The following is a 107,900-nucleotide window of genomic DNA, read 5'->3' as shown; positions in this document are numbered from 1 at the left end:
CTTTAATGAGATTGAATTTTGTACTTGAATCTTCTTAATGAATTTCTATCGTTTGAAAAAAAAAATACTATACTAATACAGTAATACTCGAATCAATTAAAATTTGTTATGACAATTAAACTATCATAAACAAATTAAATTTCTATTTAAGAAAATAGTGATAATTATTGATATACATCAAATATTTTACATTTACATTACAACTCTTGAATATGTCTTTTTGGAGTAACGATTTGGAGGATCTGGCCATGGAGAAATACCAGTGTGATTGGGAATAAGAAGATGGCTATTAGCCAAGTGATTGAAGATATTTATCGCCGGGCGGACTGAATCCAATTGGCTCTTTCTAACAGGCAGCTTCATGGCATTAGTCGGAGAGAAGAGATGTTCCGGTGGGATGGAAATGTCGAGGTATGCTCTTGGGTCTTGATTGCAAAGCCGCAAGAAGATCATCCTTGAGGTTTAATACGAAAGAAAGCTCTATTAGACATTAGAAAATGGAGAATTTCTCATTAGGAAGAAAAAGATACAAGCCATGCCTTTTATAGCACAAGGATGGCAGTTACAAAAGAAATCTATTGGCTGAAAATAATGACAGCTGTAATTTTAATAACAGAATCACAACAAACTCATGAACCACATGCTCTTTACTTCCTTGTTGTCATTCCACATCAGCAACACACGCTGCTTGCTGTGTTTTAGAGAGGAAGCTTGCATCTGAATAAAACTTAATGCAGATACTGCTAGAAGCAAAGAATCCAATATTGATGCATATCCTAGAATCCAATGCTGATGCATAACCTGTGTTAAGGTTGATAGCAAAGCGACAATTAGTAAGATTTCGAGCAGGGGCGATGCTGCACATCTTTCAAATATTGTTAATGCCATTCGCAGTTTGATATACAGAAATTGGGAGGTTAAGTTGTGTCACATTTACAGAGAAGCAAAGCTTGTGGCGGATCACTTGGCTTCGATTAGTGACGACTATATTAATGGTAGTATGTATCATGAGAACCCGCCCCCGAGTCTTATGCATTGGATTTTGCATGATCTCTATGGCAATTTGTTTAATAGAAACGTTAGTTTCTAAATTTTTTAGGCTTTGCCTCTTCTTCTTATAACAAAATAATTCTAATATGTAGGTCATGTTTGAGTTGCGTTGACGATTTCATACTATCCAATTTCTACAAACTTCAATATTACTATTATTATTGAAAAGATTAATCAAATCTTTAAAATGAATAATCTATATCTATATAAATCAATAATTGAAAGGACTAGATGAATAATTTTTTTTATAGAATCACAATTTAGATAAAATCATTAATTCATGATGTAATTTGTTTTGTAAAAATACTTCAAACTACCAATAATCTACCAATAATTTACCAAAAAACATACTTTTGCAATAGAAAAGCTTTAAGCATATGTTTACCAATATTTAGCTGAAAATAGGTATTTTTGTAAACGACTCTTAATAATTTACTCTGAAAATAAATACTAAGAACCAAATACTCCCAAGTCTACTCAGTCTTAGTCTTTAAAGTTTGTTTGAACTCATTACTATATTAGATTTGGTAAAAACCGACAACTTTTATTTTTGAAAATTGTAGGCCTAATGACCAAAAAAGACCAAAATCTATCATGCAAATTTCATAAAAGTCCAAATTTTTTAATTTTATCCAATTTGTCATGAAACACATGATTTTATTTTAATAATGTCCAACTATATAATTTTGCTCATGTGGCGCCTATGTGACGTTGATGTGGCATTGTCACATATCAGCGCCACATAACAAAATTGTGTAGTTGGACATAATTGAAATAAAATCATGTGTTTTTGGACAAATTGGATAAAATTGAAAGGTTGGGACTTTATAAAATTCTTATGAAAGGTCTCTTTTTAGTCATTTGGCAAAAATTGTATTATATATTTTTTCGAGTTTCATGGTTTAAAAAAATTAAAATTTTATTTTAATTTGATAATTTAATTGTATCAATCTTTCATCTTCTAAACTTCAATTTTGAGTTAAATTTGTATCTTTCACCTCCTAATCTTCACTAACTTCTCATTTGCTGACATGCGATTTATTTGGTTTGTGAGAAAATATAAATTCGTTCTATCCAAAAATTTCCCATTAAGGAAATTTTTTATTTCATCCTAATGATGCATTTTAATTCAAAGTCGGTACATATATATATGCAACGGTTATATGGCTCTGGAGTATGCAATGCATGGACATTTTTCAGTTAAATCAGATATATGTAGTTTCGGGGTTTAAATTCTCCAAAAATCACGAACTATCGCGTGTTTTTGATATTTAACACGAACTTTAAATTTTGGCATAAAAATATATAAAGTGTCAAATTTTTGCAATAATAACATCAGCACCGTTTTTGGCCTAAAATGACATCATTTTTTTTATCTAAAACGACACTATTTTAGATGTAATATGTATTAATGGGAGAAGAAATTGTGTCCATCTGTCACTTGAAACATTTTAAAAGAAATTGTATACGGAGGGGTTCAATGTTTACGTATTTATAGAGTTCAGGGGTCAAATCGGATTATTTAACAAGTTCAGAGGTTCGATAGATGAGACGTTAAATTTAGGGATTAGATGGGTAAAAGAGTACAAATTCAGGGTCAAACTATGTATTCAGCTATAACTAGTTTGATGGTTTATTAAATTGATTTTTTTTTATTTTAGTCCTTTGATTCAGTTGATTAACACAAAAAATGAACGGAGAAACAAAATCGTTAATAGAAATAAAAATAGAGGATTATATCGTTGAATTTTCAATTAAGAAAAATAAAAATGTTTATTATAATAGGTGTGTAGGTCTCAGACTAATTTGTTCTGAATATTTTAAAAACGAAATCATTATGTAGTCACTATTTTCAATAACGAGGAGTAATTTCTTTTGTTTTTACTTAGATATGGTTAATTCAACTAGCAATAATTCAACTAGCGAGAGGTATTGGCAAAATGATTTAACTTCCCACAATTTTAGTACTTTTGCCAAAATTATTATGATATTTAAATTTTGTCAGTTCATCTTTTTTCTATCTTTATCAAATATATTTATGACTTGTGTTAAGCTGATGTGGCACATTATTGTTCATTTGCGTGTACAAAATGCATCCTATATGGCATATAAAATCTCACGCCATGTCAGCTCTAAATGAATAGTGTGTATATTTGACAAATATTTGAAAGATGATTGGTCAAACCGATAAAATATAAACATCATTGTATATTTGGTAAAAATATTAAAATTGATGGATATTTATTTTGGCTTTCCTAATTAGATGTATACTTTAGTAGAAAGAAAATTATTGACGGAGAGGTCACGTATGAGCTGCATCGACCATTTCTTATGGTGGGGGCGTTTCAATTATTACAATTCAATTTCCACATAATTAATTCTTTATTCTTTTAAAAATGATTAATCAAATCTTTGTAATGAACCATTTCATAATAATCTGTGATTAAGACGGAAGCTATTATTTGATGAATTATTTTTAATCCAAGTTTATATGAATCCGCAGCACACTCATCTTAATTTAAGTAGAATTTCATAATTATAAATTAGCATTAATCAAGTGAAACGATTAACATAAATCTGAATTTAAATAAATAAAAATCGTTCGTCATTCAAAAGAATCAAAGCACATGATTTTCTTATTAAATATTATATACCTTAAGTGAAATTCAGCATTATAAACTAGAAGATTGAAATGACTAACATGATTAAATTTTTTCTTTTAGAACATGATTAATTTTTTATTTTCTTTTGAGAAATAGAAGTTGTATTAATCAAAACTGAGCTGGAATTTCAGCCATTACAATATGATTCAAATCTGAAGGGACAGACCACCTCCAGAAATTCATTGAGATACACCCTTGAAGAGCTTTCTTAGCTAAACAGTGAGCTACATTATTAGTTGTTCTGCTAACATACAAATTCATGCACGGTGCTGAGGTGTCACGACTCCATTGGTATAATTCGCTGAGGTGGAGGTCATTTTACACCAATGAATGAGTGCCACCTCAACACCGTGCATGAATTTGGAAAAAAGTGGTAGTTCGTGCATGAAAATGAGAAAATTTAAACTGCGTGATTAAAATGAAAAAACGTGTAAAGTTCGTAATTTTTTTTGACATTAACCCTTTATAAAATAATAAACCTTTTATATTTATAGTTTTTTATTACATTAAATAATTCACATGTCACAAAAAATTATCAATAAGATATTGAGATGATAAAAAAGGCACAACGATTAAAAAATGCAAGCTTTTTATGGGTTTATCATCCATGATAAAACTTTTTAATTTTGTTAAGGGTTATTTTCGTGTAAAATCACTATATTTTCACTATATTATATATTTTATGAATTTTAAAATTTGACAATATTACTCACTATTTTTTTTATTCAATCAACATTTGAAAATCACAATCTTTATTTTGATTGACAATTATAATTGTTTTTGCAACTATATCAATTAATTGTGATATCTAATTTGTCGTGTCATGTCATCTTCTAGTTGTCACGTCACTTACCAATTGCCGGATTTTCGAACATTGATATAACTAATAAAAAAATAAAAGATAGTAAATGAAATTGACAACTCTAAAATTCATAATAGAATTACAGTTTAGAAAAAATATGGTGATTTTATATATAAATAATTATTTTATCTGAAGTATTTTGTTTAATTTTTGTATCCAATCTTTTTAATTTAATAAATAAAATGTAAATTTTGTTCATGTGACATTAATTGAATGATGGCCATTTGAAGCTAAATTCCCTCAATTGAATAATTAAAAGCAAACAAAAAAATCATTAAATGGTGTCACATGAACAAAGTAGACTTTGTTATAATTGAAATAAAATGCTTGAAATCGGACAATCATCAATAAAATTTTAAAGTCTTGTTATAATTGATATAAGCGGAAAAGGTTTGATTTTTTAGATTGTTAGGCGAAAAAGACAAATAAATTTAAAATATTTTATAAATGAAAGTTGTGTATTAGAATGGACATCAAAATAAATACAATTATGTCATTTAGATTGAGACATGGATAATATAAAATATTGTACGATAATAACTTGTATCTACTATCTAGAGACAATTAATATCCTAATTAATAGTATTAATTGTTCCATCCATAAAAATATATGAAGAAGCCGCCTAAGGTTTGACTAATACTCAATCAAATATATAGCGACCTAGTATGTTTAATTCTTAATCTTAATCTTCATTTACATTTTAATGGCTTCAATAAATTTCCTTTGGCTCGTCTTTTACATTGTCACATTCATAATTGTTCTTGCTAATTCTCAGAATTGCTACAATGAATTGCTACAAGACCTCGGAGCTCGGTAAGACTCTAGAGCTCGGATAACTTGGGGACCAAGTTATCAAGGTTTTGAGATCTGAGAATGTCTCGAAGCTCGGGTCACCAGGTCCGGTCTTTCGGGTTTATGAACTCGGAGTTCGGCCTAGGTCTTAGTTGAATGTAACTCGGAGCCCGGACAGAATTCCTGGTCCGACCTTATCAGGCATGATTGTCTCGGATGATGTTTGACTTCCCATCGATCCAGTGACCCCCCAAGTCATGTGCTCTATGGTTTCAAGAAGGTCGGACATTGTTACCAGGTCGGTGAAATGCTTGACTTAGTGATGTTCGTTCCTGGCGAGGTTGCTTCGCCCCTACTAGATGTGCTACGTTATCACTAGTCCCCCCTCAGTATGTCGGATATTTATGTCCGAGCTGGTAGTGTGTACCGAGATCTCAGATCACGGGATCTTTGGCGTGGTTGTCCCGTTTATGGATGGTCTCTGACACCGAGCTGTTTGTCAGAGAGATAGGTGGGCTAATGTGGCTGTGTGAAAGGACGTGACTGTCGAGATGTCCTGTCTGACAGCTATTGTAGCCGTTGTCTTATGTGGCGGTTGCTTGTTGTCTACTCTAGGTCCACGTGTCTAGCAGTTAAGGCGTGAGCGCTTTCCCAGGGGACGTTTTGAGTGGGATGAGAGAGAAAATTAAAAGCGTGGCTTTTCATTTTCCCTCTCTTTTCAGTTGTAAGTTTCATTTTTCAAACCTTACAAAACTCTTCGTTTTCTTTCTCTCTTTTCATTTCTTCCTGAATTGTAAGAAAAGAAAAGAAAAAACTCTCTGTTCTTCGTCTTCTCCAGATTTCTTCGTTTCCCTGAGGTTTCTGTGTCTCAGAGTTTGGTTGCTGTGTTTGCTGCGTGTGTCAAGTCTTCTTCTACATCTTTCCAGGAATCTTTCTGCATTTCTCTACAAGTAAGTGTCTTCTGTTTTTAATGATTTTGTTTTATTTTTCAAGCTTTTCATGTGTGTTTGATATGCTTGACTTCTGTTTTTGTGCAACGTTGCTTTGGAGAGTTTTATTTCAGAAATGTTTGATCGTTGTTCATTTTCAATGTATATGTTATGAACTGCTTAATTGAATTCCGTGATTTTGTTTTATTGTTTGTGTTCTTCGTCTGGGAAGAGAATTTCCAGAAATCTGGAAATTCTTTACGGTGTTCTTCGTGTTCTGATGGTTTCACCCCTTAGGAAATCTGTTTTGATTTGTAATTTCAAGTTTTAGTAAATTTGTCTTGTTTGTCTGGTGGAACTCGTCTCATCCGAGCTTGTTTCCCTGTCCTTAGGTATGTCGGGTGACCCATCAGATCGCGAGGAAGGGGTGGGTTATGATGATGACAATGTGGATATGGACGAGCCATCTGCTGATTTTTATGTGGTTCGTCCCCGGCCTGATGAGACTGCCGAGGTGGGAGAGGTGGGGACCTCGGTACCTGCTGGCCCGTCCCGAAAAGGGAAAGAAAAGAGGAAAACTGTCGGTGATAAGCCTGATGATCGGGACATCAAGGCGTCGCGGTGCACCCTGGGTTTTTTGAGGGCCGTGCGGAAAGCGTTCGACATCCCGCAGGAGTACGAGCTGTCTATGATTCCCGCGGGGAAGAGATTAAATGACGCTCCTCCCGAGAATACGATTATGCTCACCCTGGAGCATCTCCAGTCTGGCATCCGGTTTCCTATATCCGAGCAGTTCAAGAGGCTGAGCAACTACTTCGAAGTGCCGTTATCCCAGGTTCATCCTAATGGAGTTCGGCACTACTCTTGTTTCTTGGAGCTGTGCCGACAGACTGGGGTGACCGACAGTATGCGACTCTTCTGCTGCATGTACCTGATGTCGCTGAAGGATCAGAGTCATTTCGCCTATCTGCGATTCCGGGGTGAGAGGAAAGATTTGGCCGGAGGGCTGGTGTCGGGGATAACTGACTCCTTGAGGGACTTCAAGGAGGATTATTTTCAAGTGTCTCACCCTACTGCCTTCCAGGAAATGGTGACCACCTGGGTCGCTAAGTGTTATAAGCCCGACAAGTGGTTCCATACCCCTGGCCCTTTGGAGCGAGATGATATGTACAAGCTCCGGGATGCTGCTCCTGCTGGGGAGAAAGCACAGGCCGACGACCTGTGCCCTAAACTCCTGTTTGATTACTGGAAGGGCACAGCTGCGGCTAGCGCTGGTCTGTTTGTTGTTTTCTTTTCTCTTTTTGTTTTTATCTATTGTGTGAAGTGGTTGCTACTGTTTGTGTTATATTTTAACTTTGTTTATGTTTTGATGTGATTGCAGTGAATAGTCTGGACCCCGCCAAACTGATCGGGAAGAAAAGAAAAAGGCCCGCTGTCCGGGCTGCGACCCCTACAGTCCGACAGGCTGCACCTGCTGTGGGTTCGGCTGTTCCCCGGCCTTCCCCTGCGGATGAGGCTGCTGCTGATCCCAAGTCTCCGGAGGTTCCGGAAGGCGTTCAAGTGACGGGGTTGGATGCCGTTCCACTCCGAGTTCAAAGGCCTGGCGAGGCGGAGTTTCCCCCTGCTGCCGAACCGAGAAGGGACATTCCCTTTGTGGATCTGGGCTCGGCGGAGACCGTGGTGGGACCTCGACAACCCGAGGATGTTCCTCAACGGGCTTCTCCTGAAGCTGGGGGTCCTAGCGCCCGGGCTGTGGGATCTCGGATGCCGGATCTGCCGGACGTGTCCTCGGATTCTAGCACGACCGCTTCTTGCCCTCAGGGGATAACTCGGGCAAGATTTGCCGAGTGGGTTGGGCAGCACAACCCGGGCGTCCGAGTGTCGATTCACGAGCTGCCCATCGCTGGGGATATTGCTCGGGTAACCACGCTACCCGAGGACGAGGCCTACTATAAGACCTACAAGCCAGAGAACTTGCTGGCAACGGTCTCCGCCCTCTGTATCCAGGTAATCTCTTCGACTTTTTATCTTGTTTTACTTGCTTTATTTCCCCTGTTGTTTTAAGTAACTTTGCTGTTTGTTCTCAGGCGGCTCAAATGTCTTACCGAGCTGATCGGCGGGCTAGTCAGAACGAGGACGACCTTCTCCTGGCCAAAAAGCTTATGCTGTCAGAGGCGGCCAAAGCCCGTGATGCAGAGAGGAGGGCTAGCGAAGCCGAGAATAGGGCCTTGGAGGCCGGGCAAAGGGCCTCGGACGGGGCTTCGCTGGTGGCTCAGCTGGAGGGCAAACTGAAAGACTCCGAGGATCGACGGTCGGAAGACCTGGAGATGCTGGGAAAGCTGAGGGGTGACATCAGTCGTCTAGAGACTGAGAAGGCTGCTGAGAAAGAAGATTTCTCCAAGAAGCTTGCTGATGTCACTCGCCGGAATGAGCTGGCCTCCAAGGGACTCCGGGATTCGGTGGAGGACCTGAAGAAGAAACTGGCTGAGGCCGAGAGGCGAGCCGAGAAAGCTGAGGCCCAAGCCGCGGAAGGCACTGTCCGAGAAGAGAACTTATATGAGGACTTCCGGAAGATGCTGTATGTTGGCGAGGTCCAAGTCGGCGAGTTCGTGAGAGGTCGGTTCGGAGCTGATGTCGACGTCTCAGATTTCAAGCTGGACGTGCTTGAGTTGCACCGCCGTGCCAAGGAGCTGCCTGAAGATTACGACATGCCAGCAGATATCGAAGATTATCTTGCTGATGATCAAGACCAGGGGCCGAACTGATGCAGCAGTTAATTACTTGTAATAGTTTGAACAATTTTTCTTTTCCTTTGTAAATTTTTGGGATATTGAGCCTCGAGCTCTCTTTTTGTAAGTTTGAATATTTTCTTTTTCCTTGAATGAATTTTTCTTTGTATATATATATCTTGATCTTTACTTGCCTATGTTCTCTTTGTTATACTCGTGTTATTTCTTTGAATGATGTTTTTGTTTTCTATCTTTGAAAATTTTGGTTAAGTATGTGACAACACGTTTGCATACTTAACTCAGACTAGTTTCCGAGCTGGCTCCAGTAGTGTGGACTCTTTTCTAGCCTCTTGTTTTCATATGTTGGTTCTTGACTTAGGCGTGGGATTAAAGAATACTAGGATAGGTTCTTAGTTGTTCATAGACCAAGTTTAAGCAAGTTGCTCGGCGTGGATAGCCTATTGTCTTGGGACAACCCGGAGTTGTTGTTGCTCGGGGTCGAGAATTGCTCGTAGTACGTTGGTGGCATCTAGCCCGCTGGTGGCATATAGCCCGCTGGTGGCACATAGCCCGTAGATGGCACATAGCCCGTAGATGGCACATAGCCCGCTGGTGGCACATAGCCCGTAGATGGCACATAGCCCGCTGGTGGCACATAGCCCGTAGATGGCACATAGCCCGCTGGTGGCACATAGCCCGTAGATGGCACATAGCCCGCTGGTGGCACATAGCCCGTAGATGGCACATAGCCCGTGGATGGCACATAGCCCGTGGATGGCACATAGCCCGTGGATGGCACATAGCCCGTGGATGGCACATAGCCCGTGGATGGCACATAGCCCGTGGATTTTTTACCGAGTAGAGTGCTCGGGTTTTGGAAAAGACATGAATTCTTTTTAATCTTTTTTATTCATTGAGGGGAAAAACTTATGTTTGAGTTTTACAAAAGCCTAACTCAAACATAAGTGAAAAAACCCCTAGGTACCTCGAAAATGAAAACAAGTAACTACTGATAGTATTTCCGAAGAACCTGGGAGTTCCAAGTTCTCGGGAGCACTCTGCCCGACATGTGTGCTATTTTATAAGCTCCTGCTCGTCCGACCTCAGTGACTCGATAGGGGCCTTCCCAATTAGGTTCGAGCTTTCCCACTCCAGCATTTCCCTTAGCAATGTCTGCCCGTCGTAGGACCAGATCGCCGACTTGGAAACTCAAGGGTTTAACTCTCTTGTTATGATACTTAGCCATTCTTTGCTTGTATGCTTCGATTCTTAGCGCTGCCTGCTCTCTTCGCTCTTCCAGCAGGTCTAAGCATAACTTCTGTTCTTCCTCGTTCTTAGCCTCATCGAAGAACTGGACCCTTAGAGTCGGCATCCCGATTTCCACTGGTATCATTGCCTCGCACCCATATGTTAGAGAAAACGGGGTGTCTCCTGTGCCTGCCCTTGGCGTGGTTCTGTAAGCCCATATGACCTTCGGTAGCTCTTCCAGCCACTGTCTATCGAACTCTCCTAGCCTGGCCTTGAGCCCTTTTAGGATCGTCCGGTTGGTTACTTCGGTCATCCCATTGCTCTGCGGGTGAACTACTGAAGTGAAACGCAGGTCAATGTGCAAGTCGTTGCAAAATTCTTTGAAGGCTCGGCAGTTGAACTGCTTTCCGTTATCAGTTACCAACGCTCTGGGTATACCGAAACGACACACAATTTGCCTCCAGAAGAAATCCCGGATCCGAGCTTCTGTGATGGTGCTCACTGCCTCTACCTCGAGCCACTTAGTAAAGTGATCTACTGCCACTATCAAGAACTTTTTCTGCCCCGTGGTTGGCGTGAAAGGCCCCAGGATGTCAATTCCCCACGTTGCAAATGGCCAAGGACTGGTAATAGGACACTGCTCTGTGGTGGGAGCATGTCGGATGTTCTGATGCCTCTGACAGTTTTCGCATTTCTTTACTATCTCCTCTGCTTGCCTGACCATTAGGGGCCAGTAGTAGCCCTGCAACACTGCTTTCTTGGCCAACATGCGAGGAGCTATGTGTGCCCCGCAAATACCTTCATGTATCTCTCTCAACACATACTCTCCTTCCTCAGCTGTCAAGCATCTCGACCACGGGTGGGTGAAAGACTTTCTGTACAAGACTCCGTCGAGGAACGCGTAGTACGGAGCTTGTCGCAAGATTTTGTAGGCTTTATCTCTGTTTTCTGGCAGAGTTCCATCCATCAGGTAGTGGGCTATACCTTGCATCCAGTTTTCCAAAGGCTGAGTTAGAAAAATGGTTTCATAGTTGTCGATACTGGAATGCTTTTGAACAGAGAAATGGACTCCTGGTATCTTTTCGTTCACTGTTGCTGCTTTGGCCAACACATCGGCCTCTTGATTTTCCAAACGAGGAACTTGCTCTATTACCCATTTTCCTCCGAGCTCCTGAATCTTGTTCAAGAAGAACTTGACTCTGTCCACGTATCTCCTCATTTCCGAATCCCGAGCTTCAAAAGTACCCAGGGTTTGACAAACGACTAACTGAGAATCACTCCTTATTGTTACGTGCTCGGCTTTTACCACGTTTACCATTCTCAATCCGATCAACAGAGCCTCATATTCCGCGGCATTGTTGGATGCCGGGAAATCGAATTTTACCGAGCTTCGGAGTGTGACTCCGTGAGGGCCTTTCAAGACTACGCCCGCTCCAGATCCATCCAGATTTGATGCCCCGTCGACTTCTAATACCCACCGTAGAAGTTGTTCGTCAGGTTCCTCAGGTTGGTCGCTTGCTGTGGTCTCAGCTATAAAATCTGCCAATACTTGTGCTTTCAGAGCCGGTCTTGGTTCATACCGGATGTCATATCCTCCCAGCTGGACCGACCAGCTGACCAGCCGTCCCGACATCTCTGGCCTCTGCAGCGCCTTTCTCAAAGGTTGGTTCGTACGTACTACAATGATGTGAGCCTCGAAATATCTCCTTAGTTTTTCCGCCGCCACCTTCAATGCCAAAGCAAATTTCTCAATTTTTGGGTATCTGACCTCCGGGCCTTTCAAGACCCTGCTGAGATAGTAAACTGGGGTTTGCAGACCCTTATCCTCCTTCACCAGGACTGCCGCTGCTGTCTCGTCATTCACCGAGAGATACAAGTATAAGATTTCCCCAAGCTCAGGTCTACCTAGCACCGGGGGCGTGCTGAGGTAAACCTTCAGCTCTTCAAAAGCTGTGTTACACTCCTCTGTCCACTTGAAATTCTTTGTATTCTTCAGGATTTTGAAAAATGGCAAACATCGTTTGGCCGAGCAACTCATGAATCTGCCCAACGCCGTTACTCTCCCGTTCAACTTTTGCACTTCCTTCACCGAGCTGGGTGCTCTCATGCTCATTACTGCCTCGATTTTCTCCGGGTTGGCCTCGATGCCTTTCTCCGAGATGAGGTGCCCTAGAAACTTCCCCGAGCGGACTGCGAAAACACACTTTTCTGGATTCAGCTTGAGGTTAAAACCCTTCAGCTTTTCAAAAGTTTCTGCCAAATCCTGTGCGTGATCCTCGATCCCCTTAGATTTTACTACTATGTCATCTACATAAACCTCGACATTCTTGCCCAGTTGATCTTTAAAAACATGATTCATGAGTCTTTGATAGGTTGCCCCAGCATTTTTTAAACCAAAAGGCATCTTCTTGTAGCAATAGGTCCCCAGATCCGTTGTGAAAGCTGTTTTCTCTTCGTCATCTTTACTCATCGGGATCTGGTGATATCCCTGTGAAGCATCTAAGAAGGCATAGACCGCAAATCCGCACGTCGCGTCCACCAGTTGGTCAATGTTTGGCAGAGGAAAACTGTCCTTTGGGCAGGCATTGTTTAGATCAGTGAAATCTATACAAAGCCTCCATCTACCGTTGGACTTTTTGATCAAGACTACATTGGCCAGCCATTCAGGGTAGTCTACTTTCCTGATGAACCCGGCTTTCAAGAGCTTCTCCACTTCGTCTCGGATAGCAATCTGTTTCTCTAGAGAGAAAGTTCTTTTCTTTTGCTTGACAGGCTTGCATTTTGCATCCACGTTTAACTTGTGCGAGATGATCTTAGGGTCTACCCCCCCAATATCCTCTGGCTTGTTGGTAAACTCTTCCACATACTGTTTTATCCGAGCTATGATAGCTTCCCGGTGCTCGTCTGGCCAGTCTACCCCCAGCTTTACATACATCTCGGATCCCTCTGTAAGTTCAATCGTTTCTAAGTTTTCTCGGGGTTTCTGAGCTTTTTTCTCTCTGATGAGCAGCTCGGGTGTATCGATGTTCATCGTTTCCACCGTGCTGCCCATAGTGGCCATGTAACATTGCCTAGATAGGGTTTGGTTTCCCCTGATAGTTATGACCTCGTTTTCCACTGGGATTTTCATCATCAAGTAACGAATACTAGTCACTGCACCTGTGCTATACAACATAGGTCTACCAAGAATACCATTATAAGCAAGAGGCATGTCAACTATCATGAACAGTGAACGTACCTTCCGTGTTGGTTCCGCCAGGATTCCCTCTGTTCCGTCCTCCTGAGGTATTTCGATGCCGAGCTCTAAGTCTAGCTCGACCATGCCCTCTGGGGTGACCGGAGCTCCCCCCAGCCCCAGGAGAGGAATGTTCACAGGCTTGAGGTCAGTCTTGGATCCTCCCATTGTCAAAAAGACTGATAGAGTCAACAAGTTAACCGAGCTTCCATCGTCCACCAGCAATCGTTTTACCCATTTTGATCCAATGATGGCCGATACAATCAAAGCGTCTTCATGAGGAAAATCTACTCCTTTCGCATCCTCTGGCCCGAAAACAATGTTAGGCCATGGCGACCCGGTAGATACCGACATGACCATCTTTTGCTTTTTCTTTCTGCGTTTGCGACCATACTCGGATTCTGAGGTTCCTCCTGAGATAGTGTTGATTACTCCCGTGACTTGTGTTTTCTTTGATGGGGATTGGGCTTCCCTACTCCCCCCGGGCTCCGACCTGACCGAGTTGACCCTCGTATTTCCTCGGTCTTGGCCCTCCTTGGCCACAACAAAATGTTGTAATCGCCCCTGGCAGACTAATTTGTCTATCTCGCTTCGCAAACGTCCACATTCCTCCGTTTCGTGGCCATAACCATCATGAAAATCACAGAACTTGGATCGGTCTCCATCTTTCACTAGCCTTGGTGGATAACGAATCTCTTCGTTGTTGTGCTTGATCCAGGATAGAATCTGCTCCCTTGGTGTGTTAAGTGGCACGTATTGTCTCGGTACTCCTGCTCGATCCACATATCCTTCCGTTCCTCCTCCAATACTGAAACTTGGCTTAGTACCAGGCCCCGTACTTGGCGGACTGGTCTGAGCATTGAATGGCTTGTTACCTCTGTACCCCGAAGTCTCGTTCAGAGGTCGGTACCGATCTTGGCTACGGTTAGATCCCTGAGTATTCTGCGTTTTACTGGGAACCGGGCTAGCCGTCCCGTAAGACTTCCTCTGCCTTTCCTCGTCGAGATTGATATAATTCCAAGCCCTGTCCATCAACTCGGTGTAAGTGTCAACCGGGTTGGTGATCAGGCTGTCTCGGAAGACTTGCATGCTGGTGTTATCTTTCATAGCATCGATGGCGGTATCATCGTTCAAATCTTCTATCATGATCGCCTCGGCATTGAACCGAGCAATGTAAGCTTTCAAACTTTCTCCCTGCTTTTGAAAGCATTTCTTCAAATCACTGGATCTTTTCTTTCGTTCGATACTCGGGGCAAAATGAGTTTTGAAAGCCATAGCGAGCTCCCTGAAACTAGTAATAGAGCCCTCCTTGAGGTTCTGGTACCACTTTTGCGCCGCATCGCTCAACGTTGAAGGGAACACTTTGCACACCGTGGCGTCCGAGACACTTTGAACTCCCATGGCAACCTGAAAGCAACTTAAATGAGTCATCGGGTCGGATTTACCGTTATATCTGTCAATGGGCGGATATTTAAACTTATCTGGAAATGGGTCATCCCATATAGCCTTTGACAAAGGGCTAGCAATGCCACAGGTAGTAAAAGGTCGAGACTCTGCCTTGTGCCCTTTGTGCCTATCTAGCTCGGCCTGGACCAGACGAGTAACCTCGTCATGCAAAGTTTTCTGATGCTGTGACGCTGCACCCGAGCTATGAACACTTTCTGCCCCGTTTCTCCTGACCGGTGGAGCTCCTGCTCTCGCGGTCCGCAGAGGATCTGCCTCCGGGTCTGGGTCTCCCCTCCCCAAACCAGCGTCTCCGCGCTGTGTCCCCGGTGGTAGATTCTCGTCTTGCACCCCCTCCCTTCGAGGAGGAGGAGGATCATTCCGACCTTCGTCTCTCGGAAAAGGGCGATCATGCCGACCTTCGTCTCTCGGCAGAGGGCGATCATGCCGACCTTCGTCTCTCGGCAGAGGGCGATCATGCCGACCTTCGTCTCTCGGCAAATTGGTGTCACGATGATCTTCGCCTCTTGGTGCTTGATACTCTGTGGGACCCCTAGGTCTGGGTCGTGGGTGATCGCTCCGACCTTCCTCTCTCGGAGGACGACCATCCTGAAACTCAGCAGCTTGGGGTGGAGGGACCACGGGGGTGGCCGTGGGATTGTAACTTGGGTAATACTGGGACATGACTGCAAAGTGCATCTGCTGGGCCTGGTGCAGCTGGCGAGCCATGTATTCTAAATATTCTTGAGCTTGTAAGACCGCCGGAGGTATATCCTGCCCAGAAGTTGTTCCTGTTCCCGTAGCCACCAGTGTAGCGTCTACCGGGAAGTTGAGTTGAGTGGGAGACAAGGTATTGTGGAGGAAACTTTGAGGCACGGTGGTTCCTGGGGTTGATAAGTGGGTGTGACTTGCATCTGAAGCAAAAGGGTTCGCCCTTGGATAGTTTTCCAACCCATATAAAGGCACAAATCCAGCTCCACTGCCGGAGGCCCTGGATCCTCCCACCTGAGCATTCGCCGGAGGAGTTAAGCCAGTGATCACAGAGGTCCGACCACTAGCAGAGACTCCACCAACCAAGTTAGCGTCGGTAACCGTAGTTCCCAGAGGATCTACCCTGTCCAAAACAGGATCATCAGCCATTGTTTCTTGTCAAGATCTGATCAGCAACGTCAAGAGAACCAGAGTAGAACAGGGGAATACAAAACGATTTCCCACAGACGGCGCCAAGTGATGAATCACCAAACTAAATCCGAGCTGTAGCGACCTGCACACCACAAGCAGACAGAGGTCAGAAAGAACTCCGGTGGGGGTCACCGGACGTTCACTCCGACGCTCAAGTAAGATTTTTAGGTAAAGGAAGAAGAAGAAGAGAAAAGAGAGTGCTTAGAGTAGAGAAAAAGAAATTACCTAGGGTTTGTCCTTAAACCCTCTATTTATAGTTAGGGTTTAAGGACAAACCTGCCTTGCTGGCAGGCTGTGAGCCCAGTGGTCCCAGAATTCGGTTATGCTCACGTGGGAGAATATCCCTGCAGGTGGCGCGGTTTGTTAGGTGTGTCAGAGGGAACATTCCTCGCGTACCTGTCAGAAAATCTTCTGTGGTCCCAGGATCTGGTACGCGAGCGTGTGTTTCTGAACAAGACCTCGGAGCTCGGTAAGACTCTAGAGCTCGGATAACTTGGGGACCAAGTTATCAAGGTTTTGAGATCTGAGAATGTCTCGAAGCTCGGGTCACCAGGTCCGGTCTTTCGGGTTTATGAACTCGGAGCTCGGCCTAGGTCTTAGTTGAATGTAACTCGGAGCCCGGACAGAATTCCTGGTCCGACCTTATCAGGCATGATTGTCTCGGATGATGTTTGACTTCCCATCGATCCAGTGACCCCCCAAGTCATGTGCTCTATGGTTTCAAGAAGGTCGGACATTGTTACCAGGTCGGTGAAATGCTTGACTTAGTGATGTTCGTTCCTGGCGAGGTTGCTTCGCCCCTACTAGATGTGCTACGTTATCAATTATGGAAACTTCACAAATAATAGTCCATATGCCAATAACACAGTCCTTCTCCTCTCTTCTCTTGCGGCCAATGTCGCCTTAAACGGCGGTTTCTACACCACTTCAATCGGCCAAGGCGCGGACCGAGTTCACGGTCTTGTACTATGCAGAACAGATGCTTCGGAAAAAGACTGTTTAGAATGCGTCAATAATGGGATTCGAGATATAATAACAAAATGCCCGAATCAGAAAAAAGCAATATCATGGGGTAGAGGTTCTGTTCCGCCATGTACTATTCGCTACGCGAATTACTCGATGCTCGGTAAAATGGAGCTTGATCCTTCCGAGCCGGGATACAATACCAAAGGCCTTACGGACATTAGTGTCGAGCAGTTTGATAAAATTTGGAGCGGTTTAGTGGAGCGAGTCGGAAATGAAGCTTCAATGGGATCGGAGAAGAGAAAATTCGCGACAGGAGAGACTAATTTGACTAGTTTTGAAACTATATATTTACTAATGCAGTGCACACCTGATCTTTCACAGACTGATTGCAGAAATTGTCTATGGCAAGCGGTTGGCGAGTTTCGAAGCTGTTGCTTAGGTATGTCGGGTGGTTATACTCTCAAACCGAGCTGCTGGTTCAGGTGGGATTTATATCCTTTCTATCAAGTTACTGCTGATCCTCCGGCTCAGCCGATACCTATACGAAAAGGTAACAAGTTATCTGTGGCAATTCGAACTTTATGTTTTTTTTGATGAGTAATTCGAACTTTATGTTGAGGAGCTAAACTTTTTGTTACTAATTGTGTTTTTATAGAACAGTTACTGATATTTAAATTTCTATATTTTGATATTGATCAAACTTCAATTTTACTAATAACAGGAGGTTACTAAATGGGTTTTCAGTATATGGATAACAAAGATAGCAAATTCGTCATATTTTATTTATTTTAAACTATTCAAATTATACATTTTATTTTAAATCGGACCCTGATTTTTAAAATAACATGATAAAATTAGAAAAGCACACTTTTTTTATTGTCAATATAAGTATTTCTACGTCTGATTTCATTTATTGATCTGTGGTTGTTGGTAAAATGTCATATTGGTTACAAAAAACTAAGAGTTTGAAAGTGAAAATTGTTATATAAAAACAATACAGTTTTAAAAAATGGTTTTTTTTTTAAAAAAAAGGGTTATTTGCATTTAAAATCCAAACCTTACGTACTCGTAGCAATTTAAGCACAATTTTTAAAATTTGACAGAAAAAAACTCAAATCTTTCTTATTTTGGTATTTTATAGCGCCAGTGCATTCTTTTTCCGACCAAACTACATTGTTTTGATAGGTTTTAATGTCTAAAATGACAACAGATAATGACTTCAGGCTCTGAAATGCCAAAATATAAAAAGTTGAGCTTTTCTATATAAAATTTTAAATTTTGTGTTTAAATCGCTACAAACGTAAAAAGTTGAGATTTTATACGATAACACTTTAATAAGCGAAAAATATAATTAATTAATGGTTATGTTGAGTGTACTAATTGAACAATCAATTTTTAAATTCATCAGATAAGAAGAAAATTTCATCAATAACTATTATGATGATTACTGTTGTTCCTGTTCTCGGCTTGTCGCTGTTTGTTGCTTTCTTATATATCCTTTTCCGGAGAAGGAAATCAAAGCAACGAAAAAGTAAGTTTATTTTTCTTGTTTTTCTCAATCTTTAATTCTTGCTTTGGTTTTCTACAGCATAATTTAATATTTAATTTCTTTTGGTACAGAATCTTCTTCTTCAGATTCTAATAAACGTTATGAAGAAATTGATTGTGAAAATACCAATGATATTATGAGTACTCCTGATTCATTGCAATTCGACATTGAAACCATCCGACTTGCAACGAATAATTTCTCTGACGATAATAAGCTCGGAGAAGGTGGATTTGGCCTAGTTTACAAGGTATAATGTGACAAACATTCAGAATCAGAAGAAGACTAATTGGATATTAAATGTTTAAGATTACTAAATGTGACAAATTAATATTAAAGTTTATGGTGGCAACATCGGCAAAATTGATTGAAAGTTTTCATTATTAAACAAAAATTAAGGTTTAGTCATAAATAAAGACTTAATCAGTCAAAAATACTTAATTTTTTTGATTTTTTGTTTCTCTCAAATTCGTCTATTTTACCGCATTTATAAATTTTCAGTTTCAATTATTCTCATTTTTCGAATTAGAGTTCAATTTTAGTACTTTTAAAATATTAAAGACTTATTTAGAATATGTGACAAACATGAAAGACATATTAAAATCTTTTTAAATAACTCCAATTTCAAAATATAGGGGTATACTTGAACTGAAAATTGCAAAAGGTGGAGTATTTTTTGAATGACTAAGCCTAAAAAGAAATAAATTAAAGTGCAGCAAACAAATTGTAATTAGATAAAAGTTTAGTGACCTCAGAATTTTAATACTACCTTGCAATAGTCATTTATCACTCAAACTTAATGTTGTTGCAATTTACTCCAATGTTTTCAGGGCACGCTTCCTGATGGTTCAACAATAGCGGTTAAAAGATGGTCCAGAAATTCTAGACAAGGAGAAGCTGAATTTAAAAATGAAGTTCAATTAGTAGCCATGCTGCAACACAGGAATTTGGCTAGGCTTCTAGGTTTCTGCTTGGAGGAAAGAGAAAGACTTTTAATCTACGAGTTTGTTCCGAACTCGAGTCTCGATTATTACATTTTCGGTATGTATATATAATATTAGAATTGGAGTCAATTTTTAATTTTTATAAATAATTTCTGTTAAGTTTTATGACTTTCGTGAAATTGTAGACCCAAACAGGCGACTAATTCTAGATTGGAAGATGCGAGTTAAAATTATTGAAGGCATAGCTCGAGGAATTCTTTACCTTCATGAAGATTCTCATACACGAATTATTCATCGTGACCTTAAAGCTAGCAATATTCTATTAGATGAACAAATGAATTCGAAAATTTCAGATTTTGGAACTGCAAGATTGTCTGTAGTGGATCAATCCCAAATTGCTACACGTAGAATTGTGGGAACAATGTAAGTACATTTATGTCAGAATATAACTTTTTTTTTTCCAATTACTTCTTTGAACTAATTAATTTTTTTTATTAAATATACCAAATTTGTCATTTTAAATGTAGTGGGAAAGCTGATAAATTTATTAGGTTAATTGAATGAACATAGAGCTAATTTATAAAAATGTTTAATAAATTTAGAGCCAACCTGATATTATAGTCTCTATATTAAAGTTTTTAAATGTTCTCTTCTGTCTAACACATGATCATATTTAACTAATGTCTCCATTTGTGCAGCGGGTATATGCCTCCAGAGTATGCGATGCATGGGCGATTTTCAATAAAATCCGATGTATTTAGCTTTGGTGTACTTGTTTTGGAAATTATGAGTGGTCAAAAGGTTACTCGTTTTCACAGTGGCGAGACAGGGGAGAATCTTTTAACCTATGTAAGTGTTTCTAAATCCTACCAAAAAAAACTTTGATTTACGAGAGTCAAATTTACGAAGAAAATTGTTGTCATAAAGTTATTGTGACCTAAACCACAATTACAAAATTTATGTCAGAAATTTATGTCAAAAATAATGAAAAAGAGGTCCAAATTTGACTGTTTTCTTTAGTTCTTGAAATTTCTAACTAAAATTATTTAACCCTCTTACTTGTGTTTTGCAGGCATGGAGAGTTTGGAATGAAAGAATGCCTTTAAATCTGATAGATGAAATTCTATTGAGTATTAATTCAAATCAAGAAATGATAAGATTTATTCATGTGGCTTTACTATGTGTTCAAGAAGATGCGGCAAATAGACCTACGATGACTTCTATTGTTATGATGCTCAGCAGTCACTCTGTCTCTCTTCCACTGCCCTCGAGACCTGCATATTTCATGCATAGCATCGTAGACAGAGAGCCTGAAGGCTCGTCTACTTCAGATGCAACCATGACGGGTGAATCAATAAATGAGGTTTCACTTAGCGAACAAGCTCCTCGATAATGTACTTTAAAATATTATTCGATTGTATTCATGTGAATATTGCATCATTGATGTGAATGTTATCCAATGTAAATGTAATGGTTGAATTAGTAAGAGCAATTGCGGGTAATTGATTCTCGCAGTTATTAAACTATTGTAATAAATAATTTCTCTGATGATAATAAGGTTGAAGAGGTGGATTCGACCTTGTTTACAAGGTAATTAAACATCAACAATCGAGAAAGGACTATAACTGGACAATAAATTTTAAAGATCTACATTGACACATGACTGGTTTTTTAACTTGGCAAGAACCAGAGTTTCAGGCCTAGAATTTTATTTTTTAAAAACCAAAATGAAAATAAATTTTGAAAAAGCTAATCTTTTAAAAAAAAAGGAACCAATGAGTTTTTAGTTTGGTTTACACTATAGTTGAATTAAAACCGAATACTGATGTTAGTAATATTAAACAGAATCGAACCAGTATAGTTCGTTTTCATTTTTTCAAAACTCAACTAAATATAATTTTTTAAGAATTACTTTTTTTAAACCAAATGAAATTAGTCGGTTTGATTTGTTTTTTAATTTCCTTTTATTTGTTCGGTTTAAATTAGAATTTAACTAATGTTTATATTTAAAACCAAATAGAATCGAACATGCAAATTTACAGTCAAAATTATCTTATATTACAGTTCTTAGTATTTTTTAAATTATTAAGGACTAATTTAAACTACGTGTCCAAATAAAAAAACAATTTAATTTTTTTAAAGAATGGATACAAGTAAAAATGAAAATTTAGTTGATGAAGTATAATTTCAATTTTATAGATTTATCGTTGGTTGTCACGTTTTCTCTCTTCCTATTTTCTCTGAGCGCAAGTTAGTGCAAGCTAACGTACGCTTTTGCCGCTATGGCGAGGAAAAAGACTGCGAATCTGACGGTTACTCCGGCGACGAAGGCTAGGAGAGATGAAACTCTCACTCCGATGAACTCCACTGGTCAAGATCTCGATGCCTGTAATCAGGTGATGATTGAAAAACCTACTTCTGGTGTTTCGGTGATTGAAGAAACCAATTCTGGTATTCCGATCATTGAACAAACCAAATCCGATGATCAGATTCAGATCCAATCTGATTCTATTGCTCAGGTAGAGATTGAAGGTGAAGAAATCCCCAAAAAATGGAGTTCGTTATTTGATAATCGTGCGAGTTTTAGCTCTAGAGAAATTGAAAAAGAGGAATATCGATGGAAGAATGCCATTGTAGGGTGTGTTTATGGGCTTTACCCTAAATACGAGAGACTTAATTCTTTTGTTAGAAACAGATGGACAAAATTAGGGTTATTGAATGTTGTTCGAATCAATGCTTCTATGTTCCTTTTTGAGTTTAATTCTAAAGAGGAGTGCAGTAAGGTTCTCGGATCTGGTCCCTACACCTTTAATCAGAAGCCATTGATGTTGAAAAAATGGCATCCGAGAATGTCAATGGATCCAAGTGAGATTAGATCAGTCCCTATTTGGATTCAGCTTCCTGGACTGCCATGGGAGTTCTAGACAGTTGATATATTGAGTAAAATTGGGAGTTTTTGTGGAAAACCTTTGTATAGTGATCAATGCACCATTAACAGGACTAAGCTTGGATTTGCAAGAGTTCTTGTTGAGATGGATGTTATAGGGTCATTTCCAGAAGCAGTAGAAATGATTGACGAATTTGGGGAAGTGTTTAAGCAAAAAATTATCTATGAATGGAAACCATTGATCTGTGATAAATGTTGTAGAATGGGGCATTCTATGAATACTTGCAGAGTCACTCAGAACACTAGGAAAGCTCTAGAGAAGAAGATAGAGACTCCTAATGAAGGTCCAAATCTTATTAAGGAGGGCTCAGTGGTTAATACTATTGCTATTGTGGAGGATAAGGTTGATAGTAAGGTTGCAAATGAAAATATTCAGGTGACTGATAAATCAGATGTTCCAAAAGATGTCCCTAATGATCCTAATAAGGAAGGCTCTATAGTTGGCATACCTCAGAAAAGTAAAGATAAAGCTTTCCAGGTAAACAATCCTTTTAGCACCTTAGTAGGGGAGGTGAATGAGATTGAGAAAACGATTGGGTTTGGCAGTAATTGGGGAGATAATAAATTTAGCACTAGTAGGAAAGCTAGGCTTAACTCCAGAATGATTGATATAGATAAATGATTGGGTCTTGGATTGTGAGAGTGATTAACAATCCCATAAAGCAAATTGAGATCGCTAACTTGAAAAAGTGTGGAAGAGTTTAAAGAATAAAACTCCTAATTGGGAGGTTGTTCACAATTATATTTGTTCTAGTATGGGTAGAATCTGGATTATTTTCAATAAGAACGAGGTCAAGTTGAGAGTGCTTTATAGGCATAATCAATTTGTTCACTGCAGTATTGAGTATGAAGGGATCTCCCTGTTTTGTACGTTCGTTTATGGGTCTTACATAGCTGAGGATAGAAAGGATCTCTGGAGTAACTTGGCTGCTATTAGTCAGAATATGACTGAGAAGTGGATTATCTTAGGGGAGTTTAATGCAGTAATGAGCAATATGGAGACATTGGGTGGAAATGATATTGATTATTAGGCTGTTGATGATTTCATAAATTGGATGAATATGTCAAATGTGTTGGAGCTTTAAGAATATGGGAAATAGTTTCACTTGGTCTAACAATCAAAATGGCCATGATATAATTTATAGAAGAATTGATTGGTGTTTTGTTAATCATCCTTGGATAGAGAACTGGTCAAACTCTTATTATAATGCTATTTCTCCTGGCATTTCGGATCACTGTCCTTTAGTGGTTCATATTAAGAGTAAAATTGAGAGGAGAAAGTCTGGTTTTAATTTTTTCAATGCTTGGTGTGAGCGTAGCAGCTTTATGGAGATAGTTAAAAGAACTTGTAACATGGAGATATAAGGTTATAAGATGTATCAGGTTATGCATAAGTTGAAAGTGGTGAAGAAAGAGTTTAAAGAGCTTAACTGAAAGGATTTTAGTGATATTTCTAACAGGGTGATCAAAATCAGAGATTTGGTAGCCAAGTTGGGTAATGATCTGCAGAATGACCCTTTTAATCCTGATCTTCATGATGAAGAGAAAGTTGTTTCTGCTCACTTGACTAAGCTGTTGAGGTGGGAAGAAAGCATTATTAGACAGAAGTCTAGAATGACATGGATTGCCTTGGGGGACCAGAATACAAAAATACGTTCACAGATGTATAAAGCAAAGACAAGTTAAAAAATATTCTTTCTCTCAAGCTAGCTGATGGGAGTTACATTTATGACCAGAAATTGATTAAGGATGAGATTATTAGACATTACTCTAAGTTCTTGGGAGCTAGTAATTCTAATAGGATGATCACTGATCCTAGCATCTTTGAGCAAGGCTATATCCTCTCTGATGAAGATAGAAATATGCTTAATGATAGTGTTTCAGACAGTAAGATCAAGTCTGCTTTGTTTGATATAAATGCTGACAAATCCCCTGGTCCAGATGGGTACACTAGTGCTTTCTTTAAAAAAAAACTGGAGTGTTATTGGTGATGATATCATTCAGGCTATCAAAGACTTCTTTAGAAATGGCAAAATGCTGAAGCATGTAAACTCCACTTACATTTCTTTGATCCCTAAAGTCCCAGTGCCCGAGTCTTTAAATTATTATAGACCAATTGCATGTTGCAATGTCATATACAAAGCTATATCTAAAGTCTTGGCTAAAAGGCTTAGTAGAATTCTGGGTAAAGTAGTTGGTAATAACCAATCTGCTTTCATCCCGGCAAGGAAAATTTCTGACAGTATATTGCTTGCCCATGAGCTAGTTAGGAATTATCATAGGAAAAATGGGAATTCTTGTGCTCTCAAGGTTGACCTACAAAAAGCTTATGATACAGTTGACTGGGACTTCATAGAAGAAGTGCTTCTTGGGCTTAGATTCCCCAGACAGTTTATAATGCTAGTTATGACTGGTATTAGAACAGTGAAGTTTTCTGTTCAAATTAATAGGGAATTGACTAATTTTTTTGATGGTGGTAGGGGTCTAAAACAGGGAGATCCAATCTCTCCCTTATTATTTATCTTAGGTATGGACTATTTGTCTAGGCATCTTAAGAAAACTATTATGGAAGGGTCTGGATTTAAGTTCCATAAAAGCTATAAGAACATAAGACTTTGCCATTTAGCTTTTGATGATGATTTTTTTATGTTTAGCAATGTGGTTATAAATTCAGTTATGATTCTTAAGGATGCCTTGATGGATTTTTCCAAAATTTCCGGTTTGCATCCTAATTTGCAGAACTCTATCTAATTTAATAGTCCTGATAGTAGTGAGAATGATAGGATTATTAATTACTTAGGGTTCAGAGAAGGAGAATTGCTTGTTAAGTACCTTAGTTTACCTTTGATATCTTCTAAGCTATCAAAAGACCAGTACAGCTCTCTAGTTAACAAAATGATCAAAAGAATTTCCTCCTGGGTTATTAGAAGCCTTTCTTATGCTGGGAGGTTACAGTTAGTCAAATATGTTCTCCTAAGCATGCATGTCTATTGGTGCTGCACTTTTTTTACTCCCAAAAGCTGTGATCAAAGGTATTGAAGATGTGTGTAGAAGATTTCGGTGGCATGGAAATGACTCTAAAAAAAAGGGTAGCCCTGTCAAGTGGGATGATGTCTGTACAGGGAAGAGTTATGGGGGGTTTGGGCATTAAACCCATTCATTTATGGAATGTAGTTGCTGTGACTAAGCATGTTTGAAACCTAGTGTTTTTAAACCCTCCTTGTGGGCTAACTGGGCTATTGCCAACAAGTTGAAGTTGAATGGTTACTAGGGGATTGATAAGCCAATTGACTGTTCCTAGAGCTGGAGAGGGATGCTTAAAATCATAGCTTCTATTGGTCCTTACTTTGAGTACAAGCTAGGCAATGGGGGAAACTTCTTTTTCTGGTATGATCCCTGGCTAAATGAAGTAACCCTAAATAACAGATTTCCTGGTATAAAGATCAAGGACTCTGAGATTCCTAAGTCTACTAAAGATAAAAGTCCCTGGAGGAATAAGGGGTGGTGTCTTCCTGATCCTTTAGATGATCAGACTCTGTATGCTTGGAGTTTTATAAACGATAACTACAAAGTGGATCCTGAGATTGAGGATAAAGTCCACTGGAAAGCAAACAGCCATGGAAGATTCTCTATCAGCAGCTTATGGAAGAAGTTGTCCCCAGATCATGATAAAGTAGATTGGGCCCCAACTATTTGGTTCAATGGCCACATCCCAAAATGTTCTTTTATTGCCTGGCTAGACTTGAAAAATAGGTTAATGACTAGAGACAAGCTGAAGAAGTGGAAAATGATAGATTCAGATTGCTGTATTCTGTGTAATTTGGATACAGAGAATGTCAGTTATTTATTCTTTAAGTGCAAGTATTCCAGTGAAATCTGGAAACAAATCCTCAACTATTTTGGTATTAGAAGAGATGTTATGCCTTGGAGAAGAGAAGTTAACTTTTTCATTAGAAGAGCTAAAGGTAGATCAAAAGAAGCTAAGTGTAGAAGACTTATGTTCACATTTGCTGTCTATTACATTTGGAGAGCAAGAAATGAAAAAGTCTTTAACAAATTGTTGATGTTCAAAATTGACTTCCCCAAGGCTTTTGACTCGATTAACTGGGATTACTTGCTGGGCATTCTTAGAGCTATGGATTTTCCGATTAAATGGATAAATTGGATTCAGAATGGCCTTTATTCAGGTACCACTTCTATGTTAGTTAATGATTCTCCGATGAAGCCTTTTAGCCTGAAACGGGGAGTTCGTCAAGGCGATCCTCTCTCGCCTTTTCTTTTTGTTCTCGCTCTAGAGGGTCTTAATAGCATCCTTAAAAAAACAAGTGATTTAGGGCTGATTGAAGGTTTCTCTTTTGATGATAATTTAGATCCGATTTCGCAGCTTCAATACGCGGATGACACATTACTGTTTTTGCCGTTCAACATGATTTACATCAAGAATTTGACGCGAATTCTTAGATGTTTTCAGATTATCTCCGGTCTCAAAGTAAATTTCCACAAGAGCTCTATAATGAGAATTAATTTGAGTGATTTTGATCTTGCTTTGGCTGCCAACTTCGTCGGTTGTCAAATTGACCATTTGCCTTCAAAGTACCTGGGTCTTCCGCTAGCTCAGCGTTCTATTACTTCGGGGACTTGGAACTCTATTGTTCAGCGGTTTAATCATAAATTATCTCTCTGGAAAGGCTCTCTGCTGTCTCCTGCAGGCAGATTAGTCCTCATCAACTCTGTCCTGCATAGTATTCCTGTGTACTATATGTATATCTTTTAAGATGCCAGTTGCTATTCAAAACAATTTAGAGAGCATTATGAAACGATTCTTATGGAAAGGAGATGCTTCGAATAGAGCATTTTGTAAGGTCTCCTGGAATTCGATTTGCAACGATTACAAAAATGGGGGTTTAGGCATCTTTAAGTTGCGGACGCGTAATCAAAGTTTACTCTTCAAATGGGTTTTGAAAGTGCGTTTAAATAGCCCGGATTCGCTTTGGAGTAGTGTTGTTTTTACTAGCTCTCAGATAAAAGATTGGAATTCACTTACTTCTTTGAGTCCTCCAAACCATTCTTTTATTTGGAAAGGTATTCGTTCTATTTGCTGCCTAGACATTCAAGGTTGGGGAATTTTTTTATCTCGAATATTAAATTTAATATCAAGAATGGATTATCAATTTCTTTTTGGTTTGATCGTTGGCATGCTTGTGGTATCTTGCAAGACTTATTCCCCAGAATATTCAATCTCTCGAGGAGGAAAGACGCTTGTTTCTCTGACTTTATTCGACTGCCTTTTATTTGGAGGCGAAGGCTCAGATTGAATGAAAAAGATGACTTTGACTCTTTGCTTTCTTATCTGAATATGGTGGTCCTGTCTTCTTTGCCAGATGGGATCAGGTGGTTAAAGGAAAATGGAGTGTTCTCAGCGGCAAGCTACTGCCATCTCTCCCGCAAGGTTTTGAACTCAGATCACAGATTTCAACCGCTGGAAACGGCTTCGAATAATACGCTGCTAGATGTCAGTTCAGTTTATGGGAATGTAAGATCAGCTCCTTTTTCTGTTCTCTTGACATCTATTTCTCCGCCAAGAATTTTGTTCATCGTGTGGTTGGGGTTTCATGACAGGGTTTCTTCTTTACTGCTGTTGAATAGCATAAATATTATCGCTGCAAATCAAGTTCTATGCTCTCTTTCTCTTATTCCTGAATCACAAGATCACATTTTACTTCATTGTTCCTTTGCCACATCGGTATGGAATAAAATTTTGCGCATGTTGGGTATTTCCTTTGTTATGCCGAAGTCATTAGTGTGTTTCTTCAATCTTTGGCGTTCTTTTGGCAAGTTCGGGTATTCTAAGAAGCGCTGGCAATGTTTTTGGGAAGTCACTATATGGGAAATTTGGAAATTTAGGAATCGGCGGATTTATGAAAACAAGTGTTCGGAGGTCGACGACATTGTTTTCCATAGCTTCTTGTTAACAGGGTTTTATATTAAATGTAAAATGCCAGGCTTTTCTTACTCGGGATTAGATTTGTGTAGAAATCCCGATTGTATTATGTTTTCGTGACTTTGTTTTCCTTCTCTTTGCCATAGCCTTTAGAGTGCTATTTTCGTAGCCCCTTCTTGTGCGAAAGCATTGAGTTCGGATTTCTTGCGGTCACTTCTCGTGATTTCTTAATATACATCTTTATTTATCAAAAAAAAAAAACTCTATAATTCCCATTGATAGTGTGGTGAAGAATATTTCTTTTGCAGTTAAAGCTAAAATGTAGGTAGTTAGCTGCTGCTTGTTTAGTTCTGTTGTTGTTGCCTTGTTCCCTGGTTTGTTGCAGTGAGGGCTGTTTCTAGGTTTTTCCAACTAAGTTGTATCAACTATGCTGAACTTGTTTAATTGGTCTATAGCAATTCTGCTCTTTTTGGGGATTTACCAAAAAAACTGAAAATTCAAAAAAAAGGATGAAATTTGATAAGGATTGGGATTCTCTCAAGTTTTAATAAACATGACCTATCATGTTAAGTAAATCTAGACCGTTCCTTATAATAGATGGCCCAGATTTAATTATACAACATTAACTCCTATTCTCTAAAATTCACGTGTTAAAAATCTAAACTAACACTGTTAAACTATAAAATGTTAATTATCTTGGCGCTAACTTTGCCACCACTCTGTTTCTCCAAAATTAATTTTCCCGCTAAATCATCAATTGTATCCAGTAAGAAGCAAAACATAAATAAAGTTATGTTCTGGTGTATATTATCTTTTATCAGATTACTATCTACCTTTCAAATATGAATTCTAATCTTCATTGTCAATTGCCGATACTTCCATCAAGGTATAGTAAATTACACTACCACACAAGTCACTTTGAGCAACACTAGCATAGCAACACTATTGATACTGTTGCAATAGTATATATAAGGCAACAGAAAGGTTACGGTTAAAAACCGTTGCAGAGAAATTAACAAAATTCTGAAATTTACAACATAAGACAGCAGATATGGAAAACTGCTGCATTAGCTTAAGAAAATGCAACAGTTTGACTGAATCTAGCAACACTTTTAAACTGTTGTCTTTTATCATTCATACCAAATTATATTTTTAACTATATTATAAGTTCTAATAAACAATAAACTATTTAATATTGAAATAAATGTTTAAAATTAGTAAATAACACTGTAAAAAAATTGATGTTGTAAGTACCGAATATTTGCAAAGAAATTTAATTTGGTCGCAATAAGTTTATTAACAGGGATTGTAGTTGTATCCGGTCGGAATATGTAAAAATATAAATAAAATTTAGGACTTAATTTGTTTATCCGGTTGGAATATGTAAAAATATAACTAAAATTTAGGACCTAATTTGATTCTTTTCCTCAAATAAAAAAATTTCGGGTCGCAATAGCCTAAATTTATACTCAAGTTAAAGAGGAAGAAGAAAATCATAGCATTCCATATAACGAGTCAAAAAGCCATGGACCCTCTTTTTCAACCTAACTTTCTGTTATGTTGTGTACTGCTCTGCTATTGCCGTTACTCTTTTCCAACTCTTCTCATTTCTAATCTCTCTCGCCTTCGCCGGAGATTTCTCTCGTCATTTCCTGCCGCCACAATTTCCGCCGCTAAGAATGCCACAGCCAAGGCTTCCCATACTAAAGAGGAAGATTATCTCAACGCGGTAATCAAAGATCGAATCCAATTGTTCGAATCCAACAAAGAACAGCAAATCCCGCGCTTTCAATCGCTCGAGCACGACACAATTAAGTAAGACTAACAAAATTAACAAAACTCCACTTCTTTCATTGCTAATGCATCGAAGTTTTCGTTTAATTAATTTGAATTGTAATTATTTAGTTTGTTTTTGTAGGATTAGCTTTGGGATATGAATAGGTTTGTTTTTCCATTTTTTCTCCGTCTCTCTTCCTTAATTTCACTTTTTAGCAAAGTTAATCCAAGTGTTTGTAGAAATGTCTCAATGAAACTTGCTGTCAATTCAGTACTATTACTATCCTAGCATTTCACATCTTGAATTTAGAAGTGTATTGATCTATAAATTTTTAGGTTTTAGAAGTGTATTGATCCATAATATTTTAGGTTTTAGAACTGTATTCATCTGTAATCTGTATACTTGATTAATAATGGAATTGATTAATGATATTTGTGGTTTCGTTTTGTGCTAAAAAATTATCTGAGTGTACATGTTTATCCTTATCGTCAATTTTTTAATTAGATACTGATTTCACTGTCGGCTGTTCAAGCAACTACAATTACTTGCTTCGACTCATATATCTTCTTGCTCTTTATTTCAGGTATGTGTTTATAGTATCTGCTAATCATTGATTTGCTAATCTTTTCTTATTTATCATTTGTTTTATTGATATTTTTGGTGATGAGTGATTGATCTGTGAAAAAAACCAAAGGGCGAGAGAGGGGGAGCTGCAGCCAAACACCGCTGCTCGCTGCCGGAGTCGATATTGACGCTAATGCTGACGCCAAAGACCTGCTCGTTGCTGATGTCGATATCGACGTCGTTGTTGACGCAAAAGCCTGTGCTCGCTGCCGACGCGAAAGGCGGTGCTTGATGCCAACGACGATGTTAAGGCCATCGCTCAGATGGTTACGTAGGTTTAACTGTAAAATTAATTGTTTGTTTGCATTTGTTTTATTTGATGTTAATTAGGTTTAACTGTAATTCTTTTATATTTGGTTTAATTTAGATGGTTAAATCCTTTCTATGTGAGGAAAGGATTAAAAAGATATGATTCGCATTGAAGAAGACCACCAAGTTTTAAGGTGTAAAAATGAAATCTCTATATGTGGGCAAACATTTTGATAAAAATATAAATATCTTTTGGAATTAATGTATGGTATAAGCTCAAGGTCATTATGCTGGACTATATGCGTGATTGTACTATCTGTGGGTTATTTGACCTGTAGGTCATGCTTGTGTGTTGGAGTGATAATCTAAACTTGAGTTTTATATGAGGGTTGATACAGCTCTATATTAGCTGCTTATGTTCTTTGAACTAATACTATCTACCTATATGTTTATTTTTTTATGGCTGCTTGGTCATTTTAAGTGATTCATTTGTTGTATATTGTAGGTGTTTTGGAGAACATCTCCTTATGCCCCTTTTTGTGTGTACAATTTTTGTATTATTGAAAGCTTTATTTTATGGAAAGCTTTATTTTAAAACTGGAGCATGGTCTCGTATATTCAAGATCATCGATCTCGGAGCTGCTGCAAATTTATGGGTCGGAATCAACTATATTCCAAATGAGTTTCTTTTGGATCCAAGGTATTCTAATTTTCAGCATAATGCACTAGCATATTATTGAAGTCTGATTGAATAAGCTTAATGTCTCTCACCTTTATCAACATCAATGGTCTCAGTAATTGCATAAAGCTCTTACTTCTATCGCCACCATTTTGTTTTTTCTAATATAAATTTTTTAATCTTTGTGGCTGAATGGACACGGAAAACTCCTATTTTTAATTTGGCGATTATGATATTTTTCCATCCCTTTTCAGATATGCTGCACTAGAAATAATCTTTCCCAATCATATATATATTTGAATTGACTTCTACCTTTTTATAATGGAATGGAAAGCATTGGACAATCCATATGAATACGAGTTGCCTTGTACAACTTCTTAGTCCATTATTTTATTGTTGTGATATTTGTGCAATGCAATCTATTTCAGGTTGATTGGGGATCATTATATAAATGTAACGGCGGAGGAAAAATTGACCATGATTTAGCCTAATTTTTTTTACAAATGGTGAGTAACAAAAACTGCTGAGTTACTTTAGTTACTGTGTTAAATTCACGGAATGCACTGAGTCATGGTTATGTCTTGTTGATATTCTAAATAAGCTTGAAGTGAGAAGACTTTTTTTTGTTCCAGGCATTTTCAGAAAAGGTATATAGTTCCTTCGGAAAGAAAAAGATGGGTTTAATTTATATGAATTCTACTCCGGCGCCTGTGGATGCTTTTCAGATATTTGATGGCAACTGGCTTTTGTTGTAAGTTATTTCTTGCGCTATATCCTTGTTAGCCTGCTTATTTTTAAGTTTTTCTAATAATGCCCAAGCAAAACGGAACTTCTATTAAAAAACAAATAAATAATCAATTATAGATTATTGTTGATTTCCCGTCATTTTTGTATTAATTATTTACATGCATGAGTTTGGTTTGTCTTATATTGTTAAATAACTTGTAGATTCATACTGTTGGTCTATTGATATAATGTCAAAGCCTATTTATAATGTTGGCATTCAAATATTTAACCCTTGCCATGTTGGTTGATGTGTTTTAATGTTGTATGTTATCATTGAGAAATATTCAATAGGTTAATTCTCATCTCGATGATTTTGAATGATGAGACGGGTCCTTATATGACACTTTAGAATTACAAAAGTTTATGATTTGTTTGTTTACTTTGAGATCTAGCTATTCTTATATTTATTTATGGCAACTATCAACTACAATGTGATTCTATGATGAGTTCCCATGTTAAGCAAGATTGTAAGTTTCTCGTGTATAGCTCTATTTTTGCAATTAGAAATTGTTGCTACTCTACTTTTGTTGAATTAATTTTGTGTTATATCCAATTAGTGGTTTATTAATTCTTATCGTTCTTCATACTAATTTCTGGTGCACTCCAAATTACAGGAGCTCCAAAACAATGGAAGTGATGCTTTTTCCACTGTTATAGGTGAGAGGCCTCCCGGTTGTGCACTTCTTTATGGAAGAGGGGTTACGATAAGCAATTTGAAGAACAAAGAAGGAAGCAGTTCTTCAATAATTTTGATGGAATATTTTCCGTTTTTGGTGAATATTTTTTGTTTTTGGTGTAAAGAATGAAATATTTTTGTGATGTAATAGATGAATGGAGTATTTTCGTGATGTAATGGATGAAATATTTTTCGATTTTGACTTTAATCAATATTTTCCGTTTTTTAATTTTAGTGAATATTTTATGTTTCTAATTTTAGTGAATGTTTTCTGGTTCTAAATTTAGCGAATAATTCGGTTTTTAATTTTTATTCCTCAAATAAAAACCGTTGTCTTTTCTATATAAACCGTTGCTTAAAGTTTTAGTCAAGCCATTGCAAATAGTATATATAAGTGTTGCATAAAGTACTATATAAACCGTTGCCTTATAAAAAGGACTGCTGCCTAAACTACGTTATTCAACTGTTACATAAGATGTTTAAAACCGCTGCCTTTGTTATTAATTGCAACGGTTTTATTTCTATTACTATAGATTAAAAAATCTGTTGCAATAGCTATTAAAACCTATTGCAGCGGCCGCAAATGTAGCTGATTTAAAACCGTTGCAGTAGACTTACGGCAACGGTTTTTGTACATTATGCAACAGTTATCCACTGTTGCCGAAAGTGAGTTATGTAGTAGTGTTATAATCTTAATTTTAACTTTAATTTTGTGTAATTGAGTTCTCTAAAATCTTGAATTACAAAATACTTCACCCAGATAAAAAAGACGTGTAGTGACAATAATCATTGGAATTTCTAATACTTTGTACCATTTCTATAGCACACTTGCACTATATTTTGCTATGTCAAACCATTTCCTTGGTTGTAATTAAACTATATTTGTTTATGCTAAAATTAACAATTAATTATGTTTTATGCAGTTCTAATTATGTACAAGATGGTTTAATTCCTAAAATTGGCATGGAATTTGATACTATTGAAGATGCATGGCAATTTTGGATGGCTTATGGTGCGAGAAATGGTTTTGATAGTCGAAAGCAATGGTTTAATAAGAACAAAAAAGATGGAAAAATATCATCCGCCCGATTTGTTTGCAATAAAGAGGGATCACGAAGAGAAGACAAACGTGACAATTTGACTAAACATCCTCGAGCTGAGACTAGAACAAATTGTCCTGCACGCGTAGGAATCACCTTTGTGAAGGAAAGCGAAAAATATAAGATACATGATCTTGTAGTTGATCATAATCACTATCTTCATCTTTCAGAGACTGCCCATATGATGTCATCTCAACGGAAAATATCGAAAGCGCAAGCATTTGAAATTGATCTGGCTGATGCATCCGGAATTAAGACAAAATCATCTTATGAACTAATGAGTAGACATAATGGAGGAAAATCAAGCGTTGGCTATATTTTATTGGACCAAAAGAATTATCTTCGACGTAAACGACAACGAGACTTAATGTATGGAGAAGCCGGAAGCTTGTTAAGGTACTTTCAACAACAATCATTAGATAATCCGTCTTTTTTTTATGCTGTTCAGTTGGATGAAGATGAACAAATAACAAATATTTTTTGGGCTGATGCAAGAATGATAATTGATTATGCTCATTTTGGTGATGTGATTACTTTTGACACCACATATAGCACAAATAAAGAATTTAGGCCTCTTGGTGTATTTATAGGCTTCAATCATCATCGAGAAATTACTATTTTTGGGGCTGCTCTTTTATACGATGAGACATGTGAATCTTTTGCATGGTTGTTTAGAACATTTTTAGAGGCCCACAAGCAAAAGAAGCCAAAAACTATCTTCACTGATCAAGATCTAGCAATGGCTAGTGCCTTGACTGAAATAATGCCAGAAACATATCATGGCTTATGTACTTGGCATATAATGCAAAATGCTGTTAAGAATTTAGGAAATTTGTTGAAGGATGGTTCAAATCTTCTTAAAGACTTGAAAGCTTGTATTTATGCGTATGATGAAGAAGTAACATTTCAAGCCGCTTGGGAAGGTATGCTTTGTCGTTACAACATCCAAGATAATAATTGGTTAAATAGAATTTACAAGGTGAAAGAAAAATGGGCTAAGTGTTATATGAAAAATACGTGCACTTTAGGAGTGCGTAGTACACAACTTAGTGAAAGTTTAAATGGAGACTTGAAGGATTATTTGAAATCAGATTTGGACATTTCTCAATTTTTTAAGCACTTTGAACGAGTTTTAGAGGATAAGCGCTATAATGAATTAAAGGCTGAGTATAGCTCAAGAGAAAAGTTGCCTAAATTAAGAATGCAGAAATCTCCGTTGTTACAACAAGCTGCAAAAATCTATACTCCGCCTATTTTTGAGTTATTTCAGAATGAATATGACTGGTCATTAGCAGCCTTCATAAAAAGTCGACAAGAGATTCAAGAAAGTTATGAATATAGTGTTGCAATTTTTGACCGTGAAGGAGTGTACAATGTCAAAGGGGTTCCATCAGCAGAAACAGTCACATGTAGTTGCAAGAAATTTGAAACTTTTGGTATTCTATGTTGTCATGCTTTGAAAGTTCTTGATGTGATGGATATAAAACTAATTCCTGACCATTACATTGTGAAGAGGTGGACAAGAAAAGCAAAGAGTGAAAATGTAGAGAATGTTAGTGGAAAGATAGTTCATGAAGATGTTAAATTGGTTGTGACACAACGCTATAGATATCTTTGCTCTAAATTAGTGAAATTGGCATCTGCAGCATCTGAATTTGAGGATACATATAAGTTAATTGATGAAGCTATTGATGAGTTAAACAAGCAAATTACAGCGATGGGTTCAAAGTTCAGCAATTGTTCCGAAGATAACCAAAAGACATGTTCCTCCTTGTCAGAAAAAAGAGTTGAGGTGGAAAATTTGATTAAGAATGTGAAGGGCTTAAAGAAAAGAACCGGTCGGAAAGGTCGAAAACGACTAAAAAGTTCGGTTGAAACCCAACATAATAAGAAGACAAAGAAAACAAAGAAAGATCATCATAAGAATGAAATTAAAAAGGTTTGTATACTTCAATTTACTTATAAGCTTTTACATAAAAATATTCTTATCTATAGGTTTTTTAATAATAACTTGTTTGTTTTAAGTAACTTTTGCCTTTTAAATTTTATCCTGACTGAATTCCTATGTGTTTTTTTGACAGAATTCAGACAATTTTTCATTGTTGCCACAAAGTTCAAATTATATGAACAATTCTTCTCAAAATACTTTCGATCAGTTTTATGTGGTAAGCTTTCATTCTTAAATAGATAGTTGATTAAATGCGGAAATTCTATAAATTAATACAAAGTATATTTCTTATATGTAGGCTGTTATGGGTGGAAGTCAAGTATTGCCAATGGATTCCATACAATCATTGCATAAGTCAAATATTGTATGAAGTGTTTTTTCAAGATAATTACTTTTTTAAAGGCCATTTATTTTGATTCAGATGTCAAACTATTTATAATGACCAGAGATAGTTGTAAGTGGTATTTTATTAGTTTGTGGTTATGTCTTCAGAAGATATTATTCTTAATATTTTCAAACTCTTTGCTGCAATTTATGGTTTATGTATTTAAAAAGTTTCTCTTTTTCATTTCTCGTTTATGATTCTGAGAAGATATCTTTTTTTGTTCTTTGTAGTGATGTAATTCTGGTTTATGAATTTCTAATTTTATTATAAGCTGTTTAAAGTTTCAACATAACTACAAAAATATGGTGTTCTGGATTTTGCTTAAATATATCATCTGATTATACTCATTTTGTTCTTTTATTGGTTCTTTGTTATATTTGGATTTTATTGAAGAGTGGAGTGGTGGCAGATTTAACGGGAAGTCAGTTTTGATGTTTATCAAAACTCTAAACGGTGTTAGTTTAGATTTTTAACACGTGAATTTTAGAGAATAGGAGTTAATGTTGTATAATTAAATCTGGGCCATCTATTGTAAGGAACGGTCTAGATTTACTTAACATGATAGGTCATGTTTATTAAAACTTGAGAGAATCCCAATCCATTTGATAATGGCTTAAGGTCTGAAAAACTACCGACCTTTCAAATTTTTTTCAATAGCACCCTCACCTTGGATATTTCGCCGTCACAAATTGCAGGTTTTATTGTAGTGCTATAATTTTTAGTCTCTTTTCAATAATATCATGACCTTGTGAAATCGCTAATTTTCTCCATATTTGTACCTTTCACATTCAATTGTACCAAAATTTGTAAATTGGATTCTATTCCGCTCGGAAAAAAAAATTAAAATAACCCTTATAAGTGACTTATGTGAACTTTTTTTCACTCGAAAAAATCAAAACGAACAACTTATTTGAATTTTTTTCGAATGAAAAAGAGGTTTAGTTTAGTATTTATAGTATAATTGAAAGTGAAAAGTGCATATTTGGACAAAATTAACAATTTTACCGGTTTATTATGTCATTGAAAAGAGTAAAAGATGAGTGCTTTCAATACATTTTGCCTAACTGTTATATAGAAACAATATAGTTTGATAACCAAAAAAAATTAATTAATTTTATGTTAGTGTACTAATTGAAAAACAATGAAATTTTGACTCCAGCAGAAAAGAAGAAAATTTCATCAATAATTATTATTATCATTACTGTCGTTCCTTTACTCGGCTTCTCGCTGTTTGGCCGTGTATTATACATATTTTTCAAGAGGAACAAGCGAAAAAGTAAGTTAATTTTCTTGGTTTTTAATCTTTAATTTCATGCCTTTATTTCTAACAACAGAACTTAATATTTGATCTCATTTGGAATAGAATCTTCTCCTTCAAATTCTAATAAACACCGTGAAGAAATTGGTTGTGAAAATACGGATGATATTATGAGTACTCCTGATTCATTGCAATTCGACATCGGAACCATCCGACTTGCAACAAATAATTTCTCCGACGATAATAAAATTGGAGAAGGTGGATTCGGCCTTGTTTACAAGGTAATTAAATATCAAGAATCAGAATTCTCATGACCCCTTATCAGCAAAATTGATAGGAATTTTCATTCTGAAACGAAAATTAAAGTTTAGTATAAACAAATTAAAATTTAGCAACTAAATTATTATTAAACTAAAGTTTAGTGTTATAAAAATTTAAATTTTTGACTTGTCATTATTCAAACATGATATAATTTTGGGTTAATTGCTAAAGTTTATGATTTATTATACAGTTAACCCAATATTTTAAGACCTTCATTTGTACACATCTGCAATTATTGCAATATACTCCAATATTTTTCAGGGTAGGCTTCCCGATGGATCAGCAATTGCAGTTAAAAGATGGTCAAGTACTTCTAGACAAGGAGAAGCAGAATTTAAAAATGAAGTTATGTTAGTAGCCATGCTTCAACACAGGAATTTGGCTAGGCTTCTAGGGTTTTGCTTCGAGCACAGAGAAAAGCTTCTCATCTATGAGTTTGTTCCTAACTCGAGTCTCGATTATTACATTTTTGGTAATGTATCTAATAAATTCGAAATCAATTTGTAATTTTTTATAGATTATTTATAGTAATTTTTATATTTTTCCTGAATTTATAGACCCAAATAGACGAGTAATTCTGGATTGGAAGATGAGAGTGAAAATTATTGAAGGCATAGCTCGAGGAATTCTTTACCTTCACGAAGATTCTCGAACTCGGATTATTCATCGTGACCTTAAAGCTAGCAATATTCTATTAGATGAATAAATGAATCCAAAAATTTCAGATTTCGGAATTGCAAGGTTGTCTGCAGTGGATCGATCCCAAATTGCTACGCGAAGAATTGTGGGCACCGTGTAAGTATATTATAGTAGGCCGATATCCGCGTTTGTGCGGATATAGTTCTATAGATTATTTATAATTATTTTTTTCAAAATTAAAATTTTTTAACTTATACGATACTTTCTTGAAGCTTTTACTTGACATGACAGTTGAATTAGTTGATATGATAAATACCTGGCCAAATCACCAAAAAATACCAAATATTTGCATTTTTTTGTGTCAGTTATAGCTAAACCTTTTTAACTCACTAGATTTAGTAATTTTGGACATATTTTGTTTTTTTTAGCCATTTTTAAATTGAACCGATTTTTTTATCCCGTCGTCCATATCATTGCCAACTAAGCAATTGGTTGACATGTCTAGGTTAGATTTGACTATAACTGACACGAAAGGCATAGGTTTGGTATGTTTTGGTTAATTAACCTAATTTTAAAATCAAACCAATTTTTAAATTTAATAATTAGTAAATAAATTATATTGTTTATGAAATTCATATATACTTAAAAGTAATTAATATTTTCTATTTAAAACTAATTAAAATAATCTAATTTTTTATTAAATCTAATTAAATCTAGTGAATTTGTATTATAATATATTTAATGAATATATAATTAATTTAAATTTTATTAAAAAATAATCATAAAACGGCTTATTCATCTTAGGATTTATATTTTTAAAATTTTAGATGTCGGTCCTCCGCACCCGTCGCAACGTAAAATTTAGTTGTTCGGCGGAACTGAGTTTGTCTACTCAGTTACCGTTTGGAACCCCATAATTATTTTCTCTAGTAAAGTGAAACAAATTACTTATCCTCTTCCATATTCTTCTAAAGAGACAAAATAAAACGTTTTTGTTGAAAAGAAAATGTCGTTATATTATAACAGTCACCATAGTTTTATGATATTACATCATTAATTATTTTTGTTATTGTTTTTATAAGAAAAATAATATTTTTTCAAAAAAAATCATAAATAATTTTTGAAATAAAAATAAAAAGTAATTTAAATTATTTTTAAATTACAGTAAAATATTTATAGCTATTTTTTAAAATAAATTATAAAAATAATATGATATAATAAAATTTAAGTTAAAATAAATATATTTAAAATGGATAAAAAAAATTCAATATGGTTTATTTGATTTAAAATCTTAACATTTCTTTTTGATTTATAATCTACTAAAACAAAAATATTGAGCTTTTACATATAATTGAATCAAAATTTATTACATCATCTAAATACGTTTACAAAAGAATTTGAATTTATAGTTTTTTTTAAGTTGTTTTAAGAATACATGTACATTTACATATACTTATAAATATTTTGTAATTGAACTAACATTTTTAATTATTTTTAAAATTTATTGTGAATTATTTTATGATTTTTTTAAAAGAAGATTAAATTAGGGACCCAAATTAAATTTTATTTTTTAACTAGCATACCCTAATTGACGGAAAAAGAGACTTATTTATTATTCGTTGAATATATAATTAACTTAAATTTTATTTAAAAAAAATCAAAATACGTCATATCCATCCCGAAATTTATATTTTTATATCCATCAAATATATTATAAAACAAATTTATTAGATTTAATTAGGTTTAGTAAAAAAATTAGAATAATTTTTTGATGATATTAGATTAATTTTAATTAGTGTTAAATTAAAAATATTAATTACTGAATTTCATAAATAATATAATTAATTAAATAATTATTAAATTTTAAAATTGGTTTAATTTTAAAATTAGGTTTATTCACCTAAAAATATCAAACATATGTCTCTTGTGTCAGTTATAGCCAAATCTAATCTAAACATGTCAGCTGACATGTCAGCCAAATCTAATCTAAACATATCAGCTGACATGTCAGCCAATTTCTTAGTTAGCAGTGATGTGAACGATATGGTGTCAAAAATATCGGTTCGGTTCAAAAATGGCTAAAAAAATAGAATATGGTCAAAATAGCTAAATTTGGTGAGTTAAAAAGGTTTGGTTATAACTGACATAAGACGTAAATGTTTGGTATTTTTAGGTGATTTGGCCTATATACTTTATGGACTGATGGACATCATTATAAAAAATAGCTCGTGTTTTAAATAAAAAAAATAATCTTATAAAATAACTTTAATTTAGGTTAGTTGGTAATACTGAATATAATTAGAGTTAAAAAAATGTTTATATGTAATGTATAAAACTTGTGCATTTGTAATTATATGCAAATATAAATGCACAGTATCAACTTGTTAATTCCTATATATTACACCAAATGTGTCTGTTTAAAAACAAATGTTGGGAGATGATTGATAAAAAAATTAGGTTAATTGATTAAAATAAAATTACGATGATAGATTAAATTTAGGTTTAATTATCCAATATTCTTTTTTACTTTTTTTTTAATTCAATTTCAATTATAACCATTTTTTTTTCAAACTCAACCTTTAGTCCATTTTTTAAGTTCCAGTTTGAATTATAGTCATCTTTATTTGTGCAGCGGGTATATGCCTTCAGAATATGCGATGCATGGGCGATTTTCAATAAAATCTGATGTATTTAGCTTTGGTGTATTAGTATTGGAAATTATGAGTGGTCAAAAAGTTACTCGTTTCCACAGTGGCGAAGCAGGGGAGAATCTTTTAACCTATGTAAATATTTTTACCTAAACCTTACAAGAAAAAAGCAATTTATTGTCAAATTCACAAAGAAAATTATCGTCCCGAAGTTTTTGATGGATTTATGACGGAAACCGCGCGTTGTCTTAAATTCTCAAAAATGGATCATAAATTGAATTTCTTTTAGTTCTTGAAATCTAGAATTAAAATTAGTTGACCCTCTTGATTGTATTTTGCAGACATGGAGAATTTGGAATGAAAAAAGACCGTTAAATCTGATAGATGAAATTCTATTGAGTATTAGTTCAAATCAAGATATGACAAGATTTATTCATGTAGCTTTATTATGTGTTCAAGAAGATGTCGCACAAAGACCTACAATGGCTTCTATTGTTATGATGCTCAATAGTCACTCTGTCTCTCTTCCGCTACCCTTAAGACCTGCATATCTTTTGCATAGCACAGTAGATATAGAGCCGGAAAGCTCGTCTATTTCAGATGCAATCATGACCGGTGAATCATATCGGTAAATGAAGTTTCATTTAGCCAACAAGCTCCTCGATGATTATATACGTTGAAATCTTATTCAATTGCATCATTGATGTGGATGTTTCTCCAACGTTCTGTGAATTAGTAAGTCATGTAAAGAATTGTGGGTAATTGATTAATTGTAGCAGTTATTAAACTACCGCCTTATTTCATTTTGATGTCAATTTTTGATTTGTTTTATTTTAATTATAAAAATGTAATTTTATTTTGACTAGATTGTTTCAGATCAAAAATGCATATGTGCCAATCGATTTTTACTAATTTTTATATCAAAAATTACTATATATGCACAATCAAGAAAAAATAGATATAGCAAAAGTAGCAAAAACCGACTGCAGCGTGGCAAAAATAAGGACAAATATATATATTTTTAACGTGAAATAAGTAAAAGAATTTTGGATAATTGATTCTTGAAATTACTAAACTATTGTCTTATTTTATTTTGATGACCAAACTTTAATTTGATTTATTTTAGTTATTAAAACTTAATTTAATTTTAACGAAAGATTTCCAAATAAAATTACATACATGACAATCCATTTTTACTAATTTTTGCTTAAAAACTTGTCACGTATGCATATTCAGCAAAAAGAAAAACAGAACGGCAAAAACAGATTCCCGCACGGTAAAAACAAGTAAAAAGCAATTGTCACGTATGCAATTTTTATCTGAAAAACCTCTCGTATACTCGAACACATCAATGATGCAATAAGGCGATAATTTTCCATGAAAGATGACTATTTTTATTCATGCCTCAAACCCACAAACTAAAGTATTTAAATTTTTTTCCTTCTACTTCATGATGGCAGAGCAAAATTGATTATACAGAGCTAAACTGATTCAACCTTAGCTTCTCCTAATTGCTCTTGCAATCTTGTAACAAAACAAATGGAAAAGACTAAAGTGAGACAAGCAAAACACAGAAGATGAAAGCCATAGCCGTGTTACTTCTTCTTCCTGCAAAACCTAAATGAAAATATTATTAGAGCTGAATTATTCAATCAACGTTTTTTGTTTCGAAAACGTGTTAGAAACTTGGCGTTCTGGACAACTTTTTTTTTTATTAACATAGGAAACCTTAAATAGCACTGTTTCGCTGTGTCCGTGTCCAAATGTCCCATTTTTTTCATATCCGTGTCTATTCTACATAGATTAGCATCAAAGACCAAGTAAACTGTACAGGCGAACCTGCAAAAATCCTAATACGATTTTAACAAAAAAGTAGAACAGAGAAGCCATACCTGCTATGCTAGCTGCATTGTTGTTAGGCTGAGGTGTTGCCGTTTGCGAGGATGGTGGTGGAGTTAATAGCGGCACTGGAGCTAATTTACATAAAAAAAACAAGTTTTAATGATTTAATTTGTTCTAAAATAAGAACAAAATTATGTCATTGGTGTATAATTTTTTTTTTTTACTAACTTTTCTTTTTTAAAATATAATTTTTAAGTTTTTTTTTATAAAGATATCAAATTAGAACTTTTAATTATTTTTTCATCATCCATCATAATCCACATGTTTATTTAGATCTTATTGTCATATTTGCAAAAAAAAAAAATATCATATGCAAACGATAAATTTATCTATACAAAATTAAATTGACAAAACATATAAATAATTTTTTTTTATTAGTAGTTTGGTGATGGAAAATGATTAAAAACAGTCGTTTGATATAATTTTTAATAGCTAATTTTAAAAATTTCAGACACTTCTAATTTAATTTTTTAAAATAAACAAAAAATATTACCCGTTGGGCTGCCTGAACCCGATGGAGGAGGTTGCGGTGATGGTGATGTTGGTGGTGACGGTGAAGGTGATGGTGACATGATGCCAGAGTCATAAAACTGCTCTATCTCATATCTAAATTGGCAGCTAGGTGTAATTACTCTCCCTCCTTGCTTCCCGTAAAGATATTGCGGAATCAATGCCGTTGCGTTATTGAGGCAATCATTGCAATCCCGCTTCGACAAATCGGGAGTGCATTGCGTCAATGCATATAGAGTTTGATTGTTGTTTACAACTGCGTTATTTGCAGCGAACTTTCTAACAGAATCACCGGACGCGGTGCTGTTTTTCAAGTCATCTAACAAAACGTTTAGCACCTGATTGAACTCATTTACGTCGGATACGTTGTTAATGTTGAACATAAAAGCGGCAGGACGAAATTCCATGTTGCCTAAAATGGAACGACCGGAGTATCTTAACATACAGTCATCGTACCAAGTGATGGCCTCTTTCTGATTCGGACAGCTTTGCGTTAGCCCTAGGGTAGCGTTGTTAATGCAACTCCTGCAAGTATCTGGCGTTTTGTCGCCTCTACAAAGGGCGATTGTGTTTACTTTATCTGTGTTCTGGCCGTACGAATCACTATAAAATCCGCCTTTATTGGTGGTTTTGACGTTGGAGGAAAGGGTAGTGAAGAGACGGTCGAGATTTGATTTGTATGTACTGTTACTCGTGAAATTACCCGTTTCGGCGCAGAAAGAAAACAGGGGATCGGGCTGTGCTAAGGTGAGGAAAACAAGTTGGATGAATGTAAAATGAAATAAAAACATCAAACTTGAAAAATCCATTTAAATTGTCTCTTGAGGATTATGATTTTTCTAGTGTTCACCTTCTGTTTTAAAACAAAATGACTCATTAATTTTGATTCTGAATGGTTGAGTCTTGACCAAGACTTAATTTGAAGCATTAATTTCGTCCTCTAGATTATTTCAGCTGGGGTCGCTTGTACCAAGTCAATGAAGCAAGTCAAGCTACTATGAGTTGTCCATTGTTGTTAATGGGAGAAATTTTAATAAAAAAATTGTTATTATTTTGAAATAAAAATGTTTTGCCTTCAGAATTTAGATGTATGTATTTAAATTATTTTGAATATATTTGTTACTAGGTTATTTTGAATTTTTGAAGAAATTAATTTTGTTACTCTGTGTTTAAATTTATTTCATATATGTGTGCTTTTTTTTAAACTGTTTCCAGTATTTTCTTGAATTAATATTATTACTTTAAGTCTTTTTTGTTAAGTTTGAAATTTATGATGGAGATAACGTGTGGGCAAGGGATGGTGAAGATTTCTGCAAAAATTATGATGGACAGAGGAGACTTAGACTTATGTCAAGAAAAGCAAGTCAAGACTCATGTTATAATTAACCAAAGAAAAATCTAGATGACAGAATGTCAATAATTAAGGCTGACAATTCGTGTCACCGTGTAATAAACGTGTCGTGTACCTATTTAAAAATAGATAATTTTTCTCAATTCAAACCCGACCCGTTTAACTAATCGTATCAAAATATCAAATCCGAACTCGACCCATTTATTAAACGGGTTAACACGTGTTGAACTGTTTAACCCGTTTATCAAAACAAGTCATAACAGATCACATGTTTAGGCTATTTAACACGTTTATTAAAGACCCATTTAACTCATTTAGTATATTTTTTTGAATTAAATGTATATAATTTACCATCAAAACTCCAAAATAATCATAAATTCCTACATAACAAACAACAATTAATAAATTATATGCATTATATGAGTATATTTGGTCATATAGAATAATTTAATTAATTATTATAATTAACAGTTTTAACGGGTCGTGTAAGAAATTACCAGCCCTATCAATAACTAGAGGGGGAACTAGTTTTTGTAAAATGTGAGGATGAAATCATATAAATTCTTTTTTGAGGGGTAAAATGTATATAAATAACTATATTTTTTGAAAAAATCAAGATGTTGGAGGATGTTTTTGTTTAAAAAAAATTCGGGGGCAAATGCCCCCTCAGGCATATAGCCTTGTTTCGCCCCTGCCAGCAACAAAATGACAATTAAAAAACATGTACACAGACAGGGATTGAAGTGAAATTTTCTTATAAGGCCAGCTTTCCCTAAAGTCTAAACCATTGAGACATTGATGATCAACTTTGAATTTGTTTTTTAAAATATATTAGTACCTAATCTTATTGATGGATAAAGCAATATAACAGGTAATTGATTTTTAATTTACTTCGCACAGATTTTTAATTGGTGATCGTATTTTAATTCGTTTCCCTTTGGTTATTAAACTACAATTTTAGTGACATGGGAAGGGTTTAAGCGATTTCTAACCAAATTATGCATATATAACAATCCGTTTTTTATTATTTATATTTAAACTATACCTTATATTTTATGTAAATACACCATGAACCCAAAATCAATTTGGCATTTTTCTTTAATCACCAATTCATTTTTATTAAAATCGAATTATAGTTTAATCATCAAACCGAAACAAATAAAAGTACGGTAACTAAAAGAAAATACAATACAAAATTTTGCAATCTTAATACATAAAAAATGGTGGCCTTGACCAATCGGATAGATCAAGAAAAGTCCAGTAGTACCTAAAATATAATACAAGCAGCAGAATCAATTACCCAAAGCAACAATAGATATTAGTTAGAAACATCAAAAATCCCACACATTAATTGTAAGCAATCTTCAATCCTTTATTGCATTGTGCCAATAGTAATAATATATAATGAAACTAGCATACTTAATTTCTATCACTTATTTTCAAGAAAATTAATTATATCACATAGATTATCGAGGATATACTTGAGTGATCGAGTCCTCATCGACGGACAATTGCACGGATGTGGTCATAGACTTTGTAGTAGACTCGGAATTAGATTTATCCAACTCCAAGCCCTTCATAGGCATGGTTGGATCTGTTCTGCTGTGGAGAAAAAATGCTGGATGTTGTGGCACTGGTAGAGTTACAGAAAAACTATTAAGCATTAGTACTACTGTTGCCATTGTTGGTCTATCTGCTGGATCCTCTTGCACACAAAGCAACCCTATTTGTATGCATCTCAACACTTCATTTCTTGAATATGAATCTTTTAGAGTTGGATCTAATACTTCCATTGGTGTACCGTCTCTCCAATGTTTCCATACCTACACAAATTTCAGATAATGAATCCTGTAAAAAGTTAAAGTGTTTTGCGGTTTGAACTATATGTCTCTTACAGAACAGTTACCGTCTTTTTATTTACTATATTTTGTGATTAGATTTTTATTTTTACATCAACGAGAGACTATTGTAGCAATTCAGGTTAAAAGTTGCTTAAGTGGCAACAAACATGTTGAATAATCACTCAAATTTCCATTGTCACATAAATGAATTTTAACCTAAATAGCTATTAGTATCGTTGATGGGGAAAAAAAAGTTCAGCTACAAAAATCTAAGGGTAATGTGATTACAGTTCTATGATTGCAATAAATTTTAACCCTATTATTGGCGACAAGTAAGCAAGAAATAAAGTTTTTTTTACGTACTCGACCAATCAAATATATAAAATTGATTTTTTTAAAAAAAATTTGATTTGTCGAGTCCACGTATTTTTCCCAGATTCGGTATAGATAAGAATTTTATGCATGAAACATGCAACTCACATAGCTCACAAGGTCATTAGCACCCTCCACTTGATAGAAAGAACTGTTCTTCTTTCCACATACAATCTCAAGAACTAATACACCGAAGCTGTACATGTCGGACTTGACAGAGAATTGTCCGTGCATTGCATATTCCGGAGACATATATCCACTATCATGCCATCAAAAGAGCAAAGAGAATTAGATTCCGGACATTAAAACTTATTTCGGTTTTGATTTGATGCAAAACATAAGAAAAAATCACAAACTTACTATGTCCCAACAATTCTATTTGTGCTTGCTTGAGTTTGATCAACTACAAAAATCCTGGCCATACCAAAATCTGAAATTTTTGGATTCATATCTTTGTCTAATAAAATGTTACTAACTTTCAGATCACGATGAATGATTTTAAGTCTCGAGTCTTCGTGAAGATACAAAATCCCTCGGGCTATTCCTCCAACTATTTTGTAACGTCTAGACCAATCGAGCTGCAGGTTCTTCTCCGGATCTAAAAATTCATGAAAACAATCCATAAAGTACGTTATTATGGTGTCATAATAATTTATCCAAAAGTTGAAGTTGTAAATTGAAACTCAAACAATAGAATCATTATATTTTATATATGTATCTCTAACTAGTTTTAAGAAAAGGTGATAATATGTCAGGAGACAAACCAAAAAGAAAGTAATCGAGACTTTTATTCGGCACAAATTCGTAGATGAGTATCTTTTCTTCTCCTTCAAGGCAAAATCCTTTCAGTCTCACCAGATTTCTGTGCTGAAGCTTAGCTAACAATACTACCTCATTCTTAAATTCTTCTCCGCCTTGTCCAGAGTTTTTCGATAGCTTCTTTACGGCTATTTCTTGCCCGTTAGGAAAAACACCCTGATTGAATTTACTTTTTTAGTCCAATCATTACAATTTCCATAAATTTGTTAACCTTCTAGTGCAAAATTCACGATTTTTACCTTGTAAACTGTACCAAATCCGCCTTCACCGAGCTTGTTGTCAGCAGAGAAATTATTTGTAGCGGATTCTATTTTATTCAGATCAATTTGCAAGGATTCCGCAGTTGTAATATCATTTCCAACTATGCATAAAGGAAAAATAAAATATAATGACAAAAATAATGGAAGTCTATTGATAATTTGATAATTTTTACGAACTGATAATTTAATTACCGTCATCTTCCTGAACAACATCATACTTCTTTTTCGCTCGTCTCTTCAAGAAACAGCAGCCCAGACAGAAAAGCACAAGAAAGACAACAATTGGTACAACAATGGCTACTATTACAACTGTTGATATGCCACCCTTTCCTGCATATAACAATTATAAATATGAATAATTAATGAAGTCCATTCGTTCCATTTAGTTGTTGGTCTACAATACATAAAGTTTTTAAAAAATTGTCATTTTAGATAAGGAAATTAGTATCATTTTCAAATTAATTTCTATCAATAAATAATTTAACAAGATAAAAAAATTAATCAAATAAAAAAACTAGTAATCATATAATTTAGTAAAATTGTGTATAAAAGTACAACCTCGCTTTCTGTTTTTGTTTTAATTTATATAAAATAGATAAAAGCGGCAAATACTATAGAACGGAGAAAATATCCTTTTTTCGAAAAAAAATCTAATTTTGTAGAAAAACAATAAAAACATGGAACAATTATGATTTACCCTATAACTTTAGTTCCGAAATACTACTATCTCCATGACATTTTAAAAGTCAACTGATTCTTCCATGACGTTTGATCAAATCCAATGTTTCCTCCTTTAGTTAGTTAAGTTCGTTAGTTAACTTGGTCAAAGCGTCTAATCGTTAAAATGAAGTTCAATTTAACTCTTAAATTTATTTTTCATTCAAAAGAATCATAAAATTATTTTACAAAATTAAAGATATTAATAAATTTCAATATATTTACAATTGCACATATATTACTATTAATATGAATAGGGAATTATAACGATCTTATGGAGTTCTTCAAAAGAAAAATATAAACAATAAAATTATTTGACCAAGTCAACTAATAAAATTAATTGACGGAAAGAGAAAATGATGAATCTGATTAAACGTCAAAGAATAAAAATTTGACACTTTTTAAATATCGCAACTAAACTCATGGAGTAAATAGTAATTAGCCATAACAATATATACAGTTGCAGAGTTGCTGGTTCGGGTAGCACAAATCGGGTTATTGATTCTGTGAGTCATTGTACTTTTTCAAAGTTGCAAAATGGTCACCGAACAATTTTTTGTTCCAAAATGGTCACTGTATTTTGTGATTAGTAACTTCCGGCGATCACCAAATGAAATCCGGTGACTTTTGTCCTATGTGGCTTGCCGGAAGCTTACTCACACCTTCCTCTTTGCCATGTTATTGTCGATATCACTTTTATTTTTCTACATCATCATCTTCTTCCCTAATTTTTTAAACATTTTCCGGCAAAAAGAAAGGTGTGAGTTAGCTTCCGGCAAGCCACATAGGACAAAAGTCACCGGATTTCATTTAGTGATCGCCGGAAGTTACTAATCACAAAGTACAGTGACCATTTTGGAACAAAAAATTGTTCGGTGACCATTTTGCAATTTTGGAAAAGTACAGTGACTCTCAGAATCAATAACCCCACAAAATAATTTAATGACAAAAACGAATTGTCCTGCGGTAATTATTTAATAGCAGAAAATGACACTTCCAGAAAACAAATACTAATAAAATTGACACTTTACCTTCTGTTTCTGGCGACGGAGGTGGAGGAGGAAGAATCGGCGGCGGCGGAGATGGCGGCAGCGGCGGCGGCTTTAGAGCTGTGGAGTTATAAAATGAATAAATTTCGTAACGAATATTACAGCTAGGTGACAAAACTCTCCCTCCTTGCTTTCCATTACAACAACTCGGCAACTGTGAAATCGCCGCCTGAATACACAAGCTACAATCAGAAGTGGATAAATCAGGCGTACACTGTACAAGGCTGTACAGTGTCTGAAACGCTGATATATTAGCTTCTCTGACAGCAAATTTCTTAGCTCCCGACGGAGCACCGGCTGCTGCCGTAGCCGCCGCTCTCATATCGCCGGCTAACAGAGTATTAAACCGACCAGGGTCCGTCCCCGAGACATTCTGCGTGTTCCACAAGTATACCACAGGTGACTCGTCATTTCTGGAGAAAAATGATTGGTTATCATAACGTAGGAGGCACTGATCGTACCATACTATGACTTTTTTTTCGATGGGGCAACGTTCCACAGTTTCCTGAGTGGCTAAAGTGACACAACTTCGGCACGCATCCGGCGAAACATCACCCCGGCAGAGAAATGAACCGTATACATCGTCGGGATCCCGGCCGGTGGAGACGCTGTAGAACCCGATTGGGCGGCTTGCGTTGGAGGTAAGAGCGGTGAAGAGGAGGTTGCGGTTGGACTGGTAGGTGCTGTTCGGAGTGAAAGCGGTTGTGTTTGAGCAAATATGATAGAGATAAGTGGCTGGGTCGGATTGTGCTCCGGTGAGAACTGAAAACCCTAGCAAGAAGAAGGAGATTATCGAGAATCTAATCAGTTGATCCATTTGGTTGAGAGAATTAATAAGTTTTTAGTTTTCTATTGCACCAAAAAAAATCAGATAATATTGAAGCTTTACAATGGAGAAGAAAGACTCTTAGCAAGTCAAGCGAAGGAAAAGTCAAAGACCGAATTTATGATCTCTGTCCTAAGAGAAAAAATATTCTTGGGCGACAATTCTATAACGTAGAATTTTAAATCAATTATTAAAATATTATGATAATTAACTATAGTTTAATTATTCTAAAAAAAATCTATAGTTTAATTGATTTTTTAATTTATAAATATATAATGTTTTTAAGTTTATTGGAGGAGAGGGATGGGAGTGCTTAATAAAAAGAATAAATACAAAACTTAACTTGTGGTATGATTCATATGAAGATATAATAATCAAATTAAAATGACAACTAATTGAAATTGATGACGACAGAAGTGAAATAGTGAGGCCTACTACAAATTTTCTATACTAACAATTTTAGTCAGAGAGAAAAATGGCATTTCGTAATTGGTAGAGCTAAATACGTTTGACGGTTTATGTTGGTTTGTTGTGATGAATCTGATGATAATAATATTTTGAGCAAATTACGTCGAAATTCCTAAAATGTATAGCGTAATAATGTAGAACCTTTTATTTTAAACGTCTATTTAATAAATTTTAAGTTTTAATTCAATTAATTATTATAATTCACTGTTAATTTGGATATTTACTTTTAAACAATTTGTTATCCACCTTTAAATTTGTAAACAGTTTGATCCTTCACTTTCAATTTTAATAAACAATTTGATACTTCACTTTTAAACGATTTGATACTTTAATTTTAGTTTTGTTAAACGATTTAATCTCTCAAATTAATGGAAGGGTCTCTCAGTTAGCAGAATTAAAACTGAGAGACCATTAAATAAACTTTTGAACAAAAAATATTAAACTGTTAATTATGATATAACTTGAAATTCTCTTGTTGTATTAATTTTACATTTCCAGACAGCCACCATCATGGACTAATTTTTATGTTGTTGTTTGAGGAAATATCGACTATGAATGGCTCAACACTCCAATAAAAATATCATATTTTTAATTAAAAGTGATATATTTTTTATTAAAAATAATTACTTATCAATATAAAAATTATTAAAATATACAAATTTAAAATTTTACTATATGTAAAATTCATTATTTAAATTTCATATTTTAAATAATAATGCTTATAATTCTACTTAATCGTCTATTTTAGCTCATTTTTATTTTTTAATTTTTCATGTAGATGGAAAAACACAAACGAAGCCAAAATAGAGACTTTTGGATTCAGAGTACTCTATCCATTGGATCATCATGGGTAGAGTACCGGTACCGATGTCAAACACTTTTATTACCATTATATTAATGGATTGGAAGATTTTCACTCATTTACTACCCATTTAACAAAAGCCAAATGATTAAAAAAGGCCAAATCTTTATGAAAGTTTCACAAAAATTCAAAATTTTCTATTTATTTAATTTGTCCTAAAACATATGATTTCGTTTCAATATGTCCAAATATATAATTTTTCTCGTGTGACTCCTACCGTCCGATGAGCAGTCTAATCCCTATTTTACAGGTCAAAAGCTGTCAAAAGAGATTCATAAACCGTCACGAAGGACGGATCCATCAGTAATGTTTGGAACAGGTGTAGTTTTAGGGAGGGGTTTAATGGTAAGTTCATAAATCACTCAATAAAAAGAATTTGATGAATAAGATGCTATGTGTGTGGATAAAACAGTCATTTTGCAAAAAACAAATCCAGCATTGCATAACACCTAGACTAGTTGAACTCAGATTTTTATAAAATTAACTATTATTACAACAAAATATTGAAATTATGTTATTATTATAAAAAAATTTAAATAAAATTATAATAACCCGCAAATGTTTGAATTTAATTTGCTATCAAGCTTTAATATTATAGTTGGAAAAATTACTAATATTTATAAATTTATAAATCAAATTAAATTAACTATCTGATAGGATAAAAAAATTATTAAATTTTACAAATTGTGTCATTCTCTAAAATTCAAAATTAAAATCCCCTCTATCTATGTGAAAAAGTTGAAATTCATCATATTTATGTATGTGGACTATGTTAAAATTTAATTATTTTAGGCTAAATCCATCTAGAGGCACTTGTACTATATTATTTTTGTTCAAAAAACTCTTGTACTATTTTTGTTCTTCAGGTCCCTGTACTTGGCAAAATTTCAATTTTCAGGTCCTTTTGAGGGACTAGAGGAACAAAAAAATTATTAGTAGAGGTACAGGAGAAAATTAAAAAAGAACCTAAAAATTAAAAATATGTCAATGGAGGAACCTGGAGAATAAAAAAATAGTACAGATACTTTTTGAATAAAAATGATATAGTACAAAAATTTATAGATGGGTTTAGCCTTTATTTTAAAATAATTGTATTTTTCTTTTATGACTGAATGTTTTTTGCTATTGAAATAAAACTATATAGTCTAATCACTAAAATAAAACAAATCCGAATATGATATACCAAAATTATGATAAACAAGCTTCAATCCTTTATTGCATTGTGCCAATAGTAATCATAATGAAACAAGCAAACTTGGTTTCTATAATTTATTTTCAAAAAAATTAAATATATGAGATAGATTATCGAGGATATACTTGAGTGATTGATTCTTCATCGGCGAACAATTGCACGGATGTGGTAATAGACTTGGTAGTAGACTCAGAATTAGATTTATCCAACTCCAATCCCTTCATAGGCATGGTTGGATCCGTTCTGCTATGGAGAAAAAATGCTGGATGTTGTGGCACTGGTAGAGTTACAGAAAAACTATTGAGCATTAGTACTACTGTTGCCATTGTTGGTCTGTCTGCTGGATCTTCTTGCACACATAGCAACCCTATTTGTATGCATCTCAACACTTCATTTCTTGAATATTTATCTTTTAGTGTTGGATCTAATACTTCCATTGGTGTCCCATCTCTCCAATGTTTCCATACCTACACAAGTTTTAGATAAGGAATCCCGATTAATTTACTCGTCGCTAGTTACTGTATCATTAATAAAGGTTAAAGTTTTATGTAGTTATTGAACTATGTATCTTACACGATAGTTACCGTCTTTTCATTTGTTTTATTTGGTGATTGCGTTTTTATTTTTACATAAACGAGAGACTATTCTTGGATCTAGTCTAGGTAAAAAATTTATGCATGAGACATGCTACTTACATAGCTCACAAGGTCATTAGCACCCTCCACTTGATCGAAAAAACTATTCTTCTTTCCACATACGATTTCAAGAACTAATACGCCGAAGCTGTACATGTCGGACTTGACGGAGAACTGTCCGTGCATTGCATATTCAGGAGACATATATCCACTATCAAATGCCATCAAAAGAGTAGAGAGAATTAGAATTTGGACACTAAATTTATTCAGTTTTGATTTGAAGCAGAACATAAAAAAAAAAAGAATTGTAAACTTACTATGTGCCAACAATTCTATTTGTGCTTGCTTGAGTTTGATCAACTACAAAAATCCTGGCCATACCAAAATCTGAAATTTTTGGGTTCATATCTTTGTCTAATAAAATGTTACTAACTTTCAGATCACGGTGAATGATTCTAAGTCGAGAGTCTTCGTGAAGATAAAGAATTCCCCGGGCTATTCCTCCGACTATTTTGTAACGTCTAGACCAATCGAGTTGTGCTTGCTTTTCTGGATCTACAAATTCATGACAACAATCCATAACATACATTATTATGTTGTCAAAATAACTAATTTATCCAAAAGTTGAAGATGTTAGGTGCGACTGAAACAATAATCTCATTATATCTCATATATGCATCACTACCTAGTTTTAAGAAAATGGGATAACATGTCGAGAAACAAACCGAAAAGAAAGTAATCGAGACTTTTATTCGGCACGAATTCGTAGATGAGTATCTTTTCTTCTCCTTCAAGGCAAAATCCTTGCAGTCTCACCAGATTTCTGTGTTGAAGTTTGGCTAACAACACTACCTCATTCTTAAATTCTTCTCCGCCTTGTACAGAGTTTTTCGATAACTTCTTTACAGCTATTTCTTGCCCGTCAGGAAAAATACCCTGCATTGAAATTTCTTTTTTAGTCCAATTGTTAACTTTCAAGTGCAAATTTCAGTATTCCTTACCTTGTATACCGTACCAAATCCGCCTTCACCGAGCTTGTTATTAACAGAGAAATTACTTGTCGCGGATTTTATTTTATTCAAATCAAAGTGTAAGGACTCCACAGTTGTTATTTCATTTCCCACTATGCATAAGAAAAACAAAATATAGTGACAAAATAATTAAAGAGAATTGGTAATTGATAATTTTTACGAATTGGTAATTTAGTTACCATCATCTTCCCGAACAACATCGTACTTCTTTTTTGCTCGTCTTTTCCAGAAACAACAACCCAAACAGAAAAGCACAATAGAGACGACAACTGGTACAACAATGGCTACTATTACAACTGTTGATATGCCTCCCTTTCCTGCATATATAAATTAATAAAATGAGTACAATTCAGTTTAGTCATTTTTCTAAAAACATGTTTGCCGCATTTATCAATTTTAATGGACTTTTTTTAATATAAATTGATTTGAAGAATTCTGTTTCAGCTATTATCAAATGTGCAAAATCAAACTGTCCTACTTTGATTTTATTGAAATAGCTAACTGAATTTTCTTAAATTTAATTCTTTTATTCAATTGAACGACATCGGTTACTATAACTAGCTATACGATGGTTGTCACATAGTAAAAACAAACTCGTTTAACTGAACGAACTTAGCTAATTGAAATAAATAGAAAATTATATTAGAAAATATGTAATTAACTTTTTTATTAGAATTAATATATGCGGCAAAATATGTGGCTGATTGGTTTCCTCAGTCACTGTATTTGAGCTTAAAACATGATTGCTATCTTTTTTCAAAAAAATATTAATAAAATTATAAATTGGCTGGTTCAGGTAGTATAGAATTAAGGGTGTACAAAAAAATAAATTAAACCAATTAGTCGAACTAAAAACAAAAAATCATACTAAAAAATATGATTAATCGGTTTAGAAATTTATGTTTGATATTTTTAAATTTTATGATTAATAGTTTTGCTTTAAGATTTGAAGTTTTAAATATTTCTGTTCACCTATTAACCGGTTTATAAATTAATTTTTTATGTATATAAATTGGAGATCTTATTTATTATAATTAAGATCTTTATAATTAATTACTTGTTCTATAATTTCAAAGAAAATACTTGTTATAATTTCATAGCAGACTACGTCTAAAATTTGATTCTATAAGATTTTTTTTATATAGTTATATGGTTAAAACCGCAAAAATCAAACATTTAAATTATTCTAAATAGTTAATCAGTTAGATGGTTAACTGTTTTAAATTTAAATTTATAATTCTAAAAGCTATGATATTATGAATTGGTTTACAAATAACACTAATGAACCGGTTAACCGGTCCATTATACAAAATCATTCAATAACAAAAACAGTTGTCCACGCGGTAATTATTAAAGGTTAATTTCATATAAAATCACCATTTTTACACGTTTTTCATTAGTCACGTACTTTAAAAATTGCCATATTAATCACCATCTTTTATTTTTGTTACAAATCCATCACCGATGTGAAAATCCGGTATAGTTTTGCTGACTCGATAACCGAAATCGACAAAAAAAGAAGAGGATGGTGTTTTTTATTTAATTAGGACATTGGTAAGATTAAGGCATTTATTTAGGAGGGGGAAGACAGCGGATCTTCATATTGGTGATAAATTTGCAATAAAAATTAAAGATGGTGATTTATATGACAACTTTAAAATGACATGATTAAAATGAAAAAATACTAATAAATTTCCAAAATTAAATTATAATTATAAAAAAAATATACAAAAATTATTTTATCTATATACATGAAATTATTCATTTACATAAATGAATTTATATATGTTTTAATTATACCAACTAATGTTACTTGTTTATTTCAATTAATAAAGTTATATGCTCTTTTCTAATATTCAATAAATGAATTTTAATAAATAAATCTTTTAACATTAAAAATAAATTATTTGTGCATTTATATTTATAACTATTTCTATTTTGGCCAAAATTACATAATTTTGGCTTTAATAAAAGAAAACATTGGTTTAATGCAAACAACTGCAATAAACCTCTAATAATTAATATATATAGTGAATAGAAAATTTATTAATCATTAGAATTATTAATTTATTGAATTTATAAAAAAAATTATATAAAGTATAAACTAATATATTTTGTAAAATTCATATTTATGAATATAATATCAATGTTTATATTATAATAAAAAAACTAAATATACTTAACAATCACTAAAATCTATTTATTTATTTGTATTATACTCCCGCTAATTGATAAAAAAAAGTATTTATTTTAGCATCGTAATGAAATAAATATGAACAAAATTATATCATATATCTATAAAATCAGTGAGTAATAAATTAGTTTATTCATTGTGTGTGTGTGTATATATATATATATATATATATATATATATATATATATATATAAATTTCTAATAGCTAATATTCAGATAGAATATATTTTTAAATTTATTATTTATTAAATAATAAAATTATTGATTATTTGATATGAAAAAAAGTTAATTTTCTGAAGTTTTATTAATTATAAAAATTATTCATTTATTGAATATTAAATATAAAAGTCAATATTGTACGTCATTAATTTTCATTTCCTTTTAAATGTGACTTGTACTTTTTTTGGACAAATCATGTGACTTATTTCTATTAATTAAGAAAGTTAAAATTTTATTAGTTTGTACAAATATATTTCTATTATAAACGTACTTTTTTACTCAAGATGGAGCAAATATTCGTTTGTATTGCATTTTAACAAAAATATATAATATTCAAAAAAAATTGTATGTTCTTTTTCACTCAGTGTATCATTTTCAATCAGGGCCGGCCTTAGATAAAATGAGGCTCTAGGCGAGCGAATATTTTGTAAATATACGCTTGGTTTTTAGAATATTAATTGCACTTTTTTACTTTTTTTCTTACACAAGTACGCTTTTTGGTATATTATTAATAGATTTTTGTTAGATCATTAGTAGATTTTTGATAAATTTTAATAAATATTTCAAAAACATTTCTTTTATTTCAGAAAATATCAAAATATTTGTTTAGCAAAAGTTTAAAAAGTTATAAATAAAGTATACAATTATTTTTTATTAAATAGATAGATAAAGGGAGATTTTTCCTAGACAAATAAAAATATATAAACTATATATTATTTATATTTATATTAGTAAAAAATTACACATAAATTATCAACGGGTCCAATTAATTTTTAAAAATAAAAATTATAACACTTATCTATACTATATATAAAAGACTTTATATAAATATGAGGCCCTTTAAAATTTAAAGGTCTAATTATTGAAATATTAAAATAATATTTAAAATAAAAACAAAATATCTATTACTAAAAAAATAATAAATTTATATATTTAAACAATTTAATATATATATATATATATATATATATATATATATATATATATATATATATATATATATATATATATGTGTGTGTGTGTGTGTGTGTGTATGTATATTTTAATGGCCCCTATATAAAATGTGGCCCTCTAATACTTGAGGCCCTAGGGCCTATGCCTGAAGCCGGGCCTGTTTTCAATCAAGAAAAAAATATAAAAGTACATGAGTTCGTATTTTGATTATTTTTTCTAAAATTTCTTTTTTATTGTTTTTTTTTAATATTTATTTTGATATTTTATAAAATGAATAATATCGGAATAAATTTGTGGGTTCAAAATTAAAAATATTAGTTTGATTAATTAAAATAATATAATAAAAAAATATTCGAGATTATATTATAAAAAATCTGTGTATAGAGATGAAATTTTCGAATCGAACCAAACTGATTTGCAGTAAGGTTCCGAAAATCTCATTTAAAAATCCACAACTTTTGGTACGGTTCTAGAGATTTATCAATCCCAGGTGCACACCCCTAATCAGAATTAACTACCCCATAAAATGGCACTTCAGAAAAATAAATAATGAGATTGACACTTTACCTTCTGGTGACCGAGGTGGAGGAGGAAGAATTGGCGGAGGCAGCAGCGGCATCGGCGATGGCGGCGGTGCTTCAAGCCTAGTGGAGTTATAAAACATATAAATTTCGTAACGAATATTACAGCTAGGTGACAAAACTCTTCCTCCTTGCTTTCCATCACAACAATTCGGCAGTTTTGAAATAGCCGCCTGAAGACACAAGCTACAAGCAGAAGCAGATAGGTCAGGCGTGCACTGTACGAGACTGTACAGTATCTGAAACGCTGATATATTAGCTTCTCTAACCGCAAACTTTTTCGCTCCTGACGGAGCACCGGCAGCATCCGCGGACGCCGCTCTCAAATCGGTGGCTAATAGATTATTAAAATGACCTTGGTCACCGGTGATATTCTGCGTGTTCCACAGGTATACGACAGGAGATTCGTCATTTCTGGAGAAAAATGATTGGTTATCGTAACGCAGAAGGCACTGATCGTACCATACTATGACTTTTTTTTCGATGGGGCAGCGTTTAACAATATCCTGAGTAGCAAAGGTGGCGCAACTTTTGCATGCATCAGCGGACATATCACCGCGGCAGAGGATTGAACCGTATACATCGTCGGGATCCCGGCCGGTGGAGACGTTGTAGAACCCGATTGGGCGGGTTGCGTTAGAGGTAAGAGCGGTGAGGAGGAGGTTTCGATTGGATTGGTAAGTGCTGTTCGGAGTGAAAACGGTTCTGTTTGAGCAAATATGATAGAGATAAGTGGCTGGGTCTGATTGTGCTCCGGCGATAACTGAAAAACCTACCAAGATGGATAAAATTATGGAGAATTTAATCAGTTGATTCATTTGGATTTAAGTATTTAATTTCGGTTGCACCAAATGTAATTAAGATTTTAGAACTACTAATGAAGGTCTGTAATGGAGAAAAGACTGAAAAAGTCAAAAACAATATTTATGAGGTTTAGGATAATGTAGGGAACGCATTTTCTAGCGACTAAATATTAACATATTGGATAAATACAGCAAAACTTAACTGTTAATTAATGAAAATTAATATTAAAGTATGCTGAAATAGATGATAAAAAGTCTGATTTTACGAAATAAGACCACTGGTGATACAGTAGCGGAGACAGATTTTGAGTTTATGAATAAATGAGAGCGCAAAATAGCATAATAGCAGTTCTGTAATTCTATCAAAGTTAGAGGTGTACGATCAGGACGATTTCCGAATCTAAATTTATTGAAAACGGGCCAATGTCCGATCTACATGAGCTTCGCTCACATGACTTACGTTACTTTCTAGTCGAATTTCACCGTCTAAGCCTTTAAAATGACGTTTTTATAATTTCAGCAGGTTTTAGACTCTTTTAATCTATTTTTTCAAACACCTGATTTAGGATTTTCGTTTTGTTTTGATATTTAAACAACCTTATGAGTTGTAGAACAACAATTCATAATATTTTGAGATAGATTTGTTTATTTTTCAAATATCGGCATTCATTCAAATCAACGACTTTTGATGCATATATTCTAGTATTCATCTTTGAATCAATAGAATTTCGAAGTTACTTGACGGTATTATTTTGTCAATCATAACTTTTAACGCTTATAGGTGACTTCCGCTACACCAACTAGTTGAGTCGCGGATTAGGTCATTTTTTTAAAAAATGTTTTTGGGATTTGCTCTCTTAGTGCAAACTTGATATCCACCACACCTTCATAAGGATAAAACAGTCACACTCCGATGAATATTGCACTGTGTTTATTGTTCTATAGAACTTTTTCGTATTACTTTACAAGTTTTTTGTTAGAAAAATAAACGGCGGCTTCTACTCTTTCATATAATTTAAATACATTATTTGCTAGAAAAAATATACAACGATGTTGGTAAAAATACACAAGCGTACGTATGCTAACTTGTAATACAGACTGCGAAGTCCGGATATCGTACCCACAGAAAACGCTCTAAAGACAACTAGTTAAAGTACTCGATTCGAATAGCCGAAAAGATAATTTTTGTTGGTTTTGTAAATTAAAAAACAATTATTGATAAATGTAGATTAAAGTATAGTAAAGCTGTAATTCAAACGGTGTTTTAACAATAATGGGAAAAGCAGAGATTATTAATCTTAGTTATGCTGTTTACTTGATTCGGATTATGGATTATATGGTTCTGATGACGTTCGAACTAATCTAGAGCACCTAAAATTCTCTCTCGAACAATTACAGGCAAAAGCATTAAGCTAACTGATACTAGGTTAATTATTCACTCTCGCACAATGATTAACCTAAGTATAAATCGATTTAATGATTATTAAGCAAATTCAAATAACCCGCACTCGTTAATTCACTCTCGCACAATCAACTCCTGCGTTCTTAATTATATTGTTCTATTCCAATTTTACTCTCTCGAGTTAAAATCAAAACATATGGCAAAGACTAAGTGATCAGTTTAGGCTAAGCATTAAGCACAATAATTAAAACCCATCAAGAACACAAAACCCATAAGTCCAATTCAATTAAACAGACATAATTTCGATTAATAATCCCCAATGAAGGGTTTAGCTAGACATAATAATGAAATAACTCAAAGCAATAATTAAAGAACTCATTCTACGATTAAATTGAATACTGAATATAGAATTGAAAATAATCGTACCTTGTTCGAAAGTAAACTAATGATAATTGACAATAAAATAATGAAGAACTTGAATAAATCGATAATCCAACAATAAGAAAACTCTAGTCTATGGTTTATGTGATTACAAAAACTACGCGAACCTTTGTTCGATGTTAAACTCCTTATTTATACGGCTCCTAACTTCATAATCTGATATTAGGTCAAGATAGATGAAAACCCAGAAGTGCCCTTTGAGTTTCTCGGAGTTTGGAGTTAAAACGGACAATTTTGTCTTTTTCCAGTCGCAACTTTCGACACTTACACGACCGTGTAAGGCAGTACACGTTCGTGTTCTTTATGCCTTAGCCAAATCTTCAAACTTCACAAAATCATGTGCTTCGGCGAAAGTACACGTTCGTGTACTTTTGTTCTTCGAGGTAGTACACGTTCGTGTACTCTGGGACTTGGCTAAATTTTCATTCCTTTTGGCTTCACAAAACTCACCCTTCGGCGAAAGTACACGTTTGTGTACTCTTGTTCTTCAGCTCAGTACACGTTCGTGTACTCTGGGACTTGGCTAAATTTTCATTCCTTTTGGCTTCACAAAACTCACCCTTCGGCGAAAGTACACGTTCGTGTACTCTTGTTCTTCAGCTCAGTACACGTTCGTGTACTAGGTAACTTGGTCATTCCACTTGATTTCTTCATGTATCTCAAACATCACCATTCGGCGATAATACACGTTCGTGTATTCTAGTACTATGAAGGAGTGCACGTTCGTGTTATTGGTCACTTGGCCAAAATCACCTATTTCCACTTCTCGATTCTCCTATGATCCACTTCGAACTCTTGCAATCTCTGAATATCATCAAAATCACTCCAAATTACGCCATACTTGCACATTCTCCCTGAAATACTCGACATAGCAATAAGTACCCAAATAAAGCTCAAAAACACATATCAACATGCAAATACCGTATCAAAAGTATACCTAAATATAGGGGTATTTCTACCCCTATCAAACGACTGATGTTTCGAATTTAGGGTTTGCAATAAGAACATTTGTCCAAATGAAGAAAACAAGTTGACATATATAAAAAAATAAACTAACACTGCTATCTAGAAAACCGTTTACCGACGCATTCGCCCATCGCTAATTTTTTGACAGATTTCGTCGCCATTCTGGCGAGAAAGTTTTTGCCAAAAATTACAGACAGATTCTAGCGACGGGTCCATCGCTATTTTGCAGGGATTTTTTCGTCAAAAATTACCAATGGATTTTAACGACAGGTTCACCACTATTTCGGTGGGAAACGAGGCATCATAAATTTCGGCCAAAAATAGTGAAGGATTTGTCGTTGATTAGTGACGAATTTTGATTTTCGTCCCTAAATATTAATTAACTTTAAAAAAAAATTAAATATTCAAAAAAATTATTAAAAAATCATTTAAACATTATTCAAAAAAAAATTCAAAAGAAAAATATTTAAAAAAACATTATATATAAAATAATATTACTTTAAATAAAGAAGTTTTTCAAAAAATAAGAATTTAAATAAGAATTATTTTTTAAAATTGTGGGAGTAAAGTGCGGGAGTAATTATTTGTTCCTTTTTACTTTTAAGTTAAATATAATATACATTTATATATAATAATAATTTGAGTTGGTTAAGATGAAGCTAAGTGTGAGAGAACTTCACCGTTAAAGAGTTTCAGGTGGGAGCAATGGTGTAGGATGGGTCACTTATGAGAAAGTTTGCGAAAATTTCGGGTGAGTAACCTATCGGGTAATCGACGGATTAAATAATAGTTACAAGGAAGAGTTTTTACGATTTAATTAAAAATAAATTTTTAAAATAAAAAATTTAAGTAAATATGTTTGTAATGTGTCGTTAAATTAGCTACAGATTTATTTTTCTTCGCTAATCTTTTAGCGACGAGGAATTTACCGACCAACGCAGTCCGTCGATTATCCGACGCTAAAAAGATATTTCTACTAGTGGAAAAGCATAAGAGATCAAAGTGCTATGATATTCCCTCTGTCCATAAAATTATAGGCTTATTTCTATTTTGGGTGTTGCAAATTATAAATTTGTTTTCACTTTTATAAAGTAGTAAACTAGATAAATATTTAAAATATCTTTAATTGAATTAGTTTTAGTTAATTAAATTAAATTGATAATGAATTTGATAATAATAATAATTAATGCTTTTCGATAATTTTTATTCAAAAATAATTTTATATAAATTTTATAAGTGATTTAAATTATTAATTGATAAAAATATATTAGAAAGATGGACGTATTAATTATTTAATAAAAACATTGCACGTAATTAGTGTTATTTTAATTAAATTATTAATTTTTTTAATATATATGTATCAATCAAACAAAATTATCTTTTATGAATGGAAAAAGTGATAAATTTCGCGGCTCAAATCAACTCACAAATGAGTATGTTTTAGGGTTCAAATTCAAGTAAACGAGTTCTATAATATAAACTCATTGGGTGGTTCATTCCCACGGCAAGACACTTTCAATAAAATTCAACCATCAATAAAATAATACGACTATTTAGTTATTGTTAATTTATTTTTTCAATTAAGGTAAAAATGTACTATTATTCAATCTTTATTGGATAGGTAATGGAGTACTGAAAATAATATTAAACTTTTGTGATATGAAAATATGATAATCAAATCAAAAAGACAACCAATTAATAGATGGCGACAGAAGTGAAAAAGTCGTATCTTCAAAATAAAAAAAAAATTCCTTGAGAAATATGTCATTTCGTAATTGGTCGTGGCTAAATAAATTTGATGGTTTTTGTTGGTTTGTTGTAATGAGACTATATTTTATACTAATTCGAGACAGCCATCATCATGGACTATTCTAAAGTTGTTGAATTACTTCTATTTATTTATAGATCTAATGTTCGAAAAATCAAATGATTGATAATTCAGAACGAGCGAAGCAATCTTTAAAAACATATGTCAATAATTTTAACATAATGGAATGAAACAGGCTAACAGGCTCATGAAAATTTCAATTCCAAATTAAAAAAGATTTTTATGCGGAATTGTTGTATGTCTAATTCTAGACCTGCATCACCAAATAAGCAGTCGGGATTGCGGTTAAGGTAATGACTTCGAACATGGCCAACTCCCATAGTGTGACGGGTTTTGTGTAAAAGGCCCGGGAATGAATAAAGAATATTATTTGTAAAAGAAGAAAAGAAAATCACGATAGCCAAGGGAATCATTAAAAAAATTCTGATAAAAGAAGTACACCGCACTATCCGCGCTCCGAACACCAAAATAACAAAAAATGTCAACTCAACCTATAACATAGAGGGACACCTTACCATAGGAAATACGAGTGAAAAGAAAAAAATACACTACTTGAACTACTTTATCCTTAAATCTTAAGGTATTCCTTTTTTTTTTTTATCTCTACCCTTTCTATTCTTATTTTACTCTTCTTTTTCACCAAATATTTATTTGAGCGTCGAAGTGAGCGGCCGAAAAATCTCTTCCGACATTTTTTCTGACCGTATTCTCTGTTCTCAGGTCGGCAGTTCTAGTACAAACCCTCCCTGTTTTTAGTGATTTATCACTGACCTTTAATTTTTTTTCACAATTTTACTTATATCGTATTTCGACTTCCAGTTGTACCTGAAACATCAAATTGAGTTCTTTTTTTTATTTGAATAACATTCAAAATAAATCTTTCATATTTAGCATATATTCTAAATAGGCTTTAGTTTTACATAGTGCAAATAAACCTTTTTCCTCATAAAATTCAACAAATAATTATAATTTATTTATTTATTTTAATTTCATTATCAATAATATTTTTAAATCAAAAACGCCTTTGAATATGCCATCGCCTTCCCGGACGCGCCACCGCCCTCGGACACGCTGCTGCTGGTCTGATACGTACATTTTATATATATTAATCTTGCGTATGAAGTTATTCTATATTGAGTATTGTTTTATATGTTATACTTGAAAAGTTGTTGTTTTGTAGGTGATATAAGTAAGAAAGTCATGAAACGAGAATCAAAGGAATTTGTAAGGAAACAAAGGAAATATGTCAAATTGATTCTTAAGTGTGGAAGCCCAAAAGTAGGGGTGTGTATGGATTTTGGATATCTCCAACCGAACCGAAAATATGCGGGACCGAAAACTAACAGTTGACCATTGAGTTTTCCTGAATCGAACCGTACCAAAATTTGTATTGCTATGGTTCTGGATTTTAGGTAGATAACCGTACCGGAAACCATAACCGAACCATACCAGACTTATAACCGAAGAATTAAAATTATATATATTACATTTGAAATACTAAACATTAATATTTTGTTAGAATATCAAATAATCTATTCCATAGATATTAGATATTAAAAAAATTATTACTTTGCATAAAATAATAATTGTATAATTTTAAATTATATCAAATCAAAATTACTTATTTCAATGAAAGTTATATAAATTTATTAAGGATCGGATAATGATAAATTGTTTTTTCAAAATTTAATAGAAATAATTTAATAAAAAAATATTCCTTTAAAAATAATAAAATTGCATTGTCAAGTTTTTAAAATTTGATTTTTTTTTAAAAATAAACATAAAAGATAATAGTTTAATTAGGCACATGTTATTTGATAAAAACACGGTGAAATAAAATACACATTTATAATCTATATCTATATACATATATAATTGAGAAAATCAAAAAAACATTTATACAAGTTTCTAATTTAGATAAAAAAATACTTATATAAATTATTAAAAGTTGTTATTAATAGACAAATGTTATTAGTTTTCCAATTGAAATAAAATATTTATACCAAATAAGTTTTTTATGAATTTCAAATTTAAATAAAATACTTATTTAGCTTGTAAAAGTCATTATTAATAAATAATCCATATTGGTTTTTAAAACTGAATAAAGTATTTATTTATTAGTTCATATTAGATTTTGGTCATTATTTATAAATAGTTATTAATTAGGTTCTGTGCAAATGCATAGATGATCAACGAAACTCTCTCATTCATTCTAAGTAAATATAATTTTCTCTTTAATTCTCAGCAAATAGAGCATTCTCATTGTTTTTTTTAAATTACTTATTTAAATTATATTTATTTTAATGAGTGTTCTAATTTATATTAACTTCTAATATTTACATATCATAGTGTTCTAATATATATTAACTTTTAATTTTTATAAGTTATTTATTTTATTGAATATTAATCTACAAAAATAAAATTAATTTAAAATTTTGACAAGCTCATTGTTTATATAAAAATATTAGAGATAGTCATTATTTTTTAAATTATTTATTTAATTTATAATTATTTTAATAAGTGTTCTAATCTATATTAACCTCTAATCTCTACATAGTGTTGTAATATAAATTAACTTCTTATCTCTACAAATTATTTACTTTATTAAATATTAATTATTAAAAAATAAAATTAATATAAAATTTTGACAAGCTCATTTTTTATATAAAATATTTAATTAATTTTTATCATTTTAATAATATGATTTGTTTGATTTTTATCTAATATAAAAGTTATTATTAACACAATATTAATATTATAGATAGTCAATATTTTGAAGTAATTTATTATTAATAATATATTATAGATATATTAATATCCGTTTTTCTCGTGATATCTGTACCGAGCCGTACCGAATCATATAATCTCCGTATCGAACCATATTGAAAAATAAAATCTCCGAACCGAACCTAACCGATTATTGGTACAGATTTAAAGATTTCATTTTCACTATTCCCGGTTTTCGATTTGATTCTGGAGATTTGCCGATCCCCGGACTCCCCAGAAATGTACCCACCCCTACCCAAAAGTGTGAATTTGGATGCAATTAAAAAAATTACTAACATCAGGATCTAGGGATTAAAAAGTGGATGGTTTTTTTTTTAAAAAAAATCTAAGAAAAGTACTATCTTTTTAAAATAATATGATTATTTACCTTAATAAAAAAATAGAGAAAATACTCTCTCTCTCTCTTTTTATTTTTTTTCATTTTCGTTCTTTTCTTCTTCCTGTTCTTTAGTAATTCTCTTCCATCACTCCGCCATCGCTCCGGCATTGCTCCGTCGTTGTCTCGCCATGTTCCTCCGTTTTTTTATATTTAATTTATCGATTTTGTGATTTTTACGATTTATTTCAATTTAAAAATCTAAACAACTTGATCTTTAATTTGTTTTTTAGTTTTTAGATCTTAAAATATGTAGAAAAAACGATTTTCAGTTGAAAAAAAATGATTTTTTTCAAAAAAACAGTGTCTGATTATCATGTTGTTATCACTGCACTATCATTTTGTTATCATAACACTGTAACAAAAATTCTATATAAATTGATTATCATATCGCTATCATATCGCTATCATAATATAATAATATGATACCGAGATGATAATGATTTATGGTACCTATATGATAATATTATTATGATAACAACATGATAATATCTATGATAGTGTTATGATAAAACAGTTATTAATTATCATGTCAGTATTATTACACTATTATGTCGTTATCATAACACTCCAGATGATAATGAAATATGATAAGGTTATGATAAAATTATGATAATGTACATAAAAATCTACATAAGAATTTGATGCTAACAGTATGATAATGTTATAACTAGATGATAACGGAGTAAAAATATAATTATTTTAAATACTCAAAGTAAAAAAACAAATCTAAAATTGTTCGGGAGTATTTTTTTAAAAAAATTCCATTTTGAGGATAAAAAAACAATTATTTTCTATTTTTGAGGTAAATACGTAAACTTCCCTCTCTTTTTTTTCATTAGACTTAAAATCTAAAATAGACTACATACACTAGTCCCGCTTGCTAACAGATTTTTTTGTACTAGTTCATTATCAGAATCACATCCTGCTAGCTGGTTTTGAATTGAACTATTATAAAATTTCTATGCAAAATAGATATTTGGCCCTTGTACTATTGCTCAATTTTAATTTTAGATCCTATATCACAAATCTACACTTTCATTTTGGTAAAAAATAGGTCGCGGGTTCGAACCGTACTCATGTATGCAGCCGTTTAAAACTTGGGGCCAGAGTTTGCCTCCCGCAAGGGACCTACACGGCTCGAGTGGGGATTAGTCTGAATGTGGAAGGCTTAAAGGTGCCGTCTCATAGTTGAGACCCGTTCAGGAAACCTCATGGACCCTGTACCAAAAAAAAAAAAATAGGTCGTGTTTCAGTTTTACCCTTTGTGGTATTTTTTAGTCAATTAGATTCTAAAACTCTTATACCAAGAGTCAAATAAGTTACTTTTAACTTTTTAATTCAATTAGATTCCAACATTTTGTTTTGGGATCAAATAAACCACGCATTTGAGGTTTACAAATCCAGGACTACATGACCTAAATTAAAAGAGTTTGGGATCTAAATGACTATAAAAGTTAAAAATGACTTATTTGATCCGAACACAAGTTGGACGACCGGGTGACCCTTTGCTCAAAGTTAAAGGAATAAAATTGAAGAGAAATTGAGTGTGTATGATCATTCAGTATTCTGCTTTGCAAACAAAGTTTTTGATCTCATCAAGATTCATCTTGGCAAGATAATAGAATCTGTAATCTGACATACAGAATGATTAATATTAGAAACCATTCTACCTACAGAAAATGCAGGTTTTTTTGGTTCAGGAAGTGCAATTATATTTGCTTCACTTCCCAATAATACAACTATAGTTGACATGGTGGGTCTATCTTCTGGATATTCTTGCACACATAAGAGTCCAATCTGTATGCACCTACCGACTTCTTCGGTCAGACTTGTTTCCATCAATAAAGGGTCTACGAGTTCGATTTCTTTCCCTTCGTTCCATAGTCGCCATGCCTGCGAACGTAAAATTTACCATCATTCTGTGAAACATGGAAATTTTTATTGAGGATAAAATTGCACATACGTATGCTAAGAGCGTAGGGGCGAGCTCTGTAATGTAGAATCCGTTGTTTTTCTTTCCACTTATGATCTCTAACATCATAACACCGAAGCTGAAAACATCGGATTTTATAGAGAATATTCCCTCCATTGCATACTCCGGTGACATATATCCACTGTTTTGCATACAATAGATAAGAAACTGATAGATAATAACAAAAATACACTTGGAGCCTTATCTAATAGCTTATAGAAATAAGATGTACTTACTATGTTCCTACAACTCTTCTAGTGTTAGCTGTGTTCTGGTCTTCACCGAAAATCCTTGCCATTCCGAAATCTGAAATCTTGGCTTCCATTTCATTATCTAATAGTACATTGCTAGGCTTAAGATCCCTGTGGATGATTTTAAGCCTGGAATCCTCATGCAAATAAAGAAGTCCTTTAGCAATTCCGCATATAATGTTGTAGCGTGTGTTCCAAGCAAGCTGTTTACGTCTTTCAGAATCTGAAATTAGTAACAGATTAAGAAAGTTGAGCATCTGGACATTTTTAGTTTGTTCCAATGTGTATATTAGATGTATAAACAAAGTTGAAACAGACCAAATATGAGTAGATCAAGACTTTGATTGTGCATGAACTCATAAATAAGCAGTTTCTCCTCTCCTTCAAAGCCACACCCTAAAAGCCTGACAAGATTTCTATGTTGAAGTTTCGCAATTAATTTGATTTCGTTCTTGAATTCCTCTAGCCCTTGCCATGATTTTCTTGACAATCTTTTTACAGCTATCTCCTTTCCATCAGGCAACACACCCTGGAAATTATGCATTCAAGAACAAGATACAAATTCTAACCCTCAGAACAAACATTTAAGCCACCTCTTAAAACTAAAAAGAATCGGTGTTACCTTATAGACTGTGCCGAAACTACCTAGGCCAAGCCTGTTAGATTCAGAAAAGTTGTCTGTGGTTGCCTTAATAGTTGTTAGATCCAAGAAAATCAATTCCTCGGAACTCGTTAAATCAATTTTGCTTGTCATTGATGTCCCTTTTGAGGCTGCAAGATTCTGTAATAATGCAAGCTGGCCTTTTCTTTCATCTTAACAAAACAGAACAAAAAACACTGAGTTTTCTTTGTTATTCTGATATGAATTTAGCCTATTTAGAATGGAACAAAAGGATCGATATTCGATTACCTTCTCCTTCTTCTTCTTCGTCTCCCCCTTTCCGGTGATAGTAGACAATAAAACATCCGATCAGAACTGCAACTAATACGGTTGGTATGCACACCACAAGCGCAATCATCCAAGCCTTCCATTTACCCCCTGCTTTAGAAAAACAGAGGGCTGCATTTAGCTACAACCTATCCTCTAAGCTAAACCATTAAATGGACTAGTTTCATTACACTATTGCTCTAAAAAGTAATTAGTGTTTTAAACATACATAAAACGAGCACCCGCTAATAGCTGTTATCTTGTAGCTGATAAATATTAGGCCTATTCATCGAAAAGGTCAAATTTATTCGTTTTCTTTTTCCAATTATAACCAATTGTACCCTAATTTCAATAAGTACATCTCAACTAAAAAGATATTTTTTTTTTTTATGAATAAGCCTAAAGATTACTAGTTATGCTTGAATCTTAATGACTTACCTTTTGAAGTGGGGTATGATAACAAATTCATAGATGAATTATAGAAGCTGTATATTTCATATCTAACATTGCAGTTTCTGCTAACAATAATCCCTCCTTGTCTAGAATAGCAACAGCCCTTAAGATCTCCGAAAGCTTGTTGTAAACAACTCCGACAATCGCCGCCATTGATGTCTCTAGTGCATTGAACAAGACCATATATCGTCTCCTTCGCGGACAACTTCACTTCCCCGGTAGCAAACATTTTCTTCGACGGATTAAACGAAGCCTCATTCGAGATATTATTCAGTAAATACATCAAAACTTTGTTAAATCGAACTGGCTTTGATATACTTTTCTCATGAGTCTCCCAATCAACGTATTTTCCAGCGTAAACTTGCATTGAAAAAAACATTTGGAACGAGTATCGAACTTGACAGTTTTCATACCAAATAATTGCAGCTTTGTTCTTGCAAGTCTTGACAAGTTCTTGCGCAGCGTTGTCGATGCAAGATTCGCAACTTGTGGCATTAATATCTCCTCTACAAAGTGCTTGACCATGAACTCGATTCGGGTTTTCTCCGACATAAATATTATAGAAACCTGTTAATGGAGTTATAGAAGTCAAGTTTTGAAGTAGAAGATTTAAGTTTTTTCCAAATGGACTATTAAGAGTATAATTTCTTGCATCTGTACTATCCGAACAATCTGCGAATAGAGGGACCTCGGCGAGAGATTTAAATTTAGAGAGGATTAAGAATGGTATGAGCAAGAAAAACATAGATGAAATTGTAGATTTATCCATTATCTAAATTTTTAGATCTCTAAATTATGCCATTATAGAGAGTAAGTAGATTTTGTTTCAAATATAAGTATAGCTAACATCTATTCTATGGATAATTGATATTAAGAGTCACTAAATTTTAAGAATATTTTATTTTTGGTGACTAAATGAAATAATCTAAAATTGGTATTATGGAAAACTTAATAATTTTGACTAACTGATATTGATATACAGTTGAAAAAGTAAATTCCCAAAGAATTTAATTTTTTTAAAAGAATAGTTGACTCAAAGTTGGGCAAATGCAATAAATTTTTGACAAATGGCTAATATTGCCGGATGTGATGCAAATTTTTTTTTTGTCAAATGTGATGCAAATTAAGAACACTATTTTACAACAATGGACTTGGTAAATGATAGGTGCTTGAGGTGGAATAATAATTGACTAAACTTATAGATTAGGACACAATTAAATGAAAAAAAATTAAGCTATTTCAAGTTAGGCTAACTATCAACTATAAATCAAATAGTGTAAGCGCTAAACCGTAATTCTGTTAGATCGTTGTTATGTTCTTTTTGTAAGTACCATTTATTTTTTGAGAAATACAAGTACCATTTTTAATTGTATAAAAATATGATTCAAAAATATAAAGTCATAGATGTTTTTTTTAAAAAAGAAAAAAATTAGCTCATTTTCATGATATTTATTTTCAAATAAAGTCAAGATTACAAATAGCTTTTTATCCAATCACATGCTCACAACTCATAAAAAATTTAAATCAATTCTCCATGGGGAGCATGTTACAATATAACATTACCTTATTTACATTTACAAGATCCCTCTTTCATATTGATTTTTCTTTTGTCTCAGCTAACAAACTTTAATTAAATTAAATGAAAAATTCATTTTGACCTTGGTTTTTATGTAAAATGTGTCCTTGATAGTACTGATCTTAATCTGAAAATCATCTCCTTAAATCCTCAATTAAGATTTTTAATATTTTATGGCTCGAGTAGGTACACCTTTGTTGACCTCAGCCATGAGCCATGCATGAAGTTTTTAAAAAATAGTTAATTTCTAGTTAAACTGGCCACTTGCTAATAAACTTTTTTTTTTTTGAAGCTACTTGCTAATAAACTATATTCAGTTCAAAGAAAATAAAGTGTCAATTTTACAAAGAAGATTCGTTTAAAGAAATTTGTGGTTTGCATATGCTTTTGTTCTATCTACACATGGAATCGATCTTCCTTTTCTTGTCTCTTTATGGAATGAGCAAAAAGATGGATAGACCTAATTAACCACCGAACCGATGATTTTCGGTCGGTTTAATTCTGTTATAAATTTAAGTTTCGTTTTTGGTTTTGATAAAAAAAAAAGATACGATTTGAGCATTCGGTTACCGGTTTAGGAATTTTGATTCGATTTTGACTGAACCATGGCCTTAGCGAAGATTACGGGAGAAGATCATAAGAAGTTTTTTGGGCACCTCTTTTCTAGCATGTTATGGTCGAAGTCCTACTTATGGCGATCTAGTGGAATTGGGTGAAACCGTAGGTGGAATGCCCACCCCTTTTTTATTTGTATAAATCAAGAAATATTATTCCCAAATATTTATTATTTTTTGCTTAATTCGTACTAGATTTAAATTCTTTAATTTTGGATCCATTTAAGGCGATTTTTAGATGATACTCAAAACAGGGATATTAAACTCCCTGAGTTGCTGAGTTATTCCAATAGTACAGAAAGGGTACTAAATTTAAAATCGTTAAAAAATAGTCACTAAGTTATCGAATTATTTTCCAGGGAGGTCACCGTCTTAAAAGAAGGTCATTAAATTTATCGCTAATTACAAAACGGGTACTGAGTTATACTATTTTGTTAAAAAATGATACTGAATTATACACATTTTTGTAATTATGGCATGCTACGTAGGATAAAACACAAAAGGTTTGTTGCGTTTTACCTCGAGTGACATCCCGTGAAATAAGTTGATAATTTAGTGACCATTTTTTAACGATTTGAAACTTAGTGCCCTTTTTGTAATATTAAAATAACTCAGTGACTCAGAGAGTTTAATATCCCTCAAAACAGCCACCCTGTTATGTCAGCGATTATCACATGTCTTATTTTTAAATTCAATTCCACCCCAACATTAACTTTTTTTTCCACATGTAAGTCTATCACCCAACTAATCATCTTAATTATTTTTGGAATAAAAATTAATCACTTATATATTAAACAAATGCAAAATGATTCTGCTTTTTGCTAATCTTTTTTGATTTTGATGTCCAAGTTTACACAGGATTTCCAAAAATAAAATATTGATCAGAAATCAAGAACAAATTAATTACATTTCCTAAAATTAAAATACAACTAATTAATTTAAAGTATATCATCTGGCGGAAATATTAGAAAGGGTTAAATCATTGGTGGAACAATCATTAAAATTTGGTTCAATTTGGGTAGTGAATCTTCCCATGGAAAAGGCAGGCCTTTGAGGTTGTGCAAGAGTTACAGATTCGGTTTTTAACATTAAAATTACAGATGACATGGTCGGCCTGTCGGAAGCATCTTCTTGAAGGCATAATAAACCTATGTGCATGTATCTTGAAAATTCTTCATCACAGCAAGAACCAGCCAACAATGGATCCTTCAACTCCATCTCATTTCCTTTATTCCATAGGTACCATGCCTGCTCGTCATTTAAAATATCGGCAACAATTAATTAACCAAAAATAGAAGGCGGAATAATTTCATATACCTATAATTTTGTCTGTTTTGACAATTTAATCGGTTAATTCTACGAATTGTAGTGATTATATCTAGAATGTTTTGACAATTTAATCGGTTAATTCTACGAATTGTAGTGATTATATCTAGAATGTGTTTGAACCAACGTAGATTGCTTATGTGATTTACTTGACTAGTTCTGTTATAAAAAAAATAGATTTGAATATAGTTATAATTTGCCAGATTAATGAATTATACGGTCTATTTTCTTAAAATATGTCTGTCAAAAGAGTTAAAGTTATGGATATTATAAAATCATTGCCAAAATAATAATAACAAATATTAATCAAATTATTTAAATTTAAATTGTCGAAATATATTATTTTAATATATTTCAGTAATTTTAATTGTTTTTCTCGGATTCCAATTACCGACCTTTTTTTATTAGTATATTTTTGTGTTTTATGGACTGATGATCCGTGGGCAATCATCTGACACAATGCTGAAAGTCAGCAAGTGTCGACGGCTTGCCAATGTATTGGCCATCATCAATCACCAATCAATGCATTATCGACGAGTTTCTGCGCCAATAATTCGTCAGCGACGGGCAAAAAACCGCCTATTTTCTAGTAGTGTAGTGAACTTACATATGCTGAGAGATTAGGAGCATTGTTTGATTTGTTGAATCCGGTGTTCTTTTTACCCGTTATAATCTCAAGCAAAAGAACCCCGAAACTGAAAACATCAGATTTTGTGGAGTATAGCCCCTCCATTGCATACTCTGGCGCCATATATCCACTAACACATCAAACAGACATGATCATGAGCTTCAATTTTCAATATTACTTTGGTAAATTTACTAAATTCAAAACTAAAATAGGTGCTTACATAGTGCCGGTTATTCTGCAAGTATTGGCGTCCTCTTCACTGCCAAATATCCTCGCCGTTCCAAAATCTGAAATCTTAGGATTCATTTCGCTGTCCAATAAGATATTGCTTGCTTTAAGATCTCGATGAATTATTCGAAGACGAGAATCTTCATGAAGATAAAGAAGTCCTTTCGCTATTCCATTTATGATATTAGTCCTTTTGCGCCACTCAAGTTGAGCACGTTTCTTGCGATCTACGGATTAACAAGTTTAAACCAATCAATTTTAAAAGCAATTTACAAAAAAGATCAGGAGTTACTAAACTATAAACTTTTTATATCGGTTATTGTCGTTTGGATGTTACATTTTGGTAACCGAACTTTCATTTTTTTTAGAACAGAAGGTTACTGTCGCATTTTCAGTCAATATTTACATATCTTGCAACAGAAAAAATTATGTGTCACACATAAATTCTGTCAGCCACTAAGCGATATTCGGCTGAATTCAGCCACTAACCTCTTGTTTTTGAAAAACTGTAATCGAAGTGCAAAAAGCATATAGTTCAATAACCGCAAAAAAAATAAAAATAACCCTAACATCGAGAAAATTTCCGAGCATAAAACGCGATAAATTGTACCAAAGAGAATAACATCTAGGCTGCTGTTAGGCATGAATTCATAGACAAGAAGCTTCTCTTCACCATCAAAACAAAAACCAAGAAGCCTGACGAGGTTCTTGTGCTGAAGTTTCATTATTAACTGAACTTCAGTTGTGAATTCCTCTGTTCCCTGCTCGGAGCTACTCGCAAGCCTCTTCACTGCTACTTCATTTCCGTCGCTTAATTTCCCCTTCATTAATATAAATTAGAACAAAATAAGATGTTTTATTTTTCGTTATGCCGGAAAAAAAAAAAGAAAAATTAGTCATTTTTGTACCTTATAAACAGGGCCGAAACCGCCTTGACCAACAAAATTCGATTCAGAGAAATTATCAGTAGCTAAATGTATAGATGCTAAATCCATAAAACCAGAATCTTTAGCATAAAGTCTGTCTCTTCCATGATGACTTCGACTCTGCAAAAAATTGTTGGCTGGATCAACAATATTCTGCAGCTTCAACGGACATTCTTGATTTACAATTTCACTCCTCCCTGTAAAAATAAATAACAGGTTTCTGTAGTCAAATAATGAATTCCAACATGAGAAATAAATTGATCATTGTTAATGATAAATCACCAACGCCTGGACCGGTCAGATGAACCTGAAAGAACAAGAACACAGAAAGTCAGACGAAGTACCGGTGGGGTCACCGGTAATTCGCTCCGACGATCTAGTCAGTATTTACTTGGAGAAGAAGAAAGGAGAAGAGAAAAGAAGAGAAAAGAGTGTAGAGTGAGAAAAAAGAGTACCTTTAGGGTTTTTGGTAAGGTGGTTTATATAGGTTTACCTGGCACGTGTGTTCCATAGTGGATCCCTGCTCTTCTTTTGGTCCCCACAAAATCGGTTACCTGACGTGGTTTCTTTTTGGTGCGTCTCGTTCGTTGAGTGAGATATGCGTCGCATAGAATCTTCTTAAGTGTCAGGGGAAACTGTCAGAGTTTGTTATTATAGGTGTTTAATTCGGTTTACGGGTATGCTCGGTAGGAAATCAGTTCTACTACTTGATGGTGTTCTACTCCGGGATATGTGAGTCAAGATCTGGTTACCTTTCAACTTTCCTTTTCAGTAAGTCGGTTACGTTAATTATTAGACACCGGGTTCCCTTATTTGCCTGATCTGGTGTAATCCGGTACGGAAGAGGCTATTTTACCGCCTACGTATCTCGGGACTCGTTATCACTAGTCCGCCCCCTGGTATCTCGGACATTTATGTCCGGAGTCAGCAACTTTGGTAACGCGATCTGGATTTGTCCTATTTTGGGCGGGAAAAAAAATGGAGAGGTACCGTGTTTCACCTGTTCATGTCAGATTGGGTGTCTTTTCATCTGGCTTCCTTTCTCGTCCTGTTGACAGTTGTTGAGAATGTGTCTTGGGGTGTATTTTGTCATGACTTTGCTTGCCACGTGTCTGATGATTTGAATTTTTAAAAATTAAAACTGCTATTTATGGAGAAGACTCTTCAGTTTCCCTCCAATTTCCCTTATTCCTTATTTTTCGGGACCTTTCTACTTTCCATAACCGTCGCGACTCTTAAATTTCTGCTCCTATAAATATCATTCTAAACCTGCTGAATTCTTTTTCTTTCTTTCTCTGCACTTTTCCTTCCTTCTCTGTGTTCTTGACTGCTCTGAAGACTTGTGCTTTTGTGTCGTCGACGGTTACTGCTGGTGCTTCCTTTCTCGCCGGTGATTCCTGTTTCTTCTACCTTTCGTGTGTCTGCCTGCCTGAGGAGATCACAAGTAAGTTTCTTCATTTCCTTTTTATTGTTGTTTTGTTTTTGTTTCTTTTTTATTTGCGTAGTGTTTGCTAGGATTGCGGAGATTTCCTTTTATATGCTTTTTCCATTTCTCTGATGCATGCTGCTATGATTTTTTGTGTTTTTAGGAAAATTGTTAGTCTTTGGTTTTGTGTTTGTGGTCTTTAATCGTGGTTTCTGGGTTTATAGTTTTTGTTCTTTCGCTGTATCTTCGTGTTCGTCTGTGGGGGAACTGTTTGCGTTTTTCGATCTTTTAGATCTGGAAATTTGCTAAAAAGACTGTTTTTATATCTCGGTTCTCCTCACCCAAAGGCTGCTACTTTATTTAGGTATGTCTGACGAACACGAAGATCGCGAGGGGCGGGGTTATACCGATGATCACATGGGTGACTCGGATGGGGATGATTTTAGTCAGTCGATTGAAAAACCTGCTCGGCCTTTCAAACGCTTGCGTCGTGGCAAGGATACTGAAAAGTTTACTTCGACCGACCTGGAAGATTCAGTGATACTTGTTCGGGGTAGAAAACGAGGGAATAAACAATACCCTGAAAAGTCTCAGACAAACGACATACCGTTGCCTGCTGAAGTTCCTGGTAAAGGAAAAAAGAAAGTGTCAGAGAAAGCGACTACTGAGGAGGAAGATTCGTTGGTTCCATCTCGGTGTACCCCGGCGTATTTGGATAAGGTCGCCCGGACGTTTGGTATTTCGGGTCCGTATGAGCTTTCATTAGTTCCTGAAGGAGAGCTGGCGAATGTTACTACTGCGTCTAACACTATAACTTTGCACACCGAACATCTACAATCCGGGATCCGATTTCCCTTAGATCCTTTATACGAAGAGCTAAGTCAGGTGTATCGGGTGCCACTGGGTCAGATGCATCCTAATGCCATAAGGCATTTTAGTTGTTTCCTGAAACTGTGCCGGGCTCATGGGATTGTCCCTAGGGTGCGGCTGTTTGCTTGTTTGTATAGCATGACCCTTGTGGATAATCAGCATTACGCACATTTTCGTTTTCGTCCAGCTCGGAAGGGTTATATTGAGAAGGTCGTTTTGGGTATGCAAGATTCCCTGAAAGATTGGAGGGAGGATTTTTTTCGAGTTTCTAGATCGGATCAGAAAGATTTCGAGAGTTGTAAGTTATGGGTGAATAAACCTCAAGTGCTAAAAAAGCATTTTTTCAACCCTGGGGATCTAGAATTAGCTAGTATAGCCATTTTGAATAGGGCTAATAAAATGACCGGGGTACCTCATGCTAATCATGTGTGCCCTAAAGTTCCTTTTAAGTTTTGGCCGAGGAAGAAAAAGGCTGGCCCGGAGGATGGTAACCGACTCCTTCTTTGATATGTTGTGTCTTTTTGATTTTCTGTGGTTGATTTTTCTTCTTCTTTTATTTATTTATTTTATTTTTTTTTATTTTTATTTTTTTTTTTTTTTTTTATTTTTTTTTTTGATCGGTTGTTTTTCTTTGCAGTGGATATTGATGTAAGCCGGTTGTTGAAGAAACCCAAGGGCAAGAAAAAGAAAACTAATCCTGCTGTACCGAACCCCTCTGCTCCTGGTTTGGTTGCGGAGGTTTCTCCTGCTCCGAATATCCATCAAGTGGATGCTGCTAAAGATTTGCTCGGAGCTGTGGGTCCATCTAGCCCGGTTCATACGGCGAATGATGATCCTGAACGGAGGGATTTCGTCTCTCCTTCGCACCCCGTGATTCCGGACCGGGTTTCTAACTCTGATGAGGCTAATCAAGTGCTCCGACCCCACGATAAGCAAGGTATGGACGTGATCCACATTGATTCTACTACCTTTACCGGGAAATCGCAAAAAAGAAAAAGGAGTGGACCGAGTTATGATACTTCTAGTGCTTCTGAAATTCCGGTCATCACTCCTGCTTCTTTCTTCGATTGGATGTCGCTGTGTTGCTCAAAGAACAAACTTGCAGTGACCGTGGAGACCCTACCAGTGGCAGATGAGATTGCCCGGGTGACCACTCTCCCGGATGACTTGGAGGGATATCAGAAACATTCGCCGAGATTGTATGGTCGGATGGTATCTTCTCTTGGTTTGCAAGTAAGTGTTTGCAAAAATTCTTTGTGTTATCCTGATAAGTTTTGTTTGCCTTTGCTTATAGCATTTTGTGTTCTCTAGGTTTCTCAAATCGGCCACCTGGCGACCGAGGCTTATGAGAAGTTGTATGACGATTGGTCGGCCTCTTCTGAGCAATTGAAAATTGAGAAAGACCGGTTGTCGGCAGCGGAGAAAGATTTTGATAATCAATCCCACCTGGTGAAGGAGCAAACTGATCGGATTAAGGTTCTGGAGGAACAGAATGCAGCTGATAGCAAGGAGAAAGGGCTGTTGCTTTCTAAGATTTCGGATTTCGAAGCTGAGAAGACTGCGCTGTTGGGAGAGTGCGAAGCCCGGATCAAAGATCTGACCAACCGAAATGACAAGATCACTGCCCGGCAAAAGGAAGAAATACGTCTTCTGAGAGAAGATGCTAAGGGTCAAGAGAAAACTTTGTCAGATCGGTTAGCGGCGAGGGATGATGAGTGGAAGAAAAAGTTGTCCGAGAAGGAGGAGAAAATGTATGAAAACCTTCGACAGATTTTGCGGGCTGGGCAATACAAGGTGGATGATGCTGCGAAGAAACTTGGGGGCGACCAAGTGGATTTGACACCCTTTGTTTTGGATGTCAAGGATCTGGTCGCCATGGTCCCTACCTTGCCCCCAGAAGATGATGAAGAGGATGAAGAAGAAGATTTTATCGTGACTCCTGAGGAACATAATGACCCGCCCTTGCTGTAGTTTAATTTCTAGTGTAATTTTGGTTTACAGATTCGTACATTTTATTTTTTGGTGCTAGTATCTCGGTACGTTACTCTAATATTCGAATTCGTTTTTTGTTATGTTGGAATCCCGTGGTGGGATCCTAAGTGGGATTTTATCCCGGTACATTGTTTTATGTTGGTTTTTGATTTTTCCTGATTTTTGCTTTGTCTTTGTGGAATATGTATACGTGTTTTGTATCGTAGTGGTTTTTCTTAAGTGTTATGGTTTTGGTGTATATATTTTGATGACTTATCTCGGTATAAAGTAACATATTTACTAATCGTAGTTAGAGTCTTTTTTGAAAGTGTTTTGTATTGGATCCTATTCTATTTCGGTGCCTCAATAGATTGCTAGATCATAGTTATATTTTGCTAAGTCGAAAATGTGATGATGAACAAACATTTCTTAGGACGGCCTGAGCCTTTCATAGGACGGCCGGAGCCTTTCATAGGACGGCCGGAGCCTTTCTTAGGACGGCCGGAGCCTTTCTTAGGACGGCCGGAGCCTTTCTTAGGACGGCCGGAGCCTTTCTTAGGACGGCCGGAGCCTTTCTTAGGACGGCCGGAGCCTTTCTTAGGACGGCCGGAGCCTTTCTTAGGACGGCCGAAGCCTTTCTTAGGACGGCCGAAGCCTTTCTTAGTGCACATGTCTTTTTTAAACTTTTCTTTTTTATATATAAGGGGAAAAACTTATGTTTGAGTTTTACAAAAGCCTAACCCAAACATAAGTGAAAAAACCCCTGAACCTCAACTTACAACAATGAAAAAAGCTTAAATAAAGGTAAACATAGAACGCCCAAAAAGCTGCTTCTAACTTCCTGCTACTGGTAGTATTTCCTTAGCACTTGCGAGTTCCATGTTCGTGGTATGGTCTTACCAGACATAGAGGCCAAGTGATATGCTCCCCCTTTGCCGACCTGAACAACCCGGTATGGCCCTTCCCAATTTGCTTCTAATTTGCCTACCCCAGCATTTCCTTTTCCGATATCAGCTCTTCTACGCACAAGGTCGCCCAACTGAAAAACCTGAGGCTTGACTCGGTTGTTATGGTACCTGGCCATTCTTTGTTTATACGCTTCTATATAAGCAGAGGCCTTCTCCCTTCTCTCCTGAAGTAAATCCAGGCTCAGCCTTTGTTCTTCCTCATTTGTGGCTTCATTGAAAAACTGAACTCTTAGAGTAGGCATACCGAGCTCTACTGGTACCATGGCTTCGCATCCGTATGTTAGAGAGAATGGAGTTTCACCGGTTCCCTCTCGTGGTGTTGTTCGGTAGGCCCATAGCACGTTCTGCAGCTCCTCTACCCATTTCTTCTTCCTGGCGTCTAGCCTTGTTTTCAGTCCTTTTAAGATGGTCCGATTTGTTACCTCGGTCATGCCATTGCTCTGTGGGTGTGTCACTGAAGTGAACCGGAGATCGATTTCTGACTTGGCACAGAAAGCCTTGAACTTCTTGCAGTCGAACTGCTTCCCATTGTCAGCTATCAGAACTCGTGGGAGCCCAAATCGACAGACTATTTCTTTCCAAAAGAACTCTCTAACCCGAGCAGACGTAATGTCGCTTACTGCTTCTGCCTCGACCCACTTAGTAAAATGGTCAATTGCCACGATGAGGAATTTCCTCTTCCGAGTCGCTGGCGGGAAAGGACCCAAGATATCAATTCCCCAGGTGGAGAAAGGCCAAGGACTGATGATTGGAGATTGCTCGGTGGCCGGGGTGTGCCTTAAATTCTGGTGTTGTTGACATCTTTCACATTTTTTCACCAGATCTTCAGCTTGCTTAAGCATCAATGGCCAGTAGTATCCTTGCAGGACTACCTTTTTGACTAGTGATCGCGGTGCGATATGGGAACCGCATATGCCCTCATGCACTTCTTTCAAAACATATTCTCCTTCTTCGGCAGTTAAACATCGAGACCAAGGTCGGAGGAAAGCTTTTCTGTAGAGGGTCCCTTCTAAAAAGGCATAGTGCGGTGCTTGACATAGGATCTTATAGGCCGCCCTCTTATCCTCTGGGAGGCTCCCTTCTGTTAGATACCGAGCAATGCCAGTCATCCATTCATCCAACGGTTGGGTAAGGAAAATTGTCTCGGGGTAATCTATACTCGATTGGGCGAGTGTGGAAAAATGCACTCCAGCTAGCCTCTCTCCTCGGGCAGCTGACTTGGCCAACCGATCAGCCTCTTCATTCTGAGACCGGGGTACTTGCTCAAACTCCCATTTTCCTCCACGATCGGATATTCGGTCAAGAAAATACTTTGCTCTATCCACGTACCTCCTCATTTCAGGATCTTTTGCTTCGAAAGTTCCTAAAATTTGCTTCACCACTAACTGTGAGTCACTCTTAATTAGTACTTGCTCTGCTTTGACTATGTTGGCCAACCGGAGTCCGGCCAAGAGTGCTTCGTATTCCGCTGCATTGTTGGACGCTTTGAAACTGAATTTCACTGAGCTCCTCAATTCAACGCCCATTGGTCCTTTTAAGACTATACCGGCTCCGACTCCTTCTAAATTGGATGCCCCATCCACCTCTAGGATCCAACTTATTAATTCTGTGTCTATTTCTGCTGGTTGATCGTGAGTAGTTGTTTCAGCCACGAAATCTGCCAGAACTTGTGCTTTCAGGGCCGGCCTAGCTTCATACTTTATGTCAAATCCGCTCATCTGAACCGACCACGAAGCCATTCTGCCGGAGGTTTCTGGTCGGTGTAATGCTTTCTTCAATGGCTGGTTGGTTCGTACTACTATTACGTGTGCCTCAAAATACCTCCTTAGCTTTAATGCAGCCGATCTGAGCGCCAAAGCGAACTTCTCGATTTTTGCATATCGTACCTCGGGTCCCTTCAAGACCTTGCTCGTATAGTATATTGGTGTTTGGAGACCCAACTCTTCTTTAACTAGGACTGCAGCTACCGTCTCTTCTGCCACTGCAAGGTATAAGTACAGGATTTCTCCTGGTTCTGGCTTTCCAAGTACTGGCGGAGTGCAAAGATAAATCTTTAGTTCTTCAAACGCCTTTTCGCATTCGTCATTCCATTGGAAGTTCTTCGTATTTTTCAATGTTTTGAAAAATGGTAAACACCGTTTCGCCGAGCAACTCATAAAACGCCCGAGCGCAGTCACACACCCATTTAACTTCTGCACTTCCTTCACCGATCGAGGTGCTTTCATCTCTTTGATTGCTTCGATTTTCACCGGGTTGGCTTCTATCCCTTTCTCAGACACTACATGCCCCAGGAACTTCCCCGATCTCACAGCAAATACACATTTATCCGGGTTGAGCTTTATGTTGTATTTCCTTAGCTTAGCAAAAGTTTCTGCGAGGTCTTTTGCGTGGCCTTCAATGCTTCTGGACTTCACTACTATGTCGTCAACGTATACCTCCACATTCCGACCCAACTGGTCATCGAACACGTAATTCATTAACCTCTGGTAAGTTGCTCCAGCATTTTTCAATCCAAAAGGCATTTTCTGGTAACAAAATGTTCCCATGTCTGTGACAAAAGATGTTTTCTCCTCATCTTCTTCATCCATTGGCACCTGATGGTAACCCTGGGAGGTATCTAGAAACGCAAAAACCGCAAAACCGCAGGTCGCATCTACCAGCTGGTCAATGCTTGGTAGAGGGAAACTATCCTTCGGGCAAGCATTGTTAAGATCGGTATAATCTATACAAAGCCTCCATTTTCCATTTGCTTTTTTGATCAATACCGCGTTAGCGAGCCACTCCGAGTGGTGAACCTTTCTGATGAAACCTGCTTTGAGCAGCTTGTCGACTTCTTCTTTGATCGCCATTTGTTTTTCGAGAGAGAAAACCCTCTTCTTTTGCTTCACCGGCTTACAATTGGGATCAACTTTCAGCTTATGAGTTATGACTTGGGGATCTACCCCCCCGATCTCCTCTGGCTTATTGGAGAACTCGGATGCAAATTCCCTTATCTGTTGTATGACAGCTGCTCGGCCCTCTGATGGCCAATTTATGCCCATTTGTACAGTCATGTCACTATTAGGGAGTTGGACTGCTTCCAAAGGCTCGGGTGGCTTTTGACCCTTCTTTTCTTTCAAAGTGAGTTCTGGGGTCTCGATATTCATTGATTCTACGGCGGGCTGAATTGTGGTCATGTAGCATTCTCTAGATATCCTCTGGTCGCCTCGTATAGCAATGACTCCCTTCTCAGTCGGTACTTTCATCATCACATATCTAATACAAGTAGCAGCACCTGTACTATACAACATAGGTCTACCCAGTATACCATTATAAGCTAGCGGCATATCGACAATCATAAAAAGAGTTTTTACCTGCCTTGTTGGTTCCGCCAAAATTCCAGCTCGTCCCTCCTTTTGTGGGATTTCGACACCGAGTATTAAGTCTAGCTCAATCATTCCTTCCGGGCTTACCGGTGTTCCTCCTAGACCGAGGAGGGGTGTACTGACAGGTTTAAGCTCTGATCGGGTGCCTCCCAATTGTAAATACGCTGCCAAAGTTAGCAGATTCACCGAACTCCCATCGTCTACTAGAAGTCGTCTTACCCATTTTAGTTGGATAACCGCCGAAATAACCAGAGCATCCTCGTGAGGGAACTCTACTCCCTTGCCATCCTCTAGAGAAAACGATACCTCGGGCCACCGGGGTCCCTCCATGACCGACATCACCGTTTTCTGTTTTTTCTTACAACGTCTCTCTGAGCTTACAGTTCCTCCTGCTAGCGTATTAATCACTCCGGTTATTTGAGATCTCTTGGCCTGGGGATCAGGCTCCCGAGATGTGCTAGGCTCATTTCGGACTGGGTTAGGTCGGCTCGTCTGTGGCTGTTGCGGGGGATTGGTCACGAAACCCTTCAACCTTCCTCTGCACACCATTCGGTCCAGCTCTCTTCTCAAATTCCCACAGTCTTTGGTCTCATGGCCGTGCCCCTCGTGAAAATCGCACCACTTTGTTTTATCTCCCTCTCTCGTCATCCGGGGTGGGTAAGAAATATACTCATTATTAGCTTTTATCCACATCAGGATCTGATCTCGGGGAGTATTTAACGGCACAAAATGCCTCTCCTGCCCTCTGTTGTCGATATAACTATCTTCGCCTCCTCCGATATTGTAACTCGGTCTGAAGTTTGTAGTCTCTCCACTGTTTCGGCCAGGACCACCCTGGAACTGGGGTCTCCCTCTCCCCCCTGGTTCATAATTGGGTCGAAAACGCTCCTGACTTCTCCCCCCTCCAGGGGAGGTGTGCTTCTGGGTATTTGGTACCGAGCTGGGTGCCTGCCTCTGTCGCTCCTCATCCAAATTCATATAATTCCATGCTCGGTCCATAAGTTCAGTGTATGTCTCCACTGGGTTAGTTATGAGACTGTCCCGGAACGATCCCATAGTGGTGTTATCTTTCATGGCGTCAATGGCTGTATCATCAATGAGATTTTCCACTTGGACCGCTTCCGAGTTAAAACGAGATATGTAATCCTTCAGACTTTCTCCCGATTTCTGAAAGCATTTTTTTAGGTCGGAGGATTTTTTCTTCCTCTGTATGCTCGGAGCAAAGTGCGTTTTAAAAGCTAGAGCCAAAGCTTGGAAACTTTCAATGGATCCATCCGTCAGACTTTGATACCAATTCTGCGCAGCATCAACCAAGGTGGTCGGGAAGATCTTACAGATGGAAGCATCAGAAACGTTCTGAACACTCATTGATACCTGAAAACAATTTAGATGTGTCATTGGATCAGTTTTTCCATTATACTGCTTTATAGTGGGATATTTAAACTTATCTGGGAATGGCTCGTCGAGGATAGCTCGGCTGAGGGGGCTTCCTATGCCCAGCAAAGTAACCGGTCTCGACATAGCTTTGTTCCCCTTCTGTTTGGCTAGTTCAGCCTGGACCAGTCGTGTGACTTCAGCACCTATCGATTTCCTGTCCGGGTGGTCGTTGCCCGAGCTATGTACACTTTCAGCTACTTCCTTCCTGGCTGGCGGGACTCCTGCCCTAGCAGCCTGCAGAGGTTCCACCACCGGATCTGGCACTTCTCTTCCCAAGCCGGTTGTATTACGCGGTCTATCCGGTGGTAGGTCCTCTCCGTGCAATCCCTCCCTTGGAGGAATAGGAGCGTTCTGGCCTTCTCCTCCCAGAACTGTAGCACCTTCAGCAGGTATACCCCGACCTCCTGTCACCCGTGTTGTGCTTGGATGCACTGGGGTTGGAGTCGTAGCGGCGTTGTATCCTGGGTAATACTGGGCCATGACAGCAAGATGCATTTGCTGGGCCTGATGCAACTGGCGAGCCATGTATTCCAGATATTCTTGAGCTTGTAAGACCGCCGGGGGTATATCTTGCCCCGAAACCGTTCCCGTTCCGATTGGCATCGGTGTAGTGTCTACCGGAAAACTGAGTTGAGTGGGAGGTAACGTGTTGTGGAGGAAGCTCTGTGGAACGGTGGTCCCTGGGGTGGACAGAGTGGTATGACCAGTATCGGAGGTGAACGGGCTCACCCTAGGATAGTTCTCCATCCCATACAAAGGCACAAAGCCAGCTCCGCTGCCAGAGGCTCTGGACCCTCCCATCTGAGTGTTGGCCGGAGGTGTTAAACCAGTGATCACAGAAGTACGACCACTGGCAGAACTTCCCCCAACCGGAGTAGTATCCGCGACCGTCTCCAGAGGGTCTATCCTTTCAATGACAGGGTCATTAGCCATTGTTTTTCAATCAGAATCCCGCAACAATGTCGCAAACTCAGACAAAAGAAGAGAAAATGGGATATTAAACTTTCCCACAGACGGCGCCAAGTGATAAATCACCAACGCCTGGACCGGTCAGATGAACCTGAAAGAACAAGAACACAGAAAGTCAGACGAAGTACCGGTGGGGGTCACCGGTAATTCGCTCCGACGATCTAGTCAGTATTTACTTGGAGAAGAAGAAAGGAGAAGAGAAAAGAAGAGAAAAGAGTGTAGAGTGAGAAAAAAGAGTACCTTTAGGGTTTTTGGTAAGGTGGTTTATATAGGTTTACCTGGCACGTGTGTTCCATAGTGGATCCCTGCTCTTCTTTTGGTCCCCACAAAATCGGTTACCTGACGTGGTTTCTTTTTGGTGCGTCTCGTTCGTTGAGTGAGATATGCGTCGCATAGAATCTTCTTAAGTGTCAGGGGAAACTGTCAGAGTTTGTTATTATAGGTGTTTAATTCGGTTTACGGGTATGCTCGGTAGGAAATCAGTTCTACTACTTGATGGTGTTCTACTCCGGGATATGTGAGTCAAGATCTGGTTACCTTTCAACTTTCCTTTTCAGTAAGTCGGTTACGTTAATTATTAGACACCGGGTTCCCTTATTTGCCTGATCTGGTGTAATCCGGTACGGAAGAGGCTATTTTACCGCCTACGTATCTCGGGACTCGTTATCAGTTAAGATCATTACGTTTCGCATTTCGCTTCCCCACAAAACGGCAATATATGAACAAAATAAGTACTAATATCATCAGAATTGCTGATGTAGCTGTAAGAATTATAACAATCCATGTCTTGTTTTTTTTCCCTGAAGAAAAAACACAAATTCTTGATGAACTAAACTAACAATTTTTATGAAAGTATAAGTACTTGATCTATTAAATAAAAAAAAAAATTACCTCCAACTGTCCCCTGATTTTCTTCAGAAGTTGCACCTTTATAAAACGCATACAACTCGTACCTTAAATAGCAACTCCGGCTAAGTAGCCTCGCACCCCGAGAGAAATAGCAGCAACTCGAAAGATTCGCTAACGCAACCCGAAGGCAGGTACGACAGTCATCTGAAGATAAATCCGTGGTGCACTGAACTAAAGCATACAGATTATCCGTACTCGTAAAGGCGGCTTCACCAGTTGCATACATGTTCAAAGAACGGTTAAAAGCTGCCTGATTTATTAGACCATAAACAGTTTGATTCACCAGTGATTTAAACTGATCTGGGCTTGAAATATTTTTTTTGTTGTATAATGGATCGTTTCCGGACACATCTAACTGGCCTAAGAAACTGCGATTCGAGTAGCGTAACTGGCAATCCTCCTCCCATATGATTGCTTCTGATTTGTTCGTACACAGCGAATTGATATCTTCCGATGCAGTGCGTATGCAGGTGCTACATTTTTCGCTTGGTATATAGTTTAGGCACATAAATTGGCTATAAACTTTGTCATCCGTGTTATTTCCGATAGCGGAACTGAATGTTTTAAAAACGGAAGCATTGGTCGGAAGAGATTGCAATAGATTATTGAGGTTGTTCTGAAACGCGACGCTAGATGTTCGGTTATTGATGTCTGGACAAAGTTGGTAAGGAGGATCAGCATGAGTTAGATCAAGAAAACACAGAAATAGCAAGTTTAAGATTTTTGCAACTCTTTGAAACTGACCCATTTTCTTGATTTTTCTGAGTGATTGGCCTATAATGGATATGAAATATAACTGTAATTTGTAGCTGAAAATTCTTCTATGTGTTTGAGACTTGGGACCATATTCAAAATCTAGTTTTTGGAATAAGTGGATAGTTTAGTAGGCAATTTCTTGGAAAGATTTGTATGAAATTAAAACTATAAAAGTGTGACCATCTAGTAGCATAGGTGTTGTGAAACAAAAATATTTAATTGACTGTTAAAATAATATGATGTGGACTTTTAAGGTAGTTTAGGCTACATATTCCACTACCATTTCTTTTTAATTATTTTAAACACGGGAAATTCTTACTTAGACCCCGTCGACAAAAAATTATATAGATTTATTGGATAGGTGCATGAAAAATTCATGAACCAGGTCTGGGTTAGAATTTTCCTTTATATAAAATCTCAACTTTTTTTTCATATTATTTAAATTTGGTACATAAAATAAGCTAAACTTATTTTAAGATCCCTAAACTTTATAATTTTTGTTTATTAGATCTCTCAATTTCTATTTGCCTTCCTCATTTTTTGGTCCATTGAGTCTCTAAACTTTCGTTTTTTTGTCCATTGAGTTCTTAAACTTTCGTTTAAGGATCTAAAAGACCTAATAAAATAAAAAACAAAAAATTAGGAATTTGAGGAAGTCAAAGAAATTAAAGAATCTGATAAACCAAAACAGTATAATTTAGAGATCTCAAAATGAGTTTAGCCTAAAAATATAACTTCCTATTTTTTGGCATAGAAAACCCAACATTTCAATTTTTTTTATAATTTTATAGCTCAAAAGTCTAACTTGATGTCGTTCTATTCATTCAAAACGGCTAAAATAATATTATTAATTGCGAAAATTAAAACACATAAAACGATATTAAATTATAGAAAAAAAGTTTGGAAAAATTAGAATGCGAATGCCATATTTTAAATAGTTGGCTTAAATTGTAAAATACGCAAAAGACATCTTTTTTGCATGGATTATTAATAGGAATGTGTATACATCTAAACATTCATTAGAAGTGAAGTTACAAAGAGGTGCCATGGGAAGATTAGTGATTGTCAACCATAGACGGCAATTGTCCTATTAAACAAAGTAAATTTAATTATCCGAAAAAAAAAGTAAATTTTATTGAAGGAAATTTATTGAAAGTCTTACTGTCTGAAGTAATGCTCAGACAACCTACTTCTTCTCTCCAAATTAATTTGATACTAATTACTCCCTCCGTCCCGTTTAAGAAGTCTCATATTCTATTTTGGGATGTCCCATTTAAAAAGTCTCATTACTATTTTTAGAATGTTTTTCTATTGAATATCCTATTTTACCCTCTCTTTTAGTTATCTTAAAATAGTTCTATGAAAATTCCACTATCATTAATAGGGGCAAAACATGAAAAAACATGAAAAAACAAAGATAATTAATGTTTTCTTAATCTGTGTATAAAGTCAAATGGGACTTTTAAAATGGGACAGAGGGAGTACTATTTTTTTAAAGTCCTTTTTTACCAAAAGTATATCGCATTAAAGATAAAACAAGTTGTACATCAAAAGTTATTAAATACGTGCTTGGAATTATTAATTGCCCTAGTCCTGGCTCCTCTCTTCTTCCTCCAAAAACACTAAACCCTATTTTCTACTTGTAATCACGCCTAGATGTGGCAAATAGTTGCCCAACCTAAGCACCCAACCCAACCCGCCCAAAGAAATACAGTTCATTTGCACCCAAAAAAAACTTGGGTAATTTTTGACCCAATCCATTTTAGCCCAAAATATTTTGGGCTAAAATGGATTTATAAGAAGAGAAAAATTAAAAAAAATACTATCTTTCTAAAAATAATATGATTTTCTACTTTAATAAAAAAAGATAGAGAAAATACCTCATCCTTTTAATATATTTATTTTTTTGTTTTAAGACATATTTATATTATAATTATACCTAATTTTTATTGTTATTTTACTCTAATCATACTTAATCTATTCTAAATGACATCAGTCATTTTTCTCTCTGTTTCTTTCTTTCTTTCTTCTCTTTTTCTCTCTTTCTTCTCCTTCTCTGGTTCTTTTTTCTTCACTATTTTTTTCTTCTTCTCTTTTCTATTTTTATTATTTTCTTCTTCGTTGTTCCTATGTCGCTCCGCCATCCTTTCATATTTGATTTTAGTGATTTTTTCTTAATTCGTGGTGATAAATATGATTTATTTTCATTTTCAGATCTAAATAAATTACTTTTGAATTTTTTTCAACTTTAAATTTAAAAATCTGCATAAGAAACAACGTTATGATGAAAAAAAATGATTTTATGCACAAAAAAACAATTTATGCAAAAAAAAAAAAACAGCTTCTGATTATCATATGAGTATCATCACTGCATTATCATGTAAGTATCATAACACTGCAGAGAAAATTGATTGTTTACTAAAAAAACAGTGTTTGATTATCATATGAATAACACTGTATTAACATATCATTATCATAACATTATATGATTATGATAAGGTTATGGTAATACAAATGTACGATAATGATAATAGTATGATAATGTTTTTATAATAATATAATGATAAGCTTATAATAGTATGATAATATGATACTTACATGGAAAAAAAATTACAGAAATAGTGTCATATGATAAATGTTTTATCATATGATAACGAGATGATAATATTTATGGTACATATATGATAATATCTATGATAATGTATGATAAAATAGTTTCTGATTATCATGTCGTTATCATAACACTGGAGTATGATAATTAGATGATAATGAATTATGATAAGTTTATGATAACTGGATGATAACGAACGTGAAAATAGAATTACAAAAAGATTCATGACACAAGTATGATAACCATATGATAATAAAATAATAAAGTTATGGTAATAGTATGATAATAAGATACCTATATGTAAACAAATCACAAAAAAATTATGATAATGAGATGATAATGTAAAGATAATAGTATGATAATATGATACATGTATGAAAAAAATAATTACAAAAAAATTATGATAACTAGATGATAATGTGAAGATAATATTATGATAATATGATACATGTATGAAAAAAACAATTACAAAAAAATATGATAATAAGTTGATAAGGTGACGATAATAGTATGATAACATGACCTTATTATACTTCATTATCATACTATTTTCTTCACATTATTATCTTATTATCATAATTTTTATGTAATTTTTTTCATATAGATATCATATTGTCATACTGTTATCATAATTTTATTATTATGTCGTTGTCATAATATTATCATTTAGGTACAATAATAAATTATCATCTCGGTATCATATAATTATATTATGATAACGAGATGATAATATAGTAATAACAACATGATAATCAATTTTTTTTGTAGAAAATTTTTTTTTATGCAGTGTTATGATAACAACATGATAATACAGTGATACTCATATGATAATCAGAGACTATTTTTTTTATATAAAAAATCATTTTTTCTGCAGTGTTATGATAATCAGATGCTGTTTTTTGCAGGAAAATCGTTTTTTTGTGCAGAAAATCGTTTTTTAATCATAATATTGTTTTTCATGCAGATTTTTAGATTTAAAATTGAAAAAAAAATTCAAGAGTAATTTATTTATATTTGAATGTTAAAAATCGCAATAATTACCATGAATTAAAGAAAAGTTCGCTAAAATAAAAAATGAAAGAACAGTGGAGCGATGAAAAAACGGCGGCGGAGCGATGAAGGAACGACGGAGAAGAAAGAAAAAGTGGAGAAGAAAAGAAGAAATAAAAAAGAAGAAAAAAATTGACGAAAAATAGAGAAGAAGAAGAGAAAGAAATATAAAAAATATGACAGTTGTCATATGATAAGAGTAAAAATATATATTTAGAATAAAAAATTAATAAAAAATAGGTATAATCATAATATAAACATGCTTTAGAGTAATAAAATAAAAGTATTAGAATTATAAAGTATTTTCTCTATCTTTTCTTTATTGAGGTAGGAAATCAAATTATTTTGAAAAATAGAGTATTATCCTAATCTTCTCTTATAAGAATGACCCAATAGGTGAAATTAAGTACAAACAAATTTCAATTTGAAGAGTGTTTGAGTTTTCCAAAAAATATTTTATAAGTTCTATAATTTATTTTTTAAAATAATTTTTTCCAGAAAATTATTCTTTTTCCAGAAATTATTTTTTCCGGAAAATTATTCTTTTTTCAAAAATATTTTTTTTCGGAAATTTATTTTTTTCCAGAAAACTAATTTTTTTCTGAAATTTATTTTTTTTCAGAAATATTTTTTTTCCCAAAAATTTAATTTTTTTTGGAAAAATATCTTTTCCCGAAAAATTATTTTTTCCAGAAAACTATTTTTCCGGATATTATTTTTTTCGGGAAAATTATTTTTTTCTCCGGAAAATAATATTTTGAAAAGTAATTTTCTTTTTATTTTGAACTTTTTATCTCACATATAGATTTCAAGTATCTCACCTTCTATTTTGGGTAATTTTGGCTTTTCATAACCCAATCCAAAACTGCTTAAACATACTGTGACCCAAAATTATCCAACCCAAAATTACCCAATCCAAAACTGCTTAAAAATACTGTGACCCAAAATTATCCAACCCAAAAATGCCCAAACCTAAATAAGCCCACCCAAACCACGCCCTATGAAGGTTATTTTGACCGTTGTAGCTAAAATTAAGGTTAGTAATTTCTTTCATCGTGTCATAAATATGGTGTACTCGTTTAAAAATCGACAGATTTTTTCAACTCGAACACGATCTGTTTAATTAATATAGTCGACCCTTTAATAATTAATATATATGGTAGATCAAAATTTATTAATTATTAAGATTATTAAATTATTGAATTTATATAGAAAAATTTATGAAAAGTATAAAATATATTTGGAATAATGTTAAAAAAATTCTTAAACTATACATTTTTCTCAATTTCATGACGAACTATAAAATGTCTCAATTGCATGAAATAAGTTCTATTTTTTCTCAATTTGATACACGAGGTCATAATATACTGACATGTCTGACAAAAATAATGTCCATCTCAGTAAAATTATACCAATGAATCGGTGTCACATCAGAATATGTGTCAAATTGAAAAAAAATGCAATTTCTTACATATAGTTAAAAAGTTCTAAAGTTTGTGATTAAATTGAGAAAATAAGTATAATTTATGAATTTATTTAACATTACCCCAATATATTTTAAAGCATTTGCTCTCATAGATCTAACAATAAAAATATTATATTATAAAAGAACTAAATAAATACATTTTACAATCACTTAATCTAAAAATAATAATTTTATATTCAGTTCAAAATATATTAACTTGATATTAAATAAAAAATAATTATCAAAAAGCTATATTCATGAAATAATTTAATTTATAATATCTTTTTGTACTATATATATATGAGAAGTATTTTATTTTATTTAATAATTAAATTAGATGTTTGATAATAATTTTATATCTCACATATAAATTAAATTAATCTATTATATATATATATATATATATATATATATATATATATATATATATATATATAAAAAGAATCTCTCTAATAATTAATATTTATATAGAATATATTTTAAATTTTATTAATTATTAAATAATAGAATTATTAATTATCCGACGTGGAACGAAGTTGGTTCCTTTAATTTTCTATTAATTATTAAAATTATTAATTTATGGAATATTAACTATTAGAGGGATTACTGTAGTGTCAAAATATTAAACCTGGCCTATTTATTAAACATGTTAACACGTGTCGAACTATCTTACATGTTTAATAAAATAAGTCGCAAAAGGATAGATATTTAATCTATTTTACACCTTTATTACTAACTTGTTTAACCTATATAACACATTTTTTTTATTCTTTTTTGAGAGAAATATTGAGCTTTTTTAACTAAGGAACATCAGTTACAAGCTTATTGACCGAGAAAGAAATTTCACCATCAAAAATACGAGATCTGCCATAGAAAATACCGCATTTAGGAAGGGCATGGGTAACAACATTATCATTTCTATGAATATGTTGGAAAACAACAACCCTATCTTTAACAATATCCATGCAATCATCCACGATAAGCTGGACATGGTCGATTGCTGATCCCGGATGTTAAAGACCGTGAACGACCAATAGAGCATCAAATTCCACGACTAACATATGTTCAGAGAACTGTTCAGCTAGCTGCAGCCCGAAAAGAACTGTTTGTGCTTCATCCAGTTTTGCATCCACCACTCCATGAAACATAGAAACACCATACTTTATCACAACACCAAGATCATTACGGCAAACCGCAGCAGCAACAGATAAAATCTTATGAGCAGCAACAACAACATCAAAATTAATCTTAATAGTGTTGCGGGGTGGAGCTTGCCAAGAATAGACCTCAAGAAGTCGAGGGGAGCGATCTAACTGAGACTCTCTACCACCTCTAAATTCAAACACACATCAAAAGAGGAAAGGCGCATGAACTCTATGATTTTCGAAAACTATGTTATTCTGATTGTTCCAAATCACTCACATGCTAGTTATGAAATTTTGGATCTTTTCATTTTTTGGAGCTGAGAACATAATGTTTAACCAATCTACCATCGAAGGAATTTGATAATCACGAACTCGCAGTCCTTGAAGTGACAGCAGCCAAAGACCCCTTACTTCTTCGCATTCACTGAGAGCGTGGAGGTCAGTTTCCTTTTCCGAAACACACCAAGGACAATGGTTTAACACCGGAACAGGTCGCTTCATTAAGTTATCGCTGCATGGAAGGGTTCCATGACAAATTCGCCAGACGAAGTATCTAATTTTTGGTTGAATCCAGCATCTCCATAATTTCTTCCATAGGCCCAACTGATTCATCTCATTAGACGAGCTAGCTTCATCTCTGTTAATGATCTCACAGACTCACACACTTTGTAGTAACCCAATTTGACCGTATAGAAACCATTCTTGTTTAGGGGCCAGAACAGTTTATCCGGTGGTATTCTCCTGCTCAACAGGATCTTCATAATGTCAGTGACTTCCATAGGGGAGAAAACCGATTCAAGTTTATCCCGATCCCACGTAGGTGAGGGGGCAGCGATGAAATAACTCACTTTACAGTCTAAAGGAATATTTAGAGTACCCACCTGCTTCATACAACTAGCCGAAGAAATCCAGTTGCCCCTTTTAACGTCCACTGATGACTGTTAATTCTCCAAGCAATACCCGAATTAATAACTTTCTTCCCTTCCATGATACTTTGCCACATAAAGCTTACCCCTCTCCTGGATTTATCTTGAAGAAAATCGACTTGAGAATGATATTTTTCCCTAAACACACGGGCATAGAGGAAATTTGGAGAATTTATAAGCCGCCATGCCTGTTTTGCCAACATGGCCAAGTTGAAAGCACTCAAATTACGGAATCTGGTACCCCCTTCCTTTTTAGCTCTGCAAATCTTTTTCCAACTCACTCACCCAATTTTCCTCTTGTCCTCAGTTTCGCTCCACCGGAACTTAGTAATAATACTCTGCATCTCAGCGCAAAAAGAAACAGGAAGCGTAAAGCAACTCACAACGTAAGTCGGGATAGATTGGGCAACAAATTTAATTAACACCTCCCTATCTTCCTGATACACAAAATCGCAAGTGTATGATGTCAAATAATCAAATAATATAATGATAAATAAAAGTCAAACCCACGAGAAATTGAAGTTAATACCAAAATAGTTAATTAAGAATTATTTGAACTAACAAAGATGAGCTTTGTGTGATTTTAATTAAAACTAATAAAAACAGAAAATAATAATTTAAGGAGTAAACAATAATGACAAATAACTCAGAATATTTCTTTCATATGGATTATCGATGACTTACAAATTTAATTTATATCAATCAATTTTAATTGTTACATGTAATGGAGGATAGATCGAAGATACTAGCTCAATATTCCTATAATGTTGCTAGCCTATTGGTTATAACTCGTTACCCCAAAACACCCTTATTGTCACGGCTTACATAACGATAGAAGATAAACGGCAAGTTATAATCAACGCATAATCGATTAGTTATCCACATAAACCACATAACGCAAACATAGTGGTCAGACAATGCTTTGTAATTATGCCATGGTTACCATTTTTCAATTAAATTGCTTAAGTCCCCTCCTCACAATTTATTCTAAGTTATGTAATTGTTAGCTACTCAATCACAAGCATTACTCTCAATAACTAAGGATTGCATTATCAAAGAAAGATATAGAATTTAGTTTTCAAAATTTAAACCTAGCATCCATACTACTCAAAATATTCCAAGTCAAGAAATTTATCTAGACATAATTGAATTAATTAAACAATCAATAATAATAAACATATTTAAAACAAGAGATTGAAATAAAAATACTTCAAATAAAACCTGTAAATATTCTGAACACACGCCTTCGAATCAAAGTTTCGAAGGATTAAGTCTTGAAAATAACTCTAAGGAACTAAAAGAGATTAATTAAAACATAAAGTGTTTGTAAACTAGAAAACAATAAAAAATAAGATGATTACATAGCCTTGAGTTGAGTCTTTATATAGGGGAAGTCCTAGTAGTTTATTACAATTGGAATTCAAGTCGAGATAAAAATCCAATTAGAATTAGGACTTGGAGAAAAAACCCTTCGTCGGACATTCATGCCGGGGAAAGAGGTCCTGCTAGCGGCTCTTCGGGCAAAGGCTTCCTGCCGGCCGGCAGGATCAGTTTCCTCGTCAGAACTGATTTCATCACAACTAGCAACTTCGGAAAGCCATAACCTTTTGTACGCAACTCCAAATGACTTGGTTCTTAAACCATTGGAAAGCGTGAGATATCTAGTTTATTTCATATGAAGAACAGAAATTCAGTAGAGATCTCTAAGTATTCCAAACTATCCAATCAATCGAAAAGGGTCAAATCTGCAAGTCGTTCAATGCACCGTGCAATTTGTCAATCTTCAAAACTTCATAAGTTGAGCTATATATCTCCGAATGCTGTAATTCTTGATGTTTTAGAAAGATTGGAATGTCTACAACAATTCATATACAAAACACTTTTCAAATTAAGGTTTAGAAGAAGGACAAAACTATCCGTTCATGAACAAGGATCAATTTGATATATTTTCTTCGCTTCTTTGCAATTTACTTTGATTCTTGGTCCATGACTTTCTTGCATAATTAACCTATAAAACAAAACCTTTCCAAGCATAATATTCTCAAAAATAGGAAAAATTACTAATAATCATACTTGGAAAAAGTTATAGAAAATATGTGTATCACAGCCTTAGAGAGAAAACACTTATTCCATATCATCCACATTTTTTTAATTAAATAAGTACAATTAAACAACAAACCTCCAAAATAGCCATAAATTTTAATATAAAAAACTACAATTAGTAAATTATATGCATTATGTGAGTTTATATGGTTACATATAATAATTTAATTAATTAATATAACCAATAAATTGATAGGTTTAAACGTGTTTTTGACGGATTATGGGGGTTTAACCTGTTTAAATCCGCTATGACCTAGTCATAACGGGTTAACCCATTATGACTCTAACCCATATAAGATCAACCCGAACCTGCTTACCATTGAGCTTGTCGTGTAAACGGTTCGTGTAAGAAATTGCCAGCGCTAGCTAAAATCACCTCCCCGCCTCTTAAATCTTCTACCTTATATCAAAGGGTTAATGTCAAAAAAAATCACGAACTTTTACACGTTTTCTCATTTTAATCACGTAGTTTAAATTTTCTCATTTTCATGCACGAACTACCACTTTTTTTCAAATTCATGCACGGTGCTGAGTTGGCACACATTCATTGGTGTAAAATGACATTCACCTCAGCGAATTACACCAATAGAGTCATGACACCTCAACACCGTGTATGAATTTGAGAAAAAGTGGTAGTTCGTGTATGAAAATGAAAAAAATTAAACTACGTGCTCTAAGGATGAAGCATATGGTAGAGATTGTTTAGTTTTAGTTTGAAGATCAGTTTACGAATTTGGAATTTTACAACAAGAATTATATCCTTAGTTTTGGTATAGATCTAGATTTTTTATCGTAATTTTTTAGATTTGTAATTTTTTATATTCTTTTTGTCTAGTTCTAGCATAGATTTAGTTCTTTTAGGGTCAATGTAATATATCTTTTTGGATAGCTCTTTAGGCAGTTGAACTAATTCAACCCTTTCATTTTCATTGGATTACTATTTGATAAGGCAGTAGTTGAATAGTATATTCTTTGTATTCAAATAAGTTAATGTATCCCTATAATTGCTCATTGTATATTCAGCAATATCCCTATAATTGCTCATTGTATATTCTGCATATTAGGCAACCAACGGTACATGGTTTTGCCTTATATATATGCAATATCATGTATAGCAAATATCAGTGAATAGAGTATTCTTTATCTCTACTATAAACATTTACATGGTATCAGAGCCAAAAGAAACTTAACAGTTCTTTTTTATGGCAGATCCACAAACAGCTTTGATAACAACCTCTACATCCCGCACACCCTCGAATCCACCAAATATAGCCCATCAATTACCAATAAAACTAAATTCTACCAATTTTCTCTTATGGAAAACACAACTATTACCCTTACTCCATGGTTATGATCTTGCTAAGCATGTTGATGGTAGCCTGGAACCACCACCAAAGCTTATTGACAATCATGTTAATTCATCTTGGCAAAGTTGGTTTCGTCAAGATCAATTGGTTCTCAGCTGGATTATTGGCTCCATGACAGAAATTGTCGGCTCATCAACGGCAAGAGAAGCTTGGCTAAAGCTTGAATCCACTTACGCTTCCGGTTCTAAAGCTCAGGTTAGAACACTGAAAACTAGTCTTTTCAAATTAGAAAAGAAGAATGATTCGATTACCGAATATTTTCAACGTGCGAAGAAAATTTTCGATCAACTTGCTGCATTACAGCATCCGGTTTCTAAGGAAGATTTAGTGCAATGCATCACTAATGGTCTTGGATCAAATTACAGACCATTTATTCGTTCTGTTGAGAACAGATCTGATTCAGTCTCTATTGATGACTTATATGGACTATTATTGAGTGAAGAAATCAGTTTGGCTAATGATTCTGAGTCAAAGGAAGTTCTTATTCCAACTGCTCATGCTATTCAAGGACCACAATACAATGGAGGTCGAAATCACACTCATTTTCGTGGTAGAGGTGGTCGTAGTTTTCGAGGTCGTGGAAGACAGCAATACCGCCCTCACAATAATTACTCTCATTCTCAGAATTCTAATGAGAATTCAGTTGTTTGCTTTAATTGCAACGGTTCAGGTCACACGTCTCGACAATGTCCTTCTCCTCGTTCCAAACCCAACTACTCCAGTTACACACATCAGCATCCACAGATTCACAAGCCGAATGCCCACTATGCTACCCAACACACACCTGCTAATCAACCATGGATTCTTGATACTGGGGCCACACATCATCTTACATCTGACATAATAATCTTGGTATTCACTCTGAATATCAAGGATCTGACGGAGTTACAATTAGCAATGGTAAAACTTTACCAATCTCTCATATTGGTTCTTCTTCATTTTCTTCTAATTCCTGCTTTTTTACTTTAGACAATATTCTGAGAGTTCCTAGTGCTTGCAATAATTTACTTTCTGTTTCTAATTTTGCATCCACTAACAATGTTTCCATTGAATTTTTTCCTGATTATTTCGATATTAAGGATATCCACACGAAGGAATTGATTTATTCAGGCCGGAATGACAGCGGACTTTATACCTTGCCTCTTGCACCAACTTCAAATAAACAAGCTCATTCAGCTTCTTACTCTACATGGCATGCTCGATTGGGTCATGCCAATTCTCGTACTGTTCATCAAGCTTTAGTTTCAAATTCTGTTGTTTTTTCTATTGATAATAAAAATTTGTGTCATGCTTGTTGCCTAAGCAAAATCCACAAATTACCGTTTCCTACTTCTCAATATCAAGCTAATGGTCTTTTAAATCTTATTTGTTCCGATGTATGGGGTCCTTCTCCAATTATGTCTACAAATAAAAACCGTTATTATGTTCTTTTCTTTGATCATTATAGCAAATACTCATGGATTTATTTTCTAAAACATAAATCTGATGTACTCAATGTTTTCATTAAATTTCAGCATGTTGTTGAAAGATTTTTTGAGAGAAAAATTAAATCTTTTCAAGCAGATTGGGGAGGTGAATTTCAAGCATTACAATCTTATTTGGGTAGTAATGGAATTTCTCAACGTAGTTCTTGCCCTAAGACACCGGAACAAAATGGATGTGCGGAAAGAAAGCACCGTCACATCGTTGAAACTGGTCTTGCATTAATGCAGCATGCATCGGTTCCTCAATTATTTTGGGAACAAGCTTTTGATACTGCAGTTTATATTATCAACAGATTACCCACTCCGAGATTGCAAAACAAAAGTCCTTTCTCATGCCTTTTTAATTCTTCTCCTAATTATTCAGAACTAAAATTTTTTGGATGTCTTTGCTATCCTTGGTTAAAACCGTATGCACCCAATAAATTGTCTCCTAAATCGTCTGCCTGTATTTTTATGGGGTACAGTAAAATGCACAAAGGTTATCATTGTTATAATTTAACTTCTAAAAAGTTATTTGTCTCACGTCATGTATTATTTGATGAACAGGTGTTTCCTTTTTCAAAAGATGATGTTCCAGTATCAAAGTCCACCTCAAACTCACCTGCCACTATTTTTCTACCTGGTCAACTAGAAAATATCAACGAATCATGTTCAAGTTTGAATAAGAATCTGGTAAATACTATTCCACTTGATTCTTCAAATCCCATTACAAATCAAAGTCCTCATTTTACTCCTTCATTATCCCCATTACATTCAAATTTACCTCACCAACCACATTCCAATCCATCACCCACAACCAATTCGATCAACCCTTCTCCTATTATTGCTGATTCATCACAACACTCCATACCTCATAATACCGTTTCTTCTTCTGATACATATAAAACTCATTCCATGGTGACCCGAACTCAAACAAATTCATTGAAGCCCAACAAAAAATATGCTTCGCAAGCTACAACTGAATTTGAACCTTCAAGTTTCACAACTGCTAGCAGAATTCCTAAATGGTGTACTGCTATGCAAGAAGAATATGATGCCTTAGTTCACAATGGTACTTGGTCTCTTGTTCCTTTTGATCCTTCTATGAATGTCATTGGATGTAAGTGGGTGTATCGTATCAAAAGAAACAAAGATGGTTCGGTTTCTCGTTACAAAGCACGTCTCGTGGCAAAGGGATTTCATCAAAGACCTGGCATTGACTTTGATCACACTTTCAGTCCGGTTATATAGCCTGCGACAATTCGACTTTGTCTCTCCATTGCTATTTCTAAAGGTTGGGAAATTCGTCAATTAGATGTTTCTAATGCCTTTCTTCATGGTTCTCTAGAAGAAAAAGTTTTCATGATGCAACCTCAAGGATTCATTAATTTAAAGGTTCCTTCACATGTTTGTCAATTACACAAGTCTTTATATGGATTAAAACAAGCTCCACGCCAATGGTATAAATGTCTTACGGATGTCTTGATTCTTTTGGGTTTCTCAGGTTCTCAAACTGACCCATCTCTCTATTTTTATCAACGGGGCAGCATTATTGTTTATTGTCTGATTTATGTTGATGATCTTTTGTTAATGGGTAGTGATTCAAAGTTTGTTAAGTCTCTCATTACTGATCTTCAACAGCGTTTTGCATTGAAAGACTTGGGCAAACTACATTATTTTCTAGGCATTGAAGCTACTTGGAAAAGTAATGGACTACTTTTAACACAGTAGAAATACATTTCAGATTTGCTCACTCGTGCACACATGCAAGATGCGCATGGTATGGCAACTCCAGCTTGCACTTCGACTAAACTCACGGGTATAGGTGGAGAAAATTTTGATGATGATACATTGTATAGAAGTATAGTTGGGGGTCTTCAATACTTGCAACTCACATGACCAGATATATGTTATTCGGTTAACAAAGTCTCTCAATTCATGCATCAACCGAAACTTACTCATTGGGCAGCTGTTAAACGTATTCTTCGATACCTCAAGCTTACTTCCAACAAAGGGATTTTTATCTCTAGATCCCCATCTATGCAAATTTCAGCTTACAGTGATGCCGATTGGGCTGGCAACATAGATGATCGAAAGTCTACCACGAGGTTCACTATTTTTGTTGGTATCAACATCATCACTTGGGGTTCTCGCAAGCAGAGAACTGTCTCTCGGTCGTCTACAGAGGCTGAATATCGAGCTCTTGCCACTTGTGTGAATGAATTGCATTGGCTGTCTTCTTTACTGCGAGAAATCGGTTTTCCATCGCAGAGTGCACCTTTACTTTGGTGTGATAACTTAAGTGCTACGTATCTCACAACTACACCAATTTTTCATTCTCGATCAAAACATCTTGAAATTGACTTTCATTTTGTTCGTGATAAGGTACGGAATAATGAGATTGTTGTTCGCTATCTTTCTACTTCAGATCAGATAGCCGATATCTTGACGAAACCATTGGGCAAGACAAAGTTCTTTCACTTCAGAGACAAGTTGAGTGTTCGTGTCCCTTCATCTCAACTTGAGGGAGGATGATAAGGCAGTAGTTGAATAGTATATTCTTTGTATTCAAATAAGTTAATGTATCCCTATAATTGCTCATTGTATATTCAGCAATATCCCTATAATTGCTCATTGTATATTCTGCATATTAGGCAACCAACGGTACATGGTTTTGCCTTATATATATGCAATATCATGTATAGCAAATATCAGTGAATAGAGTATTCTTTATCTCTACTATAAACATTTACAATATTTACATCAATAATGCAATATTCACATGAATACGGTCGAATAATATTCCAACGTACATCATCAAGGAACTTGTTCGCTAAATGAAACCTCATTTACCAATTCAGCCGTCATGGTTGCATCTAAAGTAGATGAGCCATCCGGCTCTCTGTCTACAGTGTTATGCATAAAATATGCAGGTATCGAAGGCAGCGGAAGAGAGACGGAGTGACTGCTGAGCACCATGACAATAGAAGCTATTGTAGGTCTATGTGCCACATCTTTCTTGAACACATAGTAAAGCTACATGGATAAATTTTATCATTTTTTAATTTGAACTTACAATAGAATTTCATCTATCTAATTTAAAGGCCTTCTTTCATTTAAAAATCTCCATGCCTGCAAAAGCTTTTTTGTACAAATCCTTGATTAGGGATGACCGGAAAATTTTTCCGGTCATCTTCCGCTCGGAGAAGATGACCGGAAAAATTTGCCGCCGGTGGTAGGGTGGCGGCGGTGGTTGGGTGGGGGTGCTGGTTGGGTTGGTTGTTGTGGTTAATCAAATGGTTAGATTAAATTGGGTTGGTTTGTTTTGTTTTTGTCTTTTTCTAAATTAAAGTAAGGGTATTTTGGGTGTTTGAAATTTTTAAGATATATTTCTGACGTGTCAGATGATATGGCAGTGTCAGTTTTTTTTTTTAGACTGACAATTGACTGGAGAAAACGGCGCCAGGGGTATTTTCGTCTTATTTGGAGTTTATGGGATTTTGTGAGCACCGCCACAAAGATCAGAGGGTTTAACGCCCGGTTTTAAACATCAGGAGGTTTAGCCCTTAAAATCAGGGGCCATGGATGATTATTAGCCCAAAACAAGCAAACCATTTAGTCTGATGATGAAATAGCCAAGATTCAAACATTCAACAAAAAAGCTTGCATTAAAATCACACCCATTTGATTCCAAAAACCAATTTGACCCCATCACATAATTAACAATAAATATTAAAAGAAAATTTCAATGCATGTTGTTTTAGAGATTGTGTTAAGGAGAAAAAAAATAGAAATGAACAAAATGAAAATTATGGTGGCATCAAATTCTTCATCAGATTTTTGCATATTGACTGATAATTAAACTCTAAGTTTATGAATGATCAGAGGACAATATCAAAAATAGATCTCGCCGGGAGGACGACATCAACAGAAAATCTCACAGGGAAGACGACATAGATGGCAAAACTAGACGGGAGTACGACATCGGCGAAAAATCTTTCCGTAATGACAATATATCAGCGATAAATCTTGCCGGAATAACAGTATCGGCCACAAATCTTGCCGGAATGACAATATCGGCGGCTTATCTAAGCTAAAGAAGGTGAAACACTATGCCAGAGATGAAAGGGATGCAGGGAAAGAGACAAAAAGAGAATAATGGTGGAGAATAAGAAAGAACGTACTTGTTACAATTTTTTAGTTCAAATACGTAATTTTTTTTTATTTTTGAAAGGCCCGTTACTTTTACTGCAAATAATACTTGACCACGTATTTTTATAATTAATTTACAAAAACAAGTGATATATAATTTCCTCTATATTCTACTACCATTGCCTGACTTCATTAATTTTCGAAGACTTAATGCAGATTGGTTGCTGCGAATTTTGACACAAACATATTTCAATTCTTTTCATATTTAGCATTATTCTAATTTAATTGAAAAAGACTTAGAAGCAGCCACAAGAAAGGACAACACATTATTTTATAAATTCTCACACAATTATTCCTAAACATTAAATCATGAAAAGGATACATGTAAACCATCATATGATTTTTTAAATAATTAATAACAATTAAATATCAAAATTACTTTAGAACTTATTTAAAATTGAGGTTTATCAATTGTTTGTATATAATAATATTCTACTATGACACTAGATTGATTGTAGATTGTGTTTTTCATTTTCATTTTCTTCGTAGACTTATGTGAAATATTCATAAGTTATAGAACTAATTATCCAAAATAATTTCACCTTTTTAAAACTTTTAGATTAAATTTCACATAGACCTAATGATCCAAAATTATGGCACATAGACCAAAAACAAAAAAAAAAATTATCAAATTTCATCCCATTTTAAATTATATTCATTTTTCTTAATTAAATTATTTTTTCATTTTGGGATCTAATTTAAAAAAACTAACTAATTCCCTTTAAAGTAATTCTTAAAACATTACGTTTAGTTGAGTTATGAATAAAATGAAAAAGAACTAGTTCGATTATATTTGATAATATTAAAATCTTTTTTTTTATTCGACAATAGAAAAAAATTATCTAAATTGTAATATGAACCGAACTAAGATAATAGAACCAAATTTCTCAAAAAAAAAAAGATAATAGAACCAAACACACACTAGTTCGGTTTCGTTTGAAAAAGATTAGTTTAAAAAAAAAATCAATTTCGTGTTTAATTACCTTGACAAGGCCGAATCCGCCTTCTCTCGGCTTATTATCATAAGATAAATTATTTGTTGCAAGTCGAATAGTTTAATAATGTGAGAATCAATTACCCAAAATTTCTCTTACTAATTCAACCACTACATTTGCATTGGATTAACATTTACATGTATAATGCAATATTCACATGAATACAATCAAATAATATTTCAACTTACATCATCGAGGAACTTGTTCGCTAAATAAAACTTCATTCATCGAGTCACCCGTCATGGTTGCATCTGAAGTAAACGAGCCATCTGGCTCTCTGTCTACGGTGCTATGCATGAAATATGCAGGTCTCGAAGGCAGTGGAAGAGAGACAGAGTGACTAGTGACGAAGCCCGACCACTTTGTCAAGTGGGGCCGAAATGACTTCGTTTTTGTTTAAGCCCAAACGGCGTCGTCTTGGCTCTGTTTGTTTTTTCTTTCACACAGAGCCAAAACGACGTCGTTTTTACTTTAAACCAAAATTGTTGTGGCTTTGTTTGTTATAAATAACATTGAGCTAAAACCATATCGTTTTGATTTTAAGTAAAAAAATAACCCTTCTTCCCCGGCCAACTGTAGCAGCCGCCGCAGCTCGCCCCAGCGTGACTCCACCCCTGAGAGTCACCTTTGAGCATCATATAACAATAAAAGCCATCGTAGGTCTATATGCCACATCTTCTTAAACATATAGTAAAGCTAAATGAATAAATTTTATCATTTCTTGATTTGGGTTGATACTCAATAGAATTTCACCTATTAGATTTAAAGGCCTTCTTTCATTCCAAATTCTCCATGTCTGCAAAATATAAATAAAGAGTTAAATAATCTTAGTTAGAAATTTCAAGAATAAAAAAAAGTCAAACCCAGGCCTGTTATTTTATTAATTTTGACAGAAAGTTATGGCATAACTTTGCGACAAAAAATTTCTTCGTAAATAGAAAATGTACTTTGGTGATAAAAAATTATATAGGCAATATTGCATCACGAATCCCTCAACTGGTCACTCAAAGATCATTCCTGGGGCTATTAATGA

The 107,900-nt window shown here is 34.7% G+C and overlaps 8 protein-coding genes, 1 long non-coding RNA gene and 1 pseudogene across 14 annotated transcripts; 5 read left to right on the top strand and 5 right to left on the bottom strand.

The window, feature by feature from the left end:
- The first annotated feature begins 16,843 nt into the window (after window positions 1-16,843).
- On the top strand, window positions 16,844-21,113 carry LOC126664298 (cysteine-rich receptor-like protein kinase 44). Of its 2 annotated transcripts, none has more exons than XM_050356625.2 (7): window positions 16,844-17,650; window positions 18,509-18,631; window positions 18,721-18,896; window positions 19,477-19,687; window positions 19,776-20,013; window positions 20,289-20,439; window positions 20,663-21,113. In XM_050356625.2, the coding sequence occupies exons 1-7, from the start codon at window positions 16,942-16,944 to the stop codon at window positions 20,981-20,983; spliced, it is 1,929 nt and encodes a 642-aa protein (XP_050212582.1). In that variant the 5' UTR covers window positions 16,844-16,941; the 3' UTR covers window positions 20,984-21,113. The 2 variants fall into 2 exon arrangements, with proteins under 2 accessions (XP_050212582.1, XP_050212583.1); XM_050356626.2 differs by having other exon boundaries at window positions 20,784-20,907.
- Window positions 21,114-27,312: 6,199 nt separating this feature from the next.
- Window positions 27,313-28,922, top strand: LOC126664959 (uncharacterized). The gene is made up of 3 exons (XM_050357593.1): window positions 27,313-27,652; window positions 27,754-28,581; window positions 28,864-28,922. Exons 1-3 carry the CDS (start codon window positions 27,313-27,315, stop codon window positions 28,920-28,922), a joined length of 1,227 nt encoding a protein of 408 aa, XP_050213550.1.
- A 1,057-nt stretch (window positions 28,923-29,979) lies between these two features.
- Window positions 29,980-33,498, top strand: LOC126664310 (uncharacterized). Of its 2 annotated transcripts, XR_008790488.1 has the most exons (6): window positions 29,980-30,293; window positions 30,760-30,838; window positions 30,950-31,828; window positions 32,236-32,313; window positions 32,440-32,558; window positions 33,208-33,498. It is a non-coding gene; the product is annotated as an uncharacterized LOC126664310 (long non-coding RNA). The 2 variants fall into 2 exon arrangements; XR_007637389.2 differs by having other exon boundaries at window positions 29,980-30,838.
- Window positions 33,499-34,232: 734 nt separating this feature from the next.
- Window positions 34,233-36,840, top strand: LOC126664954 (protein FAR1-RELATED SEQUENCE 5-like). Its single transcript, XM_056104407.1, has 4 exons — window positions 34,233-35,292; window positions 35,398-36,308; window positions 36,451-36,534; window positions 36,616-36,840. The coding sequence occupies exons 1-4, from the start codon at window positions 34,233-34,235 to the stop codon at window positions 36,685-36,687; spliced, it is 2,127 nt and encodes a 708-aa protein (XP_055960382.1). The 3' UTR covers window positions 36,688-36,840.
- A 1,285-nt stretch (window positions 36,841-38,125) lies between these two features.
- Window positions 38,126-42,355, top strand: LOC126664947 (cysteine-rich receptor-like protein kinase 10; annotated as a pseudogene).
- Window positions 42,356-42,939: 584 nt separating this feature from the next.
- LOC126664303 (cysteine-rich repeat secretory protein 38-like) lies at window positions 42,940-44,844 on the bottom strand. 2 transcript variants are annotated; one of them, XM_050356634.2, is made up of 3 exons: window positions 43,964-44,844; window positions 43,461-43,541; window positions 42,940-43,185 (listed from the first exon to the last, which is right to left on the bottom strand). In XM_050356634.2, exons 1-3 carry the CDS (start codon window positions 44,787-44,789, stop codon window positions 43,118-43,120), a joined length of 975 nt encoding a protein of 324 aa, XP_050212591.1. In that variant the 5' UTR covers window positions 44,790-44,844; the 3' UTR covers window positions 42,940-43,117. The 2 variants fall into 2 exon arrangements, with proteins under 2 accessions (XP_050212591.1, XP_050212593.1); XM_050356636.2 differs by having other exon boundaries at window positions 42,940-43,176; window positions 43,964-44,843.
- Window positions 44,845-46,483: 1,639 nt separating this feature from the next.
- LOC126664293 (cysteine-rich receptor-like protein kinase 10) lies at window positions 46,484-51,340 on the bottom strand. Its single transcript, XM_050356612.2, has 8 exons — window positions 50,372-51,340; window positions 48,816-48,953; window positions 48,603-48,724; window positions 48,309-48,519; window positions 47,905-48,142; window positions 47,653-47,803; window positions 46,813-47,154; window positions 46,484-46,598 (listed from the first exon to the last, which is right to left on the bottom strand). The coding sequence occupies exons 1-8, from the start codon at window positions 51,204-51,206 to the stop codon at window positions 46,578-46,580; spliced, it is 2,058 nt and encodes a 685-aa protein (XP_050212569.1). The 5' UTR covers window positions 51,207-51,340; the 3' UTR covers window positions 46,484-46,577.
- Window positions 51,341-53,733: 2,393 nt separating this feature from the next.
- On the bottom strand, window positions 53,734-60,287 carry LOC130014571 (cysteine-rich receptor-like protein kinase 10). Its single transcript, XM_050356615.2, has 7 exons — window positions 59,338-60,287; window positions 55,583-55,720; window positions 55,374-55,495; window positions 55,098-55,308; window positions 54,690-54,927; window positions 54,433-54,583; window positions 53,734-54,204 (listed from the first exon to the last, which is right to left on the bottom strand). Exons 1-7 carry the CDS (start codon window positions 60,167-60,169, stop codon window positions 53,848-53,850), a joined length of 2,049 nt encoding a protein of 682 aa, XP_050212572.1. The 5' UTR covers window positions 60,170-60,287; the 3' UTR covers window positions 53,734-53,847.
- Window positions 60,288-69,486: 9,199 nt separating this feature from the next.
- LOC126664296 (cysteine-rich receptor-like protein kinase 10) lies at window positions 69,487-89,692 on the bottom strand. 3 transcript variants are annotated; one of them, XM_050356620.2, is made up of 7 exons: window positions 71,547-72,402; window positions 71,091-71,222; window positions 70,803-70,993; window positions 70,499-70,709; window positions 70,166-70,403; window positions 69,921-70,071; window positions 69,487-69,850 (listed from the first exon to the last, which is right to left on the bottom strand). In XM_050356620.2, the coding sequence occupies exons 1-7, from the start codon at window positions 72,328-72,330 to the stop codon at window positions 69,560-69,562; spliced, it is 1,998 nt and encodes a 665-aa protein (XP_050212577.1). In that variant the 5' UTR covers window positions 72,331-72,402; the 3' UTR covers window positions 69,487-69,559. The 3 variants fall into 3 exon arrangements, with proteins under 3 accessions (XP_050212577.1, XP_050212578.1, XP_050212580.1); XM_050356621.2 differs by having other exon boundaries at window positions 71,091-71,219; window positions 71,547-72,401; XM_050356623.2 differs by lacking the exons at window positions 69,487-69,850; window positions 69,921-70,071; window positions 70,166-70,403; ... (2 more) ...; window positions 71,091-71,222; window positions 71,547-72,402 and adding exons at window positions 74,521-74,999; window positions 75,685-75,835; window positions 75,926-76,160; ... (2 more) ...; window positions 88,549-88,665; window positions 88,757-89,692.
- Window positions 89,693-95,456: 5,764 nt separating this feature from the next.
- On the bottom strand, window positions 95,457-96,413 carry LOC126664935 (uncharacterized). Its single transcript, XM_050357569.1, has 3 exons — window positions 96,079-96,413; window positions 95,688-95,988; window positions 95,457-95,639 (listed from the first exon to the last, which is right to left on the bottom strand). The coding sequence occupies exons 1-3, from the start codon at window positions 96,411-96,413 to the stop codon at window positions 95,457-95,459; spliced, it is 819 nt and encodes a 272-aa protein (XP_050213526.1).
- Between the last annotated feature and the right edge of the window lie 11,487 nt (window positions 96,414-107,900).

This window comes from Mercurialis annua, linkage group LG1-X, assembly GCF_937616625.2.
Source record: "Mercurialis annua linkage group LG1-X, ddMerAnnu1.2, whole genome shotgun sequence".
In the NCBI taxonomy this organism is placed as follows: Eukaryota; Viridiplantae; Streptophyta; class Magnoliopsida; order Malpighiales; family Euphorbiaceae; genus Mercurialis; species Mercurialis annua.
This window is presented reverse-complemented; position numbering and strand designations above follow the sequence as displayed.

Excerpts from the sequence above, each read along its gene's own strand:
- LOC126664298 (XM_050356625.2), top strand. The coding sequence starts at position 16,942 with ATGTGCTACGTTATCAATTATGGAAACTTCACAAATAATAGTCCATAT. Across the intron at positions 18,632-18,720 it reads GAAATCAAAGCAACGAAAAA|AATCTTCTTCTTCAGATTCT; the intron begins GTAAGTTTATTT and ends CTTTTGGTACAG. Across the intron at positions 18,897-19,476 it reads GATTTGGCCTAGTTTACAAG|GGCACGCTTCCTGATGGTTC; the intron begins GTATAATGTGAC and ends CAATGTTTTCAG.
- LOC126664959 (XM_050357593.1), top strand. The coding sequence starts at position 27,313 with ATGCCAGTTGCTATTCAAAACAATTTAGAGAGCATTATGAAACGATTC. Across the intron at positions 27,653-27,753 it reads TTGCTGCCTAGACATTCAAG|ACTTATTCCCCAGAATATTC; the intron begins GTTGGGGAATTT and ends GTATCTTGCAAG. Across the intron at positions 28,582-28,863 it reads TTTGTGTAGAAATCCCGATT|TGAGGGCTGTTTCTAGGTTT; the intron begins GTATTATGTTTT and ends GGTTTGTTGCAG.
- LOC126664954 (XM_056104407.1), top strand. The coding sequence starts at position 34,233 with ATGGAATTTGATACTATTGAAGATGCATGGCAATTTTGGATGGCTTAT. Across the intron at positions 36,309-36,450 it reads ATAAGAATGAAATTAAAAAG|AATTCAGACAATTTTTCATT; the intron begins GTTTGTATACTT and ends TTTTTTTGACAG. Across the intron at positions 36,535-36,615 it reads CTTTCGATCAGTTTTATGTG|GCTGTTATGGGTGGAAGTCA; the intron begins GTAAGCTTTCAT and ends TCTTATATGTAG.
- LOC126664303 (XM_050356634.2), bottom strand. The coding sequence starts at position 44,789 with ATGGATTTTTCAAGTTTGATGTTTTTATTTCATTTTACATTCATCCAA. Across the intron at positions 43,542-43,963 it reads GGGTTCAGGCAGCCCAACGG|CTCCAGTGCCGCTATTAACT; the intron begins GTAATATTTTTT and ends TATGTAAATTAG. Across the intron at positions 43,186-43,460 it reads CAATGCAGCTAGCATAGCAG|GTTTTGCAGGAAGAAGAAGT; the intron begins GTATGGCTTCTC and ends ATTTTCATTTAG.
- LOC126664293 (XM_050356612.2), bottom strand. The coding sequence starts at position 51,206 with ATGGATCAACTGATTAGATTCTCGATAATCTCCTTCTTCTTGCTAGGG. Across the intron at positions 48,954-50,371 it reads TCCGTCGCCAGAAACAGAAG|GAAAGGGTGGCATATCAACA; the intron begins GTAAAGTGTCAA and ends TGTTATATGCAG. Across the intron at positions 46,599-46,812 it reads ATGAGGACTCGATCACTCAA|GTACTACTGGACTTTTCTTG; the intron begins GTATATCCTCGA and ends ATTATATTTTAG.
- LOC130014571 (XM_050356615.2), bottom strand. The coding sequence starts at position 60,169 with ATGAATCAACTGATTAAATTCTCCATAATTTTATCCATCTTGGTAGGT. Across the intron at positions 55,309-55,373 it reads GATTTGGTACGGTATACAAG|GGTATTTTTCCTGACGGGCA; the intron begins GTAAGGAATACT and ends ATTTCAATGCAG. Across the intron at positions 54,928-55,097 it reads TCTCGATTACTTTCTTTTCG|ATCCAGAAAAGCAAGCACAA; the intron begins GTTTGTTTCTCG and ends ATGAATTTGTAG.
- LOC126664296 (XM_050356620.2), bottom strand. The coding sequence starts at position 72,330 with ATGGATAAATCTACAATTTCATCTATGTTTTTCTTGCTCATACCATTC. Across the intron at positions 70,994-71,090 it reads CGAAGAAGAAGAAGGAGAAG|ATGAAAGAAAAGGCCAGCTT; the intron begins GTAATCGAATAT and ends TGTTTTGTTAAG. Across the intron at positions 69,851-69,920 it reads CCCCTACGCTCTTAGCATAC|GCATGGCGACTATGGAACGA; the intron begins GTATGTGCAATT and ends TTACGTTCGCAG.
- LOC126664935 (XM_050357569.1), bottom strand. The coding sequence starts at position 96,413 with ATGAATCAGTTGGGCCTATGGAAGAAATTATGGAGATGCTGGATTCAA. Across the intron at positions 95,989-96,078 it reads CAAAATTTCATAACTAGCAT|AGGTGGTAGAGAGTCTCAGT; the intron begins GTGAGTGATTTG and ends GTTTGAATTTAG. Across the intron at positions 95,640-95,687 it reads TGGAATTTGATGCTCTATTG|CTTATCGTGGATGATTGCAT; the intron begins GTCGTTCACGGT and ends GACCATGTCCAG.